Source organism: Podarcis cretensis (assembly GCF_951804945.1).
Source record: "Podarcis cretensis genome assembly, chromosome: 2".
Lineage (NCBI taxonomy): Eukaryota > Metazoa > Chordata > Lepidosauria > Squamata > Lacertidae > Podarcis > Podarcis cretensis.
In genome coordinates this window covers 50,834,505-50,956,341 of record NC_137171.1, presented here as the reverse complement: position 1 = coordinate 50,956,341, position 121,837 = coordinate 50,834,505, and the positions used below count along the sequence as shown (strand labels likewise).

The 121,837-nt window shown below is 41.9% G+C and overlaps 3 protein-coding genes across 17 annotated transcripts; 1 reads left to right on the top strand and 2 right to left on the bottom strand.

Annotated features, from left to right (window-relative positions):
- Positions 1 to 10,982: 10,982 nt before the first annotated feature.
- Positions 10,983 to 54,572, bottom strand: CSNK1A1 (casein kinase 1 alpha 1; the record flags this gene model as incomplete). 10 transcript variants are annotated; one of them, XR_013835644.1, is made up of 13 exons in its annotated part: positions 53,888 to 54,570; positions 52,920 to 53,026; positions 39,187 to 39,313; positions 37,440 to 37,538; positions 35,135 to 35,218; positions 30,244 to 30,383; positions 29,413 to 29,491; positions 28,728 to 28,802; positions 28,402 to 28,508; positions 27,162 to 27,310; positions 23,991 to 24,241; positions 20,462 to 20,510; positions 10,983 to 15,994 (listed from the first exon to the last, which is right to left on the bottom strand). XR_013835644.1 is itself a non-coding variant. In XM_079964870.1 (12 exons), the coding sequence occupies exons 1-11, from the start codon at positions 54,008 to 54,010 to the stop codon at positions 20,506 to 20,508; spliced, it is 1,095 nt and encodes a 364-aa protein (XP_079820996.1). In that variant the 5' UTR covers positions 54,011 to 54,570. The 10 variants fall into 10 exon arrangements, 8 of the variants coding, with proteins under 8 accessions (XP_079820996.1, XP_079820993.1, XP_079820995.1 ...); XR_013835645.1 differs by having other exon boundaries at positions 27,198 to 27,310; XM_079964870.1 differs by lacking the exon at positions 23,991 to 24,241.
- Positions 54,573 to 70,318: 15,746 nt separating this feature from the next.
- LOC307209575 (uncharacterized protein) lies at positions 70,319 to 75,325 on the bottom strand. The gene has a single exon (XM_079964782.1). It carries the CDS (start codon positions 74,750 to 74,752, stop codon positions 71,885 to 71,887), a length of 2,868 nt encoding a protein of 955 aa, XP_079820908.1. The 5' UTR covers positions 74,753 to 75,325; the 3' UTR covers positions 70,319 to 71,884.
- Positions 75,326 to 75,505: 180 nt separating this feature from the next.
- ARHGEF37 (Rho guanine nucleotide exchange factor 37) lies at positions 75,506 to 120,490 on the top strand. Of its 6 annotated transcripts, XM_079964806.1 has the most exons (14): positions 75,506 to 75,641; positions 91,262 to 91,674; positions 98,566 to 98,774; positions 99,648 to 99,771; positions 102,755 to 102,902; positions 104,694 to 104,893; positions 106,700 to 106,830; positions 108,421 to 108,525; positions 111,282 to 111,392; positions 112,090 to 112,419; positions 114,547 to 114,675; positions 115,691 to 115,889; positions 117,000 to 117,172; positions 117,746 to 120,490. In XM_079964806.1, the coding sequence occupies exons 3-14, from the start codon at positions 98,574 to 98,576 to the stop codon at positions 117,977 to 117,979; spliced, it is 2,085 nt and encodes a 694-aa protein (XP_079820932.1). In that variant the 5' UTR covers positions 75,506 to 75,641; positions 91,262 to 91,674; positions 98,566 to 98,573; the 3' UTR covers positions 117,980 to 120,490. The 6 variants fall into 6 exon arrangements, with proteins under 6 accessions (XP_079820932.1, XP_079820933.1, XP_079820930.1 ...); XM_079964807.1 differs by lacking the exon at positions 91,262 to 91,674; XM_079964804.1 differs by lacking the exons at positions 75,506 to 75,641; positions 91,262 to 91,674 and adding an exon at positions 77,822 to 77,940 and having other exon boundaries at positions 115,694 to 115,889.
- Positions 120,491 to 121,837: the final 1,347 nt, after the last annotated feature.

Here is a 121,837-nt window from a genome sequence, read left to right as displayed (position 1 = left end):
ACGGTTGAGCTGAAGATGATTGTCACAGAAGATGACAAGGGCACAGCCCCCACCCTCTCCTGCAAACACCTGGTAGACCTAGGTGGACAACTGAACAGACACAGAGAAATATGAAATCAGCATTTATCTCACACTTCCAGTGTTAAAACTATTTCACATACATCAAAGTAATCCTAAAAGCCCTGAGGTAGGCCAACATTATCCTCAATAGGAGACAGATAGTGACAAAGGCATTATAAATATCCAGTACGAATCTTTTTTCGTGTCGCATCCAGTTTATGAAACAGTACGTCCTATACAAGACTCAAGACTAATCTTTGCTTAATTATATAGTTCCAAGTTCTATCCAGATCCTAACCACATTTTAAGTTCTGCAGGATTCAGTGAAATTTACTGCTGAGTAAATAGTTCAAGCAAGCATGGGATAGGATTTATTGCTGAGTATCATTTTAACCATCAGTGCAGTACCACCACATTTCACCTGCAGATAGAAGACCAGCCCCCCAAGTTATCCTTGACAGCATCATAAAGCTTTGTCTGGCCAGCCCTTCTAGACACAATGCTCCTGACCAGCTCAGCTTATTTTGCTGCCTAAGAATGGTCAGCAAACGACTGCCCCACAAGTCAACGTACATGGTGCGCAGGGCCAGTTATTTTGGCACCAGAGGCAGAAAAATCCCACAAACGCATCTTGCCAATCATTTGCTGGTCTTTCATGGCATCCAAAGCTAGCTGCCCAAAGAAGACATCTCACTTTGCCGAATAGTAAGGCTAGCTCTGCTTTTGTTCTTACTAACAAACCTGGAATACAGGGAAGAAAACTGCATGTTAATAAATAGTTTAAATCCTTTCCAAAACTTGAGATGAATGTATACAGAGACTTAAGACATTATTAAAAGCAAAAACCTCTTATTGTGCAGTTTTCGTATTTAACCATCCCTTTCCATATGGAACATTATGAAAAGAAGTGAGCTTTCAAATGAAGCAGCTACAAGTTTTTCCTGTAAAATTGGGGCTTTAGGCTCAAGCCTATGCTAAACTTACTGTTTGCTTTTGGAACACCCACCCCACAGGAGACTTTGGGAAAGTAAAAATATCACTTTTTGCTCAGGAGTTATGAAATCGTATCATGTCCCGGAATGTATCCATGGGATCGCATCACCCATGATAACTGTAGTTCCATGGACCTTAACGTGGTTCCAGGCATGGGGATGAAGCAGCCTTTCCTATTTGGGCTTCCTGTCTGTGCTTGTCCATCTACAACCAAAATAGCTCTATCTCTTCCAGAGGAAGTTGCACAAGCGGTCCCCACATTAGGATCTTGTGTGGCTCTTGATGAGAGGAAATGTGGAAGCTCTATAGAATCATAGAGTTGGAAGAGACCACAAGGGCCATCGAGTCCAACCCCATGCCAAGCATGGATGGGACTGAAGTACAGAAGGCAAGCAGCACAGAGCAGCTGCCATTCTCTTTGTGATGCCTGAAGCCTTCTTCGGCTATCTCTGTCCCAAATAGTTTGTGTGTGATGAATCACGGATAATCATCTCAAAACTGATACAGTCTGTCCAGCATCCTGTCCTCAATTAGCATGCTATTTCCTGTTTCTAGGTACTAGCCATTACATAGCATCCCTAGCTTGTTAAGGCAAGCTGACCAATCCCTCATCATACCACCTTTCCAAGCCACTCCATATCCACAGTCCAAGGACAGGAAACATCTGGCCCTCCAGATGTGGTTGGAACTCTCATCATCCTTGACTAGTATCTTTGCTGTTTGGGGCTGTTGGGAGCCCAATGGTATTTGGAGGGTCCCAAGTTTCCCCACCCTTGTACTAGACTTTTGACAAAAATAGTTGCATGCCTGAATTTATGTATCTCCACTCATTCAGTATATGAACACATGACTCGATTTCTTCTGGGTGCGGGAGGTGAGATGTTTCCAAACTTGCACAACTCCAACTTCACGATCGCATGGAGACATCTCAGGGTGTGGCCCCCCTTTTCTGCATATCACATCACAATCAACTGGAGTGTGTATGGGTGGCAGCATGTATTCAGCATTCTTATAAAGCAAACCTGAACCCACACCCTGAGAGAAATGCTTAGGAAAGGGAAAGCACACCAAGGTGAGTACACAGGAACAAATTTGGAAAGCTGAAACAAAGAGGAAATGTGGGAATGGAAGGTGAAGGAATCATTTTGAGAGCACAAACATTTCCTGCATAGATATCTCAAACTTTAAGGCTGGATCCAGACTTAGCCATGAGTATTCTTAAGGAAATCAGCCCTGAGTGGTCACTGGAAGGACAGATCCTGAAGCTGAGGCTCCAATACTTTGGCCACCTCATGAGAAGAGAAGACTCCCTGGAAAAGACCCTGATGTTGGGAAAGATGGAGGGCACAAGGAGAAGGGGACGACAGAGGACGAGATGGTTGGATAGTGTTCGCGAAGCTACCAGCATGAGTTTGGCCAAACTGCGGGAGTCAGTGGAAGACAGGAGTGCCTAGCGTGCTCTGGTCCATGGGGTCACGAAGAGTCAGACACGACTAAACAACAACAACAAATACTAATCTTTAGCTAAGCACGATGTAACTTTTAAGTCATATTGGTACTTCAAGTATGACTAAGTCAGGATCCAACCCATGGTTTCGTTGGGAGCTGGATTGGAAACACCAGAGAAGGAAAAAAAAACATTTTTTCTAGCATTGAGTTTTCCAGCTAGAATTGCCAAACAACTCTGAATATTGGGGGGAAAGCAACTTTAGCCAAATGTCAGCATGCCATGTGACTAGGAAGTCGTCTACTGAGCAGCCACAAAGCAACACGTATCTCTCCTAGATATGATACAACTATTTCCCTGGAACATCAGGCTTCTCCCTTGAATTGCTAGGAAACAAAGAGTACAAAGCAAGCCAAAACTGCTGACTCAGTTCTGCTGTGAGAACAGAGATTGCTTCCGCTACCCCCTAACTGGCAACAGTTGGCATCGTGAATCTTAGTCTAGGGACAGTTCCTTCTTGGAAGGAGCTGGTGAAGGTCGGAAGTTTTCTTCCCAATAACCCTCCGTTACCCTTTCCAAGTGCTTTGCATTCTTTGCTGGGAAAAAGGGTCCTCACCACCTGGCGGGTATCATTTATAAATCTAAAAACAAGCTGTGCAAAATCACTCCCTAAATTGCAGCAAAAACAAGGGAAGTCTTCGTTTCCTTGCTCCCGTTCCATAAACTGGTGCCAAGAGGATGGCTGCCAGTTTCTAACAGAAGAAAAAATGCCTCCAGACTCCAGTCCAACATGAGAGACAGACCAACCAACTAGGCCCAAAGGGATGAGGGCAGGAGAAACAGGAACTCCACCCGTATTCTCTTTCTAACACACACACACACACCCTCCCAGCATCGTTCCCTTAACAAGTCTTTGGAATCAAACCGCACCCCTCTTCATTCCAAAATCCTGCCAATAGCATTTATAGCAGTGCTTAAAACCCCGCAAGGCAGCTTACGCTTAAGGGAGAGTGGCACTTCAGAGAAAAGGCTCAGAAAAGTGTCGTGGAATTTCAAATAATCAAGAGAATGCCAGCAACGACAGTAAGGTCTGATTTTTTCTGTTTTATGTATCTCTGCAATCTGCCTGCTTTCATGTTGCTTAACAGGCGAACCTCCTGTGCCCTTGCTGAATGCAGACAGGGATTGTGGTTGAGCGTAAAACAAACACCCAGACACTGATGGTGGGAAGAGCCAGGTCCAATGACCTCTTCCCTCCCTCCCTCAGCTTCCCAAAGCAGTTAAGAAGGAATATATGATGGTGAAACAGCTGAGCACCAACTGCGGGGAGAGTGCAACACAATCTCCCTGCCCCTAAGAGTTATTCCTTGCTATGTTGACCAGTTTCCCAGCAACCACAAGGATAGCGTGCTCCATTTTTACAAGTTGCCCGGTTGCTGAACCCCTTTCCCCTCTTGAAGGATGAAACGGCAGGAATATATAGGAGACAGCTATTTCAGTTCTGGAATTGAACCCACTGCCCAACATACATACATACATACATACATACATACATACATACATACGTACATACGTACATAAATGGAAGAGCACCACCAATGCTACTTACTGGCAGCCAGAGACTTACTTTAAAATACAATGTAGGTTAATAGCTTAGATGACCACTCCCCGCCAGGGTGGATTCACACAGAAGTATTTCCTGCAAACGTACTGTGCATTGAAGCATGCAAATTTTGGAACAATGCATGAAGACACTGAATAAAACATTTCTGTGGAATCGGGCGGCCCAGGTGGGAAAGGTTCCTCACTGAAATAATTTATCTCACTAAAAAGTTTTTGGCACCTGCTTACAGCTATCACCTAATGCAGAGGTTCTCAAAATTTTATTCCCTCACAAACCAATTGAAAATGGTGAGGGATCTCAGTGGACCGCTTTAAAGAGTTATTTTTGTTCTACATATCAAAGCACATATATCTCATATTTTAATAACATTTTCCTTTAGCTCTAGCACTGTCATCAAAACCCGGTCCTGTGAAGAGAATTGGCCATGCCACTGAGGAATTTTAAACGGGAAAATTGATAAGACTGCACCAACATTATGCCATGAAATCAAAGGCTTAAGCCAGAGCCTTGTTAGCCTGTCTTATAAAATTTACTGTTGCCTTTCCACAAACCATCCAAACAGACCATTAGTAGATCCACTGACCAGTTTGTAAAATAAAAATATTAAATCAGAAGTTTTCAGGGTAGAAGTAGAGAATTTCCAGTGAAAATTAAACCTTAAACAAGAACATGTCATGGCTGGCATTCTCTCAGGCCAATAGTGGGTGAAGCTGGAGCCAGCAATAGGCAGCGTCAATGCTAAAAGCAGGCCCATTACCCCTTTTCCCTGGACTTAGAGCTCCCTTTTCCCCCTTAACTTCCTGCCAACCACCCAGTGCAGATGGGAACTTGCCACGTTAGAGGATTTTCATTGCAGCCAGCAACACAGCATTAACCCTGTTCCACACAATAGGGTAAGAAAAATGGACCCATTCACACAAACAGGGGTTATTTTGGCAGGGGTTAAACCTTACTGCTGTGTCAGAGTGCAGAGCCGAGACAGCCACAGGTCACTGATGCTCCACATGCCACTCTTGGCATGTTCTGCCTTAAATGATTTGAGACCATAATATCATGCAGATGGTTTTCTTCCATATGGACCTTCCCATGTTTCGAAATCCATTAGCAGTTATGCTCTGTTCTACCACCAAATGTTTGGCAAGTAAGTACAAGAGACCTACCTTTTCTGCAGCGGTGGCCAAACCACAAATTGCCTTCTCACCTCAACCCAATTGCTGGCAGCCTTTCACAGAGCTGTTAAGATGTGCCCATTTCATTACTACATATTACTGTTGCATATGTTACGATCTGATACTCTACATAAAAAAGAAAAGTGCTGTGCTTTTACTTGGCTGAGTGAACTGTTCTGTGTGTCTTTTTAATGTTGCTTCAATTATCTTGTAAGCCACTTTATCACCGATGGAAAAGAGAAGTATCCAGAAAAATAAAGGTTGCTTGTACCCCTCTGTCAAACAAACATGTCTTTAGAAAATCTTATGAGCCAATTTTTATGAAGCATCTGATATAGCTCTTCTGGAGGTGGGTGACCTCATTAGTGAATGATCGGGGCAAAGGTATCCCATCAAAAGCACACTAGGAGGCGGTTTTAGCCTTCTAGTTTTCAGGAAATAATAATGATAACAATAATAATAATAATAATAATAATAATAATAATAATAATAATAATAATAATAATTTATTTATATAAAGGACAATAGTTCAGTAGAAGAGTCAATGTTCTGCATATAACAGAGGTTCAATTGCTGGCATCTCCAGGGAAGGCTAGCAAAGCCATCAAATGCCAACAGTGTCCTTCAGCTCTCTATATTGGACAAACAGGCCAAACCTTATGCCAAAGAATAAACGGACATAAATCCGACATCAGGAACCACAAGACAGAGAAACCAGTAGGAGAACACTTCAGTCTCCCAGGACATTCTATACAAGATCTCAAAGTAGCTGTTCTATTACAAAGGAATTTCAGAAATAGAATGGAAAGAGAAGCTGCTGAATTGCAACTTATCACCAAACTTAAAACCATGGAGAGACCTGGTCTGAACAAAGACATTGGATTCTTATCTCATTATACATGACAAAGCCATTTTTCACCTTCTCACCCCTTGCTTTTTCCTGTAAGACCTATTGCAGTCATTAAGAGTCGTCAACAGGCTCATCACAGCTATCTGCCAATCACCCAATCCCACCACCCTTCTGAGTAATACCCCTCCCCACCTTCTCACTATATAGAAGGGTCTGGTGACTTCTGTTTCAGTGTATCTGAAGAAGTGTGCATGCACACGAAAGCTCATACCAAGAACTAACTTAGTTGGTCTTTAAGGTGCTACTGGAAGGAATTTTTTTATTTTGTTTAAACTGTTGCCAGTTCATGTACACAATACTGACCTAGACTAACTACTGGTTTGACTGAGTTTAAAATTTCTTCCCATATGAAAGTCATACAACCCATATCCACCTCACATTTTGAAGTGGTACAATCCAGGAAACATGTGAATCGGCCATTATTAGCCACTTTGCGATCTAGGTATGGCTTCCAGTTTATCCTCCTAGAGCTCAGTATAGCTCAATATCTCTTAACTCTATAATGCTATACCCCACATGCTCTAACACTTGTAAATTGTAGCCATGTGTTTAAGACTTCACTGCTACTGCCTAGCCCAACCACCAGGTATACTGTGCATAAAGGGAAGTGCTCTTTTCTTTAAAAAGAAAAAAAATGAAAAATGAAAACGGGCTTTTAGGAATTAGAATTTATGATCAATAATTTATAAGTTTGTAGGCCTTAAATGAAAACCAGATTGGCACTTTGCATTAAGTGGCAAGCAAAGTGCACTTCCAGCACTTCCACAATGAATTTTTTAATGTTATCAGCTTCCTGAAGCTTTCTAAGCACCTTCAAAAGAAATCCCTGGCTTTGCACCGAGTCCCTAAATGCCAGTGATGCTGGCATTTAAGAAAAACAGAATTAAGGTAACAGGACAATGAATTTTAAAGCAAGCCTTTCAAAATATGAACAAGACCATCCAATTCCAGCACACAATAAGCGCTTCAAGACAGATGTTTTACCAAATTGTTTCACTTTGGTCAAGAACTTGTCTCCCGCACCTTTCCTGTTCCAAGATGATGCTTCTGCTGTTTAAGGAACAGATGGGCAAATTGAATAAGTCCATTTCAGCCTCCTAGATATTCCTACTAGCTGTCAAACAAAACAGAACAAAAAGCATGCAAAAACATTGCATACTGAAGTTTTTAAAAAGGACTTCTACATATTGCATCACATTGCTAGCTCTTTGTTGTATTTCATAACAGAACAGCACTCACTTTAATGAAATACTATCCTGGAGTATTTGTGTATATTCCCCCACCCACACCAGCAAATATAGTTATTTTATTTTGTTTTCTCTTAGGTGCTACACTTCAACCTTCTACATGTAACCCTTAAAAATAACAGAGTACAGTCGTCCTATGTAACTCTGGGACATCTCCTTAACAGAGACAGACCAAAATCATTCAAAAAAACAAAAACTAGACATTAGCAATAGCCACAGCAAACAAGCTCATTAAGGACATTTTTTAAAACACCTACAATTTTTACATTAATTCAGTTTAGGCCATTGCTTGGACCAAAGCTTATGTACCATTGATAACACTGGTCAACAACAAATTTGTTGTCTGCGTTTTTTCAGTTGATTTAGGACAAATTTGATGCGCTGAATCCAAAAATCACATTGGTTTTGCTCAATCAGGTCAAGTTTTTGAGCTATGGCCACATGTCGTTTTTTTACATTTTTGTTCACATGTATGCTTGTGTGGAGCATTTTAGAAGAAGTTGGTGGGGGTAAAATGCCATGTTGAATAATTGTTTTGATTGGAAATGATTATTTTAATGACAAGAAGTATTCAGGTCCGAGAGTTCTGGGTGATTATGTCGAAAAGGGATCAGTTTGAAGTCATAAAACCTCAAAATCTTCCATAAATTGGTGCAGCAAAACATAAAGTTGGGGGATCAAAACTAAGTTAATGGGGCAGTCACCCCACTAAGTATCCTGATCTTCAATCAGCACGTCGTCCTGTAGCTCATTGTGATGAAATTCCAGTGCCTATCTTCGGAGAACTTCTTGACATTAGTGACGAAGATGCCTCCAGTGTTGAAGGACATGAAGAAGTGGTTCTTGAAGATGATGCTCCACATCCATTTTCCCAAAAGTTGAATGATCTAGTTCGCAACCTCAGCTTATCAAAGGACTCTGCCGAACTGTTGACATCCAGATTGAAGGGAAAAAACCTCCTGACAGTGCTCGCATCAGCTTCTTCCACAACAGGCATCAAGAGTACCTCCGTTTTTTCTCAGAAGAGAAGGACTTGGTGTACTGTGCAGATATTGTGCAGCTTCTGCTCAAGCTTGGAGTGCCACAGTATGAACCCAAAGATTGGAGACTGTTCATTGACAGCAGCAAGCGATCACTGAAATGTGTTCTGCTACACAATGGCAACCAGTTTGCCTCTATACCCCTGGCTCACTCGAGTACACTGAAGGAGAACTATGAAGCGGTGAAGTATGTGCTGGAGAAAATTGGTTATGATCAGCATAAGTGGTTTATTTGTGTTGATCTGAAGATGGTGAACTTTTTGTTGGGACAACAGTCTGGCTTCACCAAGTACCCATGTTTTCTGTGCATGTGGGATAGTAGGGACCGTGCTCAGCATTACACAAAGGACTGGCCTGTGCGGAAGGAACTGGTGCCTTGCAAAGAAAGGAACGTCATCAACGACCCTCTGGTGGACAGAGACAGAATACTCTTCCCACCGCTGCACATCAAGCTCGGTTTAATCAAGCAGTTCACCAAGGCTCTGGACAAGGATGGTGACTGCTTCATTTACTTGTGCCAGGCTTTTCCAGGATTGACCATGGAGAAGTTGAAAGCTGGCATCTTTGATGGTCCTCAGATCCATCAGCTCATCAGAGATCCAGAGTTCGGAAACTCAATGAACAAAGTGGAACTGGAAGCGTGGAAGGCATTTGTTCTGGTAGTGAAGAACTTTCTTGGCAACAATAAGGCCAGAAACTATGCAGAACTTGTCAACAACATGCTGACTGCTTTCAGAAACCTGGGCTGCAACATGAGCGTCAAGATGCACTACCTATTTTCACATATGGACCGGTTTCCTGAGAACCTGGGTTCAATGAGTGACGGGCAGGGGGAGAGATTCCATCAGGACATGAAAGAGATGGAGACCAGGTATCAGGGTCGCTAAGACGCAGTCATGATGGCTGACTACTGTTGGACTCTGAAGAGAGACCTCCCTGCCACTGAGCATTCCTGGAGTTCCAAGAAACGGAAGTTCAAGCCCTGAAGTTGAAAAATGGTGAAGCAACATGCAATTTACGTGTACTTACCTTTATCAATGCCCACCATTCAGTTTACAGTAAACCTGACCTGATGGAGAGAAACGGATGCCATTTCCTGATTCAGCAGTGCAAAAATACCCTAAATCAGTTGTAGAAATCTAGACAACATCCAAAAAGTAAAAAATTGTTGCCCAGTGTAATTTTACACAGCAACAATGAATACCAGCCTTTTTAAAAGCTTGGATTGTTTTTCCCACACTGAAAGCACAATGAAATTGTTGCTCCTTCAGTGGGAGCTTCATCTTACCTGTCTTCAGACACCCACTTACAGGGGCTTGTGGGAAAATGCAGGGCTACCTCTACTCCAAAGATGCCACACAAGTGAGCTACACAGTTAAGCTGAAGACCAATAGGCTGAATCTGAAGGGGACCACCTTCATTGCACATAGGATTTCCAACCTATGGATGGCCACTCTGATCACATGACATCAAGGTTGAGCTGGCTTATGATCTCTCAGGCTCCTCCATGAAGTTAACACCTGAAGATGGCTATTTCCAACATATTTTGAATGCCCTTCCTTGGGGGTGAAAAATAAGAATATCCCCATATTTTCTGATAAAGGCCAAAACTAGCTTTGAAGTTCATTTAGAAATGGTTCAACATATATTTCTCAGCTCATGTTCTGCAAATTAAGACAGCAGATACTTCTCTTAATAGAGCTTACCTCCACAGCAGTGCAAATTTCACTCACCAGAAGCAAGAGCTGCTTCTAAGCAGTTAAGATCCAAGATAACTGAACAATAGTGGAATCCAGACTCAGCACAATAGGATAGGGTTTGAAGCTCCCCATTTAAAATACTACGGACCACAAACAGAAACAAAACTCCTAGGATGTCAAGGTGTTATTGTTTTTTTATTTAAAGAGCAGCATATTTTTAAAGGATGATTTAATTCAGAAAAGAGAGCTTGTTTATTGTATATCGGGGAAAATAAAAATATTTCTATATTTCCAAAAGGTTTGATTAACCAAGTCTAGAATTCTAACACTCTGCTCTTGGCCTTTTACTGGCAGAACAGTGCATCTCAGGGCAATCAAGAATTCAAATTGAACTTCAACTACTTTTAACATATTGTGCCCCATTCTGAGGCACTTGTAAATTCTTGCAAAGACTCTCCTCTATTTAGTATTTTTTTAATATAAAAAAAATCCTAAAGGGCTGATGAATCTGCTCAAACACAGACCTAGGTTGCAAGAGTAGACCCATTGAACAAATAAAAAAAAATAACTCCTGCACAGCAGAATAAAATGAAGAGAATTAATGGCAAATTAAGAAGAGGATGCACACACAAAAAATGGAAGACTTGGCCTTGAGTGCTTATGGAGGCATCTGCACAACCAGAGCAACGAACTTTCGCTTTCAGGATGATTTCCTCAAAGACAGGCATGTGAAAACTTCTTGCTGCAAGAGCTCCGTGTCACTTCAGAACATATGCAACATACACATTTGGGAAAGTTTTAAACAGTGTTTACTACAGGATGACATGGAGAGTATAGAACCTCTGAACAATATTACTTCAGTACAAAGCTAGTTTAATACCCAGCAGTGGAACCAATCCTAGAATAAAGTTAGCTGACGGGTTTTCAGCAATCTCTATTCACTTAGTGGCCCAGAAACATTTGAAAGAAAAGTTGAACTCAACTCAAATTCCTGAAGACTCTAACAGAATCTTATTATCATTGCTAAGAAAAGCCCAGTTCCAACACGACCACCAAACTGCAATTCTGACCACTGTGGACAAAACGGCTGTAAAGAAAAGGTGATTGTTAACTATATGGTCTTGATGTGAATTGTTAAGGAATTATTTTCTTAGTATGTATCAAGAGCAGCTTCTGGCATACTTTTAATATTTTATTGTAAGGCAAGTGCTTGGGGAACCTCTAGCCTTGCTGCTCCATCTGTGTTAAAAGGTAGCTTGAAAAGACCTTTATATGTTTGTTGCAGTTGTTTAAAAATAAATAAGTAAATGGAGGAGAGGGAGCCTGAAAAGACCTGCCATGTTGCTAAATAATTTCTTGTTACCGGTAGATTCCTGTAACAATGTGGCAACACAACCCGTTAAAAATTCATAGCCTAGATTTTGAAAGTTTAATTCAACATTCTGCACTTCTTGGCCTTTATTACAGATAGCAATTAAGGCACCAGCATTAGGCTTAGTGAACAGTTTTATCTGCACACTTCATTGTTCAGATTCTTGGTTCAAAGCAGGGTTGCAACATTTAGCCAACTGACCTAAAAGATGCCCACAATTAATTGCCCATTTTATGTAAACTTTTTCTCACAGTGTTGACAATAGGCGCCATCTTAAAAGATGCATCCATCCTTTTGACACAAAGATTATGGTTACGAGGGGTGCCTGTTTGAACAAGAGTAATTTTAGAAGAGGCATCTTTTTAAAAATTGTTCCTTTAGAAAAAGGACTGCTCTGGTAGAAAGCTAGTCTGGCAGAGGCTTGCCGGGATTTGAGGGTCAGTTTCAGTTGTTGTGGCCCCAGGGCAAGGTGCTGATAGGTGTCCAAGCCTACCACCTCTACCCTTGTCCACCATAGCAAATAAAAGCTAGTTGGGAGGCCTTATTGAGTGAGGTCCAGGAAGTAGTTAATGCTTCACTTAGGAAGGCCATACTCAGTCCTCAAAAAGGCAGTGGTGAGGCCTCTTCTCAAGAGACCCTCATTGGAGCTGGAGGTATTGGGTAACTGCAAATAAAAATTTATTATCAAATAAAAATTTATTAATATTTTAAGATGTATTTTAATTAATTGGTGTCTGTTTTTGTGCTTATTGTGTTGTTTTTATGTTAGCTGCTCTGAGCCTGGCCTTGGCCGGGATACAAATATTATAATTATAATTATTAAAGGTAAAGGTAAAGGCACCCCTGCCCGTACGAGCCAGTCTTGACAGACTCTAGGGTTGTGCGCTCATCTCACTCTATAGGCCGGGAGCCAGCGCTGTCCGTAGACACTTCCGGGTCACGTGGCCAGTGTGACAAGCTGCATCTGGCGAGCCAGCGCAGCACATGGAACACCGTTTACCTTCCCGCTGGTAAGCGGTCCCTATTTATCTACTTGCACCCGGGGGTGCTTTCGAACTGCTAGGTTGGCAGGCGCTGGGACCGAACGACGGGAGCGCACCCTGCTGCGGGGATTCGAACCGCCGACCATGCGATTGGCAAGTCCTAGGCGCTGAGGTTTTACCCACAGCGCCACCCGCGTCCCTATTATAATTATTACCTAGCCACAAATGTCTTTTCGGGGCAAGTGACTGAGAGGGTGGTGACTTGCCAGCTTCTGCCCCATTTCAGTCTGGCTTTAAAAATTATTTCAGCTCTGAAATGGCCTTGGTCATCTCACATGACCTTTATCAGAAAAGGGGCAATCCTGCTGGTTCTCTTCCTCTCCATGGCCATTTGATACCATTAACCATAGTATGCTCCTGAATCAGCTCTGTGGGTTGCGAGTCAGAGGCACCATATTATAGTGCATCTGCTCTTAACTGCAGAACTAATATTCGAGAGTAGCACTGGGAGACTCTTGCTCTGTCCCCTGGCAGTTATGCTGTGGAATCTGGCAGGGCACAAGTCTGTCCCCATGCTCTTTACTATCTCTTGGAAGCTGTTATCTGGAAATTTGGAAGTAAAATGGCATTAGCATGCCAATGACACACAACCTTATCTCTCCACTTCATCTGAATCAGAAGAGGCTGATTCAGGTGCTGGACAGATGCCTGGAGGCAATGGGCTGGATGAAGGCCAATAAACTGAAGCTAAACCCTGGCAAGACTAACTGTTTGGGAAGATTGCCTGTTCTGGATGGAGTTGCAATCCTTGCTTAGAGAAGGGTCTTGGGGTCAATGTTACCTTGAGGCCCAGGTGGCGCAAGTGCCAAGGAACACCTATGCCTAGCTACAGTTCTTTTTAGCTACAGTAGTACTACATGCATCCTCTCAAATAGACTACTGTGGTGTTCTCTGTGTGGTGCTGCCCTTGAAAATAGTCCAGAAACTGCAGCGAAGCAGTATCCTGCAGCAGTGATTCCTTAAGGATCAGCATGGTCTGCCTGTTTGCTATCAGCCCAATTTAAGGTGCTGGCTTTGGTTTAGGGAACAAGTACTATTAAAGTACAGGATGGCAGGAAGGATCTGCAGGAGAGGCCCTGCAGGGTCTTCTCTGTTGTGGCACTCCAGGTGTGAACTGCCTCACCAGAGATATGGCACTGTCCCCTATTTTAGGCATTATGTACGACATTTATTTGCCCTGACTTGTGGATTTGGATTACTGCTTGATTGTCAGAATTTCTATTTCTTGATATTTTGTTTTGATATCTGTTCTATGGTTCCTGTACTGGTTTGTGAATTTAATATATTGCTATGCACCTCTTTGCAAATCTTCAGATTGAAGGCTGAATGTAAACTTAAAAAATGATGTTAATGCTACTTATATACAAATTTGTTCTAATTTATTCAGTGAAAGTTATGCAAACAGACTAAGATTTCTTCAATCAGGTGATAGCTGTAGCTAAACAAGTCAACTGTTTTTGAAGCTGAACTTTTATCTGCTATTCTACTGGTTTCCTATCATTCCCTAGTGAGATTAAAAAATGCATCACAAAGCTAGACATGCCATACATTACCCATGGTCTCTGCAGTATAACCCATTTCAATCATTTCTTAATTCTTGAGCAATTAAGGAGCTTTTGTTCAGTCTGCATTTTTTTAAAAGGGAAGGTAAAATGCCCAACTCACTTAACTGAGCTAACCTGCATGTACCATACCTGTACATAACATTCCACAAATTGTTCTTAAAAGTAGACTATGCATCTTGAAAATGCTCTTGTTCACATGACCATAAAATACCTGAAAATTCAATTTGTGGAAAAACAACTGTTCAAGAGCTTCAGTGTCGCGCATAATATGCACTGCAACCCAAACATGTAACAGGTCCGAAAGTCATAAAAACCATGTACACAATAGGCATCTGGCAGAATTTTCAGACAACTTTTAAAATTTATTCTGACATGCTATAAAGGAATAAGTTACACTGTTAGACGAATCACCAGCAGTAAGAGTATCTTTTAGCTGGATTAGAGTGAGGATAGCCTAAGGCAGTAACCCATGTGAACACTGCACACCGAGATGCTGCCTGAGAACAAGAGTAAATCTGGTCATATCCACTTCACAAGAACTTGAAAAGAAAATTCCTTCTTTTAAAATCCTCCACACACTTCCATTTTAAATCTTCAAAGCTACTTTTGCAAATTAGTCCAGCCAATGCAAGACAACGGCAAGGCTTGTGAGCTGCTGTGATGGGTCTGAAAAGATGCCTTTATTTTTATCCAGTCTCTTGTTACAGTGGGCTGGGTATCGATGCAACAGATTATAAAAATGCAAGAGCGCCCCTCCCCATCAAGAAAAAAAATACAAAATTTATTGAAAAACAAAAGTGAGGAAGAGTTACAACACTAGATCTAAAATGATTAAGAAATAGGACTTTTGCTTTAACAAATGGCCTTGTAGTTGCCCATTTTAAAAAAGGGTGGTGTCTAATTTAGATTGCAAATTATCAAGGCAAATTAAAAAAAAACCTCATTTCCTTACAGAAACAGTTTAGTTTTTAATGAACTTGTAAACAAAAAAGCTCCCGTTTCCAAAATAAAAACAAAATTCGTTCATATAGATGTTTACAGTGATTACATTTATCTAAACAACTTACATACAAGTTTCAGTTGTAAGATGTTAACTAAATTTGTGACAAATATGCTGTTTCTCTTTTTATACCAAGAACATTATAGTTAATGCAGAGTCCTAAAGATAATCTAGTAGTCGCTAAGTTTCTCTTAAGTCTTCACTTTAGATGCTGTTACTTCTAGCACAGGTAAGCAGGCAGAGTCTTTCATATGCTTAAAAACTGGAATCTTTGGTTACTACCATTGTCAGCTGGCTTATGTCACTCAAGACACCAGCAATTTTAAGAATGTTTTAAGTGTACAGCTTTCAAAACCAGGGAGGAATACCCAGAAAGAGTGCACAATTGTGAGCATTTACAATTTACCACAACTGTTCCTGAAGACTTGTTCATGCCATTCTTCCAAAACAATGAGATCTCATAAGCAGTGTAGTTCAAAGTAAAAAGGTTACAAAAATTGGCATATGCACAATTCTTTCCACCACTTGTGTGTCAACCATTCAGTTAAACTTTTCCACTTGAAAAAATGCAATAGAAAACTGGACACCATGTTTCACTATCTCAGAAATATTCACAATTACAGCTGCTACAACTCAAAGCTGCAGCATCAACGGCACTGCCCAGAGCCAGTTTATACTGAAATTAAGTTCTTTACATCAAGTAGATGGTTGCCCACAACCACCGGCAAGTGTGTTTATGAACTAAAATTCCTAGGATTTGGGGAGTGATAGATCCTGCTCCATTCTGCTCTGCTTCATCTGTTCTCTTCTTCATGCTCAAAAACCTGGAAGGCAAACAGAACACTTTGATATTTGGAAATAAAAAACAGCCACTTGAGTGGGAGGCTTTAAACAAACATTATGGCCTTCGAAGGAAAATGCTACTCAATTCAAAATTACAGACTTAAATCCATGCTTGATTGAGTTTGTTTGATAGCAGCCTTGCCCCATGTAAAAAGAGTCCTACTTGTACACCAAGAGAAAGGCATGCAATAATTCACATTTTCCTTAAGGCAATGCTACTATTGGCCGCCAGTCTTAGCAACACATCGCTATTCATAATCCAACCACCATTAGTGAAGTATGATATTTCTTGATACATTCATGCTAGGGCTGCTTACAATTAAGTTTTAGCTCATTAACCACTTTTCTTTTAGCCAAGTATATTTAAATAGAGTTGCATGTTTAGGATACCAGAAACTGGTCTGTTAGAAAGGCCACTAGAAGTGGCCTTCTCTCATATTCTACATTAACAAAAAGTGGCCCTTGAAATAACTAGTATATTCTTAACTCAAGTCCAACTGATTCAAGTTGCTGCCTATCCACTGAACGAAGCTTGCAGCCCTGATTCATGAATGTGCAAGGGAACAGACTGTAGAATTAAGAGCAGCCGGTACACGGCTTATGATGCAATCCTATGCATGTCAACTCAAAAGCATGTCCCACTGAGTTCAATAGGGCTTCCTCCCAGGGAAGTGGGTACAAAAGCTGGAAACTTACAAGTACTTGCTCTCTACATAAGAAAAACATTGTCACTTGAGATAATTATTTTATCTGTGTTTGAAACTGCGGCTATATAGATCTTGCTGTGCACAACTACAAATAATCCAAAATGTGGGTCTAAGAAAGAGACTCAAAGGATGGTTGCCACCTGCAACCAGGATTGAGAGACTTTCTTAAACAGCCAACATCTGCAATAAAACATAACCAGTACAGATTACTGTAAAATCAAGCCATGGTGTGTGCCCGCAGCAAAACAAAAGTGAACAATGCTTTTGCTTTTCTACCATTCATATACACATTTATCCAGCAATTTCCAGCAGCATCCATCCTTTCAGAAGGAATGTACAGTCTGGTCCTTGCCAATGAGCTGAGTCAGAGAGACCTCTTTTCTGAATGAAAGGGAAGGTATGTCGCATCAACGTACTCGACAAACGTTTCAAATAAAGAAATTTTAGTCTGGCCACAAGCAACCCATTTAAGAGTTTTATTTAATAGTGATTTCTCATCTAATGTAGCTTTGTGGCTTCTCAAATTGTAAGAAACACTACTGGGATTACCAGCACAGAATGGCAGTTGCAGACTGCTGATGAACATTTAGCAGCATTAGGTTAGGCTTAATAGTCCTTACAATTACGTTGCAATACTGCTAAATGATGCAAAGTTTTGTTTGACTGCAGCTGTTCAAGTTAGGATGTTATGAAACTTAATTCTGCGTATAAACCCAGTAATGTTTACTAAATCACATTTATTCTAAATCCAAATTGTTTACATCTATGTAAATGCCCTGCACAGTTTCCATAAGGAATCTACCCAATCCAAATATATGAAGGAAGCCATCAAGAGTAAACAAACTCTAATATCAGACTAGGGAAGGATTTTTATGAAAACACTGATGCTAAGCTTATTCTTGATGATGAGTTACTTTTTTATCAGTTCCACTAAAAATATGAACAACTCACATATTATACGCATTATTATACACATACATGCTCAAGGTTTCCTAAAGTAACCAACACAGAGATACATACAACAATGCATATAGCTGTATAAGAATACATGTGTTAATAAATAAAATTATGCTGCAGAAATATGGTACCACATAGGACTTGTGTGCATTGCAATTACAATATACATCTTTGTGTGTATAATTCTGCGTATAATTAGGCTTTAAAAATAACTGTTAATGGATATGTGGCTCAGACATAGGCAGGCGATCAATACCTGAGACTACCTGATGCAGGCAAAGCTCAATTAGGTTGGAACAAACAATTTCCACGTATAAATCCATTTAAAACCAATTTTTCCTCCATCTCTATTTCTATCTCCATTGACATTGAAGCAGCAATCATTTTATAAAAATAAGCTATATACACTGTTTCCCTTCATCCACAAGCTCCCTTCATAACCACTGTTTGTACTGCTGGTATGCCAGAGAATGAATACCTACATTTTAGCAGTTGATGGGACTCAAACACAAAACACAAAACACTGACAACACAGCTTCTATGAGGGAAGTGAAAAACCACCTTTCCTTTTCCAGAGAAAGGGATGGGGTGGTAGTGCAAAAGCAGGGTGAATTATGAGACCAATCAGCAGTAGTATGGGTTTTAAAAGAACGATAAATTATAGAAACAGATTCCTCTAGAAAACAAGAGGAAGTTGGGGGGGGGGGCAGAGACTTCTCACACAGGGTCTAGGCACAGCAAACTCTGTTACTGAAAAACAAAGGTTTTGGGAAGGACTTTATCTCACATTCATTTCAAACAAATATATATATCCATGGACAAATATTCAGTAGCACACAAATAGGCCTTGAAAGTTTTTTGGTGAGCCTTTTCTTATTTGGAATGAAGTGGATTTGTGTTCTACTCAGAGGCAACTTCTTTCAAGCTATTCCTGAATTACATTTTAGCAGTCAGTAACCTCTACATTTTCTCTCCCCCATTCCTTACTGGGACTGAGCGGGAAACGTACTTCCTATGGCTATTTTTTTCTCCCTGGGTTTGGAGAACCGGTCATCCCCATGCTAGGTGCTTTCCTGGGGGAGAGAATTTTTCCGCTTCTGAATGTAATGTTGTGTCCTGTTGCTAAAGAGCTTCAGTATCAGCAAAACAGAACTGCCTGCTTTGGTGACCCACCATAGCATCCTGCTTCATAGGCTGAGAAGCAGTTGTCAAAGAAACTCCCAATAGTCTGTATAACCAGGCAAGGACAGGATCAGGACAAGTGCAGAAAAGGACCGTCCAGTAAAATACAACTGACTGGAAATTGCTGGTAAGGTTTTTCCTCACAGCTGGAAATTTGTTCTCCCAACTTCCATTACAGATCTTGAGTAATATATGAAGATTGTAAACCACTCAGAAATAGATTTTCAAACCTACAACTACACAGGTGGATTCAGTGGCAATTTTCAAAGTTAAGGACACTGCGCCAACATCCATGAACCAGTATGATGTTTAATCTCCAATAACTCTTCATTTTAGTATGCAGCCACAAAGGTTATGTGAGGGAAGAACTTCTTAAAAGAATTTTTAGCTCAGTATTTCCTAGATAGTCTGGAATTCAGCATGATAATTTTAAAGTGTGCAACTATAACCTTCTCTTTTATTCAGGTAGTATTCTAGCAGAACTTATAAACAGTCACATTTTACCAGTAGATTCACAATTTAAAAATTACTAAAATCCATTTTAAGTTAAGATGTCTTACTGTAAGCCATAGTTAACTACCCCATTCCCAACTTCTTCAGTGTTGGCAGTTTTTCTATTCATTCCTTAAACTTATAGCTTCTTTAATCATAAGCATGTCTTGGGCTCCTCCACACAGCTTCTGAGAAACTTTTCTATGTTCAGGAGATGATCTACTGTGGTAATATTTCTTTGGGGAGCTGAAACCCAATAGAAAAATCATTAACAGCCATGTGTGGGTGGAAAAATCTCCTGATAGTTTGTGGAGATCTTTGGAATTAGCTTTTAATATGCTCTATTCCCTTCTGGGATTGTGCAACAAGTAAGATAGACTAATGACACACTAGAATTCCTTTCACCTCTGCAGAAAGTAAATATTCTTATAATCTAGGTCAGAAGATTTGGGGCAATCGTTTCATGGCTTTCAAGACTACCACCTACAAAACTTTTAGTCTGAGCAGAGATTGGAAGTTTTCAGGTTTTCTATCATTTGCCCTCTCTACTCTTCTGCACATTTGCATGTTGCACACCTGAAGTCACTATTAATCAGAAAGTTGGCAGCAACCCACAAGCCCACTGTCTGTTGGTCTAAATTAGTCACTTAATTCTGACTGTCCTCAATATTAAACTACTAAACTTCCAAGGACTAAAAAACAAACACCCTTTGCATAACAAATATAGCTGGTGTGCATTTTAAAATATGCAGCCAGTTCATAGGCCTTAGCATTAGAGGTCAGGTATGATACAAGGGATATGAGATACCTAGGTATTAATAGCAGTACTGATAGAAGTCTTCCCTCAGAAATAAGTTAGATGGTTTCAATTTACAATTTTAATACTCTGGGTTTAACTCCGCTCTTCAGAATTAAGTTTGACAGAATCTGCTGGAGGAACCATCACCAAGACAGTTACACAGCTATGACATTTATTTTTTGAGAATGTGCTTTCCGTTGTTCAGAAATTAACACAACTAAAGTAACTCAAGACTTGACAAACCGCATTAAAAACAAAAATCTACTTAAGTGTACGAAAACATTTCAAAATTGTTTTATTAATGAAATTACCTTAAATGTGTTGATTATACGTAAGACAAAACTTGAACTCTGCGCTAATCTGAAACCAAAAATAATAATTAAGGCAAAAGCTATTCTGAACAAAAGCATCTATATGTACTAACATTAGGAGAAAAGCATTTACTCTACAGTAAAAGCTTTGAAGTAATATTTCTACGCTCCTGTGGATAGTAGAGGGTACAGGATAAGAGTCAACATCACTTGTACGACTCATTGTTCTGCAATAACCCATGCTTGACTTGACATTATGCAGTTAGAGACTATAGACCACTAGCTCCAGGCACACTGGCATTTAATATATACAGTAGTTTGTCATCTTCACTCAGTGAGGAAAAACTGCAGAGGCACAAGCCCAGTGGTATCAAAGAAAAAAGCTTTATTTAGTTCAGATGACAGTCTTCCAGTTTTCAATTACAAGTTTAAATTGATAGTATAATGCTGACCAAAACTTAGCAATTGGCCCACTGGGTTTCTATTTTGAAATTAAGGAGGCGACCTCTTGACTGTACTATAATTAAGGTTACTGAAAGGGAAGAAGAAGAAAAAACCTCCACTGAAATGTAAATATACAGGAGGAGTGGCCTAAATTCATCATTACCACTCACTGGGCCTGGCCTTGAATACTATGGAATTAGCAGTATATGTATACTGCAGACACAGACATTTAATAAGTTAAATATGGTAGAAAACACCATACGTTAGATCTTTTAAGCATCAGAATCTGGTAGTGGTTTAGTACATAGAAGTCTTCATTTAAAGATTTTACCTTTTCCAGAAAGTCGTCCCCCACCCCCAAGTTTCAGATTTTCAATGATATTGCAACACAAGAACTAGTGTTCCAACTGCTCCTTGCCCAAGTGCATTGCCACTGCCTTTCCCATTACTACCAATGTGAAAAACAAAGGGAAGCCTACTAAGTAATCACCAAAGCAGCAGGTAGCACAATATTTATGTCCAAATTAAGGCCGACTCCCAGTGGTATGCACATCACTGGCTTACTGCTAACTGTGTGAACACCTCCATTGAAGAGCACAGTCTGAGTTGAAATTAGAAAACATTCAATTTCTATAACTGTACATGTGCATGTCATCATGAGATGTTGCAGTTAAAGTGATGTCACCCTTCAATACCCCTCCCCTTACTGTTCACATTCAGAATCCCCCCTTTCTCACCCACAAAAAGAAAACTGTCTAGAAAGGTAATATTGAGAGAAGAGCTTGTTATTGTGTTATTAGACGCTACAATTCTATTAGCTTTCTTACTCTGATAGCTCTTAACACATTACTTCAGCACAGCCTTTACTTTGTTCCTGCTGCACTTAGCTTTTCCTCAAGAAGCAGTGCACATCTCAGTTTCCCTTCTCAACTGAGCAATACTTTCAAGCAAGTTTCCTTAGTTCTACCTAGAAAAAGCGTCCCTGCACCTCAATTGGTTGCTTAAATATACTTAGTGGTTGATATTCACAGAATATACTGACTCACTTTCTAGTCTGAACTGAACTTGTGAGACATACTCCAGTTATAGTGTATAACCTTTATTAAACCCTACAAATTTCTTGGAGGTAAACCAGCTACTTTCAAATCACATCGGAGTGGCTATTGTATAGGACCTAAAAGGGGTTAAACACAAACACTGTATCTAAGATTTTGTATCTAGGATACTGATGTCCCCATAGACAAAAAGGTTTTTTGTTTAGCAAACCAGGCTTCCTATGTTTCCATGACCATCTTTGTCTGGCTACATTTGTATTGTTCTACAGAGGGTACTGAGCCAAACTAAATACTAACAAAATAAGTGAAACTAAATACTCCTCCAAAGGTGCATACATTTTGTTACATTAAGGGGATTCAGCTCCAGTCTGTAGTGTTATTTTGGAGATGGAAGTTTACCAGTTGAAACAATTACTAGTCAAGAAACAAAGACGAAAGATGAAAAAATACTGTCAAAGCCAACTCTTCATGGCCACAGTAGTGTTAAGGTGTTTTAGGAGTTGGGTTTGATAGAAATTTCATCTGACAATTGTGACAATTCCACTATCTAAATATATTAACGGAATCCTTTCATTCTAAAATTACAGTAAACCACAAGTCTGTGGCTGTGATGAACTAAGCAATATTGAACTAAACAGAACCTTCAAAACTATATAGGTAGATATGAAACTTTCCATATTATACTTTTTAACAAGTGGCTTTTGGTACAGTGCTTATTTAATAGATTAACTCTTTGCTTACAATGTTTAAAGATAACATAAAAAACCAAGACTATTATTTTATTAAAATACAAACTCAAATAGTGTATAATTTCCTATTTACAATGTCCTTCAAATAAAAACCATCAACTTATTTATAGACTGGAAGAAAGAAAAAATTGCTTTTTCATTTCCTAGTTCATTTTTCATCTTTGACTGCCGAATTTCAAATGAAGCCAATAGCACTCTCTCTACCTGCTGAGGCGGCTTTGCTGTGAAAAGCTGGTTTAGTTCTTGGGGAGGGGGGGACTTGTGTCTCCAGATGCTTAACAAAAGCTTTCACCAGTGGCCTTCTTTAAAAAAGTTAAGGAACAGGTATGTACCTTGAATAGCCAACCTCTAGCACTGAGGTTACAGGCGAGTTTACTGAAGAAAGCTTATGTCACAATGTCTTACTCATCAGTCAGGCATCTAACCTGCATTCAGGGTTAAAATATAGGCAAGGAAGATTAAGTTAATTTAATGCTTGATTTATATTGCAACTGAATCCTGTTGGCACATTTTTCTTCAAGATCGTGGTCTTCTTTCCAAATTTTTGACAGCATCAGTAATCTTTGTGTAACACAAGTGATGAATTAGATTTCAAGATTCCAAGCAGTCTACATTTTTTTTCCTTCAGGAAATGATGAAAAGTTGCTAATTCCATCTGTGTGGTAATAGTTTTCTTCAAAACGTTCATTAGAATAGGCCAGTTCATAAACAAACTGTGCAACAGGTCAGAGCAGCTGACGTCAGCTGTATCTTGGGGAAAAATTAGTTTAAATCCACCTGCTCTCTTCATTAAGTCAAAGCAAGTTGGCTGTAGAAGTATTTTGAAATTTCAGTGTTTTCTTCATCTCAGACACTCTTCTCTTTCATCAACAGCCTGAACCTATGCATATTTGCTCAGAAGCCCTACTGTATTCAATGTGGCTTATTTTTAGTAGGCTAAAGGATCCATTAAATAAAACCTGTGGCATTTCATGTTTCTTCCATCATGCAGATCTTATGCACTGTACATTTGCAGAATTGCTTCTGGCTGCAGCAAACTCTTAAGTTTTCACCCCTGCCTCTCCCAATTTGAGTTCCTTATTCTGAAAAATAAATCCAACATCTGCTTTCAGCTAAAGAGCTTTTTGCTGAATCATTATGTTGCTCCACCCAGTAAGACAAGCTAGCAAGTTTCCAATCTTGTTTTTGTTTTTTTTGCATACTACTCACACTCATATTCAGTAACTTTTCAGCAATGGCTATTTTGACTTATGAAATAAAAGCCTGGTCATAATTACTGACCTGTGCCAATAAAGATTTTATTCTGATCACCCACAAAAGGGTTAGTTGCACTAACAAACAGAGCATTTTTCATCAACTACTATTATGAAATCATCCATGGTTCCAATTGGATGAAGATATCTTGTTTGAAGCATGCAGTTTATTGTCCAATATGTATTTAAGTTGCAGCACTGCTGGTTTTGGTGGCACCAGCAGATGACTATGAAGCTGTAGATGTTGCAAACGGATAGTTATAACCTCTTATATGGACCCTGAAACAAAAACAATGAAAAGTCAACTTCTGTAATTGAGTACACTTGCTTTAATTGTAAAATTTGCCAGACCCATTCTTTAAAACACACACACACACACACACACACACACACACACGTATCCATAGAGCTGGGATATGCTTAATGCACGTAGGAATTGTGTTTATGGGAAACTATTACATTCTGCGGAGCTGTTTTGCTCTAAAACAAGGAATGTTTGCTATGAATACGGGATGCGACCATCCTTTAGGACAACAATGTTTGCATTCATAAATTCTTATTCAGAGGCTTGGCCTGCTGTGGATGTCACTTCAAAATATTTACAAGGAAAAAGCCAAATATAAGCTCATATTTAACAATGTGTCAGCCCTCTCAAAAGCAAATTAAATAGTGATTTTTTTCCACTATGGCATAACAAATGTTTCGCAATCTTCAACCAGAGTATTTGCTTATGCCGAACAATCAATAATATGAGAAGTCCTACAGCAGCAGCAAGAGTGCAATTAACATATTCCCATAAATTCAGTAATTAATTGTACATTGAAACTCCAAAACAATCCACCCCAATATGTTCTGCGTATATTAGCACAGCAATATGTGGGTACAATAAATAAGAAAAGTGCAAAAATGTTTACTAACCAGTTGATCCAGAGTGTTCACATAGGTCCACATCATTTGAAGTCATTTCTTCTTGAGAAGCATTTCTTACAACATTTCATTCTGAAAACCAGGCCTTGCTTCTTTGTCCCACTGTTTCCATTTAATACACCTCCCCCCTGATTATTTTGTTTAACACTGGAAGAATTTATTTTCCAATAAGAGCCTTCTATTTGCCAGAAAGTCGTGTAACAGCTAATTGTGACCAACCCTAGATGCTAAGAGGAGCAAACAAAGCTGTCCTTTCCCTACCTGCCTTGAGTTTCTTCTCTGTGTTGCATCCACTCCTCTGCCCCACCTCAGAATAACAAAATAGCCAGCAATCTCAAGTTTTGTTCAACTCACATTCCTCTGGCCCTACAGAATTATTTGTACTTGGTGGAGAAATGCGAAATTAGTGCTTTCTGCTGTCTTGTCTCCCTCTCCTCGTGTAAAGGCACTGATCAAGATTATCTACTTTAAGATTAAGCAGACTTTTCAGAAGCATTTGCTTATTGCTGGACAGACTATTTTTTCCATTTCATGAAAAGTAGTAATTCAAGTTCAGCTGGTAAGAGTAATAATGTTTACCATTTGTGAATTGAACAAATTGCAGTATTCAAGGACTTGAGACTACAAAATAGGACTTACAAGGCAACTCAAGTGAACTCAGTGGATGAATATGGTAAAACATAGGTTGTTTGTCTGCTAAAGCCAAGAACTGGATGCTCAAATCTATGAAGACTTGTAGTCCCTTTGGCCCAGACCTCTTTGTTCCATTCTATTATCTTTTGACCATGTCTGCCCCACGGATACCAGGATGCAAACCAATTTCAGCAGGTAACTTCACTTTATTCCATGTTAAGTACAGGTAGGCACAATCATCACAGTCTTGTCTCAGATTGCTTCACTGAAGGCTTCTCTTCTCTTCAGACACCCCAGTTTCTGGCATTTTTGGAGACTCTGCTTCTCAAGAAGAGTGAAAGTCTTCACTAACTCATAGACCTTCATTGTCCCCCTTCCCCCTTTAACACCTTATTCAGAAGACAATAGTGAATGGCTATGCTTCAAATGTGTTAAGCGCACAATAAAATTTGAGAGATTTTCTACTATTTCCTTCAGCGCATTGTGAGCTCCACCTCATTCTTTCTTGTCTCGAATAGGTGTATTCCACCCCCCACCCACACTAGGATTGTTTTTCAGACTCTTCATTCAAGGACTGGCATGATGGTCCCCTATGACAGGTACAACCCTATCCATTCCCACCACAGGTTAGCAGCAGGCTCAGCTCCTAGCTATCTTACTGTCCACCTTCCTGCTGTAAAATGGGTTCCGTTTAAACCTGAATTACTGCAGATGTGGCATCCACCGTTTGCAATTCTGTAGATGTCACCTCATGAAGCTGCCTCATGAAAGTGCATCACCCTGAGAGATCTTGGAACCCCCATTCTAGGAAGGAGCAGCGTGAGCTCCTTTGTGGGTAACAAGCCAACCTGATAGAGGACATGGCTCACCTATAGCCACAAAAGCCCAGGATATACAGTATTGGGCTGTATTTATTAAGCTTTGGACAGAAGTTCTCCCATGGTTTGGTCTTCATAGAAAACCAGTTTAAGAGGTGTCAGTATTGAAAACATATTAAATTCAGTTTTCATTTGAATCCACATTTTAATAAAAGCAAAAACTTAACGTAATGGACAGTTAAAATTCAATTTAAATTAAAGAGTCCCCTTATTAGTTCACCCCACAGGATAATCCATGCCTGGATTTGTAATTGAAGATGGAAAATTAACACTATCTATGCCAAGGAATAAAAATCCATCACACAAGTGCTTTAGGCAGAACTCCAAGTGAGATCATGCCTACTTTTCCATCTTCATTTTGGATGCAAGAATAAAGGTACCCATACCAAAGCTTTTAAATGCTGACCCAATAGAAAAAGTAAACAGAAGGCTTTCGTCTTAAAAAGTGTTAGGTCTAGGATTTGGATCATACTGTTTGTCATGTTCCCAACACCAAGCCAGTTTTGAAGAGGGGTTAATGCGGGAGCAGAAGATGCAGTGGTTAAAATGACCCAACATCCCCAAAGAAATGATATGAAAAACAAGGACACTTGGTTTAAAGTTAGTAGTCAAATTTTCCAAGGACGTCCGTTTTCTTTAATACTAAACAGCCAAATGTATGTTTTTAATGGCCTCCTTGATCTAACACTTAACTTCACCGACATCCAAATTAGTGTTTATTATTTTTGGACTGTAACGTCACTTGGTTCTTGGCTACTAACCTTTCATGTTACTCTTGGATTTGTCAGTTTGCTTGCCTGTGGGGGTTTGGGCTTGCTGCCCCTGCCCACTGGAAGAGGCTGCCTGCTGTGCTGCTTTCTGCTTTAACATTGTCCAGTCAAATGTGTAGTCATATTGGTGATTCAGAGTCCTAGTGAGCAGAAAAAGAAAAAGCAGAATATTCACTGCAATGTAATACCTACATTGCCATTATATAGCAGACAAATTTTACTGAAGCCTAAAATTAATAATGCTTTGTAAAACACTTGAAGATTGAGTAGTGTGGTGGATTAATAATTAAAAATCTGTTCGCAGCAAGTTTGAAAGCCACTTAGCAGTCATTTCCAAAGTATTGGCCAAGATCCAAAGAGCCCCATACATGAAGTGTAAAGCACTTCACATGCTAGTGTGGGAGGAAATAATTGATCTCTGCACCCAGTTCCCTTCCTCCATCTGGCTACCTATCTATGCTCTGAGGCAACCACCTGAAGTTTTTTGGAGTACTCAAAAAAATTGCATGACTGTGCAGACCATCACATGTGACACTTGGGATCTTGGTCATTTTCTATTATAATAGTCTGCATTAAAGCTGTAATCCATTTTGAGCAATTCAACATTTATAAACAGTAAGGACAGCTTACATTGTAATTAATGTACAACTTACACATACAAACCAGCTTGAACCTTGGGTAGTAACATGAAATTTCAGATACAAAACCATTTAAGGACCATTCCCCTTCCCAGTATGTCCATATTCTTTCTAAAACACAAGGCCTACGTTCATCCAACCAGCTTGTAAATTTGGGGCAAATTTTGCTTACAACCCCATTGCCCTGGGAAATGTGACATCATGAACTGTGTTTTATTGCAGCCATATATCTTTAAATGTTGCTTGGCTTTCCACTCTTGACAAATCAAGTTAACTGAAGTGGTCAATGAAATAAAGGTAGTTTCTTCTGCTGAAATACTAGATTTGATATTTTATAGATAATTCATGCAAAACAAAAACTGACTCTGATCTGGGTGAGTGTTTGAAGATAACACATGTTATATTTGCTTTCAGTGCTGCTGGTGACAGGCTAATCCTCAACCAGATGAAGAGATTAAGGCTATCCTGGTGAGGGCTACGGGTTTCTGTTAAAGCTGATAAAAAGTCAGCAGAACTTTTTTTCTAGTTCTAAGCACTTGCTAGTTTATCACTGTTATGCTCAAAGGTTTTGTGGTACCCTCAGCCCCACTGACCTGAAAAGGATACGGAATAACTGCCTCAGATACATGTAGTCAGGAGCCTCTTCAAAGCGCAAGCCACGACAGTAGTTCAGATACATTGCAAATTCTGCAGGAAAACCCTGCAAACAGAATTAGTCAAACAGTGACTTACAGAAAAGATTCTCGTAGGTCTTAAATGCAAGACATCAGTTCTGGATTATTGCAAGTTTTGTTTTTTAAGAGCGGGAAAACAAGGAAAAGAAGTTATATTGTGTCTAAGAGTTCTTGGCTACTTTACTAATGAAAAGATAGCTCCTTGCCAAAGCAGTTTAAGTTCTTAACAACAGCTTTTCTCTCACCTTACACAAAACTTCAACAGGAGTAGACATCTTCTTTTCACTAATCTTTTCGTATTTCTGTTTCTTTGTTGCAGCCTGTGGGACACATGGATAAATATATGTGACACAAGGACAGCTGCAAATATCAGACAGACAGAACCTTGATGGAAAAGGCTTTATATGAAATCTCCAAGTACAGTGGTACCTCAGGTTACATACGCTTCAGGTTACAGACTCCGCTAACCCAGAAATATTACCTGGGGTTAAGAACTTTGCTTCAGGTTGAGAACAGGAACAGAAATCATGCAGCGGAGGAGCAGCGACAGCAGGAGGCCCCATTAGCTGAAGTGGTGCTTCAGGTTAAGAACAGACCTCCATAACGAATTAAGTTCTTAACCCGAGGTACCACAGTACCACAATATATTGCAAAGGAAATGAAGGTCAATCTGGTATTAAGTTTTGAATGTAGCTGAATGCCATTTATTGCAGTCTAATGCCTACATCATATGGTTATTGTGCATTAAGCATACTGTGTTTGTTTTATTCAAGATATGTGGAGAAAACATTTGACACCATGGAGTTATGAGGACTTTTTAACAATTGAGCCAAGTATACAGTACTATGTGTAGCAGTGTTCTCTACTACACTAGTGGGAGTGATGGATTGGGGGCAGAGTATAAACCTCAAGTAAAATTTCATGACATACCTTTAATCCTTGCCACGGCAGGCTGGTTCTGTTAAAGTACATCAATACGTATCCTAGTGACTCCATATCATCACGACGACTGTGGAGGAAGAGGCAGGTTTTTTTGTGTGTGTGTGTGTGGTTTTTTTTTTTTTTAGTTTATGCTTAAAAGGTATAAAAGCACTTGCCACCTGAGGACTTAGCATGGTTTGAAAGGAAGCTGGTAGTCAATAAAACTGCCAACATACCAATACATAACCTGAGTTATAAACAAATTTAGTTGTTTGGGTTCAATGAGATTCTACATCTGATTTTGGGAATAAGGACCTAGAAGTCTAGAAGCAGAATAGTACCACAAGATAGGAATGTGCTCTAAGCAGAGTTTAGCATTTTCAATGAGTCATGGAAATCTACCTAGATGATATTATTCAGCCATCTTTCTAGAAGCAAGAACTAGGCAACTAAAATTTAAACAACCAAAATAGTTTTAAACATAGTAAGTGCAAGCTCTCCCCATTCAAAACAACTGGCATACACAGAAACCCAAACACTAGCAGTATAATACTTTACCAAAACTACTGAACAGAATCTGGGTTTGGGGAATTTTACATTGTGTCATCCAGATGGAAAGTTTTATTTGTAAAACAGGCTTTGACAGATCCTAGTTTACTGAAATTGTTGTGAGGGAATCATTTTAAGAAGAAGATACTAAACCGTTGAGAACATTTAATCCACCTTCATTTCTTAGCTAATTTCTTTAGCTAGAAATTAAAATTCATTTAGGTTGTGTCTATTCAAGATCCCAAATATTTACAGCTTCTAGCATCATTACAGAAATTGCTTGGACCTTACCTCTGTTCAATGCCGAGATGTGCATTGATGCTGGCGTATCTGGCTGTGCCAGTGAGATTTTTGTCTTCTCTATATGGTATATGTTGCCTTGTCCTGTTGTCCCGGTACTTTTTGGCCAACCCAAAGTCAATAAGGAATAACTTTAAAAAAGAGAAAGAAACGATTTAATGGATTCCAGCCAGTGCGTGGAAACTACACCCATGTCTTTAAAATGCATTTGTTAGAAAAGTTGGATCTAACAAAATCAAGTTTAGCTATAATTAAGCCTAAGAGGAGCACTGTCGTATGTATCATAACTAATCAAAACAAAGAACACTCATATTCCTAAATTGGCTAAGGAAAAACTTCATACTATACAGAGTGAGAATTAGGTGGCAGATTCTACACGTATTTTACCTAGCAGCAAGCCCCATTGAACTGGATGCTTACTTCTGAGTAGACTGAGTCATTGGTCTCAAACCTAGGTATTAGGTAAAAAAATTATGAACTAGGAAAAAGAGAGGCACAATTTTATTCAATTATATTCTGGCGTTAGTTTCTCAAATAAATTTGTTTTTCTGCCATTTACTTATTAGCTCACAGCTAATCTACTCAAATTTTTCAATTTGCTTCCCTGATGTTTTTGTTATTATTTTCCCAATCAGTCACTAAAAATTATAGCTTACAACTTGAACCTAAGTTTGTTTGTTTCTTCCACTCTTTCCTTTTGTTTTGTCTTTTTAGGCTGTAAGCTTGAAGGCAGAACTTATGTTCTTTTTAAAGTCATTTATAAGCTGCTCTGGGTACCTTTTTTGCTGAAGAGCGGGGTTAAATTTTTTTAAACCACTACCATATTTCACCGCGTAATGGTCACCACTGCATAACAGTTGCACCACCCTTTTGGGTACCTTAAAATTTGTTCCAAAAGTATTTACCGCATAATAGTAGCAGGGTATAACTCTGGTGCGAGCCAAGGGTCAGCACAGCAGGCTCCTGAGGGGGTGAGGGTGGGAGTCCAGGCCCTCGTTGGCTTGCCAGCTGGAGGAGGACAGGCAAAGCCAGGCCCAGGCTGCTGTTACTGCCACCAACCTGAGCTTGCACCCCGGGGCCACCCCAGCCAAGAAGAGGAAGCAGCAGACGAGCAACCACCTCCACCGCCCATCCGTGATTCCTTCCTCCACCTCTGCACGAGCGAATAGCATTGAAAGGGAATGAGAAACCCAGGAAGAAATAACTTTAATCGACAACTGAAGCCGCCTCCTCTTTTGACAGAACTTCGCACAGGGAGAAGGCAAGATCTCGAATGGAAAGGACAATGTCTGTGCCATTTGCTTTGTATTGCACCATTGCCCTCTTAAAGAAACCGGTGTCCATAGCATGTTGTTGCTTCTTACTGTTATTTCACCGTGTAAAAGTCGCCACAGTGTAATAGTTACACCCTCACTTTTTAAAAGAAAAATCGGTATAAAAATGTGGCAATTATGTGGTGAAATACGGTAGTTAAATACATCCATGGTAGAATTCAACATTTGACTACCACAGGATAAACCTCTTACCAACTTTTCTATACCAAAGCAAGATGCAATTCCTGAACTTCGATTCATCTCATCACAGACATCTCGACTAGTATGTAGGAAAGGCCCTTTATCTACAGGCCTTTTCTGGGGTGCATCCTCACTTGTAGAATGATTTCCTCAGGGAGGCTCAATATTTAGGCACCAGGCAAAAACATTCCTGTTCTCCCGGGCCTTCGGCCAATTAAACAATCTAAAAGGTAGAAGTAAAGGTATAGGACACATGGACGGTTAAGTCCAGCCAAAGGTGACTATGGGTGCAGCGCTTATCTTGCTTAAGGCTGAGGGAGTTTGTCCACGAACAGCTTTCCAGATCACGTGGCCATAATGACTAAACCACTTCTGGCACAATGGAACACCGTGACGGAAGGCAGAGTGCACGGAAATGCCGTTTAACTTCCCGTTGCATTGGTGCCTATTTATCTATTTTGGTGTGCTTTCGAACTGCTAGGTTGGCAGAAGCTGGGACAGAGCAATGGGAGCTCACCCCATTGCACGGATTCGAACCACTAGCCTTCCTATCAGGAAGACCAAGAGGCTCAGTGGTTTTGATCACAGCACCACCTGCTCCCTTTTTTAAACAATCTATAGCCTTTTAAATGGGGTGGGGGTGATTTTGTTTTTGTTTTTTACTATGGCAATTTTTTTTTTGTATTTTTATATTGTAAACCACCCTGCGATCTTCAGGTGAAGGGAGGTAGAGAAACTTAATAAATAAAAATAAAAAATAAATAGAAATAAAGTAACAATAATTTATCAGCTTTGGCTCTATGGAGAACAAGTTAGAAAAGACCTATAGACCTATACAGTTGCAGCGATATATGTTTAACCATACTTAACTTTTAAAGTGTGCAAATTATTTAAATTATACTAAGTTTTTAAGTCAGACTTCTATACCAAGTAAGCAGCAGATTAATGGGGAGAAATAATTCTCCTAAAAACTCTTCAGAAGAGAACACCTGATAGAAAACTAAGTTCTAATATGAAAGTTTTTACTTTTAAAAAAAACCAAAAAACTAGTTCAAAGCAGTTGTCTTTTTCAGGTTGCCAATGCCTTTACGGATATACTTTGTAATTTATTTTCCTTGGTTTCTACACTTATCACAGTTCAATTGAGGCATACAGAACCAAGAATAAGGACAGCAGCATTTAAAAAGAATTAAGAATTGTTTCAAGCTATGAGCGGATGCAGACAAAAGTTCTCTAATCATCCATCACAAATGAATAACTGGAAGCAACTACATATAGAATGAACTACTGACCCAAATGAGTAATTGTCACAACTTGCAATTTCCACAGTTATGAAATACTACTCTGAATGTCTTCCTCACTACTAGCATAAATGACAGACTGCTTCACCAAAACTTGTTCAAATGTTGTGATATACAGGTACCAAGATAGGGTCTTCAGAGACGCATTTATGATGTAAATCAGGCATCCCCAAACTCAGCCCTCCAGCTGTTTTGGGACTACAACTCCCACCATCCCTAGCTAACAGGACAGGTCAGGGACGATGGGAGTTGTGGTCCAAAAACAGCTGGAGGGCCGAGTTTGGGGGTGCCTGATGTAAATGATCAAAATCTTATTATTAAAACTTCTTTTCTGGACAACAGTTTTACTGATAAATGCAATGGGGAAAAAATGTTCTTGATCTAAATGAAGATGCTATTTCAGACCAGCAGTTTGGGGCTTTTCCAAAATGCCTCTTTCCATACTAGCACAAAATAGGTGGTCTTCATTTCCATGTGAGTTTTTAGGGGAGAACTCACTTAAAATTACTCTCATAGGAACCTCAATCTTTAGTTAGGCTAGCGCACTAATATATGGCAGACTGGAATACAAGACCCTGCATATTTTTCATCTGCAATACATTCCTTCATTTCTGATAATTTTCACTAACAGAGTGAAGCAATATTTTGAAGCAATATGCATTAGCAATTTGGATCATGTGAGGCACCCAATTCTGGAGATGAAAACACCCCCTCCCAACCATTTCTGAAAGAGTATGACCCAGTGGCAAAAGGCAGGTGAATGAAAAAACATGGACTTGTTTTCCACACACCCTCTTCCATGGCAATAAACCTTCTGAAGCTCGTTTGCAAAGTTTGCCTCTCTGCTGAAGAGGGTGTTGAAAAGGGATGTTACCAGGCAAGGAATAAGGCTGTGGAAGCCATGCTGCTTCAGTTGCAAGTGGACTACTATGGGCCAAATTAGACATGGCAATGAATGAATAGTGTAGGTTTTCATTTTTTTATATTTTGTAGAGAAAGTAGCAGGCCGAGGGCTCCTAATTAGAATCAACTTTGTCTACTTCTCTGGTCCCAGTCCAGACCAGAGACCGACATCACCTATCTGCACTGGAATAAAAGTTCCCACCAGAGCTAAATTTTCCTGTCCAGCACCAGCATCCTGACACAAAAGCATCACTAGTCATAAGTAGTAATATTCATGAGTAGCACCATACTTAAGGCCCAACTCCTCCTTCCCTTTTCAACAACTAAAGTAATTTTAGAGCAAGCTAAGAAGTTAAAACTCTTAAATTGCACAACACCCAGGGCTTACAGTGTAGCTTTAGAAACTAAATAACATCCATTTGAAGTAGATGTTAATGCTAGCCCAAGAAGAGACATCATCAAAAGATAATCCATTTTACTTACTGCATTTTCAAAACCTAGGTCTCTAAAGAAGTGGAATAAGGTTCAGCCTTAAAAAGCAAATGAAAAAGCTGCTTAGGACACCTTGTGCCCATTTTCTGGAATATAGCAAAGCTTTAAAAAATACAAAACTACCAGTGATCTATGATCAAATAATTCTGTTTAAATGTACCACTGGCAACAAGATGACCCTTGTCACTTATTCTACATTTGAATAAACCATCAGAGCTACTAATACACAAGGAAGAAGTAGAGTTTGTCTTGAATGTTTCCAGACCCGAAATTCATTTTTTTCAAACAAAGATCATGCTGTCAATGAACGGGATAAGAGGCCTTCTACATCCAGATACAGACCATGTACATTTAAGCAGGCATATGCGATTCCCTCACAGCACATCCTCCTTGCTGCTGCATTTTTGAACACAGGGCTATTTCTCAAGAACAAGAACATTAGAGTAGTTAAGTGATACTTAACTTTGTTCACATTTTAACAGACAGCATAAGAACCTTATAGTTTAAACAAGCGCCACAAGGAAAACGTCTTAGTAATGTTACATGTTTGCCAAGTATGTCTGAATAATATGCCAACAAAAGGTGCTTTTTGCAAGTCTACATGTTTTCCGAAACAAAACAAAAAAGCATATGAGTTTGGGATTGAGGTTGGAATAGGAGACAGTTTCAGACCTGGTTTAATCCTGAGAAAGATGGGTCCTGAGAAGTACTAACAGTCATGCTTCTTTTCCTCTTCCCCACTGGAGATTCTAAACACTGAACAAACAATAGAGGGTGGCAGTGCATCAAACAGTATTGCTTACATTGCAACAATGGCTGGCGCAGACAGGCAACACCGAGGCGTTAGAGAAAGAATAGGGTAGCCAAATGCCATCCTTCTTCCACCAAGCACTATAGTTTTCCAGAAGAGATAATGTTATCAGGAAAAATTTAGAAGATGTGGCAAGTTAAATTTTGACCATGAGCCACTTCAAAATGACACTGCCTTGAATAAGGGATAGCAATGGCAACATTTGGCTTTTATAAGAAGGAAATTTGAATATCATGTACAAAAGTATCCTTTGACTCCACAAACTGCCCTTCCCCCAAATGACATTTAGGAAGTAAATCTTCAGTAAGGAAGAGGTAGAAGGCATTTAGTCACCTTAAGTTCACTATCATAAAGCATGCAGGGCTTATTCTAGCACAGCTCAGAGATGATCTTATGCTAGAAGTGAAATCACGCCTAAATATGTAATTAAGAACAAATTTGAGAAATGCAGCATTCCAATTTTAATCACTACATTTTAAATTCATTTATAATGAAAAAAATCTACTGGAACAAGATTACCATAACAAGCTATCCTACGGCAACTGGTGTGTTTTGAAAGAATTCATGAAAGACACAAAATGTTTACCTCCATTTTTGCTACAGGAAGAAAACTGCATACTATATCTAAAACCAAATTTCGAAAGAGAAAGAGAGAAAGTGCTGCTATTTACACAGACCTAAAGCAAAATTTTATTTAAATTCTGCTTAGATTAAACCAAGGGATTTAGACTCCTATGTCCAGCATTATTTGAAATGTTAAATAGTGGGCATCTGCTTTCCATTTAAGTATTTGGTACAGACTCCAAGTGCCTCCCTGGGAATGAGAAACGGGATGCGGTTTACATCTTCCAATATGATCCTAACAAACTCACCTAATAAAAGCACAACAGCATTTTCCAGGCTATTCTTTCACTTCAAAGAAAAACAAGGAGCTACAATGCCAGCCCACTACAACTGTCAAGAGTGTGGAGAAAGGGACTCAGAAGAAGAAAAATTGCATTAACTGGTTTAATTGTTCTTGCTATATTTCCAGTTCTTGCCAGAAAGTTAAAGAATTGGATTGCATTAGGGAAATAGAATGTTAAGAGTGCAAAATTTAGAGATAAATGAAATTTAACAGAAATAGGATTACAGGAAGGAATTTTACCTTACTTTTGAGTGCTGCTGTTTTTTCTCACCCCACCTCCCCAATGTTCCTAACTGGTGTACTGTAACTCCTTTAAAACAAAATTCAACAGTGATGGTGGTTGTTTTGTTTTTTGGTTCTAAAGTAATGGTCCCAAGTTGGCATCCATACAGGCAAACAAAGGTAACATTTTATAGCTAGTAGTATCTGAAGAGTCAACACTGAAGGCCTATAAAGAACCAGGTGGGTATCTTGCTCCCAATAAAATAATCAATCACATACATTTGTCCTGCACTTAAGAATTTCTATCCAACAGCATGCTTAATGCACTGCCAATGCTGCCTGTCTGTCCAAGCTCAATGTAGTTTAATGAATTTTAATCCCACAGTCTAGTCAAGAAAAAAATCCAACAAAGACATGCATCTCCAGCTAAATTAATAAATCATCTCCTTCTAGTAAAAAAAAAAAAGTTACAGTACTTTAAGTCTGTGACTGTTATTCTATATCTACACTAACTGCACTTTGAACTTTCACAGGCTTGTGAAAGCAAAGGAAGCAGTTAAGTCAACAGGCTTGTGTTACTATTAGAAGTCAATGGTTTCTCTATAGATTGGTTACAGCCAATTTTAATATCTAGGTAGCTGGTAGTAAAGGCTTCACCATGCTGGCCTAAATGCAGTTGAGAAAAAGAAATCGCAGTTTATGGTAAGCGGTGCTATTGCAACTCGTGGTTTCTGAATAATCATCAGTATCACTGAACAGAGTGAACTTGCATTCTCAATTATGAGTCCATTAGACAACATATTTATTTATATCCTTAAATTCCATAATTAAAATATGGCCAAAGGTTGGGGCCATAGCTCACTTCTGCATTTAGCACTATGATTGAAATTCCTATCTGTTGCCAAATAATTGACAGATGTCAGCAAATAATTGACATGTTTAGCAATGACAAGCAATTAATTCAAGCTGCACAGCATTTCCATGAACTGCCATTTCAGCATCCTCCATTCTTTCATGCAAAAAAGTATTAGACTAACCTTATTACAGTGACGCCCGATACCCATTAGGAAGTTATCTGGTTTAATGTCTCTGTGTATAAAATTCTTTGTATGCACATATTCAATTCTACTGATCATCTGTGAACAAAAGGAAAATGACCAAGATTACAAAGCTTTTCAAGCAACAATATCTTAGGCATGAATCTAAGCATGTTTTGGCAATTACCTGCATTGTTGCTAATCTTTATGAACCCAAAGACTGCATGTTGGTGGCCAAGAGTTGGTGTGACCACACACTCTCTCACCCTCTTGTGCACATAAACACACACCACACATGGTTTGTCCTCAGCTAATCCATGCAAATCAGATGAGATTTGTGGCTTTTTTTGGGGGGAGGGTGTTATTGCCTCTTCCTGTTCATCAAATGATTAGGGAAAATGTAAAATGCACTGCCATCAAGGTACTGGGGTGTGCAAAGGGGTTGAAACTTTTCCAACTATCCCAGCACTTTGTTTTCTTTTTCTGCTGCCATAATTGTTGGAGGGTCCAGAAAAAAACTGCTTGGGTAACAAGAGCAGGCCCATGGGCTTCGAGAGGGATGGTTAGTTATCCTGACCTACAACATACAAATCAAACCAGACAGTAAGACTACTAGTTTAGTAATGCTTTTGAATGTTAGCAAGTGTAAAACCACCAACAAACAAACAAAAACCCCTGCTGACTCATCTACTCTACAGAGATTGGATATTGAGTTTCTTCCTAACAGTCTAAAAAGGTTTAAAAGGCTTCGTCATGTATGGATGGCATTCATGCTGATGACTTAGAAGAAAAACAATAGACATTTAATCATGCAATTTAAATGTATACTAAAATAACAGATTTAGAATCACAGTAATACTTGTAAAGCATGTCTCCATACAAATGAGCACCTGTCTACTAAACCCAGTATGTACATATTTCCTGAATAGGAGTGATCCATAAGAACACTTAACTTTAGCAGTGGAATACTTCACTTGCTGTGTTCAGCATGGATGAAGCTACTATGGATCCAAACTACTTCACCCATTATATGTTGCAAACTACTTCTTCCAAGCAGTTACTGAACAAATGACACTGTTAAAATGCCAACTCTGGAGTATTTGAGCGTTTCTTGTGTTAGTTTTGATATTAAATGGCTAGTGCTTACTGGCCCTCCAGATGACTCAGTTCAAGCTATTCTAGAAACAAATTGCTATCCAATAGCCATTTTACTCTAAATGTAAGAATCTATGCCTTTGCAAATCTCTGCATTATATGCCCATGCTGCAGATCTGTTGATTCTAATGAATCTTATTGAAGCGTTCTGTGAATGTTGGCTTTACTATTTCCTATTTCATTCAGCTTCTGTTTACCATCAATTAATTGAGAAATATAGCTACAATAGGCTCTTGGCCTGAGAAATGTGAACTACTGCACTATTTTGGATGATCTTCCTAGCCAAAGATGCATGCATAACTTCAGTCTTATGAAATTAATATGAAGACTGCAAGTAAAGATATGAGGCAAAACTCTCAATATAGTTGCTTGTATGGCTCCATTAAACAGTTTCTAGAATTCTAATATTGTTATATACATTAAATAATCTGCTACTATCACTATTCCTTTTTCTTTCTATCATTTTTGTTTCTATATTCATTCGAGTACATGTAATAACAAGTCATACAGTCTGACCTACTTGAAAGAATGAAACGAACAGCATTTTAAGGCACTGTAATATCCATTGTGTAATGTTTGCAGATTTACATACCTGGTCTGCTAACATAAGTACTGTTTTCATTGTGAACCTTCGAGAACAAAAGTTGAAGAGATCCTCAAGGCTGGGTCCAAGAAGATCCATGACTAGAACATTATAATCTTTCTCTTGACCATACCACCTATAAAGAAGCAGAAATGGTTAGGATAGATTGAATGTAGCCAAACATAATGTTCATAGCTTGTTTCAGAAAATACTTGTTTTCTGAATATTGTTTTCTTAATATTTAATGAATCCCACTTTTGTAGATGTATTTTTCCATACAACTTTTTAAAATCTGATGGTTATGGTTTACAAAGCACACACAATGCCACATAATGCAGTCAAGGATCAGCATTGCTGGGTAATTTGCCAATTCCTGGAGTCTCCTGTCCCTGCTCCTCCTCCTCACTAGCACAGCAGAAGCTAGACCATAAGGATTTATATGCTGGCTTTGGGAGCAAAGACCTCATAAGGCAGCAAAAAAAAGTCAAGGTGAACTAAGATATGTAAAAGAATACAGATTCTTAACTATAAGGTCTCAGTGGCATTAAAAACATTGTTAAAAAGCCAGACTGGATGAAATAAATCCTTACGGTATGTTTGAAGGCCTGTACTGAAAGCTCCCTTTCCCATTCATAGGCAACTCTGCTAACTGCAGGGCCACAATCAAGAAGGCTTTATCCCTTGTGCCTACCATCTTAATGTCTGGGCAGTCACAGAGGTCTCCACAGTTGATCTTAAACAAGAATGATTGTTTAGGTGAAGGCAGTCCTTTAGATAAGGGACCCCTAAACTGATTTTAAAGGTTAAACCCAGCAATGAGACAATGAAAAGGAGCAGTAGCTTTGCACACCTTGACCTCCCTCTCCCACACACCCCTCTGGAAAATGGTGCTGACTAAGCCCAGAGAAGCAAGTGAATAGGCATCAACAATAGGAGTAAGGAGGACCCACTGTGAGCATGTCTCCTTAAGGACCCTCTAAAATCTAGAATTATCATGGAAATGTAGTTAGATTGCATCTAGTGGTTTTGGTTTAACCAAATCAAAACACTGATCCTTTCAACTGCTGCAGAAAGCAACAACATATGCACAGTGAAATCACTTTCAGGAAGCGCTCTAGATGCATATGTAACAATCTTCAGGCATTTTATCTTTCTCCAACACTCTCTAGAATTGAGAAACTACCATGGCAGCAACATTTGGTATAACAGAAAGGTCACACTGTAGAGTCACTTAGAAATGGGAACAGACAATTGATAGTCTAAAAATCTGTGTACAAAATAGTTTCAATCATTTCTTTTTTAAAACTGAGGAGTCTAACTACTTGGAGAGCGTAAATTGCACACAGCTGGGAACACACCACAGCAAAGACCACAATACAATACCAATCTGAAATGCAATACTGAATTCTATGAAAGAGTAAAATAGTGTCTGAATGCAGGGAGGCACACCAATGTAGACTTTATGAATGGGTAAAAAATAAAAGCAAGGTCAACATTTCTGAAATCACTATCTCAACTTGCCCTCTACAGACAGAAAGAGCAACAAATCAAGATGGGCATAATAAAATTATTGGCACCAGCAGAAGACAACATATACTAAGGTCAGTTGAAGGAAAATACGTAAGTGAAGGCTGCATGTTTGAAAACTGGCAAGATACAGCCAGTCAACTGACTTTTAAGTTAGCCTACACAAGCAGCTGGCACTTGAGGAACCAAGAGGCTCTTTGTCTTGTGGGAATGAAGACACTCAACCCTAGATGCTCCTTAGATGCTCATGTATCTAGAGAAGCAGAGGGGGAAATTACCTTTGGGATTCATACAGGTATTACTATTAATTCCTTCTAGCAATGATTCAAAACTTCCTATACGTACTCAGTATCATGCAAAATTGCATGAGGTATTAACATATTATGTATACTACAGATATATATATTTCAGTAGCACCTTAGAGACCAAATTTGTTCTTGGTATGAGGACTTCCGGGTTGGCGCGACTGGCTAATGGCGGATTCCCTCCGAGCTCCGGAGGGAATCGGCTTAGCAGGGGGCTGGGTCTTGCCGTGCCGGCGACACGGGGACCCTTAAAAACCACAGGCACGGAGCCCGTGGACATGGTGACTCGGCGGGCACCATAAGCGCCCTCCCGACTCGTGAAGGAGCCTTTTTAAAGGCTACGGATCGGGTGCCAGGGAGTGGCGTGGTGCTGTGAGTCCTCCGCTTCCCCTGCCGAGCGAAGCCGCAAGCCATTCTTCAGTCAGCGCTGACTTCTTCCTATTAAATTTGGACTTAAAAGCAAGAACAACAACCCGTGAGTAATTTGAAAACTGGATTACAATATATTTGGCTTTGGATTTGGCACGAGCGGGGGAGCTGAAAAAAAGGAAGTCCGTCTCCCCCCTATTGTAAACAGCTCAAAGCAAGGACCTGTCAACTAAGGTCGCGGGAAGAGCCGCCGGGATTGGATAAAGATACAAATTCCACGGATTTAAAAGGACTAAGTTAATGTGCTGGAGGACTAGAGTTTACTTTATTTGAATTAAGTACCATTCTTCTCAAGCCCGAGAGTAACCCGAGTTAAGAGCCTGCTGAGGATTTATAGAAACCTTTGACAGCTGTCAAACTAGCTGTCAAAGTTGGAAGAATTGAAAGTTGAAACTTTAACCGCTTATATCGTTACAAAATATTGAAAACAAAGAAAGATTGTTACAAACAAATTTGACTTTTGGGTCGGAGGGGAAAAGAACATTAAGTAACCAGAATCCCTCTAGAGGGGATTCTTGGACATTACAAGAATGGAACTGAAACAGGGAATACAGGAAATACGTGCTGACTTGAAAAAGCTGATCTCTCTCGTGGGAAAGTTGTTAGAGATGAATGAAAAAGGCCTTGTTTTGTCTACGAGCCCCTCAAACCCGAAGTTATCTGAAGATATACCAACTGAACTGGAAAAGGACTCGTTGCTCAAAACACAGGCAGCTGGACAAGAAAAAGAACCAAAGATTGAGGAGGAGAAGATATCTGCCAAGCAGGAGGAGCTGAAAGAAGGGATGGCTGAGATGATACAGAAGAGAAAAGAGAACTGGAGACCTGCTAAGAAGAACCTTAAATTGACCAAGGTGAAAGTCGGACTAGTTGGGACATATGGATTTTGGAAACAGTGTTGGAGTACCACCTGTAAACAAGTAGGTCTCATTGGAAGAATCACGGTCAGCACCGTGAAAATACATCTTCGACCCTGGGTGTTAAGCAAGAGAGACTTTCGAAGAAACCGGCTGAAAGGGACTGAGAGAGACTTGCGTGCCTTGGACGTAAGATCACCAGGCTAAAAAGATGGACCAAATGGATTTTGGTTAGGGATGGAAACCGGGGAGGGAAGGGTGGGACCTAACAGTCCAAAGGGGGTCTGTTCTTTCTTTGCTTTAGGAGTATAAAAATTATAGGTTTTTTTATTATTATAAAAATGGGGAATCGGTGGAGGGGAAATAGTGGCAACCTTAGGAAGGGTATATTTTTTTTCCTCTCTTTTTTTCTTCTCTATATATAGGGCTAAGGTATATATTTTAATAAATGGCTAAGGTATAATAATGAATTAAAGCTTAATTCTATTATAAAAAATTATCTTAATTAAACTAGGGTCAAGTGATTTTAAATAAACTATGTTTCAGGATATTAAGTGGAAAACTTGCTTGAATAAACAATTTGAAGATGGAATACAATAAGGGGAGACGTGGGGAAGTCTTGAAAAGAAGTTAAGGAAAATGAGTTTAAAAGGTGGAAACATTCTTTGTTGTTTTTTGTTTTCTTCTCTGGTCTTTTTACTTTTTTCTTACCTCTCTTTTTCTTTTTCTGCTCTGTTATTTGTAACCTTTTGAAAATTTAATAAAGATCATTTAAAAAAAACAAAAAACAAATTTGTTCTTGGTATGAGCTTTCGTGTGCATGCACACTTCTTCAGATGCTACAGATAGATATTGGCCTAAAATTTACAGATGCTCAGAAACTCTTCAGGAAAAAACCTTAAGAGGAGAAACTCCCCCTCCCACAACTGCATAAGACCACTATGGCACAAGATGTTGAGACACAATTGGGGGAGGGGAGAACAGACAATTGGGTGGGAGGGGGAAATGGAGTGACTGAAAAGAAAGGTGACAGGTAGAGACACTAAAGCAGGGGTAGGCAACCTAAGGCCCGGGGGCCGGATTCGGCCCAAGAGCATTCTCGGTCTGGCCTGCAGATGGTCCAGGAATCAGCGTATTTTCACATGAGTAGAATGTGTGCTTTTATTTAAATTGATCTCTGGGTTATTTATGGGGCATAGGAATTTGTTCATATTTTTTTTCAAAATATAGTCCGGCCCACCACATGGTCTGAGGGACGGTGGACCGGCCCATGGCTGAAAAAGGTTGCTGACCCCTGCACTAAAGTATACAAAGGTTAGATGAACCATCACATTCTCTGGGTAGGTCACTTCCAGGTTAACAAGAATAAACTATTTAAGTGTCTCTAGAGACAGAATTGAGAGCTGTCTGTAGACATCAATTGATAAATCAGTTCTAGGATTGGGCATGAGTCAATCTTTCCACAAACAAAAAACTACAATGGGGTGGGCTGTCCCAGAGCAGCCCAGTGAGGACTAAATGAAGTCAGTGGGCATAGAAGATCAACTCAGGATTCAAGGCAATGTTTAAAACACCTTAAACATTTACATTTGTGGCATGTGTTATTAGCTAAATGCAGAAGTGAGCTATGCATCCCATATATGGGATAAGGGAAATAATATGCAGAGTAAGTTTTAACTTACACAATACTCACATCTTAAATGCATCTCCAACAACTTTCACAGGCAGAAAGTGTGACTGACAATAGTGATTTCACCATGGGTTTATATTTAAAATGCATCAATTACATATACTTCATGTTTACCTAAATAAAACACTGAAAGGGCTAGTCAAAGTAAAATGTATCCAACTGAGACCATAAATTAACACTGAATTTTTTGAAACTATTGTGATTATCCAGATACAGTGGTACCTGTAGTTACGGACTCAATCCGTTCCAGGATGCCATTTGCACCCCGAAAAGTCCATAACTAGAGCATGGCGCAATACAGCACTTCTGCGCATGTGCAAAGCGCGCAGAACGCTCTGCGCACGTGGCGAAACCCGGAAGTGTACCGCATTCACAAGCCAAAAAGCCAAAACATGAACCTAACGCAACACAACTTAATATATATATAACATTGAAAGCAGAAGAAAATGTGATGTTTACTTGTGTTCAAGTACTACTTCAAGCGGGGCGCAGGTGGAGCTGTGGGTTAAACCACAGAGCTTAGGACTTGCTGATCAGAAGGTCGGCAGTTCGAATCCCCATGACAGAGTGAGCTCCCGTTGCTCAATCCCTGCTCCTGCCAACCTAGCAGTTGGAAAGCACGTCAAAGTGCAAGTAGATAAATAGGTACCGCTCCGGCAGGAAGGTAAACAGTGTTTCCATGTGCTGCTCTGGTTCGCCAGAAGCGGCTTAGTCATGCTGGCCACATGACCTGGAAGCTGTACACCGGCTCCCTCAGCCAATAAAGTGAGATGAGCACCGCAACCCCAGAGTCAGCCATGACTGGACCTAATGGTCAGGGGTCTCTTTACTACTTCAAGCACTTTTTCTTATACTTTTAACATAACACAAAGTCTAGACAGGATAAGTCAGAAGTCAAACACAAAAGGCACCCAAACTCTAAGGTGTGACAACTATCCTTTGAAGGTAGTTGAACAATTAAACCACATATTTCAGCAATGCAAGCTAGTAAAGCCATACCTCATTTTGCTAAATTCTGCCTTGCAACTAGTCATCTAGCAAGAGGCAATTGTGGGTCAGAATGCATGCACAATAAGATAACAGTCATTGACACTGTTGGAAAAAACACAGTAATAAACCAGAGCAGGCTACTGTCTCAATGCATCTACAGACTAGTTCACATGAAACTTCCCTATACATTCCATCAAATGGAGAACTGACTGAAATTCAGAGAAACAATATTAATCATGGCTCTTTAGCCCATAGTTTAACTTGGAAGGAAGGAGTGGTAAAAGGCAATGCATTTCCAACCTTTTCTCCCTCCAACACACTGACCAGCTGCTCTCATTCTGTTAACAAAGGATTTAGCCTTACACAACAGAACTTCCCCCTCCTGCACACACACCCTGGGGGAAACTCCAGAACAAATTGGGGGGGGGGATGAGAGGGGGAAAGTTCCACCATGAAAACAGAAATCGTTCCACTAACAGAATGACTGACTTAGCACTACTTTGGATACAAGTCTAAGTCTGGGGACGAGAGGGCATAGTGTGAACACTTGGTGAAACCTTCAGAAGCTAAGTTAATGCTTTGCCAAAGAAAGCAGGCTTAGGTCTGATCAGCACCTGGAAACAAGACCTATATTACCTATGTAACCCTATGTATCTACTCCTGAAATTCATGATAGAGAAGAAGAGGAGTTTGGATTTGATATCCCACTTTATCACTACCCTAAGGAGTCTCAAAGTGGTTAACAATCTCCTTTCCCTTCCGTGAGGTGAGTGAGGCTGAGAGACTTCAGAGAAGTGTGACTAGCCCAAGGTCACCCAGTAACTGCATGTGGAGGAGTGGGGAATCGAACCCAGTTCACCAGATTACAAGTCCACTGTTCTTAACCACTACACTACACTGGCTCATCATATATTTAACAAAATAGTCGTCTTCTTTTTAAAAAGGGTAGCTCGAGGAAGTTAAACATGATTAATTTGCAAGTATGCTTCTCTGCTAAGGTGAATCTGGAATAGCAAAAATGCACAGTGTTCAAAACTCCCATTGTTCTAGGCACATTTTGCAACAGGGAATTTCATTAGCACGAGCCGTTTCTGAGCTCTGGGCGCAGTACTGCACCTAAGATTTCAGATTAAAACTGCATAGTGGAAGGAAAGGAGGAACTTTCACTGCCTCCCCACTTCCAGCTACTCTCTCTGGAGAAGAGACCCTCTTAAAAATATTGGGGGGTGGGCAGGGGAAAGACTAGACCATGTGAAAAGTGAACATAATATTTTAGCTGCAGTTCATTCATTTTCTGCTTTGTATTCTTGTTATTAAATAGCGCACCTAGACATTTCGTTGTTGAGCACATAATCTACGTTTAAGGTGCCATTTAGCTCCTAGCTTTCATATTCCAGGTTTTAACACCAGAAATGCTCGGTCTCCATCACCTGGGCTGTTTGGGCAATCTATCCCCTTCCCCTAAACAAGGCACTAGCTCAGTTTTTTAGAGTGCTGATAACACCACAGTTGTGGGCTCAATCCCCATATGGGACAGCTGCATATTCCTGCATTGAAGGGCTGGACCAGATGATCCTCAGGGTCCCTTCCAATTCTATGATTCAATTATTCCTGGAGCCAATTATTCACTTCTGCAAATGGAGATGATGCACTTTTGACCCCTCAATTTATGCATTCCTATGTATTTCACATTTGTATGACTAGAAACAGAAAAACCTGGGGCACCTAGCAGTGTTTGAAATTAGCCAGGTACATTTTGGTAGTGGTGTTGCAACTACGTGGAGATTTCTGGGTGCCAGGTTGGTGACCAGAGTTTAAAAACCTCTGCCTTAGTCCATAGTTAATACCACTTCCATTTTCAGTTTGCGCGTTTCTCCTTCTTGCATAATGGGACAAGTGAATTGTTGTAAGAACAAGCTACAGTCAAGCAATGTAGTTGAGATCATAGAATTGTAGTCCTGGAAGGGACCCCAAAGTTCATCTAGTAAAGGCAAAGTAAAGGACCCCTGGACAGTTAAGTCCAGTTGAATTCGACTATGAGGTCCGGCGCTCATCTCCGCTTTCAGGCCGAGGGAGCTGGCATTTGTCCATGGACAACTTTTCCAGGTCATGTGGCCAGCATGACTAAACCACTTCTGGAGCACGGAACACTGTGACAAGTGCCAGAGCACATGGAAACGCTGCTTGTCTTCCCACTGCAGCGGTACCTATTTATCTACTCACACTGGTATGCTTTTGAACTGCTAGGTTGGCGGGAGCTGAAACAAAGAAGCAAGAGCTCACCCCATCACAAGGATTTGAACCACCGACCTTATGATCGGCAAGCCCAAGAAACTCAGTGGTTTACACCACAGCGCCACCAGGGTCATCTAGTCCAACCCCGAGGAAAAGACATTCAGTTGTGATGACAGTAACCTAGATTTAAGGTGCCACTTGGCACCTAGCTTATATATCTGAGTTTCTAACAATGGCACCTAGTCCTCAAGCCACCTAAAAAATTGCCACTGGCACTTAAGAAATGTTTAAGAACTAGTTCACGGTCAATGAATTTGAAACATTTCATTCAAGTTGTCCTTATGACAATTTTCCAAAATTATATGGACATATGAGATTTAGAACCAATCCCACCAATGTTTTGTTTTTTTTACAAACCTATTTTAAGAGAAAAGACAATATTTGATAGCCTTCATTCAACAGCCATAAGCAAAGGTACACAGACAGTTTTTGTAATGAAAATGCATCTTAACCCAAACCAATCAAAAGTTAGATGCCATGACTCCACCTTTTCAAAATTGTCCGTTTAATGCTTTCCCTCTGGTCAGTTTGAAAGAGTACTGTACAGTCATACCTCTTCTCGCAAATGCATCATGTTGCTTTTTTGGGGTTAAGAACATGGCAAACCCGGAAGTGTTTACTTCTGGGTTTTACCGTGCACGTGTGCGCACAAGCACGTGCAGAAGCGCTCTATAGTGCTTCACACATGCACAGAAGCCCCACTCTGGTTACAGACTTTTCGGCGTGAAAACGGCACCCCGGAACAGATCGTGTCCGCAACCAGAGGTACCACTGTAGTTTTGTTTCTTATGATGAAGTGGTAGCAAATAGGATAACCATAGAACAGGGCCCAATATTCAAAGGTCAGCTTAAACACACACACAAAATCCCTAAAATGCAAATCCTTATGTTATGCGGAAGTCAGTTCCTAGAGTTTCCAAAGCAACTTATCAAACAGTGCTAGGAGCAGGTTTCAGAAAGGGATGGGGTGGGGTCATTTCAGAAATCCTTTCATACATTCAAAGCATGTTGTGCAGCTTTTTTGACCAGGGCCTGTAACAAGTCTGTATGTAGAAAGAAACTGCCCTGATGCTCCTAAGGACAGAACAAGAGGGACCTGCAAAAGGAGTGTTGCTGTATGGAGTGATCCTGTTCAGGGTTACAGCCAGATATACCCTCTTCCACTATATTCCCCTCCAATTGCCTCCCAAAGATGCTCTGTGGCCAGTGAGCATGCTTAGCCGTCACAGCCCTGTTGATATGTGTGTGGACTGTCCCTCTCGTATTCCTTATGGATTGTTTGTATATCTGCAAACCCTGTGGTTTCTCTGATCATACTGATACCTCCCCTCTTGGTTATCATGGGCCCTGCTTTTGCTGAAGTCCTATCAATATTAACCAGCTCAGTTTGCTTTTAGGAGAGACAAAAGTTTCTAATAGCAAAGTTTAGTGTCTATAATCAAACTAACATGATTTTCATTCTGATATTAGTTCTCTACAGGCACTCTCTTATGTTACATAAACACATGACGGGGGATGCAAAGACAAGTCTCTTGTTTGACAAGATTTTACTAGACTATGATTTAGACTTTTTAATTTTTTTTAAGTATTTATGAGTACCTTTTCTGCCCACAAGTAGCTATAACTTGTAAAAACAGTATAAAGACATCAGTTAAAACTAAACAAAACTTACACCACAAAACTACAGAGTTGAATTTAAAATCCATCAAAAGCCAGACAAAGCAAAACAGTATTTAGGGCTTGCCTAAAGTTAGGAAAAGATGGTACCAACCTGACCTCCAAGGAAGGCAAGTTTCACAATTGGGTGCTGGTACAGAAAAGACCCTGTCCTGGGTATCCATCAACCTAGCCTCCCTTTGTGGTGGCACATACAATACGGTCACTGATAAAGACTGTTAATTTTGGACAGGAGGATCTTTCAGATATCAAGTATTGGTATTTGTGAAATTGTGTTGTGTTATATTGGGTTGAAACCAGTCTAAGTTAGTTGCATTAGGGTCCTACTGAAAACTGTGTGAAATGTTAGTTAAGACTTAAGTCACAGTTATTTCACTGGAAAGAAAGTGCAACTAAATTTTAATCCAAGCTATCATTCGTCAAACCAATTAATCATTTGCAAAAATAATATAACAAAAAACATACTGGAAAACCTGTTCAGTTTCTCCAACACAAACTATTTGCTGCAAGAATAAACTAAGAGTGCATATGCTTTCTTGTGCTTCATGTATTTTACATGTGAGGAACGGAGCTGTCTTATTACTGATCTTCTAAGTTTCTCTGGGAACTTTTGTCTAAAGAACGGAGTAAAAGTGTTTTGGATAGATAATCAATAAAATAAATCAGAAATTACAAAGCAGAGCCATAATGCCAACCAAATCAATGGAGGAATAAATAAATAAATAAATAAATAAATCACAAATTCATTCATCCAGGTGATGTACTTCAATGTTTTTAAAGGCCATCTGGTTCAACCCTAGCTGATGAACACTATAGCATTCCATGTAGTACAGCCTGTGGAAGGAGCCCACCACTTTCCAGAGCAGCCTGTTCCACTGTCAAACTGTGCTAACCACAGGTGCAGAACTCAAACCATGATCTGAACATCTAGTTGCACATGCAGTTATTCCTAATGTTTAGCTGAAATCACCTTTCATATAATTCAAACCCTTTGGTTCGGGTCCTACTATCTGAAGCAACAGGAAACAGGCTCAATCCAATCATGTGACAGCCCTTGGAAGTATTTGAAGAGATACCATATTGCCTTTTAATTGTCTCTTTTCCAGACTAAACATACCCAACTCCATTAACCTTCACCATCCAGTTTGATTTCATTTTCTAATCTCTCAGAATCATGCAGCTATAGTTTTAACTTCATATTCACAGTGCAGCAGCCTCTGGAGGCAGAGCAACAGTAACTGTCAATTTAGACATCACATCACATCCATTAGCACTGGCCATTTGGCCTGCTGGTCTGCCAACTGACTGAAATCATGCTTTTGTCAATTCAGACAATATGCAAAATTACAGTCTTCCTTTAACCATAGTTTGAACCATCTTCAGCCATTAACTACACATGGGGTGGATAACCTGTTCCCTTTCATTTGTTGTCAGGCTCCAACTTCCATTACCCACCAAAGCCAATGGTCAGGGATGATGTCCAGCAACATCTGGAGAGTCACAGATTATTAAGCCCTGAATTATGCAATGATCACAAGCGCATGCCATGGTAATCAATGTTTGAAATTTGCCAGGAGCACTTTGCACCTAGTTATCGGCCATTTGCAGCCAAATGAAGATGCCCGGGCACCAGGATGACACCTGACCAACTGGGGGTGCAAGCCTGGGGATCCTTGGATCTTGACTATTTTCATACACTAGCAACACATCCAGCAGAATTATATTGTATTTTATCTGCACAATCATAATGAATTTCAGGAACCAAATAGCTGTATTGAAAAATATGGCTTTTGAGGCATCTAGCCCCAAAACTGCAACTAAGCATTCTGTTTTGGAAACTGTTACCCTGGTTTAAGGAGCCATTTGGTGCCTAGCCATATCTGAGTTTTTAACACTGATGGTAATCCAACAAATCACAGTAAACAAAGAACATTCCTTGACCTATCATTGCAGTTTGCTTGGTGCCAATGAATCACAATCCGTGATTCAGATGTAACACTAAGCAGGGGATCATAGTTTGCTTCCACCCAACACAAGCACAATGGAGAAAATTAGGCACAATTGGCTTCTGCACAGGTAGCCATAGTTTATAGCTTACAATGTGAAAACACAACCAGCATGTGTAGTTAGCAACATGCAAACAAAGAAGACAACAAAAACTTCAATGATTACTTCTGAGATGAAAGAACAGTTGCCTCGGCAAACATTCCATATCCTCATAATAATTTATCATCATTCAACCAAATCAATTTCCTTTACTGAAAGAAGTCACCAATTACTTCATTATATACATTTACGGAATTGGGTGGCTAAAGTATATTCCTAAAAATATACTTCCATTAATGTTTTATTATTTAAAAACAACTGCCAAAAAGTAAAATTTAAACAATTTAAACTAAAAAATAGCCTCACTAACCAACATGTAACTTCATACAATCCAGTGGTTTTTAAATGACATCTACAGTTCTTCATAACAAAATACTGGCTTTCAAAGCAAGATCATCCAATTTTCAACCTTAGCAGCAAAAATTTAAATAATATTATGCTCTGCATCTAAGCACAGGCCTGAATAGAATCTTATCAAAAGTGAAAACTCCATCAACAGAATGCAGAACAGCCAAATCTATTACGTAATAAATGCAGCTTTATTCCTACAGTTGCACAATGTAATTAAATCCGGGGGGCAGTTGCTTCATACAAGTATGTCATTGAATAATTCTGTATCCATTCAGTAAAGGACTTATGTAGGTTACAACATGGCATTGTAGTTTATGTAGTTCACAAACCTCCAGCAGCAGAAGCCTCTTATGACTAAGACATCAACATTTCTTACTGGTTTACAATTGCAACCCAGTTTTTAACTACTTAGAGAATTGAATTGGAATATCTACAAGAAGTGCCTTTACTAAGTTTATTTTCTGCTTACACATGGTTCACTTTGATTATGAGGTACAAATGCCAGAAGTCACAGTACAACATGCAGAAGTGAAATGTAAGAGTTCAGGATGTCCAACCATTTCAAAAAAGGTAAGTAGAATAACCATCCTAAATTGAATCCATTTACTGTAGTCTCTCCACTTGCCAAACTTATTACTAACACTATTCGTAAGCAAAACCCAATCAGATTATTTTTTTCAGATATACAAGGTATTTAACAGTACTGCCTGATGTTTTAGAGCACTAGCAAAGAGCTGCTAAGAGTCTTGACTCAGAATCTTTTCCTTTGTATAAAGTTTTTTTTAAAGTGCTTTTTATGAGCTTCACAATAGAAAAGCAGACTGAGCCGCTACTTTATTTACTCTCCCACTAGCTACTAGTTCCATCCATTACAAGACTGGGAACCTCTCAAGTAGATCTCACAATGAAATTCCATTTTCAGAAGAGAATAAAAGGAAGGAAGGTGATTTAAGCAGCAGTGCGTAATTAAGAGCTCAGTGATGCATATGTCGTCAGCAACTGTAAGGGGCTTCCACTTTCTGCACTCTTCCTTCCCTCCCCAGTCCTCAGAAGCCCCAATCTTTCAAGATACAATACTGATGGTAGAAGGGAATGGGAGCGAGGTGGGAAATTAAAGAAATATATTCCACTTCTTGGGAATGTTTAAGTACTGACATCCGCCATTTTCTGAGCAGAGGAGGAAGACATGTTGGAACAAAAACACAAAAGGGAGCAGCCATTTCCACTGTTCTATTCCAATCCTCACGAGTAACCGGTACTCCTGTTTCAACTACTGCCATATTCTCAAGTACTAGATAATTTTGTTGGTGCAGAGATGGGGAAGGGAAACAAGCAGCTGGTAGGGAAGGATCCTTCAAGATCTTTTTCTAGATGCAACTTGCTACCACTCATAATAAGGCTTATTTCAGGCAACATATATGTATCACTTCCTCCAGCAGTGAAAAACAAAATACACTCATCCTTTGGGGAAAAGAGATAATGACTACTTTATCTCCCAAGAGCTATAATTCTTACCGTATGTGAGGGATGCCAACTCCCCCTTGCAGAATCTTGTATAGTTTGCTTTCATATAGCAGCTGGGGATGTCTGGCCTTCTGAGACTCCAACTTCACAGCTACTTCCTGCAGTGAAGAGGGAATATGGGTCAGAGATCCTATTGGAGCAAGAGGACTGCATTTCTCCACTACAGCATATTTGAGGGCATGGGAAAGCCTTCCACAGGAATATCCTGGTAAGTGACAAGCTCCGCAAACATATTCCACACAGTGCCGACTTCTGTAAATATCCATCCTAGGGATACTAACACTAATCCATTATTCCCAGAAAGTGTTTAAACACTTAGATGAAGGTGCCTTCATTGCCTCTTGAACAAGGTAATTGTGAATGCAAGAAATGAGCTTAGGTGCAGTTTCTCTACAGATCACATAAGGATCCCCCCCAAACAATACAAATGGCCTCTTTATCCATCTATTACCAGGCAGCCTGGCGTTTTATGTACTACAAACACTACTAAGCGAACGATTAAGAGAGTCGGGGGGTGGGGGAGAGAACATTTTCAAAACTGAACCAAGCATTGCAGACTCATCACTGCCAAGACAGGATAGAAACCCTATTACAAAAATACGAATCAAAACCCTACACCGTGAAGGTGCTTATTATAATTTGTCACGATCGTGTCCTCCCCCCCCAAAAAAAAAGAACCTAAGAAATAAGTTCCAAAATAAAAATGAGGAGGAAAAAGTCCGACGCTACTATCTACAAACCACTAAAGCGGAGAGAAGTCAGAAACGGCCCTCGACATAAGGGCGAAGTGGGGGCGGCCAGACTTTGTGGCAAGAGAGTCCGGGGAGCTTTTCCTGGCGCTTTTCCCCCGAGTTGATGCTCTGCCAGGCGGGGGGGGGGGGAGCGAGAAGCGACCCCTCTTCTCTGACGCGACGGGGGGGGGGGGGGAAGAAGAGGCCCGGGCGCCCGCCGGCCCTTACCTCCCCGTTGGTGATATTGATGGCCAAGTATATGTCCCCGAAGGAGCCCGAGCCGATCTTCCGCACCAGCTTGTATTTGCCCCCGACGATGAACTCGGCCTTGGAGCCGCTGCTGCTCGCCATGGCGACCGAGGGAGAGCGCGAGCGGGGAGGGGGGGAGCTTGTTCACACGTCGAGCGCCCGACTGCCGACTTTCTCCTCAAGGAGCCCCCGCTACGAAAAAGCCAGGATTTCGAGGGGTCTGTCGGTGGGAGGAAGAAGAAGAAGAGGGGGGAAGTGTGTGGAGGATGGGGGGAGGGAGGGAGGACTCCAGTCCCCGAGGCTCCGTTCGCAACCAGGCCCCTTTGTAGGAAGCGGACGTCCCCCTCCACACGCTTCCGCGACTGTCAGCGCTCTCTCTGCCCTCTCAGGAAAGGCAGCCCTGAGGGCTGGGAAGGGAGGGAGAAGCTCGAGCGGATCCGGCTGCCGCCGCCGCCGCCTGGCGCTTCATTCGGCCGCCGCCGCCATCTTGTCTGTCTCTCTCTTGCTCTCGCTCTCTTTCTCTCTCTCTTTCGCTGCTGATATCCAGGACACAAAATGCCTCCAGCCCGCGACCGACGCTTCTTCACCGCGCAGAGCACTCTGGGAAACAGGGGAGGAGAAGCGTCTCTCTGCGCATGCGTTTCCCGGAGGGAGGACAAGCAGGAAGTGTGCGTGATCTTAACGGCTTGGAAGGGATCGGCTGGTTTGGCGCATGCGCAGAAAGGCGCGGGTTGTGTTTGCCCCCCCCCTTAAAAGTAGACCCGCCCGTTAAGTACCGTAGGCAACTCTTTGAATTACGCAGTTTTCATCACGCCACACACGGGGTTGGGAGGGGCAGGGGGAGACAAGAAAGAAAGAAAAGTTTAATATAGCGTATAGTCCAAGAGAGGCTTCTCGAAGTGACTGAAGCAACCGGTTCAAGCCCTTATACTGTAACTGGAAAGTGCCAGGTGTGCGGGGCTTGATCGTTTGCTTTTTATCGCGTTCATGCTGCATGGAATTCGGGGTGGCGTGCGTGTCTCTTCCGCCTCCTCATGTAATCCCCACAACAACCCTGCGGGGTAGGTTAGTCTGAGCTTCATGGCTGGGTTGGGATTTAAACCCTGGTCTCCCAGGTCTTGGTCCTACCCTCTTAACCACTACACCACACTTTCCATAGGGTCCACACGTCTAATTATGTTAGATGCCCAAGTGAATGGGCGTTGTTGTTTAGTCGTGTCCGACTCTTCATGACCCCCTGGACCAGAGCATGCCAGGCACTCCTGTCTTCCATGCCTCCCGCAGTTTGAACAAACTCATGTTGGGCATACAGGAATACAATCCAGAAAACCTTTAGAAGAAGCAGGAGGGAAATGCCCAAATTGCAAGGCTAAAATGCAGGTGGAGGGCATCTACACCTATCTGAGTTCCAGGGAAGAAAAGTGTGGCACAAATTATGTACAGTGGTACCTCAGGTTAAGAACTTAATTCAATATGGAGGTCGCTTCTTAACCTGAAGCTGTTCTTAACCTGAAACACCACTTTAGCTAATGGGGCCTCCTGCTGCCTTTGCGCCGCCGCTGCATGATTTCTGTTCTCATACAGAAGCAAAGTTCTTAATCCAAGGTAATATTTCTGGGTTAGTGGAGTCTGTAACCTGAAGCGTATGTAACCTGAGGTACCACTGTATTTATTGCATTGGTCTTCTGAGACACAGCGGTCTCTACACCAATGGTGGGACATTTATGGCACACAAGCAGCCCTAATTTGGGCCCCAAGAACGTTATCCTTAGTCCATGTCCATCTGTACCACGTGTGACATGAGGGGAGGGCATGTAAAGATGTGACTCCCAGCCTAAAGCAGAGTTTGAAGTTAGTGGTAGCTTCCAATCCCTTGGCTTTCAAACCAGTTTGGCAAAAGAATTGGGGTTCGCAGGTGCTGGCAGACATCAGCATCTGCAACCCTCATAGAGTCTTTGCCTGTGGTGTTGGATTTCAAATCGCATGGGCAAAGGAAAACATTTCACCACCTGAGAAAATGTTTCACCTGTTGTCATTGTGACATCAGATGATTGACAGGTGCACCGCTCAAAATGGGCTGCACGGTTTCTGGAGTGTAGGATTATGTCCGCCAGCTGGAAACAGTTCCCCATGCTTGTTCTAGGATCTAGGTGACCTATAATCAAGTTAAAAACGTGCAAAATTGTTTAAAATGTACACCATAATGGAAAATCAATATATAAAACTCCAGGTTCCACAGACGGGGTGAGAAATTTATCAGCAACCAAGAGTGGCACTAGCATAAACCCTTCACACAGCTTGATTAAACTGTATTTTGATAGTTCAAGAAAAGAAAAATCTTAACTTGGTGCTGAAAAGATTTTGGTGTCAGGGCCAAACAGGTTCATGCTAAATAAGAACTGAATTAGAAAGAGCAGGAATTCATATCTGTTTCTATTCTGGGGTGCTCTTTTGAGGGATGGGTTGGAGTGGACACACTGAGGCCCAGCTATATCAAAATTTGATATCTTAATTTGATATTTCTTAATTTTCTCACTTCCATTCCTGGGAATAATTAAAAAGGCCTCCTCAGTGTGAACCAAGAAATGACCTGTCCAGACAATGGTTCATTCTACCATACATATGCTTGTCTGTATGTCCTTTTCCAGCCACTCCATTCTAAGCCCCCCTCCTACCTGGCTGCCAGGTATTTCAGCTCTCCACTTCTCAGCATTCCATACCATTGAGTTATTATGGGCTGGCTTGGAGATATATAGAAATATTTCCATATTTCAAAATTGTTGTGTGTCCCTCAGGTTTACCTCAAGTCAGCCAGTGCTTTTCTCTTGTGCATGGCTGTCTTAAGCACAATACTCATGAGTATTACTGTACAAATATTGGTGCGTGTATTTTTCAATATATGTTGGCATTTGTCCTAATAGTTATCTCAGTGAAACTGAACCGTCTCTGAGCATAATCACATAGCTTCCTTCTTACCCTAAGCAACTAACATCTCGTTTTCTCTCATTTAATGTGGCTCTTGAGTAAGCAAAAACACCTGGCTTTCAAAGTTCTGTCTGCTTGCACTTCCGCTTTTTCTCTCTCATAAGCGTGAGAACACAGGAAACATCTGCCTAATCAAGCAATAGATGACTGGTACAATGCACAGTAAATCATAAGTGCATACGGTATTTTGCATGAATATGCTAACAAGCAAAATCTTGAAACGAATGGTAGGCCTAGTACTTGAAGCCAAATTAAATGTCTTAGTTAGATCTTGAGAGATATGTATAACACATAAGCTGTATTTAGCAAGTTTCTGGAGTTAGGTTTTTTTCTTTTTGAAAAAGCTGCAGTGGGATGCAAATATAATCAGAAGAGGGATAAAGAGAAGAGTCTATGTAACCTTTTTCCTGTTGGATTGCTTTCCCATCTGTTGGTGAAAGGATTAAGTCTAGGCCAAAATCCTTACCTCCCAGTTTCCCGGAAACATCCCTGCTGAAAATATGGACCAGCTTCCTACTCATTTCTTGGGACAGAAGTAGTTTCCGCCATTTTGTTTTTGAGGGAGGAGCTGCCCTTATCTTTGTTAACCTCATGAGGAGTCCAAATGTTTTCCACGTTGCTTGCTTTTTAATAGTGTCACAGGGCTTTCAGCACTTTATGCAATGCCTTTGCTTTGGAGTGATGCAGTGTGACAATGCCGTAGTACAGTTGGTCATGGAACTGACTAGAGGGGTGGCAGCCATAGACTTAGTATTAAGTAATGCCCAGGACCTTGTGGAAGATGTAACTAGAATAATATAATTGTAGAGCTGGAAGGGATCATGAGGGTCATCTAGTCCAACCCCCTGGAATGCAGGAATCTTTTTGCCCAAGGTGGGGCTCAAACCCACAACCCTAAGATTAAGACTCTCATGTTCTACCAACTGACCTATCCGGTTGTTGAACTGATTGGAAACAGTGACCATAGTGTTAGCAAGTATCTATCTAAATGGACAGCTGCAAAGGAAGTCCTAACACGTGTTGCTTCCAAACGCCTGTTTATTGCGTATTCATCCCAATTTGTTTACACAGCGTTTGTGTGAAGGTTATATGATATATGATATCAGCTGCATTCATTCTGACTTGTTTGTGTGGAGACTGTACAACATCATATCAAGCAATTCCCCCCCCCTTTTTATTCATTTTCTATAACCAAACAACAAAAAAGAAAAAGAAAAAGAAACAGCACACACCAAAAAACAAAACAAAAACAAAAACAAAAACATCAACCAACACAAAAAACATGAACAAACCAGAAGACAAACATTAATTAACAACAAATAACGGTTGACTTCCCTCCATCTCGGTTTTGGGTTATGTAAATATTACATCCATTCTGCAGTTTTTCATTTTATATCATCTACACATCACAAGGGTTATATTAAACCTACTGTGATTTTTATGTCTCTAGAGTTTGTTTCCATGTATGTTATGAATTTGGTCCAATCGTCAATAAACTTTGTACCTTTTTGCTGTCTGATATTCTGCGTCATTTTTGCCAAATCCATATATTCAAATAATTTAATTTGCCAGTCTTTAACGGTCAGGATATTTGGGGTTTTCCAGTTTTGTGCTAACAGAATCCTGGCAGCTACAGTTGCGTATTGAAACATTATATGGTCTTCTTTCTTAATCTCATCTCCGATCATTCCCAGAAGGAAGGCTTCGGGCTTTTTAACGAAAGTGTATTTAAGTATTTCTTTCAGTTCGTTGTATATGGATTCCCATTTTTTTTTAACTTCTTCACATTTCCACCACAAGTGGTAGAAACTTCCTTCTTTGGATTTACACTTCCAACACCTTTTATCACCAGTCTTATACATTTTTTGCAATTTCACAGGGGTGATGTACCAACGGTACATCATCTTTTCCATATTTTCTCTAAGGGTAGTGCAGGCTGTAAATTTCATTCCTTTAGTCCACAACCTCGTCCATTTGTCAAAATCCAAATTATATCCAATGTCTGTTGCCCATTTTACCATAACCTCCTTGACCTCTTCGTCCTTGGTGTCCCAATCTAATAGCTGATTATACATTTTAGATAGGAGTTTTGTTTTGCTTTCTATTATCTCTACCTGGAACTTAGATTTTTTCTCATTCATTCCAATCTTTTTATCTTCCTTCCATAAGACGTTAATTTGATGATACTACAACCAACATGTTAATTTGCTTTTTAACTCTTCGTATGGTCTAATTTTCCATCCTCTTTCCGATCTTACCAGGAGATCTTCATAGGTCAATCTCTCACCTTCCATGTTTATTTTTTTAATAGTTAAGATATCAATAGGCGATAGCCACCAGGGGGTATTTTTCCCCAATAGTTTTCTATACTTTTCCCATGCTTCTAACAGTGTTCCTCTGATAATGTGGTTTGAGAAGCCTTTATGCACCTTCTCCTTATTCTGCCAGAGATAAGCATGCCAACCAAATCTTAAATCGAAGCCTTCTAAGTCTAGCAGATCTGTATTTTTTAAGGTAATCCATTCTCTAAGCCAGCAAAGGCACGAGGCTTCATAATACAATCTCAAATTTGGGACCGAGAATCCTCCTTTGTCTTTTCTATCCGTTAACAATTTAAATCTAATTCTTGGTCTTTTGCCTTGCCATATGAATTTAGAGAGAATTTTCTGCCAATTTTTGAATATTACACTTCCTCTAATCACCGGGACATTTTGGAATAAGAATAATAGTTTCAGCAGTATGCACATCTTAATTGCTGCCATTCTACCTCACCAGGAGAGTTTTATCCTATTCCAAATATCTAATTCCTTTTGGATTTCCTTCCAGGTATTTGTGTAGTTATCAGCCATTAAATTTATATTTTTCATCGTTAGCTACACTCCTAGGTATTTTACCTTTTTTGCTTCTTTGATTCCCGATTGAAATTCTAACTGCCTCCTTAGATCTTCTCCCATGTTCTTAACCATCATTTTAGTTTTCGTTTTGTTTAACTTAAAGCCCGCTACTTTCCCAAATTCCTCTAGAAGTACCAGGACTTTGTCGATACTTTGTTTTGGGTCCTCCACTGATATTACCAAGTCGTCAGCATATGCTTTCAGTATCAAGCAATTGTTGATATCCATCACTTTCTAGTACATTTGCATCTGTCTTTGCGACCGAAGATGTATGGCAAATATCTGTTCCCGAACAAATGTTACAGAGAATGGAGTCCTTGGAACTGAGGCAAGTTGCAGTGACAAGAGACACATTTCTAGGTCTTATTGACAAATTAAAAGCTGACAAATCACCAGATGGCATCCACCTGAGAGCTCTAAAATAACTCAAATGTGAAATTGCTGATAGTCTAACAAAAATATGTAACTTAAGAGCAGGCTCCATACCCGAGGACTGAAAAATGGCCAAGGTAACACCAATTTTAAAAAAGGAATCCTGGGGGAATCTTAAATATTACATGCCAGTTCACTAAACATCTGTTCTGGTAAAACTGCTACTAAAGATAAAAATACCAAGCACATAGAATAATATGTCTTTCTGAAGCAGAACCAGTATGACTTTTGCAAGAGTCTCTCACTATCTCTCTAACTCTGTACAGTTCTTTGAGAGTGTCAACAAGTATATAGATAAAGGTGACCCAGCTGACATTGCAAACTTGTTCAAAAAGCTTTTGATAAGAGTCCCTTACCAAAAACTCCTGAGTATGTTTAGCTGTTGCAGAATAAGAGGAGAGGTCCCCTAAATGGACAGTTCTCACAGTGGAGGGGTATAGAAAGTAGAGTCCCCAAAGGAGATGTGTTGAGACCTGTGCTTTTTAACTTGTTCATAAATGATCTAGAGTTAGTTGTGAGCAGTGAGGTCAATGGTACCAAATTGTTTAGGGTGGTTAAGCAAAAAGGGATCAAGAGGATCTTACCAAATTAGGTGAATGGGCAGTACAATGGTGAATGCAATTCAGCATAAGCAGGTGCAAAGTGATGCAGATTGGCACAAATATCTATCGTCTATCTATCTCTCATCTCTCATCTTCCTGATTTCACATGTAAACTAATCAGGCCTGAACTGATGGTGATTCACCAAGAACAAGAACTTGGGGGTATAGTGGATAGCTCAAAGATGTTGATCCAGTATGTAGCAGCTGTGAAAAAGATGAATTCCACTCAGGTCCTGCTTGTGAACATCTGGTTGGCTACTGTAAGAACAGGATGCTGGACTAGATGGGTATTTGGCCTGATTCAGCCAACATTTTCTTGTGTTCAAATTGCATTACTCCCTTGGCATTCCAGGAAGTACAGCTGGGTGGAGGCTGCTGAATGCCTACTGCCACTTCCCACTGGCCTCACTTTCCAGAATGGCTTGGCAGCGATGCAATGTGGTGTCATTCCTATGGCATTTCAGTTAGTGCGGCAACAGGAAACTGCAGTGTGCACTGCTGTGAGCTGGGCAGGCCTTTTTAAAAGTTTTTTTTTAAAAAAAAAAAACAACCAAGGAAAATAATGGAAAACTCTTAGCCACCTTGTAAGGTTAACTAAGGTAAGTCACAATGCCTTAGAAATTTTGGGAAAATGTCTTTCCTCCAGTTTAGGACTCATCCACACCATCACATAAAATGTCTAAAAATCCACATTTTTCTTACTGAATTGGTCCATCGTAGTCCAAACCTGATCGCTTTGTACTTTCTTAATACTTGGATCAAACTATCCTCCTTGTCCATACTTGTAGGTGTGTTTATTTCATGCTTTTCCTATTTGCCTGCCTCTAGCCCACCTCTGCACCCACCACCCCTTTCTCCTTGATCATGAGTACGCATGAATGAACCTGCATGCATGTTTCGTTTGTCTGCAAACATCCCTCCTTCCTCCCCTCCCACCACAGAGCTGGCCATCAAACACATTGCCAAGGATTGGAGGGGGGGGCAGGAGGTGAGAGACAAGAGAGGAGTCCCATTCCACTCCCCTCTGGCTGCCTTTCAGAACTTTTTTGGGGGGGATATCCTTAAGTACTTGGGGCTGGAGGCTCAAACCATAAGGGCAGATTGACAGCATGCATTTAAAGGTTCTAGAAACCTTTCACTTTTGTTTGAGTCGGGGTCGTTCACTTTTTGAGAACTTACCTCTTCTGACGTCCCTTCCTTTCAATTATTTCTCAGCCCCTGATCTCTACCTGGGCACTCTGAGCTGCTCAGTTGGCAGGAAAAAATCCAGGTTGAGGGAAGGGAAGGTGTGGGAGGCAGTGAATGGAGGAGAACGTCAGGTGAACAACAGAGAACTCATGAAGGTACAGGATGGTTACTAGCCACATTAAATGACAATATGAGCGAGCCCTTTTGGGGTTGGGCCTGCAGGATTTCCTTTTGTCCCCAACCCAAAGAATGGTTGGAAAAGAGTTCACCAACATGTTTGTGCTCTAGAAAAGATACCACTGCTAGTATTGCTTGTATGTGGAGAGATTTTGAGCATAACAGTCCTGGGGCAGGAGGGGGGGGGATTTAGCAGTCCCTTACCCTGCGTTCATCATTTCTCCAAACCTTAACATAGCCTTAAATGACTGCTTGCCAATAGATTAATTGATACAAAACTCCTACTTAGCAAACCTGTGTCTGTAGCACTTCAGGCTGCGGGTGGGGACTCTGAAATGCTCCTCCATACAAAATTTCCCCTCTCTATAAAATACTAGATGTCTGGGAACAGGTTTCCAACCTAGCCTCCTCCCTGACATGCTAGTTCTCTATACGTAGGGATTTATTTATCTTGTTATTTTTTACTGTGGAGGATTCCATCATATCAGCTCAACTGCAGTCTGAAGTACTGCAGCACTGTCCAGACATGGCTTTATTACCTCAGCGAGAATAAATCGAGTTGAAACGAGTGATGCATATTCATGACAGGGTGGCCTACTGATCTCATCATAACTTGGGCGCTACTAACCTCTGGACTGGAAGCAATAGTTTGCTTAAGCACAGGTGAGTGCAGTTTGGTTTCATGAGCAGATAGTAAAGAGGTCAGCTTCATCGCTGAGCTAACTAGTTTTTCAAAGCCACTTTCATTTTATTCCGTTTTCATTTTATTTCTCCCCATCCTTTACAACATTGCTGTCTTTATTCTCGCAAGAAAACTGCAAGATGGATTCTGTGGAGACATATGGGTAGTTCAGATGAGCCACCTTCATGCATATAGCTAACCTCTTGTGTGCTAGTGGCAAGAAGCAAGGCTTTTATTTACACGAGACAACCTTACAGTAACTTCATCATGCTTCTGACATCACCCACATCCTGCAGGGGCGCCAACTTGAATAAAATATTGTGGGGGACCAGGTAAGCCCCGCCCTGCATAATCCATCAAATGACACTGTACACATACACCATTTGAATGGCAATGCCCATCAACTTTGGGGGGCTCCAGCCCAGTCAAATATTTTATTGTGGGGGCACAAGCCACCACGGCCCCTAGGAGTTGGCTCCTATGGCATCCTGTCAACATCCACAAAGTTCTTCCATATCCTAGTGAAAGGATCTGCTTATTCCCCACCCCCTTCTAGAGGTAAGTCCTCATACATGACAGAATGGTACTCCAAAGGATTCCCCAAAATGCAGGGAAAGCTTATGGCGGGGTGGGAAACACAGGGGCTGTGCTAAAGAGCAGTGGCGAAAAAGCTCTCATGCAGAGCCTGGGTATCTCTTTGAATCACAACCTACACTTCTGTTCCTCCTAGGAAATTTCAAAACTGCTTACTCAGGGCTGCCCGTGATTTCCAATCTAAGCACTTACCAGGTTCATATCCATAGCTTCCGCGATTCTACAGTGTCAGGTGTTCTCAGGTCTTTCTTTAAGGCACTGCAGCAAATCCAGCTGAACTGGAACACACAGGAGGAAGTAGGTCATGCTTGCCTGGAAGTTCTTCATTTTTCTTTTTTTGGCACTTTAGCACCAAAATAGAAACAAGAGCAAAGTGGCGGAGGAAAATTCTTCTGGCTCTGCAGAACACGATTGCTTCCCCCAACCCATGATTGTTTCTGCCTCCCATGTATCTCATTTCATTAGTAACCAGTTTGCATGGAAAGCCTGGTTAGCCAAAGGCTGCTCTTAAATATTTGGCTTCAGTTATATCTGCTGGATGATAAAACATTTTAAGCCTACCTATAACTGAGAAGCTAACTTTTTATATTTAAAAAAAGAATCACTCATGTTTGCAAATACATAAGTGAGATAATACATAATATTATGTATATGTACAGGACACCACAGGGTGTGTGTGATACAGGGTCTCCAAGCTGAGACAGAAAATGCTCCTTTTCCAAGTCTGATTTAAAGCCTGGAGAAAACTGAAGAGTAATCAAGTACTGCTATAGCCCTTCATATTGCTATGTCTTTTACTGCTTTGGCAGCAGCCCAATTCTTTGCTAGCAGCTCCAACTGGAATAACTTGTAATTTGCTGTAACCCTGAATGTTGCTGTAACTCTGAATTTTTATACAGTGCATATCCATGCATGATTGTAGGCCTGTTCCATCATACTCTTGCAAGGTTATTGTTAGTTCCTGCCATGGGTGTAGCCAGGATTTTTGTTGGGGGGGAGCAGTACTTTTCTGGGGGGGCAGAACTTTTATTAGTGGGGGCAGAACCGACATGATTGGTCAGATAGTTATTTCTATTGTTTTACTTGATGGGGGGGGGCAGCTGCTCCCTGCTCCCTTCCCTATTGGCTACACCCATGGTTCCTGCATGGCTTTATTTTAAAAGTAGAAGGTCTTCTATGGATGGCTGCTCCAAGTTTTAATATCCTTGTTGTGTCTGATAATCTTAGTCATTTTAATGGGGGCTGGATGTTTTTAATGTATGAATTTCCACCCCTTGATTTTAATGGGTTTTTTTGTGTGTTTTGTAGGTTGTACTGAGTTGCACTGGCAGGAAAAAGTAACTAATCAATATATTAAATAATAAAAATATAGAACATCTGTTCATGCATCTGTACTTTTTTTAAAATACCTTTATACGCTTCCCACTTAAATTTAGGCTTCCTTCCTCTTTGTACCTTGTCAGGTACATCAAGGAGGCTCAGGCCACAATCCTAGCCACCCTTTCGTTGGAGTAAGAACACTGTGGGACTTACTCCCAAGTCGATGTGTTATAAGATTTATTTGTTAGAGAGATTAATGTTAAGTGCCCAACTTCAGCTTTTAAAAAATACATTGAGTTATATTTGGCACCTCAGATTGCCTGCTATTTTGAGACTGCTTAATTCTCTCCTCAGAGACATAATGGGCTGAATGTGGAGTGGAATGGTAGAGTCCCCCCCCTCTCAATTTCCTTAATACAGAACCACTTTATATTTTTCTTTGGCAGGTCTAGACCAATGTACTTTGATGTATCTTCATGTCCTTGATCAGCAACCAGCCTCTCTGGAGTGCATTGGCAATATGCATGCCATGCAGTTAACTTCTGCAGATGCATTCCTGCTGGGAGTTATCAAATCAGCTGTTCTAATTTAGCACTGTGATGCCGGTAAGGATTTTCCAGCCCAACTATCTTGGTTGTCGTTTTTTATTTGTCCTCGCTTTTGCTCTCATCCTCCAGCAGTTTCTACCCTCCAGAGAATTGCTCGTTGCTGAGGAGGACTTGATATTTTTCATTTATTTGTACTTCCCCCTTCTTCGCATGTGTGCTAACTGTCCCTGATCTCCCGAAAGAAAGTTGGCACAAGAATAGAGTTTTAAGAGCCACCGAAAATGGCTTTTCAGCGATGGTTGTGATATCTCTGGTACATAATCTCCCATGATAGTTTTGTTGCTAAGTGAGGTGCTCTTTTGTCATAATGCCCTCTTGTTCTTCTTTGGATAGCGATGTGCAAATGGTTTATGGCTGAGAAGCACACAAAAGCACTTCTAGTTTTCTTTTATGGGTGCTTTTTATGAGAGCTGAGCCGTTTGGAAGCTTGAGTCATGCCTTCTTGGAGAATCAGGAAAAACAGGTCTCCACCTAGGTGCCTGCAAGTAGACCATATATGGGTATTAAAAAGCAAGCAGTGAACATTCTTGCTCCAGATTTACAATGTTGTATAATGCTGCCACCTAATGGATACCTGCATTATTGTTTGAATGATTTCTGTTGATGCACGGATAAGCAAAGGGATATAATTGCCATGAAACCAACCCTCCTTACCCCAAGTGACTTAAATCCTTATCTGGGGACCAGGACTATAAAGAAATCACTTCAACTCAACGTTTTTGGAGTCAATGTTGCAATATTAGCGAAGTGAATCTGAGAATGAATTCAAAATCAGGTTGGCAGAATAGTTAAGCATTTGCGCATGTGCTTTCCCCCCACGAATCAGCCCAGAGGACAAAGATCCCACAGAATGTTGCTATGGATTGAGTGAGCACAACACATGTGGGGAAGTCCTTGAACCACATTGTTGTTCACATATGGATCACAGTCACCTGGTTCTGCAGTAAAGCAGTATTATCCACGCATAACCTTATATTTACAATATTGAAACACTTCTCAGGAACTAGCTTCCTTAAAACATTTCCTCCTTCATGTATTCCCAGTACACCTCTGCACGTTCATGCAAACATTTGAAATAGCACTGAGATGACGTGGCCATGATTCTGACTTGCTGTGGAAATGTGGATATAAATTATGCTCAGACCCTCCAAGTGTCCCTGTTTTCCAGGAACAGTCTCGGATTTACAGAAGTCATCCCTGTTTCTGATTTGATCCTGGAATGTCCCACTTTTCATTAAGATGTCCCTAGTTTGACTGAAGAAATGTTGGAGGGAGTTATGAGACCTCTGATCCAAGGAGAGAAATAGCGATACAACCTTTAGAAGATATCTGAAGGCAGCTCCTGTATAGGAAAGGGTTTTTTAAATGTTTAATGTTTATTATGTTTCTAAATATTTTGGAAGCCACCCAGGGTGGCTGGGGCAACCCAGTCAGATAGGCAGGGTATAAACATGATGATGATGACCTTGATGATGATGATGATGATGATGAAATAGGACATCCCTATTTTCATCAGAGAAATGTTGGAGGGTAGGATTATGTTTCCTGAAGTGTTTATCAGTGAGCAGGTGTGTGACCGTATTCCTATTTGCAGAATGCCATTGGGATGCTATACCTTGAGAGGTAAGCAACGAAAGAGAAGTTACCATTCAATGATCTCAGCAAAATAACAATAATTGGCTATTACTTCCTGCCTGTCTCACAGTGGATCTCTTTGTGTGTGTGTGCATTGTTGCATCCAGTCTGGCATTGCAGCAAACATAGGGTTCCCATAATTTGGTCCACCAACAGCAGAAGGAGTTGAGTGGAAATTTCTCCTGTCTCTTAATTTTGGGTCCTCCTTGGGCCCGGCAATATACAGCCGGGACCTTGCTCCCCCGCCCCCACAACCCACACAAAGAAAAAGGAAAGGAGCCACAGAAACCGCAAACTGGAGGGATGAGCCTGGAATTCCTGCCCTTGGAGCCTTTCTATGGCTCCCCTTTGGCATCGGTTCCCTATGTATGGTCCACACATGTGACCAATGGACCTACCTTCAAGTCATGATTGGCTTCTGACTTGGAGGAGTGTGGTCATATATTGCTCCAGTTGCTGCTGACTCCTGGAACTTTCCCATACAGAACCCCCAGGGAGATTTCCAAAGAACCTTAATGGAACACTGTCACCTCCGTGGGAATATGTTAGAGGTGGTGGTGGTGAGGATCTGTGTACCCCAAAATATTAGCCTAGAATCTGTCCTCCTAGGTGTTTGTTTTGAATAAAATCAGGAAAGTGATATATGGGTCACCCAGTAAAACATCTTTCTTGCTTCCTTGGGAGCCCCAGTACACTCCCAGCTGCAATTCAATTATTTCTGCCCATATGTCCAAACCTCTGCTGTATCGCTCAGAGGTCAGAAATGAGCCTAACAGAGCAAGTGGCCTACCATCTTTATAGTACAGCACTGGCAGCAGGAAAACTTGAAGAGAAACACACAATAATTATGTCTGTTTAGCACCAATAAAAGAAGGGACTTTCAGGTTTAGGCTGGCTCTTTATTTCCTCTCTAGACCATGGTGCTGCTTAAGGTCTTTATCACTATGTTTGCAATGACAGATTCAAATCCCTGCTAAACCCTTAGAGCTGGGTCAAAAGCCACAGAAGTCATGGAATCATAGAATGGTAGAGTTGGAAGGGGAACCCTAGGGTCATCTAGTCCAACCTCAAAGGATGCAGAGCCATGGCTAAAGGCCATGAAGGAATCTCAAATTGTATTTGTCATTCTCCCTTAAAGCAGCTAAAGTGTAACTAAAGGAAAAGCGGCATCTGTGTGCTTTCTTCATGTTTGTACAGTTTTGAGCATTTTTAAATAGTTTATTTCACTTCTTCTTCTCAAGGAGAAAAAAAGATTTGGCATCCAGCGCTGCTGTTCTGCTTGCACAAGAGACTTTTACTTGCACAGCAGAACTTCCCCTCTTCTTCACTGCAGTGTGTGTGCCCCCCCCCCCCAAGAACCAACCCTCTGGAACAGCTTTTGGGGACTTGCAAGGAGAGGAGAGGAAGGGGAAATCCAGTTGAATGAGCAGATCCCTGCTCACACAGCATTGGCTACAACCCAGTATTTTTTAGGACAAGTGCCTTTCTGCTGTACTGGGTTGGTGTTCATAAAACCCTTTAAAATGCTGTAAAACATCAAAAGTGGGGTGAACCGAAGCAACTTTGTTGTCTGTGCCAAAGTTAGAACACTTCCTTTCGATGTGTGCTTGCGTTTTTGTTCCTGTGAAGGATGTGCATTTCCCATCACACACACTGGAGCATATCGCTCCTGTGCGTTTTTGTTCAAAGGTGAGAGACAGCTTTCCTCTTGCAGCAAAACCAGGTAGTCTACCTGAACCAACGCTCTTGTGTCCTAAGTTGCCTACTGTACATTACGTCTGCTCAGTGCTTTTTTTTTCTTCAAAAATGTTTAGGGGTACACTCATTGCATCTGAGACTCAGGAAACACCATGACAGGAAATGTGGCTGCCATCGGGGGTAGCAACGGAACTGATGATTCACCATGTTAGAGAAGAAACAAAATTTTAACTTTTTCAGTTTCTTCTCCCATTAGAGTCACAAAATATTTAGGGGTATGCGTCCCTGCGTCCCCCGCAGAAAAAAAGCAAAAATTGTACAGCATCTCTGCTTGGATTTCTAAGTTTCACATTTTGGAGCTGGCATAATAGGGTGAGATAATTATCAGTGCCACTGCAGGAACCTTAAAAAACACCACCACCATGCACATGCTTTTGCTTGTGGGGCCTTGTGTTTCCCATGCTGCTTGCAGCTGAGTAGTTCTCTATAAAATTAGCTCTGGATGACTGGATTCACAGACTTTGCAGGATATTGCTTTCAGGACGCCCATTCTGTGCTAGCATGCGCAAGCAACCTCTCCACCGCCCCCTCCCCCTTGCCATGCCATTATGTCAGCACTCTGCCCTTTATACAAGGGCACAGCCCCTGCTAATAGCTTCAATTCTGAAGTAGATCTGTGGCTTTCCTGTGACCTTGGCTGGTGCATTATTACTACAGGAGACAGGAGCTTGTTTATGAGGCTACTTTAGAGCTGCCTGTTGTGCTTTTGGCTGCAGATGAAGAGAAGGGTTTATGCTGTTAGAAGTCAAATGGTACACAACGAAATGTAGGGACAGAATTCAGAGATAGCTAAATAGTAAACGATGGACTTCAAAATTTGCAGATCTCCATATTTTTTCAATGACTAATCATGTGTACAAAAAGGCAAAAGTTTGCACAATTTCCATATATTAGTGGAAATAAAATTATGTTTAGGGAAATGGCTTGCATCCAAAAATGTGACCATTAGGAGAAATGCGCACTAGAATGCTGACAAATTTTCATGAGGACATAAAAATAATAATCTCATACTGTTGTGGAAATGTGACAACTGGCTTTAAGATTGGGAAAATGAGAAACAGAGAGAATCCAAAACTGTGTTTGAATGTCCTGCCCTCTGGTGATTTCTAGGATTCCTTCATGCCTGTCAGTCATAGTGCACGTTGTGCCAGAGATTCCCATTATGGTGTGCCCCAGCCCACAGTTTGGGAGTCACGTCTTAAAGAAAACAGACAAAGAGGCTTGAAACTTTAAAAATGCAGCTCAATATAAACAAAAAGCATTACACAGAAATGAAACTGGTAAAAGTTAATATGAAACAGCAAAATTGTTCAGCAGCATCAGTTGTTATTACCTGCCCTTCCCCCAGCAGGTCCCAGAGTGAGTTACAACAATTTAAAATTCAATATTAAAAAGAGTTGAAACAAATTACAGCCACAGGAATAGGGTGGGAGCTGAAAGCACATATCTCAAGTGTCAGAGGCCAAGGTAAAGCAGTGCATCTTCAGCATAGATAGTTTCCAAACTATATAACGACTGTGCCAGATTCACATTTGGGGGGGGGGGAGGTAAGCCCTGCCCCACATAATTAATTACATGATGGGTCACACCCACACTATTTGAATGGCAATGGCCATCAACTGGGGGGTGGCCCCCTCAAATATTTTATGGGGCGGCTGAAGGGACCTTGGCCCCTAGGAGTTGGTTCCTATGGTGCGAAGGGAATTCCATAGACCAGGAGCTGTGCAATCAGCTTGAATTTATCCCCAAAGCACCTTGGAATAAGTGCTTTGTAGTGCATATGGTTCAACTAGACCTACTTTCTACCTCCAGAAACAACAGATTATATGCAATATATCTACCCCAAATATGCAGTAAGTAGCATGAGATATTCACCCCTCTCTCATCCCTGCTGATTAGGAATTATTGTTAGATCCAAATAGGTAGTTTTTATGACTCTTAGACCAAGTTTCTTTTTCCAATCCATATTGCCACCCCCTTGTTTTGGAAGATCCCAGAGCATAGGTTTGGTTGCCTAACCATTTGCCCTTGAGATGTTTTCCTTTCTACCCCACTTGGATCTTCTGTATCACATTTACACCTTGGTGTTCCTTTTTCAGGATTGCTTCTACTCTAGAGCGCTTCATGGTGGATCCCATGCAATTACCTTTAAAGCAGGCGGCACTATAGCCATAGCTGGGGGGAAATGGCACATATCTGAGATGACAAGAGGAGGGAAGGAGAACATGGTAGTATGCTTGAGAATTAATTGCACGGCACATTCATCTCTCAACAGAAGAGAACAATAAGAACAACAGCAGACTTTGGTAAATAAAGGTGCATTCAGCCAAATATTTTTGAAGATATAACTTTAGTAAAAGGTTTATAAAAACCTGAAGTATATGCCCTCCTGTATATCATAATTCCATACAGGAACAGAAATGATTTTGTTAATTTTATTTTGGCATTGTCGTGCTGGCTGGCAATGCGATTCTTTTGTAACTCAAGTTCCCATTTTATTCTACTTTCAATCTTTCGTATCTGTGGGTGGGTCTCCTTTTAGAACAAAATATGGTCTAGGAACATATGGTACGATGGCGGTTTAGGAGTGTCATTGTTTAGATATTATTTACCCACCACCTACAGTCGCCAGACGATTGCTACACATGTCCTTTCCTTGCCTGCCCACCCAGAGATGTGGAGGTTTCCTCAGAAGTAAGTCCCACTGTGTTCATGGGGATTATACTCAGATGCACAGGATTGCAGCCTGTAATCCTATGCAAACTACATGGGAGTAAGACCATTGAACATAGTGGCAATTGCTTCTAAGTAAGTATGCATAGGATCAGATTGCAAGTTTGGATTTGCAGGAATCTCGTATCCTGCTCAAACCATTCCCCCCCACCACCACTGAATGCCACGCTCTCCAGCTATATTTTTTCCACATCTATTATTCCATGAAAGAAAAAGTTTCATCGCAACTCGCCTTGTGAAACATACCTGATGGGGACAGAATGGTGGCTGTCAGTGCCAGTGGCTATTGTTGTTATCTGTTTGTAATGCCACTGTATAAACGAGGTATAATATACATACAAGACATTTCCCCCCACAGACTACTTCCTTTATGGCACTTCATCTGAAGCAAATCTAGGCAAAATGGGGTGTTCCTCTTCTTTTCCTTCACCTGTCTTCATAGCCATATTGAGCTTTTGCCAAAACAGTGCAACTTCCTTCTCATCCTGGGGCCATTTGAGATATGTCTTCTTCCTAATAAGTTTTCTCATTCTATGGTAGGGTGATAAGTACTCGCTGGGAATGTCCTCCAGAAAAATGAGAATCAGGACATCCTTGTGTTCATCAAAAAGGCGAAAGCTGGCCACCTGGATCTCCTTGGAGCACCACTCACTTTCCAGGTAGTGGCGACTTATGATACAAATGGTTTTCCTGCTCATGTAGATGTTGTTTACAATATTTTCCAGGATGGACCGTCCTGGCTCAAAGTCTCGGTGATGAAGACAGAGCTTCCAATGATACTGGTTTTCTAGCACTGGCAGGAGGTCATTTATCACCCACTCTTCATTGTGTGTGTTGTAAGAAAGGAAAGCGTCGTAAGCATAACCCATGACTCGCTCCTTCCTTTTTTCCCTCTTGTCAATGAAGTATGCAAGTAGTAGGTGGTAACTGTAGATCATGTGCAACCTCCACTGATAAATGAAGCAGACGAGCATCAGTAAAATTGCTGCAGATGTGTTTGTGATATACAGGATAAACCCATAGTCGATTATGCAAGAAGACGTCTCAAAGGTCCACAATTTCTGCCCCTTTTGTGTTGAAGGGGAAGCACAGATGTACTGGTAGAAATGGAGCACCTGAGTTTTAGGATCCTTTAGTGACCAGTTGAGGAACATTTCATTACTACAGGAACAGGCAAACGTATTTTCCCTGAGATCTAGAAAACGAAGGGCAGGCAAAGCTCTTATTTGTTCTTTTGTGATAACGTCTATTTGGTTTTCAGCTCCTCTGAAAAGAGTTAACTTGGAAAGGTTGCCATGGGAAACAAAGCTGAGTGAATTTAGTCCGTTTTTATTGAGGTGCAGTTCCCTCAGGTTTGGTACAGGCCAGAAGAGCATATTGCTGACATTGTTAAGAGAATTATCACTCAAATCAAGCTCTTCAAGCGTAGGGGTATATTTAAAAGTCTTGGGATCCAAAAAAGATATTGCCAAGTTGCCTGCGTGGATTTGCACAATGGACTCCAGTCCTTGTAAGAAGTTAACTGGAAAATTTTCAAGTCCGTTATGACGTTGGCTGTTTATATTAAATTTGTTTAAGGACTTCAGCAGTTTAAAGGGAGGATTGACAAGCATTTTGGAGGACTTGTAACTGATATAATTGCTGAAAAGGTCTAGTTCTACTAAAGAGCTTAAACCTTGAAATAGCCCTTCCTGGAAAGTGTCTTTGGTGATCTTGTTGCTAGCAAGAACAAGGCTCTGCAGGCTACTCAAACCTTCAAAGGCTCCAGGTTCTATAGCAGCAATCTGATTGTCTGCCAGGTTAAGAACCAGCAGAGAAGTAAGATTCTTTAAAATGTCTTTTTTTATCGAATCCAGTTTATTTTGCCTTAGTATCAGGGTTTCCAGATTCTTTAAGCTTTCTGGGAAAGGTTCGTTGATTTCTGTTAAAAGGTTTATTTCAAGATTCAGTTCTTGCAAGCTGTGTAGGTCACCGAAGATATTTGAATGGACATGAGAGATACGGTTTCCATTGGCATAGAGACTCTTCAAATTATTTAGATGGGCAAAGTCATCTGGAAGAATTCTGTAGATCTTGTTAAAACTAAGATCCAGGCATTCTAATGATGGCATGTTAGAGGTAGCATTTGGCACCACAGTGAACTTGTTGTTTGCCAAAGAAAGAAGTTTCAAAGAATGCAAGGACTGAAACAGTGTCATTGGCAGCACTTTCAGCTTGTTAAATGCCATATTCAGATACCTTAGATGTGTGCAGTTTTCAAAGGCTCCTTCATTAACACTTGTGAACAAATTGTGCTGTAAGTTAAGAGTCTCAACATTTCCATGCCTTAGACATACCTGCTCTATAAGTCCATCTGTTTCAGTCAGCTGTAACTGGTTTAGGTGGATAGCCTCTAGCGAGGTGCAATTGATCATTTGGATCACCTCTGAGATAGCTGGTGGTTTCATAGCTATACCTCCTAAAAATAATGTCTTTAAGCCTTTTAGGAAGCAAGGGTCTTGTATCAACCATATAATGGAGATATTAGGCATAGAGAAGGATAAATCAAGTGAAGAAAGGCTTTGTAATACTGAAGTTGTAACATCAATGAGAGAAATAGGGTTATGAGATGCATCCAGTTCACGAAGCTGCTCAGGTACACTAATGATTTGTTTGGTTGATAAATTCTGCAGATCATTGTCTTTGATGTGCAGTTCCTGCAAGGATTCCACTTTAAACACAGCATGCATAGCATTCATGGTATACAATCTGTTTGAAGATAAATCAATTACCTTTAATTTCTCCAAATGGGCAAAGGCATAAGGTTCAATCTTGAGTATTTGATTGTTGCCAAGCATCAAGACCGTGAGATTTGTAAGCCCATCAAACATGGAGCTGGAGAGAAGAGTCAGCCGGTTTGCAGTGAGGTTCAAGAACTCCAGGTAGCCTGTGTGTATGAAAGCACCTCCTTCAATGTGTTCTATTTTGTTCTGAGAAATGTTCAGAACTTGAAGGTGACCCAGGTTTCTGAAGTCAGTCCTCCACAGACTTCTAATTTTATTCTCAGACAAGTCCAAAGCATCAACTTTGCCAGGTAGGTGGGTTGGGACATTTTTCAAGTTCCTGTTGTAGCACAGAACTTTTGTTCTGTTCCCCAAGACTTCATGCACCTCACATTTCTCAAATGAGTAAGGTGTCACCCTTTGGTCTTGGCTGAAGAAAAGGAGCAGTGTTGATACAAGCCTCAGAGAAAACATCCTCCTTGTTGTGTAACTGCTCCCAGTGAGTTTGAGAGCAAAATGGGTAAACTGACAATGTGAAATATGTGCATTGCTGCATCGGAAAGTCAGCTAATTACAAAATGAGAAGAAATGTTCCAAATGCGGAACATGAAAGTGCTGGCTCACTGGAGATGTGTACAGGAAGAAAACGGAACTGGTATGGCCAACTAGTTTCCACGCCTTACTATAATTCAGTCGAAGCATGTACAACTGAATCATAGAATCATAGAGTTGGAAGGGACCATGAGGATCATCTAGTCCAACGCCTGCAGTGCAGGAATCTTTTGCCCAAGGTGGGGTTCCAACCCACAACCCTGACATTAAGAGTCTCATGCTCTAACAATTATTGTTGTTTCCTTGTTTGCCAGAGCAATTTGTTTTACACGTTTCTTAGTTGCTTGATGCTGTCATATGTAGATGTGTGGTGCGATCCTATGCATGCCTTCTCAAATTCAAGTTCTTGAGTTCAGTGGGGCTTACCTCCAAGCAAGTGTGTATAGCATTCTAACCCAAGCAAAACATTTGGTTTAAGGTGCACCTTCCCAGCAAGAACCAATAATTTGTATGTATGGCAGGGACACAGCCTCTTAGGACACACGTAAACATCTTTAAATTGCATCAGCACAGGTGAGGGAATGTTTCCAGCAGAGCTTGTGCTCAAACAGGCTCAGCAAGATTTTCTCTCTCTCCTTCATAATGCGTTCTTTGCAAGCCTTCCATTCCAGACTTTTCGGCCAATCAGGAAAAACAGAGATCAGATACTGCAAACTGAGAGCGACTCCCAGAGACTGGCGTCTTAGCAAATGTGGAGTAAAACATGGATGGTTAAACAGTGGAGATAACAGAAAAGAAGAGCACAACTAAGGTAAGCATCTGCCTGTATATGTGTTTTCAAAGCTTTGGCTGTAAATAAAATGCTCGAAAGGCGCTTCCAGACTGATGCTTTTTTGGGGTGGGATTCAGTCCATAGCTGTCAACCTTCCCTTTTTTTGCGGGAAATTCCCTTATTCCAGTGCTGTTTCCTGCTGCTTCCCGCTGCTATCACGGATTGTTAGATATCCCGTAGACTGTCCCCAGGACAGGTGAGGCTGCTGATCCCTTATTTTCAAATCTGAAAGTTGACAGCTATGATTCAGTCACATACCAGCAAACTGAGGCTGTGTAGTAAAGTTTGACTGGGAGCTTTTGCACAACAAACCTGTTTACCCCTAAAGATAGGAGTTTTTGCAGTAAGGAAAGTGATGGGAAGATGCACTCAAAAGTGTGGGATGGCGTCATCTAACTTCCCTGCAAAGCAATCAGAATGAATGCTCAATAAGCAGGTTATCTGGAACTGACCCAAATTTGTGACACGTAGTGATGGAAATATTGACAGCTGCACAAATTAGAGGTAGGGGGTGAAATAATGTTTGCCAGGATCCAAGTTGAAGACAGGGATGTTCTATTAGTTCATTGCATTTCTTAAAACTTATATAATCATTGAAGTTTGCCCCAACCACATTTTACCTTTTGCAGAATAGTCCTCTACGGTTGATTCAACACCAGTGGTGTATCATCCAGACATAAGGCCATGTTGTGTATTCTGCAAAATGTTCTTGACACCATTATTGGTGGGTTTGTTCTGCTTCAGTTTGTTCTGTGATACTTTGGTGATGCTATCACACGATTGCTGTGTGAAGCGGCTATTGTACAACAAAACTGGGACGAAAATAAGCCAAAACTTTTGTAGTACAGGACTTCCGCAGGAAGTTATGGGATATGTACTGACTGGAAATGAAGCAGTGTGACTTCCCTAAAACATTTGCACGTGCAAGTAGTATGGAAAACAGGATTGCCTCATGAATGCACATTAAAAAGGACTCGGGCCCATAACAGTTGAGGCAAGGGAGACAGTCTTGCTGTGGTGGAAGAATGTATGCTTCAAGCAAAGGATGAGTAGATGCTTCCCGCCCCCGTCCCCCTGGAATCAGGAGTGTGGAGCTACCAGAACACTTCCCACTTGCACATCCTGAAACAAGACCAAAGAAGAAGAAGAAGAAGAAGAAGAAGAAGAAGAAGAAGAATAGTAGTAGTAGTAGTAGTAGTAGTAGTAGTTTGGATTTGATATCCCGCTTTATCACTACCCGAAGGAGTCTCAAAGCGGCTAACATTCTCCTTTCCCTTCCTCCCCCACAACAAACACTCTGTGAGGTGAGTGGGGCTGAGAGACTTCAGAGAAGTGTGACTGGTCACCCAAGGTCACCCAGCAGCTGCATGTGGAGGAGCGGAGAATCGAACCCAGTTCACCAGGTTACGAGTCTACTGCTCTTAACCACTACACCACATTGGCTCTCAAAGAGGGGTGTCTCCAGTCTATCAAACTTTTGCAGGAGGGATTCAAGTGCATACTGGAACTAGGTTTGCACATTTAAAGTGCTCTGTCTCCCTAGCGCAACAAATCCTCTTTTCAAAAGAGCTGGGGGTTTTTTGCCGTTTGGAAAGTGGAGAGGAAATACATTGAAAAGTGTGCGATGAACTAATGGCAGATAAGACATGTAAACACCCCACGGCACATGTGAATGAGGACAAATGCAGGATGGATGTTCATTGTCATATTACCACGCTTTAAGCAAATTGGAACGGATGCTCAATAAAGGTTGGCTATAATCTAACCACCATTCCATGTAAGCTTTGTGCTAGTAAATCAGGATGAAGCTCAGTAAATAGGTTGGCTGGTGGTGGCATTAAAGCAAAATGCGGCTGAAGGAGGGAGCCTAGCCTTCATTTTTAATAGGCTGCATGAGCATTCACCGTCTTAGGCAGCATGGTGAAGAGCGCATTTAGTCTCCAAAGACTAAAGATGCTCAACCATCACTTGGGGGAAAAAAACCTTTCAACATTAATGAGCACAGCTGGGTAGTTATGCCACCTATTTCTCTGATGTCACTACAAAATAAATAGGCAATGAACTGGCCCAGCCACATACCATGCAGCAGTCACTATCCAAACACATCAGCTGGGGAGGGGACAAGACATTGCCAGTAACAAGATGTTGCCAGTTGAACAATGGGGAAATGTGATATATTTCCAAGAGAAGCATTACTTTCAGGGGCTATCTAATTTTAATGTATAAAATAATTACCTGAATCTCTGCAGCAAATGAGTGACAATGCTTCATGTGCAAGGTAAGCATTAAATTGGCACTGACCTGGGGAATGGTCTGACGGCACGGGATGACTTTCTTCTACCACTGAAATTAAGCTTCAGTTGCAGGCAGGGACGAAATATGACCACACATTTCACAGCGGGGATGATTGTGAAGTTTCCAAGAGTGCTATTTGCTGATTTCTTGCATATCAAATAAACAACATAGGAAGCTGCCTCCTATCAAAACAGACTGTTGGTACATCAGTCACAGTACTTCCTAAACTAGCTGGTGGAGACTGTCTGCGGTTTCAGGCAGGGTTTTCCCCAGCCCTATCTTGGGACACCAGGGTTTGAACCCAGGACCTTTGTTTGTTTGTTTAATTATTTTACAAAGTTGTTATTGTACTATTTCTGGGTTAGCAGAGTCTGTAACCTGGAGCGTCTGTAACCCGAGGCACCACTGTATTTGTAAGAATGGATTCCAAATATCATTGAATTTGTCCATGGCAAGTCTGTGTTTATATGCAAGTTGTTTGTATGTTGTGAGTTTTATAGGTCTTCCATCCAATCGTAGAAGGGAGCCGCATTTTTATTTTTCCAATTCACCAGTATTGGTCTTTTTGCTGTGGTAAGGGCATGAAGAGTCCACTCATATTGTCCTTTTGTAAGGTTCCATGTGCTGGGTATATAATTCAAGAGGATACTTTGCTCTGTAATTGTAAGGTTGTTCCGTACAGTTCTGTTATTAGTTTCAGTTACCTTCTGCCAAAAATCTTTCAATATAGGACAATGAAAAAACATATGTTTTAGAGAAGCATTATCCCTGTTACATCTCCAGCAGTTAGATACCTTAGATAGCCCTTATTTAAACAACCGTAATGGGGTCCAGTATATTCTAAATATTATTTTTTGTTATATGAGGCTCAATTTAAGGTCCAAAGACACCCTTGTTATATCAGTTAAAACTGTTTCCCACTGTATGGTGGAAACTGAGATCTCTAGTTCTTTATTCCAATCCTTTTTTGTGGAATATAAGATTTTCTCAGAAAGAAACTCACCAGACAAGCTGACCAGAGGAGGAGGAGCTTTCATGAGTGTGCATGGCTAAGTATTACACTGCTGCTTTTGTTTTGAAAAATTCCAAAACCCCTTTTATTATGACCATCCAAAAGCAGTGAGCAAGCTTTTGGATACGACATATTGGTAAGTTTTTGAGTTGGATGTAAATGGTGTAGGGAGGATAGAGCGGTGAGGGAAAGGTTGCCTTGGTATAGAAGCCATACTGTCTGCCTTGGTCAAAAGTTCATTTTTATTGTATTATCTTAGAAGAGGCATGACTATGGAGGTTGTCAGGAAGGATGCCTGCACTTTAGGATTTTCTCACAGTGATAGTGCCTAAAGGGGTGATCACTTGGGAACCATACTGCTCCTACTGTGAGCACTCTGGAGTCAGAACAGAGTATAAATCTAATACTTTTTTTTTTTTTTAGTGGTAAAGCTATTACAAGTAGAGGAGGAATGTTAGATGCCAGATATGTGCAAATGTTTGTCCTGACCCAGGGAATTAATGTTGTTAGAAAGTTAGTACTTTCTAACTTTTGCAGAAACATGGAGGTGGAACACTAATCAGGGGCAGGACTTGGGATAAGGCATGGGCTGCACAAGCAATTGCTGACCTTCAGCTATATACAGTATCATGCAATTGTTTGCTGATGCAGAGTGCAAACATACCTCAACTATCAATCAAAATGTAAGGAGTGCTGTTGTAGAGATCAAAGTACAAGGGTGAACGCATGTCAGTTTGGAGATGGCAGCAACTTCCGGCAGATATCATGGAATGGTGCTATGTATGGTGCTACATTTCCTTATTTACTTGCAAACAAGTCTCCTGCAAATAAACCAAGCGGGTTGGATTTGTTCCTTTCTTTACAGTAAATTTGCTTTACCCAACACATCCAAAGTACTTATACTCCAATCTGTGTCTCACATATAGAATAGTGTGTGTCATTCTTTTGAAGATCTCCATAAAAGTACTGAAATAGTTCACATCCTGTGGTATCTTGATTCCACCCTACCAGAAAGCACCAACAATCTGCTAGATGAACTGAGTATTTACATCCTATAATCTTTCTTGGATAGCTGAGGAAATTGTTCTCTGCTTTCCTGATGTTGTTATATATGTTGAGTAATGTGAATGATATTGTGCCATTTGCAATTAAGCATCATTCTTTCTAGCAGTGGCTGGAAGCAAGTGATTCAACAGGCGTGGTTGTTGGGTTGTGAGTGGGTAGCATAGAAACCCCATTATGCTTTTTCCTTTGTGCATTCATCACAGAAAGCCGTGGAAAGTGTAGAAAGGAAGAAAGTGTATTTGGGGTACAAATCAACACATTAGTGGGACAGGAAGTGGGATGGCATGGTGGGGTCTGTGTAAAGCCCCAGATCAAAAAGTAAGGCTTTTTATTAAATAGACAGGAATCATGTTCACACATTTTAGCTGACAATATCCAACTTTGTACTTAGCATTATTATCCTGGCTTTTAAATATAAAAAAGATCATCATATGCAACAAGGAAATGTTGCATGGGTGGAATACTGCAGTGTTGAAATCTGTTCATCATGTTTATATGATACTGCACTTTGGCTTAGTGGTTAAAGCGTGTTGCTACACCTAGAGTTAATTGATGGAATATTTGAGTCATTATTTTCCACATGCCCAGCTCTGGCTGTTTTACAGTTTAGAGTGTTTTCATGAACAAAAAGGAGCAGAGGAATTGTTATTTTGGATGTGCAAAGGATACCTGTTATTACTGCCATTCTAAGATGTCAAAGAATGCAAACTCTCAAGTTTTGTAGAAGGAATTTCTTTTCTTTTTTGCAAAACTTTATGAAGTTGAGAGAAAGTGGGGGAAAGCTCATTCCCAATAGAATATTATTTCTTCTGTCAAATATAACCTGTCTGGATGACCACACACACACACACACACAGAGAGAGAGAGAGAGAGAGAGAGAGAGAGAAATCTACCAATATACTTCAGGGCCTCATTTTTTCCATTTACTACTACTACTACCATAGTGCTTAATTCGTCCCGGAGGTCAGTACTTAACCTGAAACTGTTCTTAACCTGAAGCACCACTTTAGCTAATGGTGTCTCCTGCTGCTGCTGCACGGCTGGAGCACGATTTCTGTTCTCACCCTGAAGCAGCGGCGTAGCGTGGGTTGTCAGCACCCTAATTTGCACCCCCTAACCCGGGGCAAAGGGGGACGCAGGTGGCGCTGTGGGTTAAAGCCTCAGCGCCTAGGGCTTGCCGATCGAAAGGTCGGCGGTTCGAATCCCTGCGGCGGGGTGCGCTCCCGCTGCTCGGTCCCAGCGCCTGCCAACCTAGCAGTTCGAAAGCACCTCCGGGTGCAAGTAGATAAATAGGGACCGCTTACCAGCGGGAAGGTAAACGGCGTTTCCGTGTGCGGCTCTGGCTCTGGCTCTGGCTCTGGCCAGAGCAGCGATGTCACACTGGCCACGTGACCCGGAAGTGTCTCCGGACAGCGCTGGCCCCTGGCCTCTTAAGTGAGATGGGCGCACAACCCCAGAGTCTGTCAAGACTGGCCCGTACGGGCAGGGGTACCTTTACCTTTACCTAACCCGGGGCAAGGCAAGTAATTTGCGCCCCTAACCCCTAACCTGCCGCCGCTGCCAGCTTCTTCTTGCTGCTGCCTGGGCTGGTCTGGTGTGGTTCTCTCCCGCGCTCAGCGCTGCGCTGGGCAGCCGCTGCACTGTCCCTCCCCCAGATAGTCCCTTCCTCGCTCTCTCTCCGCTCCGCACAGTGGGCAGCGACCCGGCAGCTCGGATCGGAGTCGCACAACCAGCACTGTGAGAGAGAGTGAGTGAGCCAGGTAGGGGCAGAGAGCTGCGAGTGCGCCCCCCAAAATGTTGCGCCCGGTGCGGCTGGCACCCCCTGCACCCCCCACGCTACGCCACTGCCCTGAAGCAAAGTTCTTAACCCGAAGCACTATTTCTGGGTTAGCGGAATCTGTAACCTGAAGCGTATGTAACCTGAAGCGTATGTAACCCGAGGTACCACTGTACTAGTAAAGTTGTCAGCAGGTGAGCCTCCCTAGGGAGGGCATTCCGTACACAGGGCACCACAACTGAAAAGGCCCAATCTGTAGTGAAGGCACACTTAAATTCAAATGGTGAGGGGATCCAGAGAAGACTCCTCAGATGAATTAAGCCCTCTTCATGAGAAGACCCTCCCCTGAAGACATCAGTGAGGGCAGAGGAAGCCCCAAAGAGACCAGGGGCGCAGCAGGACTTTGTTTAGGCTGCTCAGCCTCCCCACCTAACAGCTTGCATGCGCGGTAGCACAGCAACAGCAGCCATTTTTCCACTTGTCCTCCAGCGTCCAGCTGGCCTCGAGCTTTAATTCTGGTTGTGAATGTTTATGAACACAGTGTTTTGGGCATGGATTGAAGAGAGAGTGGCAGAGAGGGTGTTTAGAGGTTGCTCCCCACTGGATACAATTTCACTTATGTGTGTGGGGCCCCAGAACTTAACGCCTGTATATTCAATTCTCCATTTCATGCAGGATGAAGGATACTTTAAAAAGCAATGTCCTCTATCCAACCAGGTCTGGATTGGAACCAGGGCTGTGAAGATGAAAGCCTCTACATCTTTTTACCACTGTATCTTAACTGTCCAGTCTAGGCATCTTTTAGGGCTTTGTCTGTGGCTTAAAATGATTTCATAATATGAAAGCAAGAATTAAAAGAAGGAACCCGTTTAACAATGGAAGCACCTGCATCCTTTGCACAGTTTGCTGTAAGAAGGGGAAGAAAAATAGCTAAGTAATACTTTCATTGTTTAGCATCTTTTAAAAGACGTGATTAAGAGGACGCTGAGAGCTCAGCAGAAGTTGCTAAAGAATAGAATTCTTGCTTTAAATAATGAGAGAGAATCAAAACTTTCAAATGAAAAGGGAAGTGGGGAAAAGATTTACGGTATGCTTCCAGGTATTAATCATCAAGCTCTGCCTATAATTCCCAGGCTTTTTGCTCATCATTAAATTCAGACTGCTTCTAATTTAACTGGACTAATAATGCAAGACTCCATGGACCTTTCCAGGTGATCATCATTTTGCAGTGCAATGAATGTGCACTTGTTACAGCGCATATAAAAATGTCTTTCCCCTAACTAGCACCTGAGATGTGGGGGAAATCAGGGTTTTCCAGCACTGAAACTGCTTTGCTGAAGAAACAGCATTTTTCACCCCAGCAAGTGCATCTACTGTGACAAATGTTACACTGATGTTGAAGACTGCTTGTGCATGGTGTTTATACCATCACAGACAGTAAGCAGTAAAATGCCCCTCATCTATGCCTGTGCCATTTTGTTTTCTTTTTCTTTAAAAAAAAGGAATTCGACAAAGAACTTTAAACGCCATTTACTATTTCTACTGACAATACAATCCTTATCTACACAACTCATTTGACTCAGGAGCCAGTCAGAATAAAACACCAAGAACAGATATCTCAGATTTTATATATTAAGAGACATGGAGCAACACCACTCCCTGTACCCACAGATCTGTGAGCATTCAAATGTATAGGTAGGGCCTGCAAAGCAAAGGGATCCAGGCCCTTGGCTGGAGTGGAGAGACTAGCTGTGGATTTTACATGCAGATCTGCCTACTGGTCTATGGAATAGGCTTGTTTATTCTCACTTGAATGGCACTTCCTCCCTCTCCCCCCTACCCTACCACTCTGGATCTGGCTTTGTCAAAGAGGTTTTCACCGAATCGATAAAATGTCCAGGAAAAACCAGAGTATGACAAATAGGGTGATTTTTTTAAAGAGAAAAGCTGGTCAACAATTTTGCCCAGATTTTCACATTTGGGAATATGGCAACCCTGACTGTGGGAGGGGAGGGGGTTCAAGCCTCTTTCTATGGAGAGCTCCAGAGCTCGTGGCAGCAAGCATCAGTTGCTGTATTGATACACACTGAGCCATGGGAGGATCTGATAGACAAGGTGCCATGGGCGCTTCAAGGGAGTATGGTCACCATGCATTAAGGTTTAGAGGTAATGTTTCCATGATGTCATCATGCATTCCTGCATGGATAATTTGGGGGCAGTGTGCAGTGTTGTGATTGGTAGGTAATGGCGCAGTTGCCAGGGATGCTGTGGGAGTGACTCTCAGCGTTGCTGCATTATCTTATGTTCATACAGTATTGGCATTGTTTACTATTTTTGGCTGCGTTAGCCAACATGGCGAGAGGCCAGGATTGTTTTCTATGTCCTCCTCCCCCATCCTTCTAGATGTGAGACTGCTTAAGGATAACCTTGGGGAAATTGCAGGGAGTAAAATAAATGGAAGGCACTGGATTGGGAGAGGAAGCTAATGGAAAACATAAGAGACGATGCTCTGTTCAGGAAGCAACAACCCACTGCAGTTACTGGCAACCTTAAGAGATGGTTTCCTATCACCCTGATTAGCTGCATTTAAACTGCTCAATTGAGACCTTTCAAAGGATCAAGAGATGAAAGTTAATAGCAACCATTTCTGCCCCAGGAGAGAACAATTAGGTTTTCAGTGAAGATTTTCCATTCTTTTATAAAGTTCAGATGGGAGGAGAGAGATGTAGGACAGAGGATGCATAAGGACTAGATCGAATTGTGTGGGTGGTGGTGAAATTAGAGGGAAGGTTGCTTAAAATTCTGAAAGATAATGTTCTGCTGAGTGCAAGCCTGATCACCGAAGAGACCTTTATCCTATATTAAATGGGCAGACATCAGAACAGCCAAGCCTATTACAGGCTCCCAGCCCATAAATACACCTCTTGGAACTAAAATGCTGACATTTAATATGTTCTGCTCACCTTAGGTCCCCTATGCTGATATTCATTGACTTCTTAATTTTTTTTCTTTTGCTGTTTATGCTGTGACCCACACAATTAAGGTGGTTAGAGAGGCAGTACCACATGATACAGACTTTCCCCTATCTTTCAGTAATTTTTTTATCTATGGAATGAGTGATAATTCTTTGCTATAACAGTTATTCTGTGTATGTTGTTGTTGTTTAGTCGTTTAGTCGTGTCCGACTCTTTGTGACCCCATGGACCAGAGCACGCCAGGCCCTCCTGTCCCCCACTGCCTCCCGCAGTTTGGTCAGGCTCATGTTTGTAGTTTCGAGAACACTGTCCAACCATCTCGTCTTCTGTCGTCCCCTTCTCCTTGTGCCCTCCATCTTTCCCAACATCAGGGTCTTTTCCAGGGAGTCTTCTCTTCTCATGAGGTGGCCAAAGTATTGGAGCCTCAACTTCATGATCTGTCCTTCCAGTGAGCACTCAGGGCTGATTTCCTTAAGAATGGATACGTTTGATCTTATTGCAGTCCATGGGACTCTCAAGAGTCTCCTCCAGCACCATAATTCAAAAGCATAATTCTGTGTATAGAGCCTTTATTGTGCATTAAGTAATGTTCATTGAAACAGAACAGTTATGTATATTTCTCAATTAGGGTTCTGTAAGCATTCAAAATTCAGAAGCAGGTGTGAAAGCTCATTATGACTAAGTCAATAGATTAACCATTCTGCAGCTCAGGCCATATGCCGGCTTACTCAGGTGTAAGTCCCATTGAGTTCTGAGGTGCTTACTCACAAGTGTGCATAGGACAGTATTTGAAAGCGGGGAGCCCCCAGATGTTGTCAGCTCCAGCCAGCATGATCAGGAATAATGGGAGGTGCAGTCCAGCCACATCTAGAGAGCCACAGGTTAGTTGCCAAAATTGAAAGCTTTAGCTAAATAGTAGGTGAAGAACATTTGTTGGGGCTGAAGGTTAAAGGCAAACTTGGCTTCTCAAACTATTTTGGTTTGGGTGTGGCACTGTAACAGGAAAAAGTAAGATGCCCTTTCCTCCCAATAATGAATGGTAGTGTTTGCTTATTAAAATAAGAATAAGAAAATTGTAGAGTTGCAGGGGACCCAAGCGTCATCTAGCCCAACCCCCTGCAATGCAGGAATCTCAACTAAAGGATCTATGACAGATGGTTATCCAAAATCCTCCAAGGAAGAAGAATCCAGCCCCCCCAAGGGAGTCTGTTCCACTGTCAAACAGTTCTTCCTGATGTTTAGTCAGAATCTGCTCTCTTGTAACTTGAACAGTCAGGGTTGCCATATTCCCAAAAGTGAAAATCCAGGCAAAAGAAACAGCCTCTGGAGCAGTAGAAAACAAGGACCAAGTTACAATGAGTCTTGCGGTTTGCCATTAAGTGCAGGATTTTACTTTTGGAAATAGCCAGCACATACCAGGAGAGGGGAAGATCTGGATCAGGACTGCAGCAGTGAGCAAAGGGTTAAGATCAGGCCCCCATGCTGGGAAATCATGAAAGGAAGATTCTACAACACCCATTTTCACAACTGATTACACTTTGCAGTACACACTAAACCTTAATAGCTACCACTTTCCTTAATATCTCAGAAAAACTCAAAATAAGTTTTGGCTTGCTTGCTTGCTTGTTTAAAAATATCGGTAGTTATTTGATAAATAGAAGGTGACATGTTTAATCAACCAGAAGTTGATGGACAGCTTTATTTAGAGTTTGATATCAACCACTATCTAAATGAACAAGGAATCATAGAGTATTTTAGCTGCAGCTATGTGCCCTTGTTATCTATCTTAAGGGTTTCATAAGCAGATAAAGGTAAAGGTAAAGGGACCCCTGACCATTAGGTCCAGTCACGAACGACTCCAGGGTTGCGGCGCTTATCTCGCTTTATTGGCCGAGGGAGCCGGCTTACAGCTTCCGGGTCATGTGGCCAACATGACTAAGCCGCTTCTGGCGAACCAGAGCAGCACACAGAAACACCGTTTACCTTCCCGCCGGAGCGGTACCTATTTATCTAGTTGCACTGTGTGCTTTCGAAGTGCTAGATTGGCTGGAGCTGGGACTGAACAACGGGAGCTCACTCCATTGCGGGGATTTGAACCACTGACCTTCTGATCATTTCTGCAAATTCCATGGATCAGAAATAAGAAATAATGAATGAAAGGGGTTCTTGACTCAGAATCACTTCTGACAATCAAGTGCTTATATTCAAAAACCCCAAAAAGCTTTCTCTTACAAGTAAAGTAGTCTAGCGTTGTAAGCAGTGCAACATAGGAAAAATGGACTTGAATGAAATTGTGACACAAAGTATCACATGAATTGGATCTCTGTTTCAACTCACTTAAACACATACAATATGTATCACCGTTCTTTCTAGGTGATATTAAAACCTGTCTGAAAGTGAAGGAAATGGAAGTGTTATATCCTGCACCACTTTAATAACTCCACATCTGTGGCAAAAATGACCTGACCATTGGTGTATGTTATAGGCAACTGATTTTTGTCCCTTCTTCCTGCTTTCCTTTTGTTTGTTTTTATTCCTGAATCAGAACATGGGCTTGACAACAGATTGAATTTCCAGTCTCATAAAATTTGAGTGCATTGGAAATTGAGTACAGCAAGTGACCAAAGCCCCATGTGGTGGCATGATATTCCATCATTAGGATGATGACACCAAATGAACATTAAATGGAATATCACCTAAGAGATGTTAAGACCCTACTTACCTTGTCTGGGCACAATGTGCTAATGACCTCGCTTCTGTGATTAGTTACTGCTCTTCTATCACACTTCACATGTACTCATCTCTCTGTGAGGGAGGTCATTTTAAACGATAGTTTTCAGAGCAATCATTTTGCAAGCCAAGCATCTCTAGATCTTGATGTTCTTTCAAATCGTTGGTTATTTTACCATTAGATCATGTGCACCGTAACAGTCTGAACAGCATGATTTACTGGAATAGAAGCAATTTAATGGAGACAAACAGACGGAATTGCTAAGATTAGTCCCTGTAACTTCTTTAAGTAAAGGTAAAGGTAAAGGTACCCCTGCCCGTACGGGCCAGTCTTGACAGACTCTGGGGTTGTGCGCCCATCTCACTTAAGAGGCCAGGGGCCAGCGCTGTCCGGAGACACTTCCGGGTCACATGGCCAGCGTGACATCGCTGCTCTGGCGAGCCAGAGCCGCACACGGAAACGCCGTTTACCTTCCCGCTGGTAAGCGGTCCCTATTTATCTACTTGCACCCGGAGGTGCTTTCGAACTGCTAGGTTGGCAGGCGCTGGGACCGAGCAGCGGGAGCGCACCCCGCCGCAGGGATTCGAACCGCCGACCTTTCGATCGGCAAGCCCTAGGCGCTGAGCTTTAACCCACAGCGCCACCTGCGCGCCCAACTTCCACGTCTTAAACATTTGCTGAGTTGGGTATGCATGAAATACTACATGCTCCCCTTGAAGCTTATATGGAAATAGTCTGAAGCAAAACCATTGCTTTGTGAATAGAGGCAACCTAGTGCTGCAGGACTAAGGAGATCAGTGAGAGATATTAAGAATGTCAGTGCTAGATAAATTTAAAGAAAAATAATAAGATGATGTGTTAATACTTTTGGAAAGCTCAAGAGCATTTGAAATAACAGGAACAATCTCAGTAAAACTATAAAGGGAAAATATTCATTTGGTGTTGAGCCCAGTAATGCTGGGTTGATGAGAAAATGGGACAAAAAAGATTGATCACAGAGATGGGCTAGTGGAGGAACATATTATGGGCAAGGTGACCAGATGGCACAAGCTATGAAATTAAATGGAAGGCCTGAAAATTCGAAGGAGGATCAATAAATAACTCAACAAAGAGGACTACATTGATCTGGCCTCATAATGAGAATGGAGTGTCAAAAGACCGCAAACATGAGTTTTTATATTTCATTATGTATTAATAAATGGAAAAGGCCAAGACCAAGAAATATGTAGATTCTTGTGAATAAGGAGGCTTGTAAGTAAAATTGGAAGGCAAGCAAAAGCCGTGAATATTATGACATTATATGGCTGTTCCTAATGTAATTGCTGGACAGCTGAATAGGATAGATAGCGGTGGGTGGTGATTAAAGAGGCAAAAAGTAACTTCAGCTGACCTGGAGGAAAAAGTGACAGTGATAGATTAGGCCTTCTGAGGAAAGAGCACAAGCTTCGTAAGTTGGAAGGTTTAAAATGAGAGTCTTACCCAGCATACGGCCTGCATAGCCAAGGTCTCTTTCCAGCCCAAGAACATACAATAAGAAAATAGGCCTGTGGGGCAGCTTACATTCATATCCTGGCTATCCTAACTTACCTGTACTGACTATCCTGAGGTTTTTTGACCCAACTATAGAGCCCCCTTCAATTGCTGGGCACTGTCAACCTTTGTATCCCGACCTGCCCTTATCTTGGTTTTTTTATGTGACAAACAATTCTAGTATCATACCAGAGGTTAAATCACAATATCTTACTATTGCGGGTTCCTATGTTCAGTTAGATTTGTCCACTGAGCATTCATTCAAGGATGTGTTGTCTAAAAACAGGTACACTTGGAATCTAATCACCAGTGTGGGAGGCAATGCCTTGGATGGGGAGGGGATGGCTGTACTATTCCTGCATGGAACATGGGAAGCTGCCTTATATTGAGTCAGACCATTGGCTGAGTAGTGTCTATACAATGACTGGCAGTGGTCCTCTAGAATTTCAGACAGGGTGTCTCCCACCTAACCCTATCTGGAGATGCCAGGGATTGAACCCGGGACTTCCTGCATGCAAAGCAGATGCTCTGCTGTGGGGCCACCTACCCCAGCTGATACGGGTCACGCCCACAAGCATTTTGCAATCCTGTATGGGCTCGTCCACAGTTCTGCTTGTCCCATGCATAGGAAGCATGGATCTGAGCAGTTTTCTGCTTGTTCCATGCTTTCTAGAAATGGGTCTGAGCAGTTTGGCCTTTCCCTCACTGCTTTCCCCTGGAAAACCTACTCTTTTGTGCTGAATCGGAACAAACAGCAATCCACAGAAAACTTGAGTGTCATTTGTGCCAATTCAGCACTAATGATAGGGTTTTCTGGGGGTCGGGTGGGCAGTGGGGCAAATGGAGGTGTGGATAAGTCCCATCTTTCTGCTTTTTTAGATGTGGAAGTCATTATGCCATGCTCACAGAGCAGACATTTTATGGCTAGCACCGACTGAACATTCTCAAAGTTCTATATGTGTCTACTGGTGGGAAACAGTTGGTGATCTCTGCTTTAAAGTATGCCCTCCTGGTTGCCCAGTCCCCTTTTCAGCCCTTGGCTGTTTTTTTGTGTCCTGTTGACAGTGCTCCAGTGTCTCCTTCTGGACCTGTTTTGGGATTTCCTCAGCAAATCTAATTTTTAATCTGCAGGCCCCCATTTGCATCATCCCAGTATACAAGGCTGCATCTAGTGCTAGAACTTTTAAAACAGCAACATGTTCTTATAAGTTGCCTTTCTGTAGAAACCTTTGCTTAAAGCAATTCATCAAAATAAAATAAGCAAGCAGAAGTAACAGCACAGCTGAAAACCAACAGCCTAAAAAGTAAAACAGCTACCATACAGTAAAGAATGGTGTCAGGCTAGCAAATCCCACCCCTTAAAAACACGCAAGCTAAGCTTTGTTAAATGTTGTTGACATTAGATTTGTTAGCAACAGGAAGACAAATTTGGGAAGAAGATGCAAGGCAAATATGCTGAAGCCAGTGAATTATAACAGATTCTACTGATTTGACTGGTAGAACTGGGGGATATGCTGCTATGCCATTCCTTCTTCTCAACCTTCCCAGGTCACCTTGAGGAAACCTACCTACAGCCACACACACTATCACAAAACCGCCAAGAGAGCCAGCTAGGCCACAAGAAAGTCATGCTATCAAATCTGAGAAGCCTGGCTGGCTGGCTGCTTTTTGGAGTCATCGCCTGTGCCGCCCCTGGCATGATTATAAAGATGTGAAATTTAATAAACATGAATTAAACATTAAACCTCCCTCCTCCGCTGGTACAATTTGTGCTCCTTCCCAATCAAATCTGTTTTGATTTGGGGCTATTATGGTGCAAAAACCTGTAATTACCAAATGCTCAGAAATCAGCCTCTAGGGAGAGCTTATGTCCCCACCTGTCAGGCATAGCGGCAGGAATACAGACCGCAGTTTATATACTTTCCGGGGCATCTTTTCTTTTTAAAGCAAAGCCTGTTTGCTCATGGCTGTCATAAACCTCCAGACCATGCTTGTTAATAAGAGTAAATGAAGCTGCCCACGGGACATTGCGCTGATGCTGGAACATGCTGAGGGTTTGCCAGTTAGTAAACAGGCTTTGAGGGAGTGCCTTGGACTGAGAGGTGGCCGACAGCCAAAGCTCAGTCAGCTGAGTTGCTGTTTGTGGCCTGCACTGCTCTCCGCTCCCCACAGGATTTTCCTATTGTGTGTGAAGGTGTTTCTTTTTCCCTGCAGCTGGCCCCCCTGCCAGGCCGCAGGGCCCATTCATTTCCATCTAGAAATCTCTACAGCTGGCCTGCTGCCACCCCGGCAGGGGTTGCCTTGGATGCATATTCTCTTGTTTTGGAGCACTGTGAGCGAATACACTCATCTGACTCCCGCCTGGACTCGCACATAGCCTGTGTGGCTGCAGTAAACAGAGCAGCGAGAGAATGGCAGCGAGGGAACGGAGCCCGGCCTGGCTCACAGACACTTACTTGCACACAGCTGAGAGGGCCAGCCAGTCCTCGGCACACATAGACACAAACAAGCCTGTGCTTCTGCAGCTGGAACGCAGTGGGTTGATCATTAACTCAGAGGCGGCAGCGGCAGCGGCAGCGGCAGCGAGGCAGCTTAAACAAGTCGAGAAGTCCCCGGCTAATTAGCAGGTAAGAATTAAGAGGCAAAAAAGCCAAGGAGAGCTGACAGCAAGCGCTTTGCTGATGGAGGAGATGTCCTCCGAAAGGGCAGGGGCCAAGTCCTTGGAATTGTGTGCGTCTCACAAAATCTCCCAGGCAGCCATTAATCAGGGACGGCTGTCTCTCCCTGCAAGGATGAGTGGGAAGGTTGCATAACCACATTCCAGATCCTGCACATTTACTGACTTCTGCGGGGAAGGGCAGGTGCCTGTCACAGGAGGCGGTAAAAGGGAAAGCCGCTTTTTCCATAGTTTTTAGAGAACCAATATGTTTGCCACTTCTTTTTTTCTTTCTTTCTTTCTGGCAGCATCCCTGAGCATTTAACAGCTGCATGGCAAGTAGGGATTCTACAGGTGCGGTTGAGTTGTGAGAAGCATCACCTGTTTTTAATCTCCCCCTCCCAATTATTAACAGTACAGAAGCCCTGCTTGGGAAAAGGAACAACCTGAACTGGGTGGCAGCAGGACTCCTGCAGCAGGTACAGAAAGGGACTGTGGATGATGCAAGCTCCTGCCTGCCTGGTTTCTGTGTGGTGTTTGTAGAATCATAGAATCATAGAGCTGGAAGAGACCACAAGGGCCATCGAGTCCAACCCCCCGCCAAGCAGGAAACACCATCATGTACATGTTCAGAAAGTCCCTGCTGGGACTGTACCACTTCAGAGTGAAGGTGAGGGATGGCATCTTTACGCAGGGCCTGCAAGACAGAGCTGTTCCGCCTGGCCTTTGGTTTAGACTCAGTCTGACCCTTACATTTCCATCCCCTTATGGTTTTGATTTATGGGCTACTATTAAAATGAGGCTGAATTTTAAATTGTATTTTAACCCGTATTTTAATTAACCTTTCCCCCCCTATTGTTTTATTGTAATTTTATTTGTGTTAGCTGCCCTGAGCCCAGTTCTGGCCGGGAAGGGCAGGGTATAAATTATTATTATTATTATTATTATTATTATTATTATTATTATTATTATTTATTATTATCATTACATACTTTCCAGCAGCATCTGGAAAAATAGTATGTGTGAGAGAAGGCTACATTCAGAGACACAGATACAGTAGAGTTTTGCAGGCAGGTGAGAGCCCTCAGTCATGGAATTCTCTGAAATGGCACGTCCCCAAAGAGTCATACCACATGCTTTTTCTGAACATGCAGATAGGTTCTTCTATTGGGCCCAACACAGAGTACTCAGCTTACTGTCATTATTCAGCGCTGTCACTTGTTTGCATTGGGCATTCTCTCCCTCATTTTTGCCATATGTTGATTGGAAAATTTGGGAGTTCTATAAAGCAGGCTGTCTCTCAGGTATATGTAGGGCCAGTGACTTGCCCAAAATAACAGACCAGTTCAGCAGGAAAGGTAGTATGAGTTCTTCCCTTTTGACTAGCTTTTCATCCGCCTCCAGTACTGTCAAAGTTATGCACTTTCAAGTCCATGTAGAAGCCTTCAGCCAAAGAATGGCCTGGTTAGTTCAGATCAGTAAGTGAAATTCAGCTTCCCAACATCGTTTTGCCCTTTGCTGCCCTCCCTATAGGGTTGCCATGTCACAATGTTCTGTTTTCACTGTCAGAGGCAGTATGCCTCTGAATACCAGTTGCTGTTGTGCTCAGGTCCTGCTTGTGGGATTTCCATAGCCATCTGGGCTTTTGGCCTGATCCAGCATCACTCTTAATGCTACAGTGACAGTAGAAGCCACAGCTGGATGCAACAAGGATGAAGTTCTTTGTGTCCAGATTCTGGATCCAACAGCTCCTGTTTCAATGACCCAGAGTCTACCAGAACCATCATTATCTTTTCACTTTCTGTACCTGTTGTCTTTACATCAAATGAGAAATTTTGGCCCTGGCCTACTGTTCTCCTTAATCTTCCTTCATTCTTCCTGTCCCATCACTTACAGTTTCCTCATGTGTAGGAAAGAGATGTCATTAGCTTCTTGAACCTTCTGTGGAGAGACTGCCATGAATCCTAATGAAAAGAAAAAACAGTTCTTCTTACAAACATTTTAAGAGTACAACTCCAGATTCCTACAAAAAAGAAGACCTCATAGTCTCCTCTCCAAAGGCCTCTTTGGCAGTCATCAAAATTACGGTATATCAGACATTTATGCAACTTGTAAACAAGCTCAAATTCAGTCACTTAATTCCACAACTAGATAGTTAAAATTCCTGCAGCATGTTCAAAATTTCCACTGTAATTTTCTTGTTTAGCCCAGAATGCTTTGATCTGCTTGATTACCCCCCTCTATTCATTCTTCTTCTTCTTCTTCTTCAGCACACATCATGTGGCCTCCTCAGGCCCAGCACTTGACGATTGCTTCAAAATCAATAGATGTTCCAGGGGAAAACAAACTCTTCCATACTGTGATGAGCGCTGACACAGGTTCAACTGTTGTTTCTCTTGAAGATCTTCTTTCAGGGGTCTTGCCTTGTGATTCTGGTTGGAACATTTTGTCTGTGCCTCTCTTGCTTTCACTTTGAAACAAGCCTTATAGAGAGTTCGGGGAAGAAGCTATCAGTTTCATTTCCTTCAATTTTCTGCCAGCAGGAAAGAAATAAGACAAAGGGAGAAGGCATGCTTCTTTCAATAAACAAGTGTTCCCCACTCTTTCTGTAACAAATGGCACATATTTTAAAATCAAACTCTTTCACCCTCAGAAATGTATTTCAGAAGGTCTGCTGCAAAGTTTGTAGAACTGAAGGAGGGGCAACCCTTGTATACTGGGGTTAAAATCCTTAGTAGCAAAAATATTATATTTTCAGACATTTGGACGCATGAGTCTCTTCCACAGATCCAACTGCATATCTTTTTTGCTCACATAACAACAACAACAATGACAAAAGGCACAATCAAATTAAGCAATATCAGACTTGTGGATGTGACAATTCCTAACACACTATGTGCTGGAGAAGTCCATATAGTGGCAGTGTTTGCACACTGCTTTAAAAAAAGAGTCAAACTTAGGTATGGTTTAAAGGTGACTGTGCAGCATGCTGGTACACAGAGCAGAAACTTGTGGTTGTTCACCCCTCCCCTCCCCTGCTCCAGCTGCTCTTGTGCTGCCAAGATGGGCTTATTGTTTGTCTCCCACAAAGAGTGGAACAAACCTAGGTTATGTTCTTGTGGTTTTTTTGAGAGACACAAGACACAAGCCTAGGTTCAGACAGCACAGCAGGAGCAGGGGAAGAGTGAAGTGATTGTGATTTTCACCCCATGCAGCAGCACGCAGCACATTCACCTTTCAGTCACAGTTGAGCTTAACTATGGTTTAAAGCAGGCATAGGCAAACTCGGCCCTCCAGATGTTTTGGGACTACAATTCCCATCATCCCTGACCAATGGTCCTGTTAGCTAGGGATGATGGGAGTTGTAGGCCAAAAAACATCTGGAGGGCCGAGTTTGCCTATGCCTGGTTTAAAGTGAAGCCAGCATTCCCCAGAAATGCATCATTATTAATCCTTCCAGCTACAGCTAAACCTCTGCATCAACTATAAGGCAAAAATGGCTGGCATCAAAACAGAAGGAATATTCAAGTGACTTAAAAAACAACAACCCCAAAAACAATAGGGTGAACGCCTAGGGTGATAATGGAAAATAAAGGGGACTGTGTTTTGCCATCTGCCTTCATTACTATAGGAATATGCCTACCAAGTCTGGCACCAACCTGTTTTGAAACCTGATAGTATTAGTCACATATGTTGTCTTGTCTTATTATAGTGATGAGGATTATGCTACAGCAAATGTGGGGAACCTCTTGCACTCTAGATATTGCTGAACTTCAACTCCCATCATTCCTGGCCATTGGCCATGCTTGCTGGGGCTGGTGGGAGTTGTATTTCAGCTACATCTGAAGTGCCAAAGATTCCCACCTGTGCTGTGGAATGCAACCATTTTTCCCTAGCAGTTTTCTGTTTCTGTAACAACTTCAAGACAGGCAGTAATTGAATAGGTAAAGTTTCTCATCAACTTTACCTCCTGAACTTCCCTATTGCACAGCTGTTAAAAGTACACAAATTCTGTCAATGTAGCAAACCTAGTTTATACCTAATAACCAGGGTCTCTATACTTTAAAAGGTACAGAGTTTCCCTTATGAGCCCTGATGAAGGGCACCAGCAATCAGTTGATAGGTAGTTTTGTTGTCCCCATCACTGAAATACTGTATAGCAAGACTGCATCTTTGGAACTTTTATCTCCTTCAGAACTTTTAACTGAGACCCTGGACTCAGCTACCTTAGTAAAGAAAAAGCGTTTTATATGTGTTATAACACTCTGACACCAGATGGTGCTGTGGAGTCCCATGTTTCACCAGCGTGATTTCCCATAACAAAGTTTACAACACGTTTTCCTGAAACGCTTTTTGGATGTGTCTAGATCCAGCCCCTTTGTAGTCACTGTATAGATTGGGAATTCTCAACTTTTGTGATAGTGGGTCATCTCATTACTTGAGCCTCCCCAGGAGCCTTTCTTCTGGTCGCAGGCCTGGGAACCCTGGACTGGTTCTCAACTAGATTAACCTATTTTAGAAATAGGCAGTCTCAGTCCATCTTTCTCCTTTTTTTGCTTTTGCTTCTTTATTCCAATATCATCTCTCTAAAATGTCAGTCAGCATAATGGGATACAAACAGAACAAAAGGTTCCAGGCCTGACAAGTGCATCTCTTCTCAGGTAAAGCAGCCCCTTTGTGGTTAAAATCCAGGAGGACAGAACAATGATGACCAGGGTTCCAGCTTTCTATTTGCCGCCATTCTGTTGCATTAATAAATAGTGTTGAATTATTCAAGTGAAAGGAAGCTTCTACATACGAGCCATCTGTGGTTCCCCTTGCTAGATTCAATAGATTTTAAAGTGTCTTTTGCAATAGCTAGCCTGCAGTGAATACAATTGATCAACAGCAGCAATCAGATAAAAATAACCCAGCACTATGGATGTATAGCACAGACTGGCACGCTGTTCAGAATATAATATTGTGGTGTAAAGACACGGTCTTGTGGTGTACAGAAATCTTCTCTATGGTCTGTTTATTTATGTCGACGATTTCCATTCAGTTCTTAAGTCTTCTGGTTTTATTTTAGGGGTGAGGATGCTACACACACAAAAACGTGCGCATTACTAATTGTCAGTAGCATAGCCAGGGATCTTTTCTCAAGGTATACTGAAATTTTGTCAGCTTACAGAGAATGAATGCTTTGTCAAGTGAGAATATTGTTACACTTTGTTCAAGCAGTGAGAAATTCTAGGAGTACAACGCTTATCCAGGTTTGGTTTCTTTTGGAAGGAGATCACTGGAATCTTATGGGGTTCTGTATTGTTCTGTATAATGCTATACCTCTGTGTGATCATTTGGGAAAGTGCCTTAGTCTAAATAGTTGCTTCAGATCTACTTGGCTGTATTTGGTTACTTTGCAAATATTTTGGTTCCCTAGAAGGGTGACAGCCTACTGGTTAGGGAGTTGGGTTTGACTCTGGACTCCTTAACCTTGACAAGTCTTACTATGCTCCTGGTTTAAATCTTCCAAGAGACAGCAAAATCCCAGCCCTCCATCTGATCTCCAGTCTTAAGTAAGTCCCAGCTCACTGGGTGCAATCAACCAGAAATCGCCTTAAAAAAATTATTTACTTGGCAACTTTTGTCACTGACTTATTATTGATAATGATATTATTATTATTAATACCCCACCCATCTGTCGGGGTCTCCCCAGCCACTCTGGGTGGCTTCTAGCACATATAATATGTTGGCAGTCTTCTTTTGTGACCCATCTTAGATCAGCCCACGACCCAAGTAGTGGGTCCCGGCCCCCCAGCTGAAGTTCACTGCTTTACAGTATTATTATTACTATTTATTGAATTTGTATATGGCCCTTAGTCAGAAGACCATAGGGCAGTTTACAACATACAACGCAAATATAACGTTGTATAGAAGTCCTTAGTAAAAGTCATACAACATGGGTGCTTTATGGGTAAGATGACACTTAAGCACTCCAAGAGCGTTTGGGTTGCCACTTTGGGCAACAGGATGTGGAGAGCATAGTAAGGGAGTCCCTCACAGAACTTCTGGCTCCATTAACCCTCTCCTGTCTAAATCTCCCAATTTTACAACAATATGATATTCTCCAAGATAGCGCATCTGTTTTTATTGAGGATAACATGCTGAATCCACCAATTTGTAAACTTTATTTTTGTGGGGTTTCAGAAACTTCTTTGCAAGCTGCACACTCCTCCTGTCCTGTCCTGAAACACATTTCCACATGCTAGTGAGTGCTAAGTGGCTTACGTGGGTGGCGGCAGAACCCAACCATCAAAATATTCTGAAAGGCTATCTCACAATTCCAGGCCAACATCAAAATTTGCTCTTTAGTGATTTTAAGTATATTATGTAGATATATATTGTAACTTGACTCAAGGATGGAGATGTGTCATTTGAAGCAATGCAGCACAAGCCACTTCAGGGGCATCTTAGGGGAACGTTATGTGATTCTCACCTCAGGGTACCTGTTGTGTACTCATAAATGCTGCAAGCTGATTTGAGGACTGCAGTCAGAAAGTGGAATATAAATCTACTCATTCAATAAATTAAGACACCTAGTAACTTCCAAGGCACAGACAAGATTACAATAAGCAGCTTCCTGGTTCACAACTGAAATGTGATGGCATTGCTGCCCTACAGAAGCTCTCTGTCAATGGGTGGAGCAGCTAGCCTCATGGCAGAGCACAGGCAGTAGCTTCTGCCTTAAGACATTTGCAAAATAATAAACCCAGCAGCATGTTCCCACTGAAGTGTAGAATTAGAATGAGCCTGAAGATTATTAAGTGGATTCTGTGCACTCATGACCCACCTTTTCCTCTTGTGTCTCCCTCTCTCTTTATAGCTCCCAATATGGCAAATGACAGTACAGATGAACTGACAGCTGAGGAGACACCAGAGGCTGAACCCATATATGAAACTCTGACATTCCTGGACAAAGCAGAGCAGAACCAACGGCTGGCTGTGGAGGAGCTCATCAACACAGAGACCAGTTATGTACAGAACCTTCAGCTGTGCATTTCAGATATCCGTAATCACCTCCAGAAAAAGCAGGTGAGGCAGATCCTCCACACCTGGGGGTGACCCCCCAGACGATGATGCACACCAACTTCCATCATAGCCAGGATGATGGGAGTTGTAGTCCAGCATCATCTGGAGGGCACCAGGTTGGCTATCCCTCCTCTACACATTTCCATGGGAGTGAATTGTGCAGCAAAATGTTTTTAAAATCCGCAACAGGCAATCTCAAATTCAGAAAACAACGATGCATTAAGGAACTTAAGAAAGCTAAGCATTTGTTCCTAGTAGTGAAATTCAGAACTTGGGGTAGGCTAAGGCCACACTATATATTTAACAATGGATTAACAGTCAATCCCTCTTCACAGGGAACTCTGTGAATTGTAGCTTGGGGGGTGAGGGAAGGTTTCCTAACAATTTGAAGCACTGGGAGCACAAACTACAGCTCCCAGAATTGTTTAGGGGAAACTGTGTCTGTTTAAAGTGGTATCATAATACCTTAAATATATGGTGTGAATGTAGTCTAAGAAGCTACCATGATAGTCGGTGTGTAGGCTGCAGGGTGAGATGCTTTGGGTAACAGTATGTGGTAGCTGTTTGGGGAGATGCTGTAGTTTATAGACTAAGACAAGACCTGGCTATTTAGAGGTCTGTCTACAGGTGACCACTGGGTCCTGTTGTCAGCAAGTTTTCTCCTGGTAGGCAATGACAATTAAGCCCCATCTTTGGTACATCCATTCTGCAATGATGTGATCTCTGTTTCTGCAGTCCCAGAATGCATAGGTGTTTGATTCTAGATGTACCTTTAGAAGCAACATTCGGATCACTGTTCAAACAGTAATCATTTGCTCACTCATGGACACACCGAGAAATAACTGATGCATTCTCCTAATCTATTATGCCTTTTAGCTACCTGAGATTGACCTGGAAGGACTTTTCTCCAATATAGATGATGTCCTGCACATCTCCAGACGTTTCCTGAAAGGACTTGAAGCTGCAGTGAACCAGGAGCACGAGCAGCTCTACCATATCAGTGAGTGGGACTATAACAACCAGCCATCTGAGACAGATGTTATTAAATCAGTGATATGCTTTGTGTTACATTAACTTCTGTTTATTGCTAGCAATAATTGCTGTGATGCTGACCAGCCAGATGGATGGGATGGGATATAAAGATTATTATCATTATTATTATTAATATTAATTCCTCCTGTGTTTTCAATATTGATCCTACCATCTGTAGAAGCAGAAAAGAATTACTCTGAAGGTGTTTACATGGCCAAGGAGCTAAACAAACTTTGGTAACTTGTGCTAATATTTAATTCATAACCCCAAATCATGGACAGGACAAAGGTCATAGTACGGTTTCACTGGTAATACAATTGCACCAAGCCATTAAGAAAGGGGAACTATAACTGAGCTGCATAGGTTGCACAGCTGGAACAGAAAAAGAAGTGCAGGGAAATCATCAAGGTTGCAACCAATTAGCAGAACATAAAGAGGAGTCCTCAGGCAACTGCTACCTGAGCCAACCATGCATTGTTTTCTAAGCTACAGTTTTCCCGGGCTTCTAGGTCATTCTTTTGTGAAGAGAAAACAGATGCCCTTTATACATTTCCCCAGCTGAATGAGAACTGCTTGTGTGTAAGGTATTCCCACATAACTGGGTGAAAGTTGGCTATTTGGCAGTATGGTAGCGCTGCAGAGAGCTTGCTGGGGTGACCATGCATTAGAAAGAAAGGGACTCAAAAATAACTTAAGCAAGGTTTTAATTACAAAAAAAACAAAAACTCCTTATACACTAAATACATTAACAACAAAGCAGACCCAACCACCAACCCAACCCCCAGGGTAATGGGAGAGCTAGGTGCTGCTCCTTATATACTACATGCAAATGCTGACACCCCTTAATCAATGCAACTCGGCAGCACCTGCTATGTTTCACAGCTGTAAAGCTGGGTCTCGTTATCTTGCTCTGGCCCTTGCTCTGGCCCCTTAAAGACATACACATTAGGTGGAACAATGATGAACCTTTACATTTAAAGTAACCATTCAACAGGTTTCACCATATTTAAATGACTGATAGACTGCACCTTTCTCATGGAATTGGCACAATGCTGTGAAAGGGTTGCTAATTCTGAGAGTTGGGGTGGGTAGGAAAAAGGTGATCAAAACCAAGGGTCCTAAACATTCTCACAGTTGCACAGGAGTTGCTCACGGACAAGTGACTCCCGCATGTTTAGGGAAATGTCTAAAGGGCAGTATGGTCAGTACTACTTCTTTAGGTCATCACAACATGTTTTCATGTTAGCTCATTAATAATAATAATAATAATAATAATAATAATAATAATAATAAATAATTTTATTATTTATACCCCGCCCATCTGGCTGGGTTTCCTCAGTCACTCTGGGCAGCTCTTAACAGAGGACTAAAAACAGAATAAAACTTCAAACATTAACAACTTCCCTAAACAGGGCTGCCTTCAGATGTCTTCTAAAAGTCAGTTAGTTGTTTATTTCCTTGACATCTAATGGGAGGGCGTTCTACAGGGCGGGTGCCACTACCAAGAAGGCCCTCTGCCTGGTTCCCTGTAACCTCACTTCTCACAGTGAGGGAACCGCCAGAAGGCACTCGGCACTGGACCTCAGTGTCAGGGCTGAACAATGGGGGTGGAGACGCTCCTTCAGGTATACTGGGCCAAAGCCGTTTAGGGCTTTAATGGTCAGCAGCAACACTTTGAATTGTGCTCAGAAACTTACTGGGAGCCAATGTAGGTTTACATTGGACCGGTGTTTAAGGACCAGTGTTATGTGGTTTCGGTGGCCGCACCCAGTCACCAGTCTAGCTGCCGCATTCTGGATTAGTTGTAGTTTCCAGATCACCTTCAAAGGTAGCTCCATGTAGAGTGCATTGCAGTAATCCAAGCAGGAGATAACTAGAACATGTACCACTTTGGCCAGACAGTCTGTGGGCAGGTAGGGTCTCAGCCTGTGTACCAGATGGAGCTCATAGACAGCTGCCCTGGACACAGAACTGACCTGCACCTCCATGGACAGCTGTGATTCCATAATGATTCCCAGGCTGCGCACCTGGTCTTTCAGGGGCACAGTTACCCCATTCAGGACCAGGGAGTCCCCCAAACCTGCTCACCCCCTGTCTGCCCAAAACAGTACTTCTGTCTTGTCAGGATTCAACCTCAATCTGTTAGCCGCCATCCATCCTCCAACCGCCTCCAGGCACTCACACAGTACCTTCATTGCCTTCACTGGTTCTGATTTGAAAGAGAGGTAGAGCTGGGTTTCATCCACATACTGATGAACACCCAGCCCAAACCCCCTGATGATCTCTCCCAGCAACTTCATATAGATGTTAAAAAGCATGGGGGAGAGGACGGAACCCTGAAGCACCCCACAAGTGAAAGCCCAGGGGTCCGAACACTCATTCCCCAACACCACTTTCTGGACATGGCACAGGAGGAAGGAGCGGAACCACTGTATAACATTTCCCCTTTCCTTTTTTAGCAGCATATCCTGTTAAGGATTCCTTACTAGGAAAGTAATGCTGATGGAATACAAAAGAGTTCTGCCATCTAATAGTTTATAGAACAACTTCTGTGAGGGAAGAGAAAGTTGTCAGCTTGGCAGGGATTAAAACTTCCCACAGTGACAAGCTGAAGACTAGGAAGAGGACCCAGGTGGTAGGGAAGCTAAAGGTAGGGAGCCCAGAGCAAAGGAGACTGAAGGCAGTGGGTCAGCTTGGTAATTTAGACACTGGACTTATTGATGTTATGTTTCAATTTTAACTAACTTGCCAGCTCTGGATACAGGCTTTTAGTTTTTCATAAAAAGGAGAAGGGGGCCTCTTATGTTCCATAGGTAAGGATCAAGGATTAATTGTTTAGAGGACAATTATTGCTGCTGTTACTTTGGTGGTTCTGAGGGTTTTCTTAGGCACCTGTCTTGGAGATGTGATTGGTGTGCTGCAGAATCAATATTGTACCTTTGCTATGGTAGGCACCTTATTCCAAGAGCTCAAAGAGGAGATGGAGAATGTCTATAAAATTTATTGTGGTGACTATGATCAAGCTCTTCTACTGCTGGAGATTTACAGGAATGAGCCAAGGCTTCAGAAAGAGATTGTGGATACCCTGACTGTCACAGTGTAAGTAGCTCCCTTGATAGAAACATGTGACCCAGACTTCAAATGTGAAATAGGCTTGTGAAGTGGGCTTGTCTACTTAAGGGGGAGCCAATGTGATGCTCTCCAGGTGTTGTGAACTACAACTCCCATCATCCCTCATTGTTAGCTATCCTGGCTGGGGCTGATGGGAGTTGTAGTCCAACAACATCTAGAGGGCCCCACATTATTTCTGGTTTACTTGCCCTCCACAATGTATAGTTACTCCTCACACTCTTCTTGCTTCTGTTGCCCGTGTCATTGTTGGTGGTTAATCCGAAGGTCCACCAATGGCAATGAGGAACTGAACCAGGAACTTCTGTTTTTCAACCTATTCAGCAGTGTGTTTCTGGATATGGCTAAAAAGATCGTGGCCATGTTGTGATGCAGTGCCCACTCAGAGGCCCTGCTGCAGGCAGCTATTCCCAGGCACTGTTACTTCTTCCTTCCATCTGTTGGAGAAGAATCAATCCCAGGGTGAGTTCGTTAGCTAAACAAACATGACACTGTGTGTAATGAGGCAAGGACATCAGTCAGTGGCTGGCAGCATCTGTGTCCTTCGGGTCAGTCCATCACTTCAGCTCGCTGAGACTGTTATCTGAGTGACTGAGCACGGCTGTGAGAGGCGACAGTTCTCTTTTGCAAATGAGCAAGGACAAGCTCCCCAAACCAGAGAGTGGAAATCTGCCAAGGTCTGCGCAGGTCAATGGAACAAAGCGTACATTAGTTAACCCCAGCTAGTTTCTAGCCCAGAATCGGGGGGGGGGGGGGTGTTTGTGTGGAATCAGTAAGAGAATGAATAGAGAATAATGGGCAAGATCAGAGTGCAAATATGGTCTATGTTACATCTTCCCACTGTGGTTCCATTAATTTCTTATAGTTCCCAGCATCCAGCATCCATGATGTGCCATGCATATGTGGCAGCATTCAGTGTTCAAGCCCGTACTGTGGCCTCCATTGCCAAGAACTAATGGCCTCTTGCCCCTCCCTGCAATTCTTCACATAACAACTGATTTATGGAATTCACTGCCATAAGGTGTTATGACCACCAGCTTAGGTGGTTTAAAGGATTATACAAATTCATCATGTAGGAGATGTCTATCAATTGATATTGCTATGGGTAGCTATACTATCCCCATATTCAGAGGCAGTGTGCTGCTGAATACCAGTGGTTGGGGAGCAACAACAGGGGACGGCTCTTGCTTTTGTGCCCTGCTTGTGGTCTTCCTAAAAGTATCTGGTTGGGCACTGCTGAAACAAGATGCTGGAAGATGAAGCCTTGCACTGGTCACGGATGGCCTCATTCATAATGTCAATGTAACAGCAGCAAATGAATTCTCCAGGCCCTGCTGCATGGTGTAACCAGTTAACATGGCAATGATACAATCACCATGCACCATGACAGAATAACTAGGCACCAGGCAATGGTTCCAGTTTTCTTACAGGCTTCAACAAACAAACAAAATCAAACTAGTAGGGTACAATTACTGCATGGGCGTAGCCAGGATTTATGTTAATGGGGGGGGGGGGACCAAGCTACCTGTGACGTGATTAGTCAATTCACGGAAGTCAAATATTCTGATTCTTTCTACTTATTCTTATTCTTTCTACTTAGTTAAGTATTTTTATTTACTTGATCCCTTGGCTACGCCCATGAGCTTCTACCATAAGTAAAAGCACTAGTACTTGTACTACTAGAGAAACCTAGGGAATCACTAGGCTAGTAAGTTCTGAAGCCTGCTTAAATTTTGCTGTCCTTCTGCATCTCTTCGACAGGCCTCACATTGGGGCTTCAGACCTGAGCTTCTTCCTGGTGATGCCAGTGCAACGGGTCACAAAATACCCACTGCTGCTGCAGAAGATATTGGAAAATACCCCAGTCAGCGACAGTGCCTATGGAGCTCTCCAAGCTGCAGCTGCTGCTATGACAGACGTCAATGCCAATATCAATGAGTACAAAAGACGCAAGGAAGTAGGTGAGGGAAATGGATGCTCTCTGGACACCATCTGCTCTACTCCAGGAGCCCTGTACTGTGTGGGTGGTTTCAGTCACTTGGGCTTGTTTATTCTCCTGAAGCCACTCTGGGCATACGTTTGATGCCTCCTTGTGGGACTCTGAGGTCTACATTGAGTGGGTTACCCCAAGGATGGCTGTGTCTCAATAATGACAAGAAAAAATGCAGACAGCGTAGAAAAGAAATTTTTTTTAAAAAAAAAAAGTTCGTATTGAGCTATGTTTTACTCTGAGTAAGCCCACTGAAATTAATAAACATTGCAAACTTACTTGTTTTATTTAATTATTTAATATAACTTATAAACAGTTTGAGTGTAGAAAAAAAATTCCTCACAGCAGTTTTCAGAAAGAGTGAAACAAATTTATCAGTAAAAGCAGTTTAAAACAGACATCTGAAACATTCAAATAATAATTAAAATCAGCAATAAGCTAAACACAGATTAAAATACATGCAAGCATTCTATATATCTTGGTAGGCTTACCTAAACAAAAAGGTTTTCAGCAGGCACCAGAAAGAGTACAGTGGATGCGCTGATGTCAAACTTAGTTGAATATCATTCAGTAACTCTAACGTCAGTTCCACCTCTGCACTGAGAGTAGTTTGCTAAACCAGCCCTAAGAAAATTAATAGGCTAAGAATCAGGAACCATATACTCACAATTGGATATGGATCTGAACCATCCAAATCCAAATCATTATTACAGTCATAGACCTCCATAAGTAAAAGCACCTCCATACATAAATAAAACATCCTAGATAGGCAATTGGCAACTGCAGAAGTAGAGTGTACATACACTCATTCTCTCAATTACAGTAGACCAGCATAAGATAAAGACACACAATAGACAGCATGGTCTCTTGATAGCCAATTTCTTGCTCAGTGTTATGGATGCCCACGCACACACAAACACAACCATGCAAACACATGAGGAAAGCATCCTTCCATTTTGTTTTGGAGCTGTTGCCCAGTTGCACCTGAGGAGTTGGGCTGAGTATCCCCTGTCGAGCTGGGAGCACTCAGCGGCAAAGTTTGCACTGAAGCAAAAGGGGCAGAGTGTGCCCCTTAACTGTGGTCTCAGAAGATGGGCACAGTACATGCTAAAAAACCCAAAGGCAGCCATTTTCTCTCATTAAAAAAACCCACAGTAGGGCAATTCCTTTTTTAGGCCAACCAAAATTTCACAAAACAGTGTGCAAGGTTTTGAGTCCTCTGCAACTCTTCACCAGGCTAGATGGTAAACAAAGCAGAGTGGAAGGGTAACAGGGAAGGGTAACAGAAAGAGACGAGTGGTGTGTGATAATCCCAATAATTAATTAATATGCTGCTTCCTTGAAAGTGGTCAACCCAAGAAATATTTTTCTTACCAATCCTTTTGGAATGCAACAGTTGTGCTAATGTTGATGTACTAATGAAGAACTGTAACAGAGAAGCAAATAAAAATAAAATAAGAAAGAAAGAAAGAATGAAAGAAAGAAAGAAAGAAAGAAAGAAAGAAAGAAAGAAAGAAAGAAAGAAAGAAAGAAAGTGGCCAACTCAGCAAATCCTTTATGGCAATCTCAGGGCCAGTTTTAATTGAAAGATAGCTGATACTTCAAAACAGAACAAGGTGCTTCTCCACCACCAAAGCCATGTCTCAGAAACTATAGTCTTCTTTTTGTATTGGGACAGTGTTCTGTATCACCAAATGCCCAGGGCATTCATTTCCACCTTGTGTAATGTGCTCCTTCCCTGTTTTCCTACCTTCTAACCCATGTGACATGAAAATAGCAAATAAATATAACAAGCCTGGGTATCTGACTCTGCGGGAACGCCTGGCTCGCCTCAACCCCCATTCCATTGCCAAGAAGACCACACGACTGAGCCGCCTCTTTATGCAGGAGGCTGGAATTGTGCCTAAGGTGAGTGCTCTGTGCTTGTCTTGTCTCCACTATCTCACTGAAATGATGGGCTGGCAGCATCCTAGAGTGGCAAGGGAGGGTGAATTCAGGACACACACACATACCAAGACTGGCTGTTGGAAAAGCATTCTTCTATGCCACCCATAGTTTCTATTTCATCAGACTGAACTCACTGACTTGGTGTCTTCAGGCTGCTTCATAGATAGCAATAAGCTATCACATTTTAGCCTCTCTGAGCTCATGCAGTCGGTTTTGGGATCATGACATCAACATTGAGGAGATCACATAACAGCGCCCACTTGTGACCTGGCCAGGAGTGTTTCTTTCATAGTTAACGGCAACACCAGTAAATTGTGCAGTGTGGTAAGAATGCAAAGCATTTTCCTGTCCTCATTGCACTCCTGCCGAGGTATCAAGCTCAAGGTGGTTCCTATTTTACAGAAGTTTAAGCCCTTTGACCCTGCTTAAGAGCAGCCGATCAGTCATTAACCACAATGGGAAGCTGAGCTGGCAGTCTGAAACGAAGTCATGGTTCTTTCCATCAGCAAAAAAATTAGCAGTGTCAGGGCATTGCAACCTGGTTTATGTGGTTTCTGAAGTGTGAGAATGAACTGAAAAAATCCGGGGCGGGGGGGGGGGGGGGATCCAGGAATTGCAAGGAATCCTCTTGGCCTTTTTATTTCAATTTTTATCTGTATAGTTTTAAATTTAATCTCCTCTCTCCATGTCCTAGTAGTCATAAGTGCATAAGAAGCTACTGTATACCGAGTCAGACCACTGGTTGGGTTAAGTCAGTATTGTCTACACTGGCTGGCAGCAGCTCTCCAGTTTTTCAGACAAGGGTCTGCCTGGAGATGCCAGGGACTGAACCAGAGACCTGCATGCAAAGCAGATGCTTTGCCACTGAGCTATGACCCTCCATAGTTCTTATTTTTTAATCTTAATTTTTTATTAGCATAATTTGAAAATAAAATGAAACCATCCCTTTCAATATCCCAACTCTGCTGTTTATGCAGCAGATATATAACAGGAAAATGTTATCAGGCACCAGGGCACTTCAGAAGTACAGAAGAAGAATTCACATAGCAAGTCTTGCATTAGGTATTTAGTTTCCTGTTGATCTAAGGTGTGCATATATCAGGAATAATGTTTAATTTCCTGGAAGACTCCAAAGGCGACAGGTGCTTGTTTTGTGTAAATGATAATAATTCATTAATATTTTGTTCAACACTGCATGAGAGGTGCAATAGAACTTCCTCTCCTGTCCTTGTGCACCCCCAAAATCTGCTCCATGGCACCCCTAGCCCTCTTGAGCAGATTTTGGGAATGGGGCTGCAGAGGAGAGGAGAAGGAAGTTCCACTGAACAAGTAGAAGTCTGTCACATGAACAGAACGGCACTATTGGATTCAACCCATTATTTGCAATACAAATGTAAAGGAATGATGCACATGCACAGGCATCACTATGTACTGTTGCTACCATGCCAACACATTTAGCGTCTCATCTTCTCCCCTAGCATTCTGTAACTTAAGGCTAACCCTTTGCTGTCCATTGGGGCTATAATATAATTTCCTCTCTCTGGTCTTTAGACAAAGGACAAAGAGTTTGACACACTGGAAGAAAAGTTCCAAGATTTGTCATCAGCTGTAGCCGATCTGAAGGAGAATGTGGCCTCTTTCCTGGGCAACACGGAGGTATTAATATTCATTTATCTCATGTTGAAGCTATCTCATGGGATAAGTACACAGAGTACTCAGCAGGGATTTCTTAGAGTACCCTTGACAACCCGTCATTGTCTCTGACAAAGTTTCAGTAGCTGGTCAGAAAGTACTTGGAGAATCATGACTGAGGTCTGCCCATTTGTATCAGAGTTAAAACTTTTAGTTTGCATGTAAGTGCCTGGGCCCATTAGTTCTGATTTCCGCAAGCCACAGAGAAACAGCACTAATCCAAATTCAATTTGGGGAAATGAGTCTGCATGAGGGATCTAGCAGGAATATTTTTATGCTCTTAAAATGGCTGCAGATGCACATCTTTACATTGGAGAACATTTTCAGATGTGAGTCTGACACAAACACCTGGCTACACCTTTGGGGTCTTCCTTGCCATCTGTGCATTTCAGGTTCATATCTGTGGATGGGATGTTCATCCACAATTCCTCAGGTATATTAACAGGTAATTGAAAGGAAAGGAGTAAGTATGAATAAATGCTCTTCTGGGAGGCAAGCTGTAATCTTCCAGCAGGAATTGAGATAGTTTCCACCAGTAAAGATTTTGAAAGCAGATAGGGAACCAAACCTTAGGAAACACATCAATCTTTCTTCTGCTGAGCCTGAGAGATGGGCTGTGTCACAGTTTAAGCTTTCATAGTGGTATTATTGCTTTATGCCCAGTCTGCTCTGGTGTTTTGCTAGCAAGAAAATGAATCAGAAAGAGTGTTCTCAAAGCTAACAGTGCTTGGCACATGCTGCAATCCCCTGCTCTTGAGATTCATCATGTCGAACATACTCAGGCTCCATGCCCTGGGGGAGATCCTGTTGGAGGTGTGAATAAACTCCCGGGATTATATGAACCAAGGGCGGAAACAACCTGACCTCCAAATGCATTGTTTGGCAGGTTGACAACAGCTTTTAAATTGCTCTGCTTTTTTCTTCCTCATACATTTGCAAGTATCAGTCCTTGGCCACAAACAAAGAGCCCAGACTTCACCCTCAAGCACAGTCTCAACATTACGGAGTTCAGAATGCACTTCTTGAAAGAGGTTAGACAGAGGGCTTAAACACACTTCCACTTGTCCCATGCCTGGAAAGCATGGGTCCAAACATTTTTTCCCTTGCCCCATTCCTTTCCCAGGGAGAATCCACTCTTTAGCTCTAATTGGGAGCAAATAGCAATCCATAGAAAGCCCAAATTGCCATTTGCTCCAATTGAGCTCTAAAGAGCAGTTTTCCCCAGGGGAAAGTTGCAGGACAAGAGGAAGTGTGGATGAGCCCAGAGTGACCAGAAAATCCTCCCACTTTTTTATTCTCATAACTGATTCTGATGCTTTCTTTCACAAGACTCTGTTTTCCTTAGGATAGATACATCCCCACACCAGATCTATCCCATAGGGGTACTTTGGAGCACAATGGCCATCTTAAAGTGCAGCTAGGCCATTCATTTTTCAGTTTGGATCCACTGGGTTAGCAGGGCCCAATTGCCTACTGAAACCCTTTTGAATGTAGTGAGCAGCATTTGGGTGGTGAATCTTTGCTGCAATCACACACAGAGAGATGCTTGTAGGTGAGAAAATGATAATGTTATTTGTTTTAGGAAATACATAACATGGATGGGAAAGTTTCAAGTTCTGACCTAACTAATTAGTCTAGGAGGACAGGGCAGTCATGTCTGCTCCGTTGTTCTCTTAGAGGAAAGCAGGAAGATGACCCTCTTATCTTGAGGTCGAAGAGAGGAGTGTGAGGAGGAGCAGGAAGTTGTAAACAGGATGCAACATATCAGTCTAAGAAACAAGGGGATAGAGAAGAAGTAAGTTGACAGGTTAAAGGTACAGGGATAGTCTGGGAATATTTATGTTCCTTCTTTGTGTTAACCCATGCAAATCCCTCTTCTTCAAATGCATCAAAATGCAATGTTTCATTAAAAATGAAAGGGTAGATACAGAATAGATGTGGATTGTGGTTAACGTGGTGTGTACACCACTTCCCAAAGCAGAAGTGGGAGCTCACTGGATGCAGAGGAAACAGGAGTGTGCCCATCTAAAAACACACTTGCCACTGAGAATTAGTGTGAACGGCTCCATACAATAGGCTGCTTCACTCATTCTTTGAGCAGGTTATGTTTCTGAAGTAGGAGCTGGCTGAAATCAGAAAAATTAAAAATATGTTGACTTTGCTGTTAGTTACACAAAGTAGTGATCTGTGATCACAATTCGCTGCTTTGCAGATTCTATGGTTTTGGGACTCTGCAATAGATTGTGGAAGTTTTTATTGGTATACAATCAGCCTCACAGTAAGAAGTTATGAGACTTCAGAGCACCATCTAAAAATAGATTTGTTGGTACTAATGGCCCCATTCAGTCACATATTTCACTGATACTCTAAGCAGGTTATGTAACCAGAACAGAAAGGAGAAGAATGTTTGGACTTGAAGATGAAAGACCACCCAGTGCATTTTGAAGAAAGTTTCACCACAGATCTTCCTTTATTGGATCAATGTCATAACTCACGGTTCCTCTCTCATAGCATTGTTAGCTACCCAGTGTTTCAGAAAACCAGGATACAGATGGGTCAATTAATTGAAAATTAATTCCCTACTCTGGGACTGTAGGGAGCTGCTTTCTACCAGGTCAGAATACTGGTCCATCTAGTTCAGTATTGGCGACACTGCCTAGCAGCAAAAACATATCTTAATCACTTCTTCATGTAATCAGGCTCTTTTCTTTGTCTCTTAGGCGTTCCTCAGCTATAAACCGCATGAGAACGAACTAGGAACAGAAGGAGGGACTATCCAACAATATTGCCAACTTGCAGGAAAACTCCACAGCACTGTCTTTGCTGAGTTTGTAAGTAACGTCTTGGTTCTTTCTAGTTACAGCCTGGTTGTGGTGTAGGGAGGAAGAATGTAGCAGATCTACCTTCCTCCATCCTGGCTGCTTCAGAGCTTTTCCATTTCCTGGTAGCATATTTGATGGCTGCTTATCTCTGAATCATCCAGAACACATGTTCTACTGCTCTACAACATCTGCCTTGATTCTACAAACACTGAAAGTTTGGCTGTTTACACACTCCTGCTTACTATAAATCCAGTGCATCCCCACTGCTAGTTTAGGAAGCAGTGTGCACACAGCATTCACCACAAACCCATCTCTCTTCTATATCTACCCTGTTACTTCTTATGAAATACTGCATTCCGCCCTCCAACTTCAATTTGAATTTGGGGGGGGGGGAGAGACCTGGCTGTATACATAGCCTTTCCTTTGACTGTATTCTGACCCATGTTGCTCATTGTTGTAAAATGATGCCGCAAATCTTTGTTAGGAACTGGGTTCCTTTGGGCTTGGGCTGTTCATGTTGCATAACAGGTGAGAAGGTGGAGTCTGGTGATGGGACCCAGAGCATGTTCCTTGACCTTTTGGAGCAAGAATTCCTCAGCACTTCCCTAGTGGAACCCCAAAGGGCCCCAGTCCCCGATGCCTCCCATCTGCTGAGTCAGGGGAGGCCAAGATTTCAGAACTGTATTTGATTTTCCTTGCTTTGCAGAGGAGACGACTGGAGAACCTGGTGTACCTTCCGCTGGTCAACTTGTCAGAGACTCTGAAAGGGCCTCAAAAACTGATCAAGAAGCGCTTGGACAAGCAGCTGGACTATGAGGAATTTGAGGAGAAGAGGAACGAGACAGGCAGTGTGACATATGAAGAGGAGGCTGCCATGAATACCTATCTTGCTATAAATTCGCTGCTTGTGTCTGAGCTCCCAGTGTTCAACCAGGTGGCCCGGCAGTGGCTGGGGCATATTCTGCGTACTTTTGTGGCCCTTCTGAGGGATCTGGCCAAGCAAGTTCTCCAAGAGGCAGAACGGGAGGCTACCCAGGTAAAAAGATTGGAAGGGAGGATGAGGATGTGGGGTTATGGTGTTTGTGCCTAGAGACAACAGATAACTGTATTGCCTCCCAGGCTTAGGGACATACATGCACTGGCAGATGGAGTGGGAAAGGGTGCTTAGTAAAACTATCGTCTCAGTTAAAGATGGTTCCCAGGCTCTACCTCTTGGTCATATGCATGGGTGACCAAGAAAGGGACCCCGGGTTTGGACTGTGACATTTGCTACGTTACCAGTGAGGCTGTTGGGGAAAGACTAAAAGCCGCTTCCCCTCTCCTCAAACAGTTCAATAGAGAGAGGAAATAGGTTTAACTGTGGCTAACAGGTGCCCACTGCCCTCTCTTCTTCCTTCCTCCCTGCTTCTGATAACAATGAGCATTAAGCTAGCATCTATTAGCATATTTATTAAAGAGATCTTCCATTTATATCCATGAAGCTGTATGCCTTTTCTTTGGAGAGCTGATTCTGTTCCTCCTGCCCAGCCAAAGACATGTGCTTCAGCAGTGTTAGAATCCTGCCCAAGCAGTGAGTCACCTGACTAAGACAGGCTTGTTCTCAATCTCTCGGAGACTCTCCAAATTTTAAAAGACTCAGAGTTTCAGATCCTTATATGATCCTTTCCCACACCACCAGCCTTTCAATGCCCTTTCCTGCTATGCCAGGATCTGTGCTTGCTGCTTCTGTTTTTCACCCAGATCTGGTAAGCTGCCCCACTGCCTGCTCCACAAGCAACAGTTGAACATATTTTAGTTAATTGTTTCTAATTTAGTCATGCCTATTAATTTCAATGGGTCTTCTCTGAGTAAAATTAAGTAGCATACCACCCAGTGAGCAAGATTCAGCTAATGAGCCTGTCAGCGGATGCTCTCTGCAAGGACATGTGCAACATGGTTGCCCTGTCTCTCTGCCCTGCAAACGTAGCTCAGGGCAGGTTGGGAGAACACCTGGAACAGGACATGGAGGACAAGAGAGGAGGGATCCTTCCATTTGGCAAGCCAAAAGCCTTGCCCCGAAGGAACTATCAGCTTAGAGCGAGGTTGAATTCCTCCAAATATGACATCATTGCCTTGCCACTGTGTGCTTGAGGCAATGCACTATAATGTAAACCAGCAATAAAACTAACTAGTCTGTGCCCTTCACATGTTAAACTCACAAAACCACGAAAACCAACTTGCGAAGGTGCTTTTGCAGACAGCTGAAAACATGCAGTGTGGATTCTTTCCTGGGGGAGGTTCTTCCATAACATGGGCCCCACCATTGAGAAAGCCCTGCTGGATGCACTAGAAGAACGTACTACCTTAATAAATCAAAATACAGAAGAATAGCTCTTTTGGATCACACTGAAACTCTCATTTATTCCCCAGAAGGAAACTGCACAAGCAGGTCATGAAGGCAATAGCCCTTCCCCAATTTGTACCCAAGCAACTGGCATTCCGAAGTATATTGCTTCTGAACATGGAGGTTCTGTATAGCCTTTGCAAGAAATAGCCATGGATAGCCCTAATCTCTAGAAATTTGACTAATCTTCTTTTAAAGCCATTTAAATCAGGAGTCTTTACTATTTCTGGGGGCAGGAGTGTATCGTACATTAATGATGCATTGTGTGAAGAGGTGCTTTCTTCACTGAGTGATACAGCACTCTTGGATTCTTCTGGGACAGGGAGAAATTATATATATATCTCCATCTCCGCACCATACATCGTTTTATAAATCGACTACAGAGAGCAGGACTTGCCTTGCAGTCCCAATGGCTATAGGAGATTACTTCCTTCTCACAACCTCATCCCTTCCACACACAAAAGGATGCAATTCATCTCTGTCCCTCTTCCAGTGACTGTAAACAAAGAAGGAGCAAGGAAAATGCAAAGTAAGCACTGGCAGAGACATATGCTGCACACAACAGGATGGACTTAGCTTGCAAACAGGATGGATCTTTTGCATGCTTTCAGAAACCTCTAGCAAAATTTATATTTGTACATAAAATCTGCTACGAATCTCATCATTATCTTCTGTTATTATCTTATTTTTTAATATAAAAAGTACCTTTCTCTGCTTTCCATAATTCACCCCCACCCCCACCCCCAAATCTCCAATTAATTATAAGGTTCTTCTTTACAGCTGCCACACAGACACCTCCCTGCACCTGATTTTGGGAAGATGGTGAAGGACTCTTTAAGCCAGGCTGAAGCTCAGCTCTACTCCTACTGCAAGAAATTTGAGACTGTTATGCCAAGCTCTGTTGCAGAGGTAGGAGACTGATGAAGGTTAGAGGGTGTTCCTGCAACCTTTCTTCCCCCGCCTCTCCCACAACTCCCCAGACACGATGGCTGATTGATACATTAATATGTGGCATGGGCAAAGAGGGGGGAAGTTACTCATACCAGTGGTGTTGTTGCTGCTATCCACCAGGTCCCCATGACACTTGCATAAGACTATTCTTCACTATATATGTCCTAGTTTCAGGCAGTAACTGGATTCCCACCCCACCCCCCCACCCCGTATGCTAATAAAATATTGGAATTTTAGTACTCAGGAACCACAATAATCCCAAGGCAAAATACCAAAACACAAATGAAACAGAACCAACTCTTGGACAGGATCAGGCAGGCAGCAAAAGGCAGCAGGTTTCAGAATATCTTTACAGGGAAACAAACTGTTTGAACATTATAGTTTCTCACTCTTGCACACTAAAATGTATTGTGGGCTGTCTCTCAGGCAAGGTGTTTGTATCCCCTGCATTCTGTGATTAACTACTGTGCATTTATTTTTATTTAAGTAAATGTTTATAAAGGCCTTAGCACTAGCATTCCACAGCCACCCCCCAGCCCAGAGGATCTCTGTGGAAGGAGTGCAGCTGTGAGTACAGAAGCAAATGCAAATAATTTCCTTCCCCTTTTCCCATCAGAGTTTTTATTCACAGCTAAATTCTGCAACAGTATAGCTCATCTTTAACCCACAAAACGTCTGCTTCCTCAGTGCTTCCCGGCTGCAATTTTAACTCTTATTTTCTTAAAAATAAAATAAATCTACCCCATAGGAAGCATATATCCTGTTAGGTTATCTGCACAAACCCACTGTTCAATGCAGTAAAATGTAAAGAATTGGTTCAATTTGCAGGATTTGTTTCATCATCTTCTAAGATATTTTGGTTCAGATGTGGCTGCACCCTACTTATGATGACTCATCCTCCAGTGCACTAACGTGGTCGCACAGTTGACTGCAGAAAGATGTTTCTGACCCACTTCTCCCTGTGTCTTTTCAGCAGCCTCTTAGCCCTGCAGAGGAGAGGAAAGTCCATTTGCTCATGAGCAAACATGGCCCAGAAAAGCTATATCAAGTGACAAGCAACACCAGTGGCAGCAAAAACATGGACTTGGTATTGCAGAGGGGGCAGATTGTGGCTCTCTTGCATGACAGGGACACCAAGGGCAACACTAACCGATGGCTGGTGGATAGTGGAGGTACGGTAAGGGTTGCAACTACACACCTAAACCTTTTATTTGCTACCAAGGACCTCACCAGGTCAGTACTTATGACACAGATCTCCCTGCCTTAGGGTGTGACAATTGCATCTGTCATGATGAACTCCTGCACTTCTAAATGGACCGCTACACTGCTGTTCATGGTCATGGGATGCCTAGGCGCAGGGGTGCAGCTCATATAAAGTAAGGGAGCCCAGTGACCCATTGAACATACTGGAGGGGGGAAAGTCTTCAGGCACATGTGGGGTGCTTGGCTGAAGCATGCTTGATGCTCCCAGAAGGCTCCGTGTGTATTGTCTAGTGCACACATTACTGCAGAAAAAGAAAGAGCAGCAAGTACATGGCCAACCCTGCTGCAATTGCCTGGGCCAGAACAACAACAAAAAAAGATAACTAGCTGAAAAGTGGCAGGCCAGCTGCTAGTGGCAAGCCCATTAAGCTCAGGGGAATGGAGAGGATGGGTGGCGGCTGGCCTGCAAACTGCCTGCTTCTTGTTTGAGCCTCATTGAGAACAGGGTCAGAGAATATCTACACCTTTTCCTTTCTTCCCAAACCCTCCTTTCCCTTTTTGCTTTGTGTCTTTTTCTGAATACTGCTCCTCTCTCCACCCCTTCCCCCTTCCTCTTCCTGCACTGGTTTTCCTACCACTCTATTAATCTTTCTTTGTACTTTCCAAATTACTCCTTCCACCACTTATCCCCCCTCCCCACGCATTGCTTCCAAATCCTCCCCTTCTCACATCTTGTTCCAAGTTCCACCTTTCTCTGTCTTTGACTTCCTTTATATAATTTGTTCCCGAGGTCAACATCCTGCACTTGTTTCTTATTCCTCCCCACCACTCTGTTCTTCTTTCCTTCCACTAGTACAAACCACACATCCTTTCTCTCTCCCACACAAGAGCAATGCCTTTCTGCCTGCCTTTTCCCTCCTCGCCCATTACAAATCTTTCCAATAATTCCAAACCCTTTCATTCTCTTCACTGTATTTATAGTCCACCCATCAATCCAAATTATCAAAAAGAAAACTGCTGTACCCGATGAGAGGACCTTGCTGCTCAGCTTGACCATAATGGTTTTATGTGCCCTACAGGACCAAGAGGTTATGTATCACCTGGGAAACTCCAGCCATATCATCTCGTCCAAAACCAAAAACCCAGAATGCAGGTGTCAGTCCCAGGTGGTGGTGGTGAACAGATGCATCACCCTTACAACTTGCCCCAAGCTCCCAGCCCAGCACTTCATTTCAGGACACAGGCTTTACATGTGAGTAGAAAATTTCAGCAATGAATCTTCTTTTAATTCTTTTCATTCATTTCTTCCCAGCATATTGTGGCATAGATACATGTGTACATGGCTGGGCAGTGGCGGATGGAAGGAATTTTGCGGTACTGTTGGGTAGATCTGTATTTCAGATATGCAAACTTGTGCAACCATCCCAATATAATGTGGGTATTATGTTTAAAAGATGATCTCGGCTGGTGTGACAGAAACCTGGAATAGCATAGCCTTAGAATAACCCAGCTACATGGTTTGTGGCCAAGGCATTTTGCTGCCTGAGGCAGAGCAACCAGTGGTGAACCTTGTGTGGGGTCCAAGTCAGCGCTGCTGCCCAACAACATCCAGAAAGCACCAGGCCAAAGAAGGCTGACCTGGCTACTGCTGTGCCATAAACTTCAATATGCCTGCCTACCTCTCCATGATATTCTTACAGCTGAGACATGCACCCCAGAGGGGTAACCTAGTTTACCTCTGTGGCTGGGCAGCCCTTGTTTCTCCCTTCTCCTTTGTGTGGCATATGTATGCAGTGTTATCATTCAGTCTCTCTGCTTTCCTCAGGTAGTTGCTGGTTATCCATTCGCAGCCAGGAGCAGTCATGAGGTCAGCTTGCAAGCAGGTGAGCCAGTGACTGTGTTGGAACCTCATGACAAGAAGGGATGCACAGAGTGGAGCCTGGTGGAAGTGAATGGCCAGAAGGGCTACGTGCCTTCCAGCTACTTGGTGACGGTGCCTATCCCAGAACCACCTGGATGGGGCTCACCTGCTTGGCCATATCCAGCGCCGCAGACATAGCCATAAGGAGGTGCTCAATTTCAGAAGTTAGCTGTGCTGTCACATACCTGCCCTTTCCATTTCCTCCACAAGACTTTTCATATTATGCAGTGAACAAAGAGGCAGGCCAAGGGACCAGCAGTTCTGTGGATTGACATGAGTGTCAATATGTCCTGCACATACTGAAAAGGTGTGATTGGATATGGATGTGTGGCTGCTCATAGTGGCCTGATTTTTTGAAATTGGCGTTTTCTTAACCTAACACTACTGATAAGATTCTTCCACAAGTATTTTGAGGGAATGTTCTCATACAGATGTAGCCTTAGGCTCATCACTGGCTTTACTTGATAAAGGGGTGTTCACATGTGTCAAGTAAATTACAGGGACAACAGACTGATGTATTCATTCCAGGATAACCATCTCAATTGGCATCAGCAGGCCCCCTAAACAAAGAGATCATGTGTCACAGGGCAATTGAGCGCCTTTTTTTGCTTTTGTTGAAGTGATGTTCTCCTTTTGACACAACGTTAGTGGGGAAACAGCCAAAGAAACTGGCTCAGTGTTTTCCACTGATGTGCATGGTCTGCCAGCTCCGAAGATGCTAAGCCCAGTCCTGATCTCTGATAATAAATCAGCTTTAATAAACTAGGCAAAGGTGCTGCAATATATGTTTGCTGGAGAGAGAATCATAATGTATTTAATATGTAGCCATCCTCTGATAGGCAAGGAGAAATATCTAGAGCAAAGTCAGATAACAAAGTCACAAGCAAGAAAGCATGTATGCTCTAGATAACTTTTATCTTTGGGTGTGGAGTAGTTGTCTACCTCTAGGAGAGAATACAAAGTATTATGGGGTTGTGGAGGAAGTCAGATGCCAGACCCTAAGGTCTGATTCGCACAAAACATTATGAATATTAGCTCTTTAATTCTTTTTAATTTGCTTTCCTTCAGAAAGAGAAGTGAAGGCAAAAAGAAACATGAAGGACAGCTTCGGAGCTGTCCTTCTCCAGGCTTATGAACAACATAACGCTAGGAGCAGATGCAGATTGCTGCATGGGGCAGAGCTGCCAGACTAGATTCCTGGGCAGGTGGGTCTGTTTCTTACTGAGGGAGAGAGAGAGCTGGCAGGGAGGTCAGTGTGGTGCAAACACACAGGCAGAAATCCTGGATTGGCTCCACAGGTGCATTTCTACTGTCCTGTTTTACCACAAGCATAGAAAAGAATAAACTAAGAATAATGATAAGAATATCATCATCCATTCTTTGGTGCCAATGATGATGATGATGATTTCTTACTTGCCCTTCTCCATAAGGTATCATGGTGTGTTATAATATAGAAATACAAGGGGTGGGGTTCAGCTAACAAGCCCTGTAAAGTGGAAGTCCTGTGCAAGGACTTCTGCTAGTGCAATGGGCTTTTCTCCCACTCCTCTCCCTTCATGCCCATGTGCCCCCCAAAATTGTCCCGGGGGGGGGGGGATCTGGAAGAATCCCCCAGAACATTGTGCAAGGGGAGAAGAGGGGAGGAGTTGTTCTATCTGGCAAGCCAAAATGCTTGTCCTGATGGAATGATCGCTTTGGTGCAGTGCTGAAGCCCTCTCAAGATTAAAATCAGTTAAAGCAATATACAGTCAGAAGAATATATATCTCAAGTATCAAAGGCTAGGATACTGAGGTGTGTCTTCAACATAGGCAGGAGAACTTGGAGCGAGGGAAGCCATACCTGTGAGATCACTGTGGCCTACAGGTATGCCTAAATATAGATGTACTTTCCATGCCGCCCACCAAAAGAATATGCTCATCCTTCCCACACTCATGTCCTCACGACCATCTCAGAACGCTTTTGGCACCAGCAATGAAAACTGATGTCTTCACTGACCTGAGCGATCAAGACTATGTGAAACATTTAGATGTACTAATGTTCCTGTGTGTGGCTGATAATGCAGCTTATGCTGTTTAAAAATTTAGCAGGGGCTCTTCAGGTGTAGCTCTTGAAAAATGCATGGGATTGCTCTTTGATGTACAGCATTTTATGTGAGCTGGAGGACGAAGGAAGTGGAAAACATTATGTTGTAACTCACCCTTAATAGAAGATCCCTTGGGTTTGCACTGCGCATCCCAGTGCACGGGCAGAAGTCGCTCCACTTTGTGAGAGGTTGGTGGGATGGCAGCCAAGCATGGGTCTTCCTCCTCAAAGCTTCCCTTGGTTTTTTTAAACTCCAGTTGCTATTCTGTGTTTATGTGAACCTTGGCAGAAGAAGTAAGGTCCTCATCACAACACTAATGGGCTATCCCAGTCATATGAATTGAGCGTGAAATGTCTGAATCTTACATGTGGCAGCATCTGCAATCTGTGGATGCACCTAAATAAAGTGGTGGATGCACCAGTAACGACAGACGATGAGCCTGCTCCAATTCCTGTTTGTACGGGCTGTTTCCCTCCTGCAGTTATGTTTAAGGCACTTTATATTTACAATAGCTGTTTTGCACTGCATTGATTGCAAGAAGTAAAGAGTTGCTCCTCTGCTCAAAGATGGCTTTGAGTTTTGTGTTTAAATTGTGAGTTCATATTACTTGTATTGAATCCATGCTTACAAAACTGTTTCTTCCAGTAATCATGCCTGCTCCATGTACCAGCAAGTTCAGAGTTTCACCGCCAGATGGCTCAGCTACCTCATTTGTCAAGTGAAAACGTGCCAGACAGTCCTAGAACTGGGTGCTTGCCTTACGCTTTGGGTGCTGATTTATAGAGGGTAAAATTTTCTGCTTGTTATCCATTTCCCCATAGGTAGGATTTTATTACTTCTTGAGAGAGTCTTATACTTGCTTCTAGTGAACCACCTCTTACTGTAGCTTAAAGGCAGGTTTTCAGCTGCACAGTATCTAAATGGGAACAGAATATTGTGCTTCATCTACCTGCAAGCCCTAGGTAGTACCAATGCCTCTTGCAACAAAGCTGATGTAAATTCACTGAAAGGGAGAGCTGGGGGCTATGAGGGAAATCCAGTAGCCACTACTAACATAAGTAGTGTGAGAGAGCAGGGTGGGGAAGAAGCAGAGAGGGAGGATGCTGCATCTGTAAAGCCACAGGTGGGTGTTTCTGATAATAGATGTGACATCAGCATGCAGTGTACATGCCTCTTCAGTTGCCCCTGAATCACTACAGCAGAACAGGGTGCAGTACAAAGTCATATGTAGAGTGACCCTGGGCCATGCAAGAAAAGAAGGAAGGAAGGGACAGGCAGGAGAGGAAATCTGTTGTTCAGAACACTCCGCCATAAGTAACATCATAACTCCCTTCCCAGATGCATGATATCAGGCTAGGATGCTTTATACTGTAATAAGATTCAGTTCAGGACTATTTTGCCATCTCTGCTGAGTTATCCTTGCAAAATGCCATCACATTTACCATTAGGGTGAGCAGACACTCAAGATATATCTAGCATTATTGGCCAGTTCTGTGGATCAATCTACAGCTCCCAAAGTCAAGCAGATACTTGGACCCTTGCATAGGTATGTGTACCTTTCAGGCTTCTGACAAACAGGACAAGGGCTGCCAAAATGTAAGTGAGACTCAAATCTCATGTTTGTATCAGGGCAGGGGCTGCATAACAAGTGTAGGGTTTAAGTCATCGTGCCCATTTGTCATTTTGGGTAATCTGTGATCGGGTCCCATACACACACACACACACACACACACACACACACACAAACAGCTGTCTCTTCCACTCTGTCACCCACTTGTGTGTATCATACAGGGTTTCAAATGAAGTTGGCTCATTCTATACCTTATGATTAAAATGTATAGGGTGTTATTTATAAAAATGAATCCTACCTGACAGGAATGTTATGAAGATGGAAAATAAATACAAGTTACAA

Excerpts from the sequence above, each read along its gene's own strand:
- ARHGEF37 (XM_079964803.1), top strand. Across the intron at positions 111,393-112,089 it reads GCACTGTCTTTGCTGAGTTT|AGGAGACGACTGGAGAACCT; the intron begins GTAAGTAACGTC and ends CTTGCTTTGCAG. Across the intron at positions 112,420-114,546 it reads CAGAACGGGAGGCTACCCAG|CTGCCACACAGACACCTCCC; the intron begins GTAAAAAGATTG and ends TCTTCTTTACAG.
- LOC307209575 (XM_079964782.1), bottom strand. The coding sequence starts at position 74,752 with ATGTTTTCTCTGAGGCTTGTATCAACACTGCTCCTTTTCTTCAGCCAA.